General features: G+C 44.5%; 1 protein-coding gene across 1 annotated transcript; it reads right to left on the bottom strand.

Moving 5' to 3' along the window:
• Positions 1 to 53,262: 53,262 nt before the first annotated feature.
• Positions 53,263 to 54,721, bottom strand: LOC123103957 (uncharacterized). Its single transcript, XM_044525660.1, has one exon. It carries the CDS (start codon positions 54,603 to 54,605, stop codon positions 53,418 to 53,420), a length of 1,188 nt encoding a protein of 395 aa, XP_044381595.1. The 5' UTR covers positions 54,606 to 54,721; the 3' UTR covers positions 53,263 to 53,417.
• Positions 54,722 to 144,179: the final 89,458 nt, after the last annotated feature.

The following is a 144,179-nucleotide window of genomic DNA, read 5'->3' as shown; positions in this document are numbered from 1 at the left end:
GTGATCATGAGTTTTACAGCTAGATTCAAATACGATCATAAGCCGGACCAAAAAGGTTAAGCTAGATTCAGATATGATCAGCTCCTTAATAGTCATTTAAATAGTGAAAATAGTAAAGATATATGATCTTTGAAGAGGAAAAATACATAGGTCCTGCTTTATTACTTATCATAATATATACAACATCAAAGTATGTACATGACGAGAGCCGGTAGCTCAGGTGTAGTATGGCCGAAGCTGAGCAATGTTCCACGGCCGGCGGGTCTCCTCCTCCGACTTACGTGAATCTTTGTGCTCTCGAACGTCAATTAGGTAATATGACCCGTTGTTTAAATTCTTGCTGACCACAAAGGGTCCTTCCCAAGGCGGGGATAGTTTGTGTGCATTTGACAGATCTTGGATGAGCCGAGGCACCATGTCACCTTCTTGAAAGGTCCTGGACTTAACCCGGCGGCTGTGATAACGTCGCAGGTCTTGTTGATAAATTGCTGATCGAGCCGCCGCTAAGTCTCTCTCCTCATCTAACAAGTCAAGTGCATCCTGTCGGGCTTGTTCATTATTAGCTTTGTAAGCCGCCACACGAGGGGGGTCATGACGGATGTCACTAGGTAGCACCGCTTCCGCTCCATAAACCATGAAGAAAGGTGTATAACCTGTAGACCTGTTAGGAGTGGCGTTGATACTCCAGAGCACCGAGGGTAATTTCTCTACCAAACAACCCGGCGTCCGTTGAAAGGGAACCATAAGCCGGGGCTTGAGACCTTTTAAGATTTCCTGACTTGCTCTCTTAGTCTGACCATTAGATTGAGGGTGAGCTACGGAAGAAACAGCAAGCCGGATGTGCTCATGTTGACAAAACTCCTCCATAAAACCTTGCGACAAATTAGTGCCATTGTCAGTGATAATGTTGTGTGGAAAACCAAAGCGAAAAATCACCTTTTTCATGAACTGAACCGTTGTGGCTACATCACACTTACTCACTGGCTCTGCCTCAACCCATTTTGTGAATTTCTCAACTGCCACTAAAAGATGTGTCTTTTTATCCTTGGACCTTTTGAAAGGTCCAACCATGTCAAGCCCCCAAACTGCAAACGGCCAAGTGATTGGAATCATCTGCAACTCTTGAGCCGGCACATGCGCTCGTTGTGCAAATTTTTGACATCCATCACACCTACTGACCAGATCCTCTGCATCGGCGTGAGTCGTTAACCAGTAAAAACCATGACGAAAAGCTTTGGCCACAAGAGACTTTGACCCGGCGTGATGACCACAATCCCCTTCATGGATCTCACGAAGTATTTCTTGACCTTCCTTAGGAGAAACACAACGCTGAAACGCTCCAGTCACGCTGCGATGATACAACTCTCCGTTAGAAATCGCCATTGACTTGGACCACCGGGTTATCTGTTGGGCCAGGGTCTTGTCCTCTGGCAACTCGCCCCGGGTCATGTAAGCCAGGAACGGTACTGTCCAATCTGGAATAACATGAATAGCCGCCACTAACTATGCCTCCGGGTCAGGAATGGCCAAATCTTCCTCTGTATGCAACTTAAGAGACAGGTTATGTAAAACATCCAAAAAGGTGTTAGGTGGTACCGGCTTACACTGAGATCCCAACCGGCTTAAGGCATCGGCCGCTTCATTCTTTCTGTAGTCAATGTGTTCCCTTAAAATGCCCCGCAATAGCGTCGACCTCGCGGCAATAAGCCGCCATGAGAGGATCCTTGGAATCCCACTTGCCTGACACCCGTTGAGCCACCAAATCTGAATCGCCAAAGCACCGGACCCGGCTCAGACTCATCTCTTTAGCCATTCGAAGACCATGGAGCAAGGCTTCATATTCTGCTGCGTTGTTAGTACAAGGAAACATCAATCGCAACACATAACAAAACTTGTCCCCTCGAGGAGAAGTTAAACCAACTCCAGCCCCCGAGCCTTCCAACTGTCTGGACCCATCAAAATGAATCGTCCAATATGTGTTGTCTAGTTTCTCCTCTGGCATCTGCAACTCTGTCCAGTCGTTAATGAAGTCAACCAGCGCTTGAGATTTGATCGCAGTACATGGCATATACTTCAAACCATGAGACCCAAGTTCAATAGCCCACTTTGCGACTCGTCCTGTGGCTTCTCTATTTTGAATGATGTCTCCTAGAGGAGCAGAGCTAACCACAGTGATTGGGTGACCCTGAAAGTAATGTTTGAGCTTCCGGCTTGCCATGAACACCCTGTAAACGAGCATTTGCCAATGTGGATATTTTTGTTTAGATTCAATGAGCACCTCACTGACATAGTAAACCGGTCGTTGGACCGGATGTTCCTTGCCAGCCTCCTTGCGCTCCACAAGAATGGCCACACTGACAACACGTGAGTTAGCAGCTACATATAACAACAACGGCTCTGTCTCAACCGGAGCAGCAAGAACCAGCGGCTCAGCGAGCTGTTTCTTCAGATCCTCAAAAGTAGAGTTAGCAGCGTCACTCCACACAAAGTCATCCGCCTTTTTCATCATTTTATACAAAGGCTTTGTAACATCCCAAATTTTCAATTTGGAATGTTATACATTAGATCATCATTGCATATCATATTTTATTTTGCTTTTGGTTTGATCCTAGAAATTTCTACGCAACTCAAGGACCCACGGAGAGAGTTGGGGAATTCATTATTTTCATATTTGAGTTTTCTCAAATTTTGAGAATAGGATCATTTGATTTTAATTATTTTATCATCAATTATTTCTATTACAAAAATATGAGAGAGGGAATAAAATGACTTTCCCAAAATAAAGAAATATTGAGGATTTAATAATAAAATAAAATAAGATTTTATTTCGGAGTTTTTTGTTATTTTATTTGAATTTAGGAAAAATGTGCGTTTTTCAAAATTGCATTTAGGCCCAAATAAATGTTCACCTTGTGCGGCTTGATTTTAGAAGCCCGGGAAAATTTATTTCGGGATTTTTGGAGTCCGTTTAGTATTTCTTTTTATTTTTCTTCCGCGTGTAATTATTATTAAAAAAAGGCAACCGACCTAACCGGGCCGTGTCCGCCTGGGACTCTGGCCCGGCAAGCTTTATAAGCCGGGGCACCCGAGGCCGAAGCCAGCCCTGCCGCCGCCGCCCCAAACCCTAGCGCCCGCCGCCGTCGCCAGCGCCGCCGCCGCGCCGCCAGCGCCTGCCGCCTTGCCGACCCGCCGCCCGAGGTCGCCTCGAAAACCGTGCCGTCGTTTTTTTCGAAAAACCATTCGGTTTTCCATCGGTTTTTCGTCGGTTTTTTTCTTTTTAGTTTTGGTTTTTTTAAATAGATCAGTTTTCTGATTTATTTAATTAGCGAGCGTTCGTCCGTTCGTTCGTTCTAGCGAACGTTCGACGTTTTTCTTTTTCTCGGATTAAATCCGCGATTTTTCTGATCGCGATTTCTGATCCGATTTTCATTTTAGTATAACTTTTTGCTCGTTTATCGGAATCGGTCGATTCAAGCGCCTGGAGTTTCGTCTCGAAACCCTCTATCCGTTTAACCAACTTAAACAAGTTTTTGCTACTGTAAAATTTGACTTAGATCCAGATTAGTAGAACGAAGTTGTTTTCTTTCGCCGTTTGACTTTCGTTGCTTCGTTCGATTTGATTCTTTTTGCAAACCGGAGTTCTTAAGTTGAACTTTCTGGTTAGTTCTCTTATTTGACTTTTACCTGTGCATTAGATGAGTGCTTATTGTATGCTTGTTTGTTTGTCTGCGATAGAATACCCGGAGTGCGCCGCCTGTTACTTCGAATCTCTAGGTTTCGCAGATCATCAGCAAGGCAAGTAACACTTTGATCATACCTTTTCTACTACCCAGTTTTTATTGCATTAGATCAATCCTCAAACATTGCATGATTAGGATCTAATTAAATTGTGGGATGGGAAGTAGTTGAGGTAGTACCTATCACCTGTTATATTATCAAACCCTTGGGAGTTACTTCTACGTTTGCCTGTTATGCCATGCTATGCTAGTAGACGTGGATTGGGTGAGTGATATCCAGGATAGATGTGAGTTTGTTAATTAATGGTTTATCTAAGGTGGCAACTTAAACACACATCTGGGTGGATTGAGGTACCTGGATATTCCAGGATTGCCTGTTTTTCTTTATGGACCGCCACCCAGGCTCAAAGGGATCATGAGATTATTCATACTAGAAACTTCCGTGTGCAGCCACAAGCTATTATGGGCTCTAGCATAGTTGATTAAGTCGTGCGAACTCTTACAGGGTAGACTAGCAGATGTAGGGGAAAGTAGGTGTAACGGTCTATCCATCGTAAGGTACAAGCGCTTCTGAAAGACTATGTCTCGGTCATCCGTCTTCTCAAACACCATGTAGTGCGAGAAACCAAACGGAGGCGATCGAGTCTTGTGGGGAAAAATGCGTAAACTTCTGCAGAGTGTATTAAACTAATCATGGTTAGCCGTGTCCTCGGTTATGGACATCTTGAGTATCTAGTACTTGGATTATCATGTGAATCTCAACATGCTACTCTAAATTAATTTTGTTGGGTTTTGTTAATGATGATGTTTAATTGGGATTGAGGATGCTGTCAACCATTCTCAGTGTTTAACAACTACCCTGATAGTTAAATAAATTGTATTCCTTTGTAGTAGGGAAAAATTGGATTTACGCAAAACTGTAACCATAGAGCTTTCCACCAGCCAAATATGCATATAGTATAGCTGTTTCATTCCATTACTCTCTATGTGTTACCTTGCCAGCATATTCCATGTGCTGACCCATTTCGGGCTGCAACGTTCATGTTGTAGACTTTTCAGACGATGATTAAGGAGTTTTTAGGTCGTGGTTCTATACTCAGTGATGCCGTTGGAGTTGATGGACTCACTTATCTTCCAAGCCTTCCGCTGTTATCGTTAGTAGATGGCCTTAAGCCATATTTATTGTAATAAGTTCTCTATTGAGATACTCGATGTAATAAGTGTGTGATTGCTACTCTGTTATAAATCCTCCGAGTACTGTGTGGTGTCAGCATTACTGATCCATGGATGACACCGGAGCACAGAGATTGGACTGTTTGAGGTCTGGTCGCTACAGGCATCACCTTCTCCCCTAACCGTCTTATGAACCGGCTTAAGGCAGCGACGTGACCCGCCAAATGCTGAACGTCAATGATGCACACCGGTTTGGCCAGAGATGTAATTGCCTTAATTTTCTCCGGAATAGCCTCAATACCTCTGTTAGACACCAAAAAACCCAAAAGTTTGCCAGCTGGGACTCCAAAAATACATTTGGCCGGGTTAAGCATCATCTTGTAGACCTGGAGGTTATCAAAGGTCTCCTTCAGATCAGTTACCAAGGTTTCCTTCTCTTTGGATTTCACCACTATGTCATCCACATAAGCATGAACTGTACACCCAATCTGACTGTGAAGACAATTTTGTACACATTGCTGATAAGTCGCCTGGGCACTTTTCAGTCCAAAAGGCATAGACACATAGCAGAAGGCTCCAAACGGAGTGATGAAAGCCATCTTCTCCTGGTCCTTAACTGCCATCTTGATCTGATGATAACCCGAATATGCATCCAAAAAACTCAAACGCTCTCAACCCGTCGTAGCATCAATGATCTGATCAATACGAGGGAGAGCAAAAGGATCGGCCGGACAAGCCTTGTTCAAATTGGTGTAATCCACACACATGCGCCAGGTGCCATTCTTCTTGAGTACAAGCACCGGGTTAGTCAACCACTCTGGGTGAAAAACTTCAATAATGAACCCGGCCGCCAAGAGCCGGGCCACCTCTTCTCCAATGGCCTTGCGCCTTTCCTCGTTAAACCGTCGAAGAAACTGCTTGGCCAGCTTAAACTTCGGATCAATATTAAGAATGTTTTCAGCGAGTTCTCTCGGGACACCCGACATGTCAGAAGGTTTCCATGCAAAGATGTACTGGTTCTCACGGATGAACTCGATGAGCACGCTTTACAATTTTGGATCCAAGTTGGCACTGATGATGAACTGTTTGGATGAGTCGCCAGGCACAAAATCAACCATCTTGGTGTCATCCGCCGACTTGAATTTCAACACCGGTTCATGCTCCGTAGTTGGTTTCTTCAAATACGTCATGTCTGCCGGGTCAACATTATCTTTATAAAACTTTAACTCCTATGTCGCACAAACAGACTCAGCATAAGCGGCATCACCTTCTTCACATTCCAGGGCTATTTTCCGGCTTCCATGTACTGTGATGGTACCTTTATAACCCGACATCTTGAGCTGCAGATACACATAACACGGTCGAGCCATGAACTTGGCATAAGTTGGCCATCCAAACAGAGCATGATATGGGCTTTTGATCTTAACCACCTCAAAAGTTAACTTCCCAGGCCTAGAATCATATTCATCCCCAAAGGCTACTTCAAGTTCAGTCTTACCAACTGGTATGCCGACTTACCAGGCACAACACCGTGAAAAACAGTGTTGGATTGTTTAAGACTCTTATCAGTCAACCCCATCCGACGAAACGTCTCATAATAGAGGATGTTGATGCTACTGCCTCTGTCCATGAGCACCTTACTGAACTTATATCCACCAACCTGAGGTGCCACCACCAAGGCCAAGTGACCCGGATTATCAACCCGGGGAGGGTGATCTTCCCTACTCCACACAATAGGTTGTTCTGACCACCTCAAATAACATGGAATCGCCGGCTCAACAGCATTGACAACCCTCTTATGAAGCTTTTGGTCCCTCTTGCATAAACTAGTGGTAAATACGTGGTACTGCCCACTATTCAACTGTTTTGGGTTACTCTGATACCCGGACTGTTGCTGCTATTGCTGCTGATTACTTTGGCCGGGTTGCTGATTATAGCCACCCTGGATACCCGGATGGCCCTGACCGTGAAAACCGCCTCCGCCTGAAACGGCGCCCGGGTCATGAAAGCTGCCTCCGCCTGAACCGCCGCCAGGTCCGTGGCTACCATCAAACATGTTGGAATTTTTAAATGCCTTCATGATCGTACAGTCCTTCCACAGATGGGTAGCTGGCTTCTCCCGGGTGTCGTGTCTTGGACAAGGTTCATTCAGTAGTTGCTCGAGGGTGGGACCTGACCCGCCTGACCGAGGAGGTGCCCTACCCTTGCGCCGTTGGTTGTTTCCCTGTGCATTGGTGTTAGCCACAAACTCGTCAGCCTTACGTTTATTACCTCCTTGATTCGCCGGGTTATGCTGATGACCCTTGCCGTTGCCGTTCTTCTTTCGCTTCCCTGTCTTCTCTTCATCTGATGCAGGATCCTTGGTACTATCAGAATCAGCATATTTGACCAGGGCTGCCATCAACTGGCCCATGTCATTACAATCGCGCTTGAGCCGCCCCAGCTTCTGTTTCAGAGGTTCAAAACGGCAATTTTTCTCCAACATTAAGACCGCAGAGCCGGCATCCATCTTATCAGATGAATGTATTATCTCCTTGACTCGGCGCACCCAATGGGTCGTGGACTAACCTTCCTCTTTCTTATAGTTAGTCAGGTCCACGATTGACATAGGTTGTTTACATGTGTCCTTGAAGTTCTGAATGAACCAGGCTTTTAACTCCGCCCATCAGCCGATAGAAGTGGGGGGCAACCCTTTCAACCAAGTGCGAACTGTTCCATCCAACATCATAGTGAAATACTTAGCCATTGTCGCATTGCTGATCTCCAATAGCTCCATCGCCATCTCATAACTTTCAATCCATGCCCCAGGCTGCAAGTCGACCGTGTAATTAGGCACCTTACAAGGCCCTTTAAAGTCCTTTGGCAAGCGCTCATTACATAGAGCCGACACTAGGCAAGGGACACCTCCTGTTCTTATGGCCACTCCTGCCTCAACAGAGGTTGCCGGATAAACCGGAAAAGCCTGATGAGCCGCCTGCTCAGCTGCCAGTTAAACCGCCCGCTCAACCTCTTGACGGATTCTCTCCCGATCTGCCAAGTTAAGGGCAACACCCTGTGTCGGCACATGCCTACGCGGTTGGTTACGGCGTTGAGCATTGCTCGACGTAGCGGCTGAGTCCATATGCCTGCTATAGCTCGGGCTCCAACTTGGGTGAGGGGTTGAATGGATTCTGTCTCGACTGTAAGAGTACGCATCCTGCTGCACCAGAGCCGTCTGAAGAAGTCCTCTCACCCTCCATGTTTCAATTGCTGTCAGAGACTCGCCTTCCATCGGGAGAGCCGCCAAATGAGCCGACGAAGCGATGAGATTCTCCAAAGGGTTAGAAAAGTGACCTGGTGGTATTGGTGTGTAATGAGGCGGAGCGGTATTCATACGGGGTGGCTCCATGGCTCGCGGTTGAACCGGCGCCCCAGCCCCGGGTGTCGTGATCCGGTTTGTCTCTGGCGGGTTACTTGGACCAGCCCTAGGTGTTTGGAAGAGATTCCTAGGGTCGTAAGTTAGAGGCAAACATGACTGAGTTTTCTGGTGCCTTCTCCTCATGACCTCGTTTGACGCGTTCAGATCCACCGAGAGCCGGAAAGTCTCCGCTTGAAGCTATTGAGCATGGGCATCCAAAGCCGCTCGCTCCGCGACCATCCTGGCCTCTTTTGCTGCTAAATTTTCCTTGGCCTGTGCCATCTCTTTGCGTAGTCGTGCCACCTCCGTGTAATGCTGAGCCTTATCCGCCGGCTCCACTACAGCAGTCAACAGATCCGTCAACTTATCCATGAGGTCCATTAGCAGCTGAGCCGGGGGGCGTGCGGGGTCTCCTGACCCGGTTGTTGCCGACCCGGTGGTTATTCCGGCCGCAGCCATAGAGTTCTGCCCGGGTTGAGTGCCAGCCATGAAAACTCCGGCTCGATTCGGCGGCTCATAGAGGTCCGGAATACTGCTGCCATCGGAACGGCCCCCAAGCACGCCATCTTGTAGCTGACACAAAGAATCTGTCTCGCCTAAGGACGACTCACCGTCAGAACAGATGGCCGTCTCACCGCCATCCACTGATCCTTCAGAGAACACACCTCCATGGATGCAACCCACGAAGGCATGCCTTACGGCAGGTTGAGCCCGGGCGGATCTCGCGCGCTGAGCCGTCTCGATGAGGTTGGTGCAGACGTCCGGCTCAGGGTCCGACTCGCCGATCCGGCCGATGAAGACATGGGTTCCGCCAAAGGGGACCCGGTACCCGTACTCAATTGAGCCGGCCTCGGGGCCCCAGCCTTCGTCGTCGATGTAGAGCTTGCCGCGATGACTCTTGGTCATCCGGCCCACAGCGTATCCCTTGAGCCCTTTGAAGTTGCCCTTCAAGAACTCAAATCCACCGTGCACTGGCCCCATGGTGGGTGCCAACTATCATGGAATTGTCATGGCAGATGTCCTAGCGAAAGGACTTAGTCGTAGGGCCATCGCAACTAGGAAGCTTAAAGGAGTTAATGGGGACAAAGGCCCCTTACGGTGAAGGTAAGGCCTAGTCCAGTTGATGTTGTATTGCTAGGTTTCGATGACCAAGGAGCGAATCCGCTAGCTTGGCTATCGATCTCTTGTTTCTTCTCCTAAGTCGCCGTCGGGTCGTCCCCTTATATACATGGGTTGACGCCTGGCGGCATACAGAGTCCCCGCCGGCTCATAAAACGTGTCCGGCTCGGTGACTTATTTTATATGCCTTTCTTTACAAGTCTTTCTTTACATACGGCGGGTTACAATATTGGGCCTTAAGCCGCCTCTGGGCTTAGGCCTTCTACAAGTCTTAATAAACTATCACCTTGAATATTACTGGGCTTCTTTTGTAACCCGCCATTCGGGTTGACCCGGCCCCTCCTGGGCGGGTCATACCTGGTAGCTATATCCCCAACAGGCCCCGTCCTTGGAGGCATCTTCGCCTTGCGCCTCGCTGCACATTTTAACATACCTATTAGGCATTATGAAAAAGAAGAAAAATTGATGCCTCCTGTTTATTTAGATTATAAGAGTATGGTAGCACATGATTTTATTGTTAAGTATAGGGAAAAGGAGCTTAAGTACAAATTAATGCTTGGTAAAAATCATCCTGAGACTATTACCTTGCCTGCTCCTTCCTTGTTTGATTTATCTGCAGGCAAGTACCTTGTTCCGTTGGAGGCCATTCATGCCTACCGGAACCCTACATCAGCTACAGAGCCAGAGCCGGAACCACAATTTGATCCTCCACGATAGTCTGATTACTAGTGGGATCCAGAGGCGATTGCCAACCAGTGGCAATCTGAGGCTTCTTCACAGTACGACCCCAACTATTACTTTGGATATCCGCCAAGCCAGCCGTGGCCATAGACCAACTTAGGCCAAAGGCCTAAGCTTGGGGGAGTACGTATTTCTCACCGACATTACATTCATGTTCACACACTCATTGCTAGTTGTCGGTGCTCATACTTTTTCATTGTATCATCCATGCTAGTTTATTTTCCTTTTTTATGCTTTCTTCTTGTGTGTTTAATAAACCTTAAGAAAAACAAAAAAAATAGTTGTAGCTTTTAATTAGTTTACTTTCCATGCTTGTAGTAGTAATTAAAAAGAAAACCCAAAAATATTTCTCGTTGTTCTTTTGCTTGTTGGGAGCTTTCCCGGGTAAATAGTTTTATTTCTTTTCTTTCCTTTGGGGGTCGAGAGGAGAAGACCATAATTAAAATGTTAAAGTGGCTCTTATATCCATTATTGTTGATCTGACAAAAGAGGCCATATTACCTTGTCTTCTTTCTTGAATTGAATGCTTGCAGATTCCAGCTTAGTCCAATGCACGTGCACTATTATTATTATCCACACTATTCGGTCGTGCAAGTGAAGGCAATAATGATGATTATATGATGAACTTATTGAGATGAGAAAAGCTGGTATGAACTCGACCTCTCTTGTTTTTGTAAATATGATTAGTTCATCATTCCTGATTCAGCCTATTATGAATAAACATGTTTGCAATGACAATTAGAGATTATAGTTGCTTATGCCATGCTTAATTAGCTAGGAGCTTATAATGGTTTACCTTGCGTGCCAACATGCTATTAAAATGGTTTTGATGTGGTATGATAGGGTGGTATCCTATTTTGAATGATTCGAGTGGCTTGAGTTGGCACATGTTCACGCATGTAATTGAAACAAAATCAACATAGCCTCTACGATATTTATGTTCATGGTGCATTATATCCTACTCATGCTTGCATTTAGTGTTGATTAATTTTAATGCATGTTCATGACTGTTGTCGCTCTCTAGCTGGTCGCTTCCCAGTCTTTTGCTAGCCTTCACCTGTACTAAGCGGGAATACTGCTTGTGCATCCAATTACATAAAACCCAGAGTTATTCCATATGAGCCCACCATACCTACCTATATACGGTATCTACCTGCCGTTCCAAGTAAATTTGTATGTGCCAAACTCTAAACCTTTAAATAAACATTCTGTTTTGTATGCTCGAATAGCTCAGGTATCAACTAGGGCTGTCCATATCTTCCATGTTAGGCGGGTTATTCTCAAGAGGAGTGGACTCCGCTCCTCACTCACGAGAAAATGGCTGGTCACCGGGATGCCCAGTCCCATGCTTTATGCAAATCAAATCAAAATAACTGCAAATAGAACTCCCCCGGGACTCTTGTTAGTTGGAGGCCCTCGTTGTTTCGAGCAAGCCATGGATTGATGCTTGTTGGTGGAGGGGGGTATAAACTTTACCATTCTATTTGGGAACCGCCTATAATGTGTGTAGCATGGAAGATATCGCCATCTCTTGGTTGTTATGCTGACAATGAAAGTATACCGCTCAAAATATTATACACCTCTATTTCAAAACCGAGCTCTAGCACCTCTACAAATCCCTTCTTCCCTTTGCGAAGGGCCTATCTATTTACTTTTATGTTGAGTCATCATCCTCTTATTAAAAAGCACCAGTTGGAGAGCACCTCTGTCATTTGCATTCATTACTGTTAGTTTACATTGACTATAACTTGACTGGATCTCTTTCACCATGAATTACAATGTCTAGTCAGTCCTTGATCTTTAAAGGTGCTGTGCATTTATGTTTTGCGGTCTCAGAAAGGGCTAGCGAGATACCATCTTGTTATATCATATCATGATTGTTTTGAGAAAGTGTTGTCATCTGAGATTTATTATTATTGCTCGCTAGTTGATTATGCTATTGATATGAGTAAACAAGAGACCTAAGTGTTATTGTGAATGTGGTTAGTTCACAATCTTGCTGAAAACTTGAATGCTGGCTATACATATTTACAACAACAAGAGCAAACAGAGTTTGTAAAAGTTTTCTTTATCACTTTCAGTTTGTCAACTGAATTGCTTGAGGACAAGCAAAGGTTTAAGCTTGGGGGAGTTGATACGTCTCCGTTGTATCTACTTTTCCAAACACTTTTGCCCTTGTTTTGGACTCTAACTTGCATGATTTGAATGGAACTAACCCGGACTGACGCTGTTTTCAGCAGAATTGCAATGGTGTTATTTATGCGCAGAAACAAAAGTTCTTGGAATGACCTGAACCTCCGCAAAGATTATTTTTGGAAATAATAAAAAATACTGGCAAAGAATCAAGGCCAGGGGCCCACACCCTAGCCACAGGGGCCCCCTGGTGCTCCACCGACCTCAATTCCAACTCCATATATTCGTGTTCAGGGAGAAAAAAATCAGGGAGAAAGATTCATCGGTTTTACGATACGGAGCCGCCGCCAAGCCCTAAACTCTCTCAGGAGGGCTGATCTGGAGTCCGTTCTGGGCTCCGGAGAGGGGAATCCATCGTTGTCATCATCATCAACCATCCTCCATCACCAATTTCATGATCCTCACCGCCGTCGTGAGTAATTCCATCGTAGGCTTGCTCGACGGTGATGGGTTGGATGAGATTCATCATGTAATCGAGTTAGTTTTGTTAGGGTTTGATCCCTAGTATCCACTATGTTCTAAGATTGATGTTGCTATGACTTTGCTATGCTTAATGCTTGTCACTAGGGCCCGAGTGCCATGATTTCCGATCTAAACCTATTATGTTTTCATCAATATATGAGAGTTCTTGATCCTATCTTGCAAGTCTATAGTCACCTACTTTGTGTTATGATCCTGCAACCCCGAAGTGACAATAATCAGGACCACTCCCGGTGATGACCATAGTTTGAGGAGTTCATGTATTCATCGTGTGTTAATGCTTTGGTCCGGTACTCTATTAAAAGGAGGCCTTAATATCCCTTACTTTCCATTAGGACCCCGCTGCCACGGGAGGGTAAGACGAAAGATGTCATGCAAGTTCTTTTCCATAAGCACGTATGACTATATTCGGAATACATACCTACATTACATTGATGAACTGGAGCTAGTACTGTGTCACCCAATGTAATGACTGTTACATGATGAACCGCATCCGACATAATTCTCCATCACCGATCCATTGCCTACGAGCTTTCCATATATTGTTCTTCGCTTATTCACTTTTCTGTTGCTATTGTTATTGTCACTACAAAATACCAAAAATATTACTTTTGCTACCATTACCACTACTATCATATTACTTTGCTACTAAACACTTGCTGCAGATATTAAGTTTCCAGGTGTGATTGAATTGACAACTCAGCTGCTAATACTTGAGAATATTCTTTGGCTCCCCTTGTGTCGAATCAATAAATTTGGGTTGAATACTCTACCCTCGAAAACTGTCGCGATCCCCTATACTTGTGGGTTATCAGGGTTGTACCCAAGTACAGATCCACCCACATATCAAATTATCAAAGTAACGAAGGTGAATCATATGAGCGTGATGAAAACAAGCTTGACGATAATTCCCATGTGTCCTCGGGAGCGTTTTCCTTTATATAAGAGTTTGTCCAGGCTTGTCCTTTGCTACAAAAAGGAATGGGTCATCTTGCTGCACCTTATTTACTTTTATTACTTGTTACCCATTACAAATTATCTTATCACAAAACTATTTGTTACCGATAATTTCAGTGCTTGCAGAGAATACCTTACTGAAAACTGCATATCATTTCCTTCTACTCCTCGTTGGGTTCGACACTCTTACTTATCGAAGGGACTACGGTAGATCCCCTATACTTGTGGGTCATCACCGCCCCCACCCCTTGTCCAATTCGGATTGGCAAGGGGGGCGCGCGCCACCTCACTGGTCGGCCCTCTCTCCTCCACTAAGGCCCATGTGTGGCCCATTAACTTCCCCGCGGGGGTCCGGTAACCCCGGGTACTACGAAACTTATCTGATACTTCCCGAAACCAATCCGTGTTCGAATATAACCTTCCAATATATGAATCTTAAACTCTCGACAATTTTGAGACTCCTCGTCATGTCTGTGATCTCATCTGGGACTCCGAACAAACTTTGGTCATCAAATCACGTAAGTCAAAATACAAATCGTCATCGAACGTGAAGCATGCGGACCCTACGGGTTCGAGAACTATGTAGACATGACCGAGACACATCTCCGGTTAATAACCAATAGTGGAACCTAGATGCTCATATTGGATCCTACATATTCTACGAAGATCTTTTATCGGTCAAACCGCATAACAACATATGTTGTTCCCTTTGTCATCGGTATATTACTTGCCCGAGATTCGATCGTCGGTATCACCATACCTAGTTCAATCTCGTTACGGGCAAGTCTCTTTACTCATTCTGTAATGCATCATCCTGTGACTAACTCATTAGACACATTGTTTGCAAGGCTCATAGTGATGTGCATTACCGAGAGGGCCTAGAGATACCTCTCCGATACACGGAGTGACAAATCCTAATCTCGATCTATGCCAACTCAACAAACACCATCGGAGACACCTGCAGAGCATCTTTATAATCACCCAGTTACGTTGTGACGTTTGATACCACACAAGGTGTTCCTCCGGTATTCGGGAGTTGCATAATCTCATAGTCATCACATCATTATACTAAAACGATCATTATACTAAGCTAACGGATGGGTCTTGTCCATCACATCATTCTCTAATGATGTGATCACCAGCTACAGCTTCAGTGCCACCAGCTCCAGCACCTACCCCATCAGCTCCGTCTACTTCGACTGAAGCCTTCGTCCTTGGAGTTCTCCGGACACCACCACCTGAAGACCAAGCCTGAGAGACATTTTAGTGATATGCAGTTTCTATGAACTTTTTGGTAACTTGTTGCCAAAGGGGGAGAAAAATGTATAGATCATAGGCTTCGAGAGGGAGAGACAGAGTTTGCTTTTGTTCTCTCTTGTCTTCTTGGTTGAACTTTGTTTGTCTTTTGATTGCTTGAGATACTACGCTATTATCTGTAGACATTGATGATCATGTGGTTGATCATACGCTACACTTATGCTTGTTAGATGATATTATCTTACTTATCCTTATATGATCATTCACTTTGCTTGGTGATGAGTGCATGTATTTAATTCTTATCATTTTGAGCGCTCCACCAAGATGTATGTGACATGGAAGAGTAACCCATGATCCTAACTCATTGTGCATTTGCAGTCCAAAGCAAATCTTAAGATATGCACAAATTTAGGGGGAGCTCTTGCTTTTCACATATTTCTCAAAGCGACGATATCTTTCACTCTTATTATCATTTGTCGAAGCTTTGATCTATATGTTGTCATCAATTACCAAAAAGGGGGAGATTGAAAGTGCAACTATCCCCGGGTGGTTTTGGTAATTCCTAACAACATATAGCTCATTGAGCTAACATTATTCCAAGATTAATATTTTAAGAAAATCTCAATGAATGGCATGGCATGGATGAGGAAAGTGGATCCCTCAAAATTCTAAGGACAAAAGGTTTGGATCAAGCTTCAAGATCAAGACTCTATATTTTATATTTTAGTGATCCAAGATCACACTGAGTCTATAGGAAAAGCCAATACTATCAATGAGGGATGAGGTGTTGCTTAATGGCTTGCTTGCTCAAAGTGCTTAGTGATATGCTCCAAAAACCCTCAACTACCTTCCCACATCCACATATGACCTAAACCAAAAGTCAAACTCGGCCCCACCGATTCTTTCTATCCGGCGCCACCGAGTTTCAAATGTCATAGCCACTGCCACAAACCCTAGCAATTTGGTTTCACCGATAGGGATCTCGGTCTCACCGAGATGGGATTGTAATATCTCTGTTTCCCTTCGCAACGTTTCGGTCTTACCGGATGAGCGATCGGTCCCACCGAGATTGCAATGTAAACTCGCTGTTTCCCTTTCGTAACATTCCGGTCTCACCGAGATGAGAGAATCGGTCCCACCAAGTTTACCTGACCAACTCTCTGGTTAGCTTATTACCAAAATCGGTCCCACCGAGTTTGTGTAATCGGTCACACCGAGATTACGTTATGCCCTAACCCTAACCATATCGGTCCTACCGAGTTGCATCTCAGTCCCACCGAAAATCCTAACGGTCACTAGGTTTGCTGAATCGTTCCGGCCGAGTTTAACCATTCGGTCCCACCGAGTTTGGCAAATTGTGTGTAACAGTTAGATTCTGTGTGGAGGCTATATATACCCCTCCACCCACTCTTCATTTGTGGAGAGAGCCATCAGAACATACCTACACTTCCAATACACATTTTCTGAGAGAGAACCACCTACACTTGTGTTGAGGTCAAGATATTCCATTCCAACCATATGAATCTTGATCTGTAGCCTTCCCCAAGTTGCTTTCCACTCAAATCTTCTTTCCACCAAATCCAAATCCTGTGAGAGAGAGTTGATTGTTGGGGAGACTATCATTTGAAGCACAAGAGCAAGGAGTTCATCATGAACGCACCATTTGTTACTTCTTGGAGAGTGGTGTCTCCTAGATTGGCTAGGTGTCACTTGGGAGCCTCCGACAAGATTGTGGAGTTGAACCAAGGAGTTTGTAAGCGCAAGGAGATCGCCTACTTCGTGAAGATCTACCGCTAGTGAGGCAAGTCCTTCGTGGGCGACGGTCGTGATGGAATAGACAAGGTTGCTTCTTCATGGACCCTTCATGGGTGGAGCCCTCCTTGGACTCGCGCAACCGTTACCCTCCGTGGGTTGAAGTCTCCATCAACGTGGATGTACGATAGCACCACCTATCGGAACCATGACAAAAACATCTGTGTCTCCAATTGTGTTTGAATTCTTCAAACCCTTCCCTTTACATTCTTGCAAGTTGCATGCTTTACTTTCCGCTGCTCATATACTCTTTTGCATGCTTGCTTGAATTCTGTGGAGATTGCTTGACTTGTGCTAAGATAGCTAAAATCTGTCAAGAACTAAAATTGGGAAAAGGCTAGATTTTTATTTGGTCAAGTAGTCTAATCACCCCCCCCCCCTCTAGACATACTTTCGATCCTACAAGTGGTATCAGAGCTTTGGTCTCCATTTGCTTTGATTTCCATAGCTTTTAGTGGTCATAGCCTTGGTTTCACAACCTAGGAGAGTATGGCGTCTAGCGAGGGAAATTATCACCGTAGAGGTCCTTACTTTGATGGTACTAATTTTGCTAGTTGGAAGCATAAGATGAAAATGCATATTCTTCGACATAACCCCGCCGTTTGGGCTATTGTGTGTGTTGGCTTGCAAGCTGAATTCTTTGATGGGAGAGAACCGAATCGTGAAGCTACCGCGGATGAGTTGAAGATGCTATAATACAATGCTCAAGCTTGTGATATCCTCTTCAACGGATTGTGCCCCGAAGAATTTAACAAAATCAGCCGTCTTGAGAATGCAAAGGAAATTTGGGATACTTTGATTGACATGCATGAAGGTACCGACTCTGTCAAGGAATCCAAGTTGGATGTGCTTCAAAGTCAACTTGACCAGTTCAAAATGAAGGATGGTGAAGGTGTCGCTGAAATGTACTCTAGGCTTGCTCTTATCACAAATGAGATTGCCGGCTTAGGAGTGAAGAGATGACCGATAGATTCATCATCAAGAAGATCCTAAGAGCCTTGGATGAAAAATATGATACCGTGTGCACATTGATCCAAATGATGCCCAATTACAAAGATCTCAAGCCAACGGAAGTCATCGGAAGAATTGTTGCTCATGAGATGTCACTCAAGGATAAAGAGGAACTTCACAACAAATCAAGTGGTGCTTACAAAGCCTCATGTGAAGCCCCCACATCATCGAGTGAGAAACAAACCTTCAATGAAGAATTGAGCTTAATGGTGAAGAACTTCAACAAGTTCTATAAGAGTAGAAGCAAAGCGAGAAGCTCCAAGTCAAGGTCCTACAATGACAAAAGATCTTCTAGTCGAGAGCGAAACTGCTACAATTGTGGAAGGCCCGGACACTATTCCAATGAGTGTATGGCCCCCTACAAGAGAAGAGAAGATTCTCCCAAAAGAAGAAGTAGAAGAGAAGAATCACCATCTAGAGAAAGAAGGAGTAGAGATGATCGCTATGAACAAATACCCTCACGAAGAAGCAAGGATTCGGAAAGAAAGGACAAGTCATCAAGGAGCTACACAAAACGAAGACATCAAGCTCATGTTGGTGAATGGGTATCCGGCTCCGACTCCGACAACCACTCCGAGAGAAGCTATCACTCCGACTCCGAATATACTCAAGATGAAGGTGTTGCCGGTCTAGCACTTGTGATAACCAACTCCTACGACATATTTGATTCACCAAATGAAGGAGTTGGAACATGCTTCATGCCTAAAGGCCCAAAGGTATCACACCCCGAGTATGTTGATTTCAATAGTGATGAAGATGACTTGTTAGGTGATGATGATTTACTTGTTGACAACTCTAGTGATGAATACTATGATGGAACGTCAATTAATCATGCTAATCAAGAAAAAACAAATGACAATGATAAGGAGAAGATTGAGTCTCTAACTAAAGAACTAAACACTATTAAGTTAGCTCATGAAACTATCTTAGGAGATCATCGAGAACTTTTAAGGACTCATGAGAAACTATGCTTTGAAAATCTCAACCTTGAGCAAGAGCATGAGTTCTTAAAAGCAATCAATGATGATCTTCGCAAGAAAAGTTCTTCTTACATTGCCAAGCGTTTACTCTTATCCACTTACATGCCTCAAGTCAAGTCTAGTAACAAGAACAAGAAAGATTCTTCCTCTAGTAGTAACAATAATCATGCTAAATCCAATATTGTTGCTTCTAGTAGTTCTCTTGATTCCACTAATGATTCTCTTAGCCAAGTTACACTTGAGCAAGAAAATAGCTTATTGAAGGGAATTATAGAGAAAGGTGTTTACAAGAGCCTTGCCGGAAGTAAGCAATTCGAGGAAATTGTACGCAAGCAAGGAATGCACCGGAAGAATCAAGGTGTTGGTTTTGAATGAAAGTTCAATGCCAATGGAGTTGAGTGGGAAGAAGATAAATACCCAAAGTCTAAGTTTGTTCCTCAACAAGAGGAGTATGATCCTACTTCTCTCAAAGGGACACAAGCTCAAGATGATCTTCCACCACAAGACCACAAGCAAAAAGGCAAGGACAAGCTTCAAGAGGAAATTGATGCATTTGAAGAAGCTCCTAAGGCCTTGGTCAAGTGGGTTCCCAAGACTACTTCAAGTTCCACTTCATCAAGTACAACTACAACACCGAGGATTCCCATCAAGATGGTGTGGATCCCGAAGAAGAAGAACTAGAGAGTTCTTGAGGGTGACTCCGCTAACATACTTCACTCTTATCATCTTGGCAAGAACAAGTGCAATCAACTTCCACATCTTGCACTAGTTCAAGGAGTCACAAACCCTCTTGTTGGTAAGACAAGGGACAAGGTAACCTAAAAGCTTTCATAAGACATCATCTTGTGTGTGCATCACTCTATGTCTATGGATATCCTTGTTTGTTCCTTGTGGGACTAACCCGTGTAGGTAATGAAAGTGCAACTCACTCCAATGGATAGCTCCAAATGATCTACATCAACATTGAGCATCCACATCTTCAACATCTACATGAAGTCATCATCGACAAAACCCAAGGTTAGTCTTAGGGGGGATCTCATATCTAGGGGGAGCTTTACTCTAAGAATTGAGCTAAAGCAACTCTAATGGTGTGAACACAACAATGCTTTATGTAAAAGTCGTAACCCCACTTGTGCTTAAACGATGAGTATGACCTATGATCAAATGTTCTCATTTGACTCCTAAGTCAATATATTCATATATAGATGACCTAGTCATCGCAAATTGTTTGATAGATGCTAGAATTGGTTGTGCATGCTTTGTCACATATTTCAATTGCCATTTTATTGTGTGAGCATGTTGATTGCATATTTTACTCATTCGAGGACATCCACTTGTTGTTTTGATTGATTGGTTTTCTTTTGCCAAGTGGATGGACAAGAATGCCTAAGAACCCTCTCTAGATATCTATGCTTTTCTCGTCTCAAACTCTATTCATGCTACATCACAAAATTTGATCAAGTCAGATTCGAACCACTTTGTGTGAGGAGCACTCGGAGTCCCCGATTCATCATAGACTTAAACTTCCAAAACTTCTTTGTGCGTTTCGGTCTGACCAATTCATCCATTTTGGTCATACCGAGATCACTAAGTCGATCTAGGTTTTCAATCTCGGTGCAACCGATTTGAACTTTTCAGTCATACCGAGTTGATGTAACTGTCAACAGTTATGCATCTCGGTGCCACCGAGTTGTTCCACTCGGTCACACCGACAGGGTCGGGCTATATATACTCACGGGCAAAATTTTGGACATTTCTCCGAAACCCCTTCGCCCGCGCATAGCTCGCTCTGCCTCCTGGGTCTCCGGATCGTCTTCCTCGTCGCTAGTCACCTCCTGTCGCTGGTCTCCACCGCCGTCAACGGAATTCTTCCCCGCCGTTGCCGCTGTAGCGAGTTCATCGCCGAACTAGGGTATGGACTCGATCACAGTGCTATCCCCGTCCGATTCCTAGCACATTGTGTTCATTATGATTCTTACCACGATTGAAACGCTTCTATCCTGTCAAACCACTCCGTAGATTAGAGTTGAATCGAAAAATTAGGGTTAGGTTTCCGCCGAAACCATCTCGGACCCACCGGGTTGCAGAACTCGGTTCCACCGATTCGGCCAAGGCCATTGCACATGTGGTTCTCGTTCTGACCGAGAATTGCAAATCGGTGTGACCGAGTTCAGGACTTTGTGAAACCCTAGCAGTCTCGGTGCCACCGAACTGTGACTCAGTCTGACTGAGTTCACTAGTTTAGGTTCCAACAGCTGCTTCGGTATCACCGAGTTTGCAAATCGGTTGATCCAAAATGCTTTCTGTGGAAAACTAAAACTATGTTTTTGACTCATTCTTTTGCAAAAATCTCTGTATTTTGTGATGCTCATCCACTCTATCTCATCTACAATCTATTCACAGGGTCTGCAGTTAGTGTTTGCAACATGTCTGACCAGAGTGACAGCCAGAACAGGTCAGAGGAGCAGGTTCACCTGAGTGAGGGCACTAGTCCCTCTTGGAGTTCAGATGATGGTAGCGGGAGCACCCCAAGCAATTTGCCAAAGGCTGCCACTAGAGCAAGTAAGAAGAAAACTTCAGAGTCTGAGCATGAAGACTATGTGGCCACTGAGGATGAGGCCACATCAAAGAAGAAAGTGGTTAAGAAGGAGTACAGCTCAGCCGCAGTTAAGCCAGGGATGAAGATCAAAAGGCCAGCAGGAAGACAACCAATGTCTAAGGCCGGAGCATCCTCTCAAGCATCTTTGGAATCTCAACCCAAAGAGCCTGCTGCAGAAGGAAAGAAAAGGAAGGAAAGGGTTAAGAAGACCATGGCCAGAGTGATTGGAAAGGCCTCCATGATGGAAGAAGAAGAGGAAGAAGATGTTCCTGCACCAGCACCCAAGGCACGTAAGCTTATGGGTGATGCTACCAGGATAGGGGCTGCATCATCAAAGCCCAAAGAAGCACCCAAACCTGCCTCCAAGCCCAAGACTGCACCAAAGAGAAATACCAGAAACATACCAGCTGCTGAGAAGAATAAGGCCCCAGTGCCTAAAGTTGCTGCTGATGAAGATGATGAAGGACAAGTCCTGAGGAAGCTCAAACCCAAGATTCCAGACCATAATGATGCTCATCCTGTGGCTGAGAACATGAAGATCAGGAGAGACTCAGGACTGAGGAAATGGAGAGAGACAGACCCATATGCTACAAGAAGAAGAACTACTGTTGATTACAGGTTCCACACAAAGGAACAATAAGATTTCTATGAGACAGTGCTGCCGGACAAGAAACCTATAGTGTGTGAAATGAGGTGGGTCGACTGGAAGTATATCAAGGAAAATGAGGAACACTATCCTGGTGTGTTTGACAGCTTTAGTGCTTGTGGAGTTGCAGACTTTGTTGGGCAGAAGCTCACAAAGTGGAATGAGGAGCTCATAATGCAATTCTACTCCACAGCACACTTCTATCCAGATGGCAGAATAGTTTGGATGTCTGAAGGAATGAGATACCAATCAACTATTGAGGAATGGGCCAATATGATCAATGCCCCAAAGGAAAGTCAAGATGACTTGGATGTTTATGCTAAGAAAAAGATGGATCACAATTCTATGTCAAAGATGTACAAGGAGATTCCTGAAGATGCTCTTGAGACTTTCAAGTTTGGGTCAGTCCATTTTCTTCTGTCAGGACTGCCAACGATCAACTGGATCCTAAGGCACACTCTTTTGCCCAAGTCAGGTGACCACAACATGATCAGAGGGCATGCAATTAACTTGCTACATATATTTGATGTGCCACAGAAGTTCAAGGTCGTGAGCCTTATAGTTGAGACTATCAAGAGGACTGCAGCTGACCAGAAAAGAAGTTGTGGATATGCCCCACAGATCTAGGAGTTGATAAACTCAAAGATGGGCACAGGCACATACTTGTTGGATAAGGAACACTTGCCTATCTATCCTGACTTCGAGGACAACCAAGTTGTGATGAATGAAGATGAACCCTCCTCAGTGCAAGCACAAGCAAAGAAGGAGAAGTCAAAGAAAGAGAAGGCTGCTAAGATGCTAACTCAAGAGGAGGCATCTGAGTACTTTTTGAAAAGCAAGCAGGACCAGCTTGGTTACTTGATAGCATCAACTCTGAGGATTGAGAAGGGGTTGGCCACCCTGACTCAAAACCAGGAGAGCTTGGAAAGAATCGTGGAACAAAAATTCTATGATTTAGATGTCAAAGTAACTGAGATTCAGTCTGTTGTGGAGCAGCTACAGGATGACATGCAGGAGAGGAAGGGCAAGACAACCCCTGATGCATTTGCCAGAGTGCCTTGAGCTCAGAGATCTGCTGCAGTGCCTGTACCAGACACTAGAGCCACTTCATCTGCACCAGCTACAGCTTCAGTGCCACCAGCTCCAGCACCTACCCCATCAGCTCCGTCTACTTCGACTGAAGCCTTCATCCTTGGAGTTCTCCGGACACCACCACCTGAAGACCAAGCCTGAGAGACGTTTTAGTGCTATGCATTTTCTATGAACTTTTTGGTAACTTGTTGCCAAAGGGGGAGAAAAATTTATAGATCATAGGCTTCGAGAGAGAGAGTTTGCTTTTGTTCTCTCTTGTCTTCTTGGTTGAACTTTGTTTGTCTTTTGATTGCTTGAGATACTATGCTATTATCTGTGAGACATTGATGATCATGTGGTTGATCATACGCTACACTTATGCTTGTTAGATGATATTATCTTACTTATCCTTATATGATCATTCACTTTGCTTGGTGATGAGTGCATGTATTTAATTCTTATCATTTTGAGCACTCCACCAAGATGTATGTGACATGGAAGAGTAACCCATGATCCTAACTCATTGTGCATTTGCAGTCCAAAGCAAATCTTAAGATATGCACAAATTTAGGGGGAGCTCTTGCTTTTCACATATTTCTCAAAGCGACGATATCTTTCACTCTTATTATCATTTGTCGAAGCTTTGATCTATATGTTGTCATCAGTTACCAAAAAGGGGGAGATTGAAAGTGCAACTATCCCCGGGTGGTTTTGGTAATTCCTAACAACATATAGCTCATTGAGCTAACATTATTCCAAGATTAATATTTTAAGAAAAGCTCAATGAATGGCATGGCATGGATGATGAAAGTGGATCCCTCAAAAATCTAAGGACAAAAAGTTTGGCTCAAGCTTCAAGATCAAGACTCTACATTTTATATTTTAGTGATCCAAGATCACATTGAGTCTATAGGAAAATCCAATACTATCAAGGAGGGATGAGGTGTTGCTTAATGGCTTGCTTGCTCAAAGTGCTTAGTGATATGCTCCAAAAACCCTCAACTACCTTCCCACATCCACATATGACCTAAACCAAAAGTCAAACTTGGCCCCACCGATTATTTCTATCCGGCACCACCGAGTTTCAAATGTCATAGCCACTGCCACAAACCCTAGCAATTCGGTTTCACCGATAGGGATCTTGGTCTCACCGAGATGGGATTGTAATCTCTCTGTTTCCCTTCGTAATGTTTCGGTCTTACCGAGATGAGCGATCGGTCCCACCGAGATTGCAATGTAAACTCTCTGTTTCCCTTTTGTAACATTTTGGTCTCACTGAGATGAGCGAATCGGTCCCACCGAGTTTACCTGACCAACTCTCTGGTTAGCTTATTACCAAAATCGGTCCCACCGAGTTTGTGTAATCGGTCACACCGAGATTACGTTATGCCCTAACCCTAACCATATCGGTCCTACCGAGTTGCATCTCAGTCCCACCGAAAATCCTAACGGTCACTAGGTTTGCTGAATCGGTCCGACCGAGTTTAACCATTCGGTCCCACCGAGTTTGGTAAATTGTGTGTAACGGTTAGATTTTGTGTGGAGGCTATATATACCCCTCCACCCACTCTTCATTTATGGAGAGAGCCATCAGAGCATACCTACACTTCCAATACACATTTTCTGAGAGAGAACCACCTACACTTGTGTTGAGGTCAAGATATTCCATTCTAACCATATGAATCTTGATCTCTAGCCTTCCCCAAGTTGCTTTCCACTCAAATCTTCTTTCCACCAAATCCAAATCCTGTGAGAGAGAGTTGAGTGTTGGGGAGACTATCATTTGAAGCACAAGAGCAAGGAGTTCATCATCAACACACCATTTGTTACTTCTTGGAGAGTGGTGTCTCCTAGGTTGGCTAGGTGTCACTTGGGAGCCTCCGACAAGATTGTGGAGTTGAACCAAGGAGTTTGTAAGCGCAAGGAGATCGCCTACTTCGTGAAGATCTACCGCTAGTGAGGCAAGTCCTTCGTGGGCGACGGTCGTGATGGAATAGACAAGGTTGCTTCTTCATGGACCCTTCATGGGTGGAGCCCTCCTTGGACTCGCGCAACCGTTACCCTCCGTGGGTTGAAGTCTCCATCAACGTGGATGTACGATAGCACCACCTATCGGAACCATGACAAAAACATCTGTGTCTCCAATTGCGTTTGAATTCTCCAAACCCTTCCCTTTACATTCTTGCAAGTTGCATGCTTTACTTTTCACTGCTCATATACTCTTTTGCATGCTTGCTTGAATATTGTGGAGATTGCTTGACTTGTGCTAAGATAGCTAAAATCTGCCAAGAACTAAAATTGGGAAAAGGCTAGATTTTTATTTGGTCAAGTAGTCTAATCACTCCCCCTCTAGACATACTTTCGATCCTACAGTTCCCCAACAGTGGCATCCGAGCCCAGGTTTTATGCGTTGATGTAATATGCACGAGTAGAACACAAGTGAGTTGTGGGCGATATAAGTCATACTGCTTACCAGCATGTCACACTTTGGTTCAGCGGTATTGTTGGATGAAGCGGCCCGGACCGACATTATGCATACGCTTACGCGAGACTAGTTTTACCGCCGTGCTATGCACACAGGTGACTAGCGGGCGTCAGTTTCTCCAACTTTAGTTGAACCAAGTGTGGCTATGCCCGGTCCTTGCGAAGGTTAAAACAGCACCAACTTGACAAACTATCATTGTGGTTTTGATGCGTAGGTAAGAACGGTTCTTGCTCAGCCCATAGCAGCCACGTAAAACTTGCAACAACAAAGTAGAGGACGTCTAACTTGTTTTTGCAGGGCATGTTGTGATGTGATATGGTCAAGACATGATGAGATATAAGTTGTTGTATGAGATGATCATGTTTTGTTGAAGTTATCGGCAACCGGCAAAAGCCTTATGGTTATCTCTCTATTGCATAAGATGCAAGCGCCAAATAATTTCTTTACTTTATCGCTATGCGATAGCAATAGTTGCAAGAGCAATTGTTGGCGTGACAACCATGTTACAACACATTGATATAGATCAAGATGATGGAGATCATGGTGTCATGCCGGTGACGATGGAGATCATGACGATGCTTTGGAGATGGAGATCAAAGGCACAAGATGATGATGGCCATATCATGTCACATATTATGATTGCATGTGATGTTTATCTTTTATACATCTTGTGTTGCTTAGTTCGGCGGTAGCTTTATAAGATAATCTCTCACTAAATTATCAAGGTATAAGTGTTCTCCCTGAGTATGCACCATTGCGAAAGTTCTTCGTGCTGAGACACCACGTGATGATCGGGTGTGATAGGCTCCACGTTCAAATACAATGGGTGCAAAATAGTTGCACACGCGGAATACTCAGGTTAAACTTGACGAGCCTAGCATATAACAGATATGGCCTCGGAACACGGAGACCGAAAGGTCGAGCGTGAATCATATAGTAGATATGATCATCATAGTGATGTTCACCATTGAAACTACTCCATCTGACGTGATGATCGGACATGGTTTAGTTGATATGGATCACGTGATCACTTAGAAGATTAGAGGGATGTCTGTCTAAGTGGGAGTTCTTAAGTAATATGATTAATTGAACTTTAATTTATCATGAACTTAGTCCTGGTAGTATTAGCATATCTATGTTGTAGATCAATAGCTCGCGATATTGCTCCCCGTTTAATTTTTATATGTTCCTAGAGAAAACTAAGTTGAAAAATGTTAGTAGCAATGATGCGGATTGGATCCATGATCTGAGGATTATCCTCATTGCTGCACAGAAGAATTATGTCTTTGATGCACCGCTAGGTGATAGGCCTATTACAGGAGCAGATGCAGGCGTTCTGAACGTTTGGCTAGCTCAATATGATGACTACTTGATAGTTTAGTGCACCATGCTTAACGGCTTAGAATCGGGACTTCAAAGACGTTTTGAACGTCATGGAACATATGAGATGTTCCACGAGTTGAAGTTAATATTTCAAGCAAATACCCGAGTTGAGAGATATGAAGTCTCCAACAAGTTCTATAGCTAAAAGATGGAGGAGAATAGCTCAAGGAGTGAGCATGTGCTCAGATTGTTTGGGTAATACAATCGCTTGAATCAAGTGGGTGTTAATCTTCCAGATAAAATAGTGATTGACAGAATTCTCTAGTCACCATCACCAAGTTAGTAGAACTTCGTGATGAACTATAATATGCAAGGGATAACGGAAACGATTCCAAAGCTCTTCGTGATGCTGAAATCGACGAAGGTAGAAATCAAGAAAAGCATCAAGTGTTGATGGTAAACAAAACCACTAGTTTCAAGTAAAGGGGCAAAGGGAAGAAAGGGGAACTTCAAGAAGAACGGCAAGCAAGTTGCTGCTCAAGTGAAAAACCCAAGTCTGGACCTAAGCCTGAAACTGAGTGCTTCTACTGCAAAGGGACTGGTCACTGGAAGCGGAACTACCCCAAGTAATTGGCGAATAAGAAGGATGGCAAAGTGAACATAGGTATATTTGATATACATGTTATTGATGTGTACTTTACTAGTGTTTATAGCAACCCCTCAGTATTTGATACTAGTTCAGTTGCTAAGAATAGTAACTCGAAACGGGAGTTGCGGAATGAACAGAGACTAGTTAAGGGTGAAGTGACGATGTGTATTGGAAGTGGTTCCAAGATTGATATGATCATCATCGCACACTCCCTATACTTTCGGGATTAGTGTTGAACCTAAAATAAATGTTATTTAGTGTTTGCGTTGAGCATGAATACGATTGGATCATGTTTATTGCAATACGGTTATTCATGTAAACTAGAGAATAATTGTTGTTCTATTTACATGAATAAAACCTTCTATGGTCATACTCCCAATGAAAATGGTTTGTTGGATCTCGATCGTAGTGATACACATATTCATAATATTGAAGCCAAAAGATGCAAAGTTAATAATGATAGTGCAACTTATTTGTGGCAATGTCATTTAGGTCATATTGGTGTAAAGCGCATGAAGAAAATCCATGCTGATGGGCTTTTGGAATCACTTGATTATGAATTAGTTGATGCTTGCGAACCATGCCTCATGGGCAAGATGACTAAGACTCCGTTCTCCGGAACAATGGAGCGAGCAAAAGATTTATTGGAAATCATACATACTGATGTATGTGGTCCGATGAATATTGAGGCTCGCGGCATGTATCATTATTTTCTGATCTTCACAGATGATTTGAGCAGATATGAGTATATCTACTTGATGAAACACAAGTCTAAAACATTTGAAAAGTTCAAAGAATTTCAGAGTGAAGTGGAGAATCATCGTAACAAAAATAAAAGTTTCTACGATATGATCGCAGAAGTAAAATATTTGAGTTACGAGTTTGGCCTTCAGTTAAAACAATGTGAAATAGTTTCACTACTCACGCCACCTGGAACACTATAGTGTAATGGTGTGTTTGAACGTCATAACTGTACTTTATTAGATATAGTATGATCTATGATGTCTCTTACCGATCTACAACTATTGTTTTGGGGTTATGCATTAGAGACAGCTACATTCACGTTAAATAGGGCACCATCTAAATCCCTGGAGATGACACCATATGAACTGTGGTTTGGCGAGAAACCTAAGCTGTCGTTTCTTAAAGTTTGGGACTGCGATGCTTATGTGAAAAAGTTTCAACATGATAAGCTCGAACCCAAATCGGAGAAGTAAATCTTCATAGGATACCCCAAAAGAAACTGTTGGGTACACCTTCTATCACAGATCCGAAGGCAAGTTATTCGTTGCTGAGAATGGATCCTTTCTAGAGAAGGAGTTTCTCTCGAAAGAAGTGAGTGGGAGGAAAGTAGAACTTGATGAGGTAACTGTACCTGCTCCCTTATTGGAAAGTAGTTCATCACAGAAATCTGTTCCTGTGACTACTACACCAATTAGTGAGGAAGCTAATGATGATGATCATGTAACTTCAGATCAAGTTACTACCGAACCTCGTAGGTAAACCAGAGTGAGATCCGCACCAGAGTGGTACGGTAATCCTGTTCTGGAGGTCATGTTACTTGACCATGACGAGCCTACGAACTATGAGGAAGCGATGATGAGCCCAGATTCCGCGAAATGGCTTGAGGCCATGAAATCTGAGATGAGATCCATGTATGAGAACAAAGTATGGACTTTGATTGACTTGCCCAATGATCGGCGAGCCATTGAGATTAAATGGATCTTCAAGAGGAAGACGGACGCTGATAGTAGTGTTACTATCTACAAAGCTAGAATTGTCGCAAAAAGGTTTTCGACAAGTTCAAGGTGTTGACTACGATGAGAGTTTCTCACTCGTATCTATGCTTAAGTCTGTCCGAATCATGTTAGCAATTGCCGCATTTTATGAAATATGGCAAATGGATAAACAAAACTACATTCCTTAATGGATTTATTAATGAAGAGTTGTATATGATGCAACCAGAAGGTTTTGTCAATCCTAAAGGTAATAAAAAAATATGCAAGCTCCAGCGATCCATCTATGGACTGGTGCAAGCATCTCGGAGTTGGAATATACACTTTGATAAGTTGATCAAAGCATATAGTTTTATACAGACTTGCAGTGAAGCCTGTATTTACAAGAAAGTGAGTGGGAGCACTACAACATTTCTGATAAGTATATGTATGACATATTGTTGATCGGAGATGATGTAGAATTATTCTGCAAAGCATAAAGGAATGTTTGAAAGGAGTTTTTTCAAAGAAAGACCTCGGTGAAGCTGCTTACATATTGAGCATCAAGATCTATAGAGATAGATCAAGACGCTTGATAAGTTTTTCAACGAGTACATACCTTGACAAGATTTTGAAGTAGTTCAAAATGAAACAGTCAAAGAAGGAGTTCTTGCCTATGTTACAAGGTGTGAAGTTGAGTAAGAATTAAAAACCCGACCATGGCAGAAGATAGAGAGAGAATGAAAGTCATTCCCTATGCCTCAGCCATAGGTTCTATAAAGTATGCCATGCTGTGTACCAGACCTATTGTATACCCTGCCCTGAGTTTGGCAAAGGAGTACAATAGTGATCTAGGAGTAGATCACTGGACATTGGTCAAAATTATCCTTAGTGGAATAAGGATATGTTTCTCGATTATGGAAGTGACAAAAGGTTCGTCGTAAAGGGTTATGTCGATGCAAATTTTGACACTAATCCAGATGACCTTAAACTCAATCTGGATACATATTGAAAGTGGGAGCAATTAGCTAGAGTAGCTCTGTGCAGAGCATTGTTGACATAGAAATTTGCAAAATACTTATGGATCTGAATGTGGCAGACCCGTTGACTAAACTTCTCTCACAAGCAAAACATGATCACACCTCAGTACTCTTTGGGTGTTAATCACATAGCGATGTGAACTAGATTATTGACTCTAGTAAACCCTTTGGGTGTTGGTCACATGTCGATGTGAACTATGGGTGTTAATCACATGGTGATGTGAACTATTGGTATTAAACCACATGGCGATGTGAACTAGATTATTTACTCTAGTGCAAGTGGGAGACTGAAGGAAATATGCACTAGAGGCAATAATAAAGTTATTATTTATTTCCTTATATCATAATAAATGTTTATTATTCATGCTAGAATTGTATTAACCGGAAACATAATACATGTGTGAATACATAGACAAACAGAGTGTCACTAGTATGCCTCTACTTGACTAGCTCATTGATCAAAGATGGTTATGTATCCTAACCATAGACATGAGTTGTCATTTGATTAACGGGATCACATCATTAGGAGAATGATGTGATTGACTTGACCCATTCCGTTAGCATAGCACTTGATCGTTTAGTTTGTTGCTATTGCTTTCTTCATGACTTATACATGTTCCTATGACTATGAGATTATGCAACTCCCGTTTACCAGAGGAACACTTTGTGTGCTACCAAACATCACAACATAACTGGGTGATTATAAAGGTGCTCTACAAGTGTCTCCAAAGGTACTTGTTGGGTTGGCGTATTTCGAGATTAGGATTTGTCAGTCCGATTGTTGGAGAGGTATCTTTGGGCCCACTCAGTAATGCACATCACTATAAGCCTTGCAAGCATTGCAACTAATGAGTTAGTTGCGAGATGATGTATTGCGGAACGAGTAAAGAGACTTGCCGGTACCGAGATTGAACTAGGTATTGAGATACCGACGATCGAATCTCGGGCAAGTAACATACCGATGACAAAGGGAACAACGTATGTTGTTATGCGGTATGACCGATAAAGATCTTCATAGAATATGTAGGAGCCAATATGAGCATCCAGGTTCCGCTATTGGTTATTGACCAGAGACGTGTCTCGGTCATGTCTACATAGTTCTCGAACCCGTAGGGTCCGCACGCTTAAAGTTCGGTGACGATCGTAATTAGGGTTTTTGTATTTTGATGTACCGAAGGTTGTTTGGAGTCCGGGATGTGATCACGGACATGATGAGGAGTCTCGAAATGGTCGAGACATAAAGATTGATATATTGGAAGCCTATATTTGGATATCGGAAACGTTCCGGGTGAAATCGGGATTTTACGGGAGTACCGGGGGGTTACCGGAACCCCCCCGGGGGTTATTGGGCCTACATGGGCCATAAGGGAGAAGAGGAGGGCCGGCCAGGGCAGGCCGCACTCCCCCTCCCCCCTAGTCCGAATAGGACAAGGAAGGGGGGCGGCGCCCCCCTTTCATCTTTCTCCCTTCCTCCTTCCTTTTCCAACAAGCTAAGAGGGGGGAGTCCTACTCCCGGTTGGAGTAGGACTCCTCCAGGCGCACCCATAGGGCCGATTGCACCTCCCCTCTTCCTCCTTTATATACCGAGGCAAGGGGGCACCTCATGACACACAAGTTGATCCTCGTGATCGTTCCTTAGCCGTGTGCGGTGCCCCCTTCCACCATATTCCACCTTGGTCATATCGTAGCGGTGCTTAGGCAAAACCCTGCGTCGGTAGAACATCATCACCGTCATCACGCTGTCGTGCTGACGAAACTATCCCTCAATGTTTTGCTGGATCGGAGCTCGAGGGACGTCACCGAGTTGAACATATGCAGAACTCGGAGGTGCCGTACATTCGGTACTTGGATTGGTCGGATCGGGAAGACGTACGACTACTTCCTCTATGTTGTGTCAACGCTTCCGTTGCCGGTCTACGAGGGTACAACACTCTCCCCTCTCGTTACTATGCATCACCATGATCCTGCGTGTGCGTAGGAATTTTTTTGAAATTACTACGTTCCCCAACACGGGGACCGGTGGCTCTTGTAGTGATGGTGATTGCTCTATTCATTCTCTCGGCGATGTTGTTTTGATGGACTAGTGGGGCGAAGGTAGTTGTTAGTGATGATGCTCGAAAGATGTGGTCTGGATACTCAATCAAGTGGAAATGTATTTTGATGTCTCCATCTGAAGTTGGGTTAGTGTTGTGCTCTTCCCTTGATCATCTCGTTCCCGTATGACACCTCTCCCTCTCTTTGAGTGGTGTTGGGCGGCAACCAAACGACTAGTGCTAAAGGCGTCCGTCTTGCTTGGTTAGATGGCGATGGAGGTTGATAAACTCCGGTGTTTGGTTGAATATTCATGATCATTGGAGCTGAGTTGGTGCCGCTTTGCCTCTTGCGTTGTTGGGTTGTGTCGTATGTGGTGGTGTTCGTCTAGTGTGCTCCACTCGAGCTTAGGGTGCTAGTGTGTGTCATCATGTGTTTGTGTGCTCGGTCTGGACTTGTAACCTCTTCTTACTCAATGAAATGCAACACCATTTGTTTTGGTCAAAAAATAAGTTGCTAATATTAAACATGAGACCATTTGTTGGCCGTTGTTGGTGCAAAACATCTAAGATCAATCATGCCCCAAGAATAATTGTTTATGTGTCCCCTCCATGTCATCATGCATAATTTGTACTTTGTTTAACTAACTTTTTAATCGTGAGACGTATTTTTGTAATCGTATAAATAGTTTTCTCTATGAACTTGATCAAATTTATGAAGCTGGACTTTTCGGAAAAAAAATCATTAGACACTACATTAGGAAAAGGATGGATCAGAGTAGTTGATAGGTTGGCTCGACCAAACCATTTGTTCTCTAAGAACTTGACCTTTTGTCCATTGCCCAATGGCATTGATACCCAAATCGAGCAACCAGCTTATAACATGACAAACATGCAAATGTCGTGACAAAAAATGGTGTTGAGATTTACGGTGTTGTATTTAAAGTAAGGGGCATGCTATGCGTCGGCCTACCGATCTTTTGAAAAGATCGTCTAGATCGCAAGCTATCCGATCTATGATGCTCTCACCGTGTGATTGTACTCTGTGTTTCTATTCTCTGTTTCTCTCGTTGCAACAAGAGCCTTATTGCAATTGCAACATGACCCTTGTTGCAGAAGTATTTTCGGCTCATAGCTAATGTTGCCAATGCAACACAAGAGCCTTGTCACCATTGCAACATGACCCTTGTTGCAAAGGCATCTTAGGTCCGTGGCCGTGTCCGTCGCCATTGCAACATGACCTTTGCAAAAAGCATCTCCGCTCACCGATCTGAGACTAGGAGGTCATCGCCGTTGTTGCCGCTAACTGCAAGCCCACCTGGCCCGAGCTCCCGTCCCGAGAGCTCGCCCACCTTCGTTGCGTGCTGCGCCGGCCAGCGAGCTTGCCATAGTAGCACGCCTCGGCGCCCTTATCCTTCCTTCCCTCCTCCTCCTTCTCCCTCCTTTCTCACCTTCCTCTCTCCTCTGTAGATCTCCGAAACAGCCTAAGATCGGCTCGCCGCCGCACATCGCCATGGCAATGTCGTACGCCAGCAACTGCCCTACCTTTCCCTGACCGGTCTGCAATAGACCTTTGTTGCGCTTGAAGGGAATGCAACAAAGGTCGCATCAAAAGGCAGATCTTGTGGGTCTTCCGATGAAAGGCAGATCTACCGATCGCGGAGCCGACGAACAGCAAAAGTGTTTCTGTCGAAGTAAAGAGTAGTTTATATAGTTGATTACAGTTTTTGAGTCTTCTTGTTTTTAGCCCACTCCGTGGTGGCTAAATTTCGTGTTTTTGCCCTTCTCTGATATCTATTCGAGATCTGACCCTAGTCTGATAAAATTTCGAGATCAGACCCTTTTAATACCGCCAAGGTCCATGGCGATAGGGTCTAACAGCCTACCGCCAAGGTCCCTGGTGGTAGGGTTGCATGCCCTACCGCAAAATTCTACTAAGTGTTGAACACAGTGCGTGCTCGTGCCTACCACCAAGCACCTTGATGATAGGGTTGTACAGGCTACCGCTAGTATGTTTGGCGGTAGGGATGTTTTCTATCATCATGGACCCTGACGGTAGCAAAAGGGTCAGATCTTGAAAAAATTTCAAACTAGAATCAAATCTCGAATAGGTTTTAAAAAAAGGATCAAAACAAAAAAAATTGTGCTCTGTGATGGAGACAGAACCCCTAGAGACACCAACCTGCTCAAGAACGGTAGCTTGCTACTCTGATCAGTCTTTCACGACACAGAAGCTCTGCACGATCCGTGGCCGGTTGCTAGACGTACGCGCGCAGCGTGCGCCGAGCGGGGCCGGGGCGTACATACGAAACGCACGTGGAAACGCGTCGGTGCGCGCCGCAACGGTCGGCCGAGACCACGTGCCGTGCTGCGTTGCTGCACTGGTGCGGCCGTACGTGGACCGGTGCCCATGCCACCTCGTAACAGCGAGCGGAGGCGCAGCGCGGACGGCGACACGTCATGCGTGGTTCGGAGCGGCCGGCGGCGCAGTTCACCCCGTGGCTGTTCCTCGTACGGGCTCCGCGCGCGGTCCACGGATCGAACGTTCTCCGCCGTCTCGCCGACGAGGAATGATGAGACGAGGCTGCGACGAACCATTGGTGTCGGTCGATCCGCTCCCCACGGAAGACGTGCGCGCCATGTCGCGCGGCGGCCGCCGGCCGGTTCGTTACGTTAGTGCTGCTGCTGCTGCAGTGAAGACTCTGGAGATCTCGAGCATGTGGCTTCCCCAAGCAGCAAGATCCGGTGATAATTGGTCGGGTACTCGGGCGTTACTGGCAGAATTAACGAGCGGTCTAGAGTCCTGGAGGAGGACGAGAGACTCAGAGAGCACGTAGACTCGGCGTAAATTAATGTGAAAAATGCACAGTGTGCATAAGCTGATCGCTGTGGCACCAGGCCAAAAGACGTGCACAGCGACCATGCATGTACAAGCAACTCCACGACGGCGGCATGCGCAGATGCTCGACCGCCGGGACCGAGAAGATAACGCAGGTAAGAGACTATCCTCGCTCTCTCCGGTTTTCTTTCCTCACTTGGCACAGCATGGTGTCTGCTCCGTCAATGCGGTTAAATTTGGCATTTGTGCTTGCCAGTAGTAAGGCCAACTCCACCGCGCGACCCTATCTTGTCCGGCCACGTCCGTTTAGGGTAAAACGGACAAAAAAGGCGGCCCAGCGCGCGACGGCCCGGACCTATCCTGTTTGTTTTGTGTCCGGACCGACCCATTTCGAGCGCAAACTTGCGCCGGGTTTGGATCGCGGCGGACACCAAACGGACGCGCACTCGTCCGCGTCGGGGCCGCGTGGCAGGCGGCCACCTACCTCCCACCCGCCCACATCAATGCGCATGAGCGGGCGGCCCCATCTGTCATCCGCACGTCGAACGGTCGCCGTCCTTCTTTAAGTGGGAAGCGTGGACGGATCGTCGTCCACACTGCCCCACGCCACCCCGCGGCCTCCTCGAAACCCGACAGCGGCGACCACGTCCCAAACCCTAGCCAAGAACTCGCCGGCCGGCCGCCCGCAGCCATGGGGCTATGGAACTACGGCCGCAAAGGCAGGCACGACTGCGAGGCTGGCTCCTCGTCGGGACGCCGCCGCGCCTCGGTGAAGAAGAAGGAGACGATGTCGCCATCGCCACCACGTCGGGCCCCCGCGCCGCCCGCGTTCTCCATCGCGCCCACGTCCGTCGGCGCGCGCGACCGGCATTACGTCCGCGCGTCGGTGTGCCGCCGTTATTGGGAGACGAGGACGCCGCTCCCCTGGAGCGACGCCCATCTTCCCAATAATTGGCATCTGTCCGCCGACCGGGTCCCGATCCCGCCGGTCCCGATGAGCGGCCGTGCACGCGAAGAGGAGATCGAGCGTCGCCGACACCTCCTCCCCGACGACCTCTTCTACGACCCCAGGTACGCCCCCGACTCCGCGCTGTGGGACACCTGGTTTCGTGACGAGCACGACACCAGGCGCGCGTCCTTCTTTGCCGGCACCTCGACGGGGCCGCGGCGGCCACGACAGGGGCGTGCCCAGGAGCGCGGGCGTAGGCGGGTGCGCGGCGTCACGCCCACACCGTCGCCATCGCCGTCTCCGTCGCCCCCTCCACCTCCTCGCATGTCAGCGAAGGAGGAGGCCCGTCTCCTCAAGCGTGTCATGGACGACTCTATGTACACGCATAACGAGCGGCAGTGGGACGGCCTGGAGAAGGCCATGGCCCTCTCTGCCGCCGGGGACGTCGCCTTCCCGGAGCTCCAGATGGTGGCCGTGGAGGATGAGAGGAGGGAGGACCCGCCAGCCGCGTTCCAGCAGCTGCTGGGCCAGGGGTGGCGCTGGTCCTGCACTGCTCCGGAGATGTCCGCCGGCGTGGGCGTGAACTGGTGCCCCACTCCGCCGCGGTCATCGGAGCGGGAGGCCTCGCCACGGGAGGAGGTGGTGCAGGCAGCTCCGATCGTCCAGCCCGCCCCCGTCCACCACGCACCTCCGGCCCACCTGTGGACGCCGCCGGACTACGTCGAACTCGTCAGCGACGACGACGACACCGGCGGCCAGTGAAGACGGCGACGGCCACGGCACCGACGGGCGCGGCAGGAGCGCGCGGGAGGCGGAGGCATTTTTTTATTTTGTTTTATATGTTAATTATGAAAACTAGGCCTTTTAAGTGGCCGTGCAAACTGGGCCGTTTTGTGGCCGTCCCCTTTATATGTTTTATGTTTTTTTTAAATGCTTTTATTTAGTTTTTTAGTTATTTCATTCTAGTTTTTATATTTGTTTTATTCACGTCCACCTCGGACATGATTTGGGGTGCGGCCGCGCGGCGCGCATGCACGACCCATCTGACAAAGGCGGACACGGGCGAACTCATTGGCGTCCCAAAGGGACAAAATCCGGCCAATCTGGACATTCGTTTGGGGTCGTGCGGTGGAGTTGGACTAACGCACAGGTGCCGCGGTTGATGAAACAACAGTATCCACCTCGGATTCGACCATGAAAAGCTAGGGCAGACAGCTGGTGTCAACAAAAAGAAACAAGAGGTTTCTCCTAGAGATCACCGAAACGGGACCCATGCTCCTGGGGAACGGCGCAGCATACTGTACCGTACGAGGCGTTCTGAGTTGCTAACCGGGCGTAAAATGTTTCGGCCAATACCAACGCTCGCCGGCATTTCATCCGGTCGTATTCCTTTGGGTCCTCGCTGACAGAAAACATGGCCCAACGTGCTAACGCAAACTGACGAGCATCCGTTTTTCTGTCCGTCATGACCTATTTTTTGTTTAAATTTAAGCTGGTTAAGCATCGGCGCGGACAAGGAAAGTACGCGCGCGACGCCTACCCTTGCCCTCCTTCCTTCCCTCCTTCACCCCCACCCGCCAGTCGGTCGCATAGCCGTCTCATTTTTCCCTCTCTTCCCAAAACCCTTCCGCCACTTGCACACTCCCGCCTCTCGCGACATGGCCGACCCGCCAACCCACGCAGTTGCCTCCCTACCATCGGCCACGATCGACAGCGAGGTCACCCGCCCTGCACGTTCAAGGAAGAAGACGAAGAAGGAGCAGACACCGGAGGAGAGGGCCGCCAAATTGCTCAAAAAGGCTGGCCGGAGGAAGACGGCCGCAAAAAATAAAGCAATCACCGCTTGGATTGGCTCCTTCCAGTCGGCATAGCTTGTGGCGAGGGCCTACAAATTGAAGGCGAGCCTATATGGCAGTAGGGTGAAGACCAGCTTCCCCCCTCGGCAGAAGCGAGCTCCAAGATTTCGTCTCCATTGACCCCCGAGTGGTCTCCCGCCGCGAGCTGTGTGAGAATCGGGAGACCTTCGAGCTGATTGATACGTCTCCAACGTATCTACTTTTCCTAACGCTTTTTCTCTTGTTTTGGACTCTAATTTGCATGATTTGAGTGAAACTAACCCCGGACTGACGATGTTTTCAACAGAACTACCATGATGTTGTTTTGTGCAGAAATAAAAGTTCTCGGAATGAAACGAAACTTTGCGACGATTTTTTATACAATAAATTAAAATTTCTGGAGCCAAGATCCACCGGAGAGGGGCACCTAGGTGGGCACAACCCACCAGGGCACGCCCCCTGAGGGAGTCCTGGATTATGGGGTCCTCGGGTGTCCGGGCTATGTGACATGGGCCGGATTGATGGGCCGTGAAGATACAAGGTAGAAGGCCTTCCCCCGTGTCCGGATGGGACTCTTCTTTGCGTGGATGGCAAGATTGGCGTCCGGATGTGTACTTTTCTTTCTCTGTAAACCGACCATGTACAACCCTAGGCCCCTCCGGTGTCTATATAAATCGAAGGGTTTAGTCCGTAGAGGCTATTAGAATTTACATAGGCTAGACATCTAGGATTTAGCCATTATGATCTCGAGGTAGATCAACTCCTGTAACCCCTATACTCATCAAGGTCAATCAAGCAGGAAGTAGGGTATTACCTCCATTAAGAGGGGCCGAACCTGAGCAAACATCGTGTCCCCTTTATCTCCTGTTACCTTCGATCCTCAAGCGCACAGTTTGGGACGCCCTACCCGAGATCGGCCGGTTTTGACACCGACGTTGGTGCTTTCATTGAGAGTTCCACTGTGTCATCGGCAGAAGGTTCTATGGCTCGTTCGATCGTCAACACCGATGTTGTTTCCGAGGAAACTTTCCTCCCCGGTCTTCTTTTTGTGTTCGACGGCTTCGCTCTGCAAGCCAATTCAATTGGTCACCTCGAACAGATCGACAGCCACGTCCCTGGTCATCGGATCAGATTCGGAAACCTGAATTAGGTCGCCGACATCCCAGGAGACTTGATCTTCGAAGGGTTCACGACTTCGACCACCGAAGGAAGCCCGTCGGATCCGTCATCAGGCTCCGTTCAAGGACCAACTTCCACCTCCGCCCTGGCCTTAGATCCAGGGCAGGCTATGATGACCCACAAGTATAGGGGATCTATCGTACTCCTTTCGATAAGTAAGAGTGTCGAACCCAACAAGGAGCAGAAGGAAATGATAAGCGGTTTTCAGCAAGGTATTCTCTGCAAGCACTGAAATTATAGGCAATAGATAGTTTTGTGATAAGATAATTTATAACGAGCAACAAGTAACAAAAGTAAATAAGGTGCAGCAAGGTGGCCCAATCCTTTTTGTAGCAAAGGACAAGCCTGGACAAATTCTTATATAGAGAAAAGCGCTCCCAGGGACACATGGGGATTATCGTCAAGCTAGGTTTCATCATGATCATATGATTCGCGTTCGGTACTTTATAATCTGATATGTGGGTGGACCGGTGCTTGGGTGCTGTCCTTACTTGGACAAGCATCCCACTTATGATTAACCTCTATTGCAAGCATCCGCAACTACAACAAAAGTATTAAGGCAAACCTAATCATAGCATGAAACATGTGGATCCAAATCATCCCCTTACGAAGCAACACATAAACTAGGGTTTAAGCTTCTGTCACTCTAGCAACCCATCATCTACTCATTACTTCTCAATGCCTTCCTCTAGGCCCAAATAATGGTGAAGTGTCATGTAGTCGACGTTCACATAACACCAATAGAGGAGAGACAACATACATCTCATCAAAATATCAAATGAATACCAAATTCACATGACTACTAATAGCAAGACTTCTCCCATGTCCTCAGGAACAAATGTAACTACTCACAAAGCATATTCATGTTCATAATCAGAGGGGTATTAATATGCATATAGGATCTGAACATATCATCTTCCACCAAATAAACCAACTAGCATTAACTACAAGGAGTAATCAACACTACTAGCAACCCATAGGTACCAATCCCAGACTTAGAGACAAGAATTGGATACAAGAGATGAACTAGGGTTTGAAAGGAGATGGTGTTGGTGAAGATGTTGATGGAGATTGATCCCCTCCCGATGAGAGGATCGTTGGTGATGACGATGGCGATGGTTTCCCCCTCCCTGAGGGAAGTGTCCCCGGCAGAACAGCTCCGCCGGAGCCCTAGATTGGTTCCACCTCATGGTGGCGGAGTCTCGTCCTGAAAGCTTGCATATAATTTTTTTCTCATCAAAGGACTCCATATAGCAGAAGATGGGCATCGGAGGGCCACCAGGGGGCCCGCGAGGCAGGGGGCGTGCCCAGGGGGTAGGGCGCGCCCCCACCCTCATGGCAGGGTGTGGTCCCCCTCTAGAACTTCTTGCGCTCAGTATTTTTTATATATTCTGAAAATGACTTCCGTGAAGTTTCAGGACTTTTGGAGCTGTGCAGAATAGGTCTCTAATATTTGCTCCTTTTTCAGCCCAGAATCCCAGCTGCCGGCATTCTCCCTCTTTATGTAAACCTTGTAAAATAAGAGAGAATAGGTATAAGTATTGTGACATAATGTGTAATAACAGCCCATAATGCAATAATTATCAATATAAAAGCATGATGATAAATGGATGTATCAACTCCCCCAAGCTTAGACCTCACTTGTCCTCAAGCGAAAGCCGAAATCGAAAAATATGTCCACATATTTAGAGATAGAGGTGTCGATAAAAATAAAATACGAACATGAGGGCATCATGATCATTCTTAGAACAACAACTTATATAATTCTTGTCATATGATCTCTTATGCTAGAGTAACAATTCAATCACAATTTCAAGTATGAATCATAAACTTCATTGAAAACTAACAAATTGTAATCTCAGTCATTAGAGCAATTGGAATTTATCATAACATAGGAAAGAGTCAATATAAGAGCTTTCCAGCAAGTCTAGATACTCAACTATCATATAGTCTTTCACAATTGCTAACACTCACGCAATACTTATGGGTATGGAGTTTTAATCGGACACAGAGAAAGATAGGGGCTTATAGTTTTGCCTCCCAATGTTTTACCTCAAGGGTAATGTCAACAATAATAGTTCATGAAAACTCACATCCAATTAGCTATATATATCAGGATCTTTCCAACATACTGTGCTTGCCAAAGGATAAAATGTAAGAAGGAAAGGTGAAGATCACCATGACTCTTATGTAAGGTAGAAGATGAAAGTAAAATATAGGCCCTTCGCAGAGGGAAGACGAGATTGTCATGCGCTTTTATGGTTGGATGCACGAAATCTTAATGCAAAAGAATGTCACTTTATATTGCCACTTGTGATATGGACCTTTATTATGCAGTCCGTCGCTTTTATTTCTTCTATATCACAAGATCGTATAAAGCTTATTTTCTCCCACACTAATAAGTGATACATGTTTAGAGAGCAATTTTTATTGCTTGCACCGACGACAACTTACTTGAGGGATCTTACTCAATCCATAGGTAGGTATGGTGGACTCTCATGGCAAAACTGGTTTAAGAGTTTTTGGAAGCACAAGTAGTATCTCTACTTGGTGCAAAGAATTTGGCTAGCATGAGGGGGAAAGGCAAGCTCAATCATGTTGGATGGTCCACGACAATATAATTTATCTCAGATGTAAGAAAACATAACCCATTACGTTGTCTTCCTTGTCCAACATCAACTCTTTAGCATGTCATATTTTAATGAGTGCTCACAATCATAAAAGATGTCGAAGATAGTGTATTTATATGTGAAGACCTCTCTTTCTTTATTACTTCCTATTAATTGCAACGATAACCAAAACTATGTTTGTCAACTCTCAACAACTTTTATTCATCATACTCTTTCGATGTGAGCTCATTACTCTTCATAAGACCCATATGATCTCTTTTATTTTCTTTTTATTCTTTCTCTTTTCTTTTATTCACTCAAGATCATGGCAAAATAATCAAGTCCTTGACTCAACACTAATCTTTATTATATATAGCTCATGGACTCGATTACATAGAAGGATCATAAATCAAAACTCACAACTAGATCATACTAAAACTTTTATGCTACTAGATCTAGATATTACCAAAAGGATCGAACTAAGAAAAACGGTAAAGATAGAAGTGATGGTGATACGATACCGGGGCACCTCCCCCAAGCTTGGCAGTTGCCAAGGGGAGTGCCCATACCAGATACTCAATTCTTCTTTTTTGGTGGAGAGGGTGGAGTTGTTGATAATGTAGGCTTGTTGTCCCTCTTCCAAGGCATAGGCTCGCCATCAGAAGGATGACCGAGTCTCTTGAATCCTCAAATCTGCAGCCAAACTGATCCTCTTGAATCTATAATCATACTCACAGTTTTGATTTTGCATGTCATAAATCTGGGCTTGGAGGTGCTCGATTTTCTCGTGAAGCTTGAAGAAGGCCTCCCCAATGTCCTTGGCGTCCAGCTTGTGGTTATTGGTTAACTCCGTGATCATAATGTGATTGGAGTCAAGTCAACGCTCCACCATCTCCTGGCACCTGAAAACTTGTTGCTCCATTGCCTCGAGCCTTGTCTCCACGCTTCCGGTCCTCCTTGGTCCCTCAACATCACGGATGTGCAGCACCCCCTCATGCATCTCATTGGTTTGAGGGTGTTACAGCACTTCCGTGAGGTAGGGGTTGATGACCTTATCGAAGAACTTGTCCTTGGAGGCATTTGGAGACGTCATGATAATCTAGATCTGTCAGAGAAAACAACTAGAAACAAGAACACAGGATATTTGCGTGATACGGTGGTCAAAACCTTTGGGAGATTATATAATGAAATTTTACCGACCAAAATATGTAACGTGCAAGAAAACGGAGTCCGGAGAGCACACGAGGTGCCCACGAGGCAGGGGGCACGCCCAGGGGGTAGGGCGCGCCCTCCACCCTCGTGGAGCCCTCGTGACCTTCCCGGACTGCTTCTTATTTTCCTATTTTTCTAAATATTCCAAAATGGAGAAAATTGCCATTAGAACTGTTTTGGAGTCGGTTTACTTACCGTACCACATACCTATTCCTTTTTGGAGTCTGAAACGTTCCGGAAAGTGTCCCTTATGTATTCCTCCGGGGTTACGATTTCAATAATATTAGTTTCAACATTTATAGGATTACCTAAGATATAATGTTTGATTCTTTGACCGTTCACCACCTTCAGATTTGTGTCTTCGGAGTTGTTGATTTATGGCACCGGAATGATAGACCTCCTTGATAATGTAAGGACCTTCCCATTTCGAGAGAAGTTTTCCTGCAAAAAATGTTAAACGAGAGTTGTATAGCAATACATAATCACCTATATTAAACTCACGCTTTTGTATCTGACGGTGTCCTGGACTAGGGGGTACTCACCACGCCATCTCCTGGTCAATTAGATTGGGCCGAGGACCCCCATGACCGTATACTCATGGGCCAGTTCAGACAGCTGCCACATACAAGGAAGATTCCACAAGACTTGATGGTCAAGACAAGGACTCCTCCCCCACCGGCGTATTCGGCTAGGACTCTTATTCTACTAGGCCTCTGGTGCATTATATAAACCAGGGCCAGGCTAGTCGATAGATATACAAACAATCATACCATAGGCTAGCTTCTAGGGTTTAGCCTCTATGATCACGTGGTAAATCAACTCTTGTAATACTCATATCATCAAGATCAATCAAGCAGAAAGTAGGGTATTATCTCCATAGAGAGGGCCCGAACCTGGGTAAACACCGTGTCCCCTGTCTCCTGTTACCATCGGCCTTAGACGCACAGTTCGGGACCTCCTACCCGAGATCCGCCGGTTTTGACATCGACATTGGTGCTTTCATTGAGAGTTCCGCTGTGTGATCGGCAAAAGGATCGATGGCTCGTCTGCAGGTCAACTGTGATGCCGGCATCTTCGTCGCCGGCTCTACTGGTCACCTTGGCTCGACCGAGGACCGTGCTCCATCTCCGATCATCATGTTCGGACGAGGGCCTTCATCAACATCAACTCCGATTTCTATCAAGATCATGAAGGAATCATCCATGAAGCTCGGGGGCTCAACGTCAACATTGCCCTCGGGCGACCGTGCTGTTTTTCTGAACAGCGAATTTGTATCCACTACCACCACCTCTTAGAGCGTCGCTTTGACGATCCCTTTGGTGGAATTGTGCAGAATTGAGTCTACAACAACCATGTAAAAACATTTCGAGTTCCGATCGAGGAATCTCCGGCAATCTACGATATACCAGAGCCCTGTCGAATCTGAACAGGAATCTGGACGAGTTTAGGGCGTGGTCTCCAGCACCTAGCTCGGACGTCCTTTGGAAGATCCAACCGTTGATCGGCTGCGGAATTCCTATATCTAACACCCCTCAAAATTTCAGCTCGATCCGACCGTCCAAATTCCGGGAACCTTCCGATTAGTGCATCACTTTTCGGGTCTGTTTTCTGCGCGAATACGGATCCGACCCGAATTCATGTGTCTTTATGAACGTGATATGGGACAAACTTCTTAAAGGAATTTTCTCCTAGGGTATTGTGCGTTGTTTTTAAACATGTGCCCATAAAATTTTAAACCTCCTCTGAGGTAATCTTCACTATCATGCTGGTGTCAAACCAGTCCAGCAATACTGCTCCACGGCTACCGACCTGCACTAGACACGTCGTCGCCTTTTGAGCTGAGCTCAACTTCTTCGGATTATCATCTTGGCAAGCGAACAAGAGTTCGAAATCAACAAGGATAAATCATCACCAACATCGCCGCCCCACGAAATACACGAAGCGGGAACACAGGCATCGCCTCATGGTCACTTCATCAAACTGGCATTGATCGCGTCACAAGTTACGACCTGCGTCGGCATGGCCGCACTATTGCTTATTCAAGCCGATGCCCATCACGCCGAACTGCTTCAACACCTCGGCTGACACGGCATCTGCAATGTCTCTTTACCGACCTGCTCCGTCTCCTCGACAAGACCGAGGGCTTCACCATCTTTTTATCAACTTACTTCGGAGACTTCGGCGTCACTAGCCGACCAGCTTCATCACATTAGCTGGACCACGGGCTTTTCCTCGGCGAGCCAACCTTTGCTAGCATCGTGATGCCACCGCTTCATCATCCATTAGGCAATCGGTGTGTGGATCGAGCCCCAATTTTGGGAGTAGCCTTTCTCCAGATTGCTACAACAGAAAAAACCAGGTGCTATCAATCCTATTATTTTTTCTTGCTTGGATTTATTTTTCTCAAGGAATTATTACTCCGGTTTGTTTCATCATCTATACACAGGTCTATCAAATGGTGGCCGCATTAACAACGGCCGCATGGTAGTTCGGTCAGTTTTCGTATACAGTTCGGCGAGTGCCGCATCTGGAACTCAGACCGGCCTGCGAATTCGGGCTTGACCATGCCTTCACCGCGTCGCGCCGACGCCCTGCATCGACATGACTTCGGCGCCAGGCCACATCTCTTTCAATAAATTATTTTTGCGGAAAGCAATTATTCTTTTTGGACTGCACTATTTTATGTGTGTAGGTGATCGACTCCGACTGTGGCACATAGTCTCTTCGGCAAGCCGATGTCGTCGTCCCAATCAGCGTAAATCGGCTCGCGTGATCACCTTGTTGGTCGTGTTACCATACCGATGTGTTCGGTTGCCTCGGGGACTTCGGCATCGCCGAGAGAGCTCTACCTCATCGAGTGTCCGGCGCACATGCCATATTTCTTTTATTACTCACTTTGCATAAATTATTGATTATGCAACAATTTATTATTATTATTATTCTTATTATCTCCGGCTTGCACCATTTTCTGTGCACATGTAGATAATCCGGGCAGCGCTGTCACCGCGGCGTACCGACGTACCACGTCACCTCGGCTGACCGGGGGCTTCGTCATCACTTCATTAACACACGCTAGGCGCTTCGGCGTCACACTGCCGGCCTGCTCCGTCGCCGCGGTCGGACTGGGGTTTTCACCTCACCCATCGACTATGCTGCGTCACCACTTCATAGCCGATTTCTTTACTCGGACATCTCGGGACCGGCTTGGGGGCTGGGATCTCGTCCCGCCACAATCTCGGCTTACGTCATCAACATCGAGCACATTAACCAGCTAAGTCACTTTCATGTTAAAAAACTTTCAGTTTTAAATTTTGTTCGGTTCGACCAAGCATTATACTTTTCGGCACAAAGTTGTTTGTGACAAAGTTCCTTGTCAAAACTTTGTTTGTGACCCGCATATTCAAATACCCCGTTTATTTGGGGGCCCCCTTGATGGAGCTTTTCCTCTTGCATATGATTATACTTATACGGCTTCGTTCCTTGTTCGTGTATTACGCAACAATATGCACCATATTGACCTAAGCGATTTGCAAGCTGGGTTGCCTCGCTTCTGTGTTTACCCCTACGTTCCTGATTGTTCGGCTAGGGAGTAAAGGGAGCACCTCTGCGATTGTCACGACTGGGTCATCCGAGCTCTGACCTCAGACTGGGTGAAGCCGAAAGCTAGCGCTCTTATTGTTTTCAATCATGGTCGGCACACAACGGAACTCATGAGTACAAAAAATCTATTGCACAAGTCTCATAGTAATATGAGCACCGAAGAAAGGTATCGGTGGCCTGCCCTAGGGCCCTCTCCTCTCTCTCTCTCTCTCTCTCACAAGGCCCATGTTAGCCCATTAGTTCCCCCGGGGTTTCCGATAACCCCCCAGCACTCCGATATTTATCCGGTGACCCTAGAACTCATCCGGTGTCCGAATAACATCGTCCAATATATCAATCTTTATGTCTCGATCATTTCGAGACTCCTCGTCATGTCCGTGATCACATCCGGGACTCCGAACTACCTTCGGTTCATCAAAACACATAAACTCATAATACCGATCGTCATTGAACGTTAAGCATGCGGACCCTACGGGTTTGAGAACTATGTAGACATGACTGAGACTTATCTCCGGTCAATAACCAATAGCGGAACCTGGATGCTCATATTGGTTCCTACATATTCTACGAAGATCTTTATCGGTCAAACCGCATAACAACATACGTTGTTCCCTTTGTCATCGGTATGTTACTTGCCCGAGATTCGATCGTCGGTATCTCAATACCTAGTTCAATCTCGTTACCGACAAGTCTCTTTACTCGTTCCGTAATGCATCATCCCGCAACTAACTCATTAGTCACATTGCCTGCAAGGCTTATAGTGTGTGCATTACCGAGAGGGACCAGAGATACCTCTCCAATACACGGAGTGACAAATCCTAATCTTGATCTATGCCAACTCAACAAATACCATCGGAGACACCTGTAGAGCATCTTTATAGTCACTCAGTTACGTTGTGATGTTTGATAACACACTAAGTGTTCCTCTGGTATTCGGGAGTTGCGTAATCTCATAGTCATAGGAACATGTATAAGTTATGGAGAAAGCAATAGCAATAAACTAAACGATCATAGTGCTAAGCTAACGGATGGGTCAAGTCAATCACATCATTCTCTAATGATGTGATCCCGTTTATCAAATGATAACTCATGTCTATGGTTAGGAAACTTAACCATCTTTGATTAACGAGCTAGTCAAGTAGAGGCATACTAGTGACACCCTGTTTGTCTATGTATGCACACATGTACTAAGTTTCCGGTTAATGCAATTCTAGCATGAATAATAAACATTTATTATGATATAAGGAAATATAAATAACAAATTTATTATTTCCTCTGTGGCATATTTCCTTCAACTGCCGCCCTACTATGGCCGAAGCAAGCAGAGTTCAGTAGCCAAAAAACAAGCGGTAGTGCCCGCGGCACTGGACTGTGGAAGTACCTTGCAAGCGGTACTACCGCTACCCAGGGCGGTACTGCCACTAGTGTGCAACAAAATGGCCCAAGCAAAACAGATGGATGCAAGAAAACCAGAACTGCCATAACTTCTGCAAATGTGTTCCGAATACAACAAACTCAAGCTTGTTGGATAGATCACGACAAGTACTATCCAACGGCGGCGAGAGAAATTAAAAATAGCAAAGGAGAATAGATGCCAAATAGGATAAGGAAGAGGACCAGATGATATAGAGGCAGTAGAAAAATGTCAATGATATAGAGGTGTGAAACCTCCATCAGTGAAGAGCCGACACAAACTCCATCATGGAAAACATCATAGAAGATGTATATGAAATCCATTTTCGATGAACTCGAGCTTGTCATGAAGATGACCACAAGCTCAAAAACTCAAACGGCGAAAACCCAAACAAGAACCAAGAAAGATGATGCCAATGATGCACTGGTTTGAGCTCTCTATGAACGATATGATTAAGCTACTCACTTGAGAGCCCCCCTTGATAGTACGACTATCGATCTTATAACTCGGTCTCTCAACTAACATCATGAGACCGATAAAATAGAGAACCTATCAAGGCCAAATATTTGCCTTGCGCATAACCCACTTGAGCCCGATGATGACGATCTTGTACTCCTCAAGTTGGACCACCTTTCTTGATTGCGCCGGCTCGAAGAAGACTAGTAGATTGCTCCTCCATACTCCACTACGGGTGATTCACTCTTTGGCACATCTTCATAAGTCCATTGTCACCATAATGAACGACAATCTTTAAGCATGATCTCTTCGTGATGCTCCACTTGAACTCGCACACCGCAATCTTGATGATGATCACCACTTGATGTTGTCTTCCATGAGTTATATGATATCTTTTTTATGCACAACCGAGAACAACCAGCAAGGCATTCAAATTTTTATGAAGATGCTAGTTTGTTTGGCAATCTGGAACGAAAAAAATGCAAGAGTTTTTCGAAACAAGGCATCTTTACCGACCCGTGTGGTTTCGTCAATCAAGGATGGGGCGAAAATTTGGTCATTGTCGGGGCTAATAGTAGGAAAAATTAATTCCAAAAGAGTGATCCCTCTTTGTGGTCATAAAACACTAGAACCTTGTCATTCTTCTTCTTAATTAATGAGATGAGGCAAAAAATTTGCCTCTGTTTCAAAAAAAAATCATAACCAGACATCCGCCTTGGTAGACCATGAATTAGGAAGATGCATAGTTTATATAAATCTCAAACTTCCTTGATATGAGAAAAAATAACAAGGGTATGTTGTTAGTTATCTCGTTGCTGTTATTCACAAAAAAATATATTATCTTGTTCGTGTCATAGTGTCTACGACACTGATATGCGCCAGTACTTCATCAACGTTGGCTCGGTGTGTCGCCGTGTCCTATGATCTCCCAGGCTCACGACGGGACACGTGGCACGACAAGCACATTGCACCATCGTCACGCTGCAATGGTGTTCATTAAAAAAATGCAAAGTATGTTTCTTGTACTCCCTTCATCCCAAAGCTAGTATAAAGTTGAGTCACTTATTTTGGGAGTCTCAAAATAAGTGACTCAACTTCATCTTGGGACCGAGGGAATACATACTTACCTGGGAATACATACTTACCCGATTTCTTACATCGAATTTTGCAAAGAGAACGCAAAGTTAGCCCGGGCTTCATGGCAGTATGGCCAGGAGCCTCACTGAAAGGCTTACTGTATGTGTGGTCTCCGCCCCCGAAAGCTCGTACAAAGCCGAGCTGTGACCGAATCAAATCACGCCCGCTGCCGCTCCTCTGCTTCCCCCGGCGAGCGAGCCAGAGCCACCACCTGCAGCGCCACGAGCCCCCTCATTATTGGCCGCTGCGGCTGCCAGACGCCAGTACACGCCCGGTGCTCTGGTCCACCTCGCCTCCCCCACTGCACGTGCACTCACTCACTCACAAGCCATGCAGAGGCCCTCTTTCCTCCCTGGTGGTACGTGCGTGCCGCTGCCAACTTACAGGGACGGTAGCGGCAGCCGTGGGCTGGCCCGTATCGGCACCACGGCGCCGCGGCAAGATCGTGTCCCTCCCGCCCCGCGCCAACGCCGCTAAAACTAGTCCCCCCTTGCCGCCCGGTGTCTCCCCCGCGGCCGGAAGCGTCCATGGCAGCCTCGGCCGTGCGCGCGCTTTACAGCGGCACGGCGTCGCCATCTCAGGACCGATCGGATCGGGGGAGCTGGCTTCGCTGCTGGAGTGTGCGGAGGGCCAAGGATCCCAGCCCCGATCGCCCGGCCGGACGGAGCGCGCGCGCTTTACAGTACAGCCCCCGGAGCCGCACCTACGCGCCCGTGGCTCGACATTATACGATCCGCGCCATCGCACACGCATACTGTATCAGATATCACGGTCGTTCGTTGGGGGAATATCGGGCCGGCACGGTGACCTGGTTCTGTCTGTCCCGCCGACGAGGCTTCGCTTCGCGCCCGCACCCAGCATCAGATTGGCACTCTAGCAGCATTTACATTTGTTTAATCAGCTGCATCAATGGACGCCGATATGTACTTATATTTTACTCAGGGTCAGTAGTACGTACTACCTAGCCGCGTAAATTAGCGTGCATGGTGGTCCAGGTCCAGGAACATCGTCCGTTTCTGCAAGTTAGTAATTCCCTCGCTCGCGCCGAGTGGCCCCTGAGGATGGATCGGGGCGGAGTAGATAGTACTACAACTTGACAATGCGAGCCCGTGCACGAGCTCCACCGCCGTGGCCTGTACCTCGGATACTTTTAATGGGGGTACGAGGGCGGGCGAGCTGGTGCCGGCGTCGACGCACGCAGCAGCAGCTGGTGGCCGTGGTCCAGGGACGCAAAATATGAGCCCGTACGTACAACACGGCCTTTGGATATGGTTTCGGCCCACTTTCCAGTGGAACGAGACGGTGCTTTGTTGGGCGTGTGCTCCCCCGCCATGCAAAGCGCGCCACGCCGCACTGTACCCTTGCGGCGTTAAAAACTAGTTGACAACCCGTCTCCCCGTACGCGCCACGCCGCTTTGGAGCCAAATTAATCCGTGTTGAGCCCTCGGCGGCGTTAGAAAACCAGGTATGAACAGCCCCCGGCACGGCACGAACGACTCGCTACCAAGATGAGATTATAGTGGGCGAAGGACCACGGGGGAAAGAATGCGATTTCTGATGGACTTTGGGCTCGGGATAAGAAGGTGCCACGGGATTTGTCGGTTGCTGGGCCTGGAACTCGTAGCCCGTTTTGATTAATGCGACGGTCCGTGTTCGTCCGTTAACAAGCAGTGGTTGGAGCTAAGCTCGGTCGCTCGTAGGTACCACGTTCTTTTTCTTCGCGGCAACGCCAAGGGCTCACAGACAAGCCCGGTGTGCAGTGTCCAGTGCGACAGGGTAATAAGTCCAGATTTTGTCTGCTGAAAGGTAGGCGGGCTTTATTTAGTGTACTACTATACTAATACGTGCTACTCCTACTAATCCCATGGATGGGCGAGTTAAATATCGCGTCAAGTGGCAGGAAATTTCGCCGCAAGTGTTTTTAGAGGGGACGAGATCAGATCGGCTTCCCGACCGTCCATGCTAGCTCGGCATAATTACTGACGCCGGCTCGGGAGGTAAGGAGAGCCACCAGAGAGCCGATAAAGATGCGGACAGCTGATCTCCATCTTTTAAGGATGTTAACATCACACTATGGGGGGTCATTGCTGGAGCAGCACTAAAAAATAGCTACCGTCACGGACTAATCAGCCGCCGTGATAGGCCGTGCAACTGGAAATATTTGCACCCCCGCTAAAATCTCATCGAACTCCTTGGCAGCATGATGGCCAAGTCATGGTCGAGCTTCTGAGCTTGCTATGTCCGGTGTCCGTGCTCTGGAAAGGCGGCATTAAGTTTTCCTTGGACAGTAATAGGCGGCATTAAGTTTTCCTTGGACGGTAATAGGCGGCATTAAGTTAACCCCGTGCCTCGGCCGTGTGTGTTGTTACCTTGGGTAAAGGCTGGTCGCAAGAGTACAAAACCATTGCCATGGCGGCAGGGCATCGGCGTGACAGCGCCACGCTTCTCCAGAGCGCGGCGGCAGCGAGCGGCCGCGCGTACACACGCACAGGACCACGTACATCTGCCAGAGCGGCTTCGTGCGGTGCGCGCGCGCGCGCGCACGGGTATGCATGCGTGCGTGCACGGGGGGTGGGCGCCAACCGCGGAGCGGGCGGCTTTATTAACCTGCTCCGTGTCCGTCCGGCGGTGGTCACGCCGGCGCATTAAAAGAGGACGCGCGCGCGCACAGAACTCAAGTGACCGGCAACAAAGCTGTCCATCGCTCACAAGCAAAAGCGAGGCCGCCGATCGTGTCGTCGAGGGCGCCAGCCTTGTTCACGTAGCACGGCGGTACGACGCCTCAACGGCCCTCACGGGGTACGGCACGGTGCGGCCACGGCCAGCGGCGGGCGCGCCCACGGGCCGCCCGCGCGTGTGCAGCCATGCAAGTTGCCCGCCGGCCCGGCGATGACAACGGGACAAAGCCTTCCTTTTGGGGCGAGCACGAGCACGCCGTGGCGCGAGGCAAGGAAAGGGACGGGCGTGCCTCCCGATCCTCTCCCGATGTCCCTTTCCCCCTGCTTAAGAAAAGAAAAGAAAAGCAGGGCGATTGCTTGCTACTAATTAGTTACCGCCAGCCACTGAGCGCACGATGCATGTTGAGATGTTCTTGCTTGGTTTGCAGACATGCAATGCAACTTGGAGGAGGAGCATGCTGAGCACCCAAGGAAAGCATGCACGCACGCACGTACGTACCCTCTGTAAAGCGTAGCCCGAACTCTTGGCAGTTGGTCAACTGATGCTAATGCAAATGGGGTTAGCCGTTGTAAAGCGCGAGCGCGTGATCCTGTAAGTTCTCGCGTGATCCCTCACGGTTGGATCATTGGATGGATGGATGCATCGAAGTTTCGCAGGATCTGGTTAATCTCTTTGTGGATACTATATACCCATACCAGTGACTGCAAAGGCATCATGCAGCTGCACCACCCACCCATCGTGGTTGGTAAATGAATAAGATTCCACACAGCCAGGCCCTAACGGTATGGTATCCACCACATGCACACGGGAAAAAGATACCGTCCATCCGTGGAGGGGAACACAAGGGTTGGATGGATCCCTCGGAAGAACAGCGTTAATTTCTGGGGCGTTGTGTTCTCTGCAATTGACGGTACATCATGCACGTGGACACGGCTTAATTTACTTGCGTACGCGAACATGGCCTCGTTTACTTTTCTCACTTAGTAGTAGTGACATACAAGTGTTGTTGTTTAATCGAATCGATTTCCCCCTCCTTCGAGGGGAAAAGAAAGAAGAAAGATTAACCGCCGACGCCTCCGGCGAGATCAGCTGGTCACGACCGCGCCACCGTCCGCGCGAGGCGCTGGACCTTGGCGGCGATCTCTGGGGGCACTCGCACGGCCGACCGGTGCGGCTCCTTGCACCGCCGGAGGTCCAGCCCCAGCGCGTCCGACACGTCCTCGGAGCTCCACCCGGCCCGCCTGAGCGAGTCTGAGCACCGGTCCGTCTTCAGCAGGAGTGTGTCGAGCACGGCCTCCGCGTCGGCGGCTGGCGGAGCCTCCTCGCCGTCGAACATCCCCGACGCTGCCACCTCCACCATCTCGTCCACCTCCCTGTCCCTCCAGCCACCTTTCTTGAGCACCGATCCGAGCTTGTCCAGGTAGTTGTCGACCCAGCGCGGTGTCGACCTCCGAGGTGGCGAGCAGCAGCCTGACGACGATGTGGATGCGGTGGAGGCCTCAGAGGACGACGAGTCGCGGCGACGCCGGTCGGAGGCGGCGTCGCTCCAGAACTCGATCCAGCGTGGGGCCTGGCCGCCGCAGGCCGCGTCGAGGCTGCGCCGCGTGCACGGCGTGCTCGTGCCGGAAGAGGGCATCGCCGCGAACGGGGAGGAGATGTCCATGGGCTGGAAGGACGACTCCCGGGTGAAGAAGTGGACGACGTCGAGGCCGCAGCAGAGGACGCGGTCGTCGGTGACGAAGAACACGGGGTTCCCGGCGAGGGAGGGGCTGCAGGGCAGGTAGCAGCGGTCGAAGAGCGGCACCAGCAGCGGCGCGCGCCGTATGGCGGAGCGAGCGAGCCGCCTCGCGCGGTCGGAGTCGGCCGGCCTCTTCCCCCAGCACCGCGGCCACAGCGCGCCCCTCGCGATCTGGAGCGACGCGGCCGCGACGGGCAGGTCGAACGCGGCGCGGAGCCCCGCGCGGGAGCGCCAGTCCGGGAAGCCGGGGCCCGACGGCAGCCCGAGGGCCAGCACGGCGCGGAGGTCGGGCGGGAAGGTGAACCCCATCTCGGCCTCGGCGCGGGCGAGCTCCATCTCCGAAAGCCCCGGGAGGACGGCCACCCCGGAGGCCCGGAGGTGCGAGAGCACGGACGACGCCACGCCCTGGAAGGAGTAGAGCCCGTGGCGCGGGGACGCCGACGCCGAGGAAGGGCCGGCCGCGGCGCGCGTGGACAGGCGGCGCAGGCCGGCCGCGTGCGCCGCCGGGGCCATGCCCGCCATCCGGTGCTCCACATCCACCATCGCGACGGCCCGACTCGCCTCGGCGAGCGGCTGCTTTCCCCGGTGCGTCTTGGCTTTTGGATGCGGGGAGCGGGGAGTTCGTGCGCGAGAGGCAGAGAAAAACGGCAGAGAGCGAAGGAGACGGGCGGACACGGTGGTAACGGGGTACGCTATATAGCAGGAAGCAGCCGTGGCCGTGGCCGTGGGGGGTGGAGGACAAGTCTGGGCCCAGCGGCCATGGGCCGTGGCCCCACTTTGGAGATCTGAGGTCCTGCCGCTGGGTGTTGCGTGGGCCCAGCCACAGCGATGCCTCCAGCATAGAGGACGCTATAATCCAGACCAGAAAAAAAAAGTGGAAGAGGAGACGCTGATCGGTGTCAGCCTGTCAGCAGGCAAGCAGCCTACAGTGTGATCAACTGGTTTGTATTAGCATTTCTGTCTACTTTTTACCGCCGAATTTAATGGCTAACAAAACTGGACAGGTCATGAAACCAGATTCTCTGCTCTGTTTTCTTGCGAACAACAGGAGCTCAGATATTTTAGTATGGCACGTCAAATCGCGGGTAACCCAAACTATGGTAGAAGATCGTGAGGTCACGGCAATACAAACACAAATTGTTTGAGTCACAAGAGGGAAGCTTAACATGTGATTAACAAGAAAAAAAATTCACATTGGGTGGTGTGGGCGAGGCGCAAGGGTTGGATGTAGACCCGGTAGAGTGGGCAATGAGGCAGTAGTCCGTAGTAGAAGCTTGGGTGGTGTGGGATAAATTTCACATGGAAATAAACATTGTAAATGTGACCTCGGGGAGCTTCTTCCCCTTCCTTTTACAATGAATGATACATATACTCATGCGTATTTGAGAAAAAATAATCACATTCACGGTTGTATCCCACTGAACTACCACTTTCAAAACGTCAACAAAAGGCTACCACTTTAATCTAAATTTTGGCAAAAATATATATGATTTTGCTCACACACGAACACATCACCGTGTACCTCCAACACCGAGAGTGGTGCACCATAGCTCACGTTTAAGAAGCCTCGCCTGAAGCGTGATCCACAGGAAAACTTTTGAGGACCCGAAACCCCACACATTCAGCAAGGACCCCGTCAGGGAGTGCGGTGGCTATGAGCTGCCCTAGGTAATGTCACTTTTCATGTTAAGAGCAAGTACAATAGAGCTGAGTCAGCGGGCTATAAGGAATAAACCAATATATTTGTGCTTAGTTGGAGGAAAGAGAAGAGGAGAGAGAAGATAAGCGGGCTCTTGGTGAAGAGCCAGCTCTAGCACGTGCTCCTAGACACTTTGTGAGAATGAAAGGTGGGCCACATAATAAAAAAGTAGTACACTCTTTTGATCTACTATTGTACATGTTGACTATAAGATGGGCTGTAGATGACATGGCACTGGCTTATAGCCAGCAGCTGGCTATACTATTAACCATGCTCTAATGGTAATGATCATATGGTACACTTTTCGAGGAAACAATCTCAAGTCCACAATATCAATTCTATTGGAAAAATTTCAACGATTACTATTGAAGGTTTTGAATTCCCTCTTCCTACTCTCATGAAGAAATATGATATTCTTATTATTGGGGACATGCATATCCCCGTTGAGATAACCTAGTGTTATTCGAAAATTCTCTGGTTTCATGCGGTTCAGAAAGAGTTTGTTAACAAGACTTGATCAATCTTGTTAGTGAATTTCTTTTGATGAACACGAGATGGATGAAGTTAGAAAGCACAACTCTCTGTACCCTCCTTTTACTTTCTGTTATTTACATTAAATAAAGTAAAAATAGTATTTTCTCTCTATTTTCTGAATTATCCTTGCAATAAAAATACCCCGAAAATAAAAGTTCTCCAAACGTCCTGAAAATGAAATTTGATTTTTTGTAAAATATTTAAGAATTTATGGCACTGAGAACACACCAGGGGCCCCACCATTGGCCACGAGGGCACAGGGCGTGCCCACCCCCTAGGGCGCGCCCTCTGCCTCGTGGGCCCCACATGGACCGCATCCACTTATTCCAGCACCCGCTCACTTCGTCTTCCTCCAGAAAAATCCTCTCATAGCTCAAACCCGTGTTCTAGCTCATCTTGCTGCCATTTTCGATCTCTCTGCTCAAAGCTCCATTCACAAAACTATTTGGGGAGATTGTTCTTCGATATGTGACTCCTCCAATGGTCCAATTAGTTTTTGTTCTAGTGTTTTATTTATTGCAATTTTTTGCTGCTAAGGTGACCATGTTCTTGAGCTTGCATGTCAAATTTATATGGTCCAAAGTAGTTTTAATGCATGATATAGCCTCTAGACACTTGTGGGAGTAGTTGCTATCAATCTTGTTGAGTTTGGTTCACTTTTATTTTGAGTCACTAAAATTTCAAAAAAAATTCAGAGAAAAAAAATGCATAGGAAAATGTACCAAGGTGGTTCCTCAAGGAAGCAAGGACCAAGGCTCGCGATACGTGAGTCGGACGATGAACCACCGAGGGAAGCTCAAGTGCGGCCTTGTGAATGGCCGCCAGAGGAGTTTATGGTCTAGGCAGGCATCAAGGATGAATTTGACGCGTATGTGTGTAATGCTGATCTTGAGGACTTCGTGTCAGATAAGTGCCTAAAGTACCACTACCTAACTGATTCCTTTGTGAGGAGGTTTAAATTTACATCCTCGCGCAATTCTCACACTGTTTTATTTGATCTTTATGATAAATCATATACCATGGACCTAGAAGATTTTAATACTGCTTGTAAACTCCCGCAGTGGGGCAATGTTAGTGAACCTCGCAATTCTGAATATAAAGACTTTCTTGCTAGTATCACTTTGGGGGAATATAGGGAAATCACACAAGCTATCATAGGGAGCATTCATTTCCCTTTCATACATTATTTTGCTCTCTTTATAGGTAGATGCATTAACGGTAAAGATGAGGCTTGTCACATGTGCATTCTAGATCTTTGTGTCCTCAAGAGTACGGTATTAGGCGATAAACAATATAATTTGGGGGCCATTGTGGCACGAAGGTTGCATCTTAGCGGTATAAGTGGAGATTTGTTTGGTGGAATTTATGCAACTCGTGTAGCTAATTATCTTGGTGTACCCATACATGTAAATGATATGGAGTTACCTCCTGCTTATCTAGATTATAGTGCTATGGTTCGCCATCAGTTTCTTGAGAGGAATAAAAAGTTCCTCCAGTACCGACTAATATTTGACTGACAGTGCACTGTCCATGTTGCCCTCCCCGCTCCTACTTTGTTTAACTTTCAGGCAAAAAGGAGATATGTTATAACCAGGGGGTGGCGAACGAGTATGAGAGGTGGACGAAGGCAGCTCGCCTCCAAGCTGCAGCTCTTCAGGCAGTAGCTGCTGCATCTCAGTACAACCCCAGCTACGACTTTGGATATCCGCCAGGCCAGCAGTGGCCATAGACCAACTTAGGCCAGAAGCCTAAGCTTGGGGGAGAACGTATTTCTCACCGACATTACATTCATGTTCACACAATCATTCTAGTTGTCGGTGCTCATACTTTTTCATTGTACTATCCATGGTAGTTTATTTTCTTTTCTAAGCCTTATTCTTGTGTGTTTGAAAAACCTTAAGAAAAAACAAAAAAAATAAGTTATAGCTTTTAGCTAGTTTACTTTCCGTGCATGTAGTAGTAGTAATTAAAAGAAAACCCAAAAGGATTTCTTGTTCTTCTTTTGCTTGTTGGGAGCTTTCCCGTGTAAATAGTTTTATTTCTTTTCTTATTCTTTGGGGGTCGAGAGGAGAAGACCATGATGAAAATGTCGAGTGGCTCTCATATGCATTATTGTTGATTTAACCAAGAGCCCATATTACCTTGTCTTCTCCCTTGTATTAAATGCTTGCAGATTCCAACTTAGTCCAATGCACGTGCACATTATTATTATCCACGCCGTTCGGTCGTGCGAGTGAAAGGCAATAATGATGATATATGATGGACTGAGTGAGATGAGAGAAGCTGGTATGAACTCGACCTATCTTGTTTTTGTAAATATGATTAGTTCATTGTTCCTGATTCATCCTATTATGAATGAAACATGTTTGCAATGACAATTAGAGATTATAGTTGCTCATGCCATGCTTAATTAGCTAGGAGTTTATAATGGTTTACCTTGTGTGCCAACATGCTATTAAAATGGTTGTGATGTGGTATGATAGGGTGGTATCCTCCTTTGAACGATTCAAGTGGCTTGACTTGGCACACGTTCATGCATGTAGTTGAAACAAAATCAACATAGCCTCCACGATATTTATGTTCACGGTGATTTATATCCTACTCATGCTTGCACTCATTGTTGATTAATCTTAATGCATGTTCATGACTGTTGTCGCTCTCTAGTTGGTCGCTTCCGAGTCTCTTTCTAGCCTTCACTTGTACTAAGTAGGAATACTGCTTGTGCATCCGCTTCCATAAACCCCAAAGTTATTCCATATGAGTCCACCATACCTTCCTATATGCGATATTTACCTACCGTTCCATGTAAATTTGTATGTGCCAAACTCTAAACCTTCAAATGAAATTCTGTTTTGTATGCTCGAATAACTCATGTATCAACTAGGGTTTTCTATATCTTCCATGCTAGGTGGGTTATTCTCACAATGAGTGGACTCCGCTCATCATTCACGAGAAAATGGCCGGTAACCGGGATGCCCAGTCCCATGCTCAAATCAATTCAAAATAATTGCAAACAAAACTCCCCCAGGATTGTTGTTAGTTGGACAACGCCCGTTGTTTCGGACAAGCCATGGATTGATGTTTGTTGGTGGTGGGGGAGTATAAATTTTACCATTCTGTTTGGGAACCGCCTATAATGTGTGTAGCATGGAAGATATCAAGATCTCTTGGTTGTTATGTTGACAATGAAAGTATGCCACTCGAAATATTATTTATCTCTGTTTCAAAACTCGAGCTCTGGCACCTCTGCAAATCCCTGCTTCCCTCTGCAAAGGGCCTATCTATTTACTTTTATGTTGAGTCATCATCCTCTTATTAAAAAGCACCAGTTGGAGAGCACCGCTATCATTCGCATGCATTGCTATTAATTTACATTGAGTATGACTGTGACTGGATCTCTTTTACCATGAATTACAATGTCTAGTCAGTCCTTGATCTTCAGGGGTGCTCTGCATTTATGTTTTGCGGTCTCAGAAAGGGCTAGCGAGATACCATCTTGTTATACCATGTTATGATTGTTTTGGGAAAATGTTGTCATCCGCGATTTATTATTATTGCTCGCTAATTGATTATGCCATTGATATGAGTAAACATGAGACCTAAATGTTATTGTGAATATGGTTAGTTCATAATCTTTGCTGAAAACTTGAATGTTGGATTTACATATTTGCAACAACAAGATCAAGCAGAGTTTGTAAAAGTTTTTCTTTATCACTTTCAGTTTGTCAACTGAATTGCTTGAGGACAAGCAAAGGTTTAAGCTTGGAGGAGTTGATACGTCTCCAACGTATCTACTTTTACAAACACTTTTGCCCTTGTTTTGGACTCTAACTTGCATGATTTGAATGGAACTAACACGGACTGACGTTGTTTTTCAGCAGAACTGCCATGCTATTATTTTTGTGCAGAAATAAAAGTTGTCAGAATGACCTGAAAATCCACGGAGACACGTTTTGAAATTAATGAAAAATACTAGCAAAAGAATCAGCATGAGGGTCCCACACCCTATCCACGAGGGTGCAGGGCGCCCCCTGCCTCGTGGCCCCCCTGGGACTCCACCAACCTCAACCCCAACTCCATATATTCTCTTTCGGGGAGAAAAAAAATCAAAGAGAAGGATTCATCGCGTTTTACGATACGGAGCCGCCGCCAAGCCCTAATGTTCCTTGGGAGGGCTAATCTGGTGTCCGTTCGGGGCTCCGGAGAGGGGAATCCGTCGCCATTGTCATCATCAACCATCCGCCATCACCAATTTCATGATGCTCTCCACCGTGCGTGAGTAATCCCATCATAGGCTTGCTGGACGGTGATGGGTTGGATGAGATTTACCATGTAATTGAGTTAGTTTTGTTAGGGTTTGATCCCTAGTATCCATTATGTTCTAAGATTGATGTTGCTATGACTTTGCTATGCTTAATGCTTGTCACTAGGGCCCGAGTGCCATGATTTCAGATTTGAACCTATTATGTTTTCATGAATATATGTGGGTTCTTGATCCTATCTTGCAATTCAATAGTCACCTACTATGTGTTATGATCCGGCAACCCCGAAGTGACAATAATCGGGACCACTCCCGGTGATGACCGTAGTTTGAGGAGTTCATGTATTCACAAAGTGTTAAGTCTTTGGCTGGTACTCTATTAAAAGGAGGCCTTAATATCCCTTAGTTTCCAATAGGACCCCGCTACCACGGGAGGGTAGGACAAAATATGTCATGCAAGTTCTTTTCCATAAGCACGTATGACTATATTCGGAATACATGCCTACATTACATTGATGAACTGGAGCTAGTTCTGTGTCACCCTATGTTATAACTGTTGCATGAGGAATCGCATCTGACATAATTATCCATCATTGATCCATTGCCTACGAGCTTTTCACATATTTATCTTTGCTTAGTTACTTTTCCGTTGCAACTGTTACGATTGCTACAAAAACTACTATTGTTACTTTTGCCACCGTTACCGTTACTTCCATACTACTTTGCTACTAAATACTTTGCTGCAGATATTAAGTCTTTCAGGTGTGATTGAATTGACAACTCAACTGCTAATACTTTAGAATATTCTTTGGCTCCCCTTGTGTCGAATCAATAAATTTGGGTTGAATACTCTACCCTCGAAAACTGTTGCGATCCCCTATACTTGTGGGTTATCACCCTACCCCGCGTCGACCACATTGTAGACGCCATGGCAGGCCACGATGTGTTATGCTTCCTAGACGTCTATTCGGGCTACCATCAAAGAAAGATGCAGGAGGCCGACCAAGAAGCCACCGCCTTCATTACACCATACGGGCCATTCTACTTCAACATGATGCCCTTCGGACTAAAGAACCCTGGTGCCACCTACCAACACATGATTCAAACATGTCTGGAGAAACATATCAGAAAAACCGTCGAGGCCTATGTCGCGACGACGTGGTTGTCAAAACTAATCATGTCGGATAGTTGGTGGACAACCTCTGCGACACGTTTGCCAACTTACGAGAATATCAAATCAAACTTAATTCGAAGAAATGCATCTTCGGAGTCCCAGCTAGCAAACTCCTCGGTTTCATCGTGTCCAGCCGAGGAATAGAAGCCAACCCAGCCAAAATCCAAGCCTTGGACCATATGGAGTCCCAACTGAGCTCAAACATGTACAAAAATTAGCGGGCTGTGTGGCAGCCTTGAGTCGCTTCATATCATGACTCGGCGAGAAGGCTCTGCCCTTATACAAGCTATTAAAGCAAACCAAAACATTTAAATGGACTGAAGAGGTAGCAGCGGCCCTGGAAGACATTAAAGCCCTCCTCGCCACAAATCCAGTTCTGGTGGCACTAGGAATATGTGAGCCGATGATACTATACATCTCGGCCACAAATCAGTTTGTTTGTGCAATTCTCGTGGTGGAGCAAGACATGGAGGGCCACAAATTCCAGGTTCAGTGACTTGTCTACTATGTCTCCGAAGTCTTAATGTCGTGCAAATCTCGGTGTCCTCACTATCAAAAGATAGCCTATGTTGTTTTCATGGCATCACAGAAACTTCAGCACTACTTTCAGGAGTGTTCGGTAACCGTGGCATCCCACGTCCCGTTAAGTGACATAGTTAACAACAGGGATGCAACGGGGCGTATAGCCAAGTGGGCCATAGAGCTTCTACCTTTTGAAATAATTTATAACCACACCGGGCCATACTTTGGAACTCTAGCAGGCTGCAGTAAGTGCTCAACGCCCACACTGCCGGATAGGTATGAAGGATATCCAACATTGTCTCTTTGTCTGTCCTTGTGCAATGGAATTTTTGTTAGATCTTAGGTTAAAAGATGATATTTGTTGAGCTGTAGTGGAAGATCACTCAAGATCAGTAGCCATGGAGACTCTAAGTAGGATACAAAGGATAGCGGCCGAGCTTCCAAAGGTAGAACTGATCACATGGTGGCGTGGTACATTTGATGGCAACGGTGTCAATTCGTTAGGGGATTAACATACAAACACTAGATCATATTGCCATCTCAATCAAAGTTCTCTGCATTTCTACCTCTTGAGCACTGCGTTGGTTTTCCCTTGAAGAGGAAAGGGTGATGCAGTAAATCAGCGTAAGTATTTCCCTCAGTTTTTGAGAACCAAGGTATCAATCCAGTAGGAGAGCACGCGTGAGTAACCTCGTACCTACACACACAAATAAGAGCCTCGCAACCACCGCGATAAAGGGGCTGTCAATCCCTTTACGGCCACTTGCAAGAGTGAGATCTGATAGAGATGATAATAATAAGATAAATATTTTTGGTATTTTTATGATATAGATTGAAAGTAAAGATTGCAATATAAAGTAGATGGGAAACTTGTATGATGGAGAATAGACCCGGGGCCATAGGTTTCACTAGTGGCTTCTCTCAAGATAGCATAAGTATTACGGTGGGTGAACAAATTACTGTCGAGCAATTGATAGAAAAGCGAATAATTATGAGAATATCTAGGCATGATCATGTATATAGGCATCACGTCCGTGACAAGTAGACCGAAACGATTCTGCATCTACTACTATTACTCCACACATCGACCGCTATCCAGCATGCATCTAGAGTATTAAGTTCATAAGAACAAAGTAACGCCTTAAGCAAGATGACATGATGTAGAGGGATAAACTCATGCAATATGATGTAAACCCCATCTTTTTATCCTCGATAGCAACAATACAATACGTGTCGTTTCCCTTTCTGTCACTGGGATCGAGCACCGCAAGATTGAACCCAAAGATAAGCACTTCTCCCGTTGCAAGAAAGATCGATCTAGTAGGCCAAACCAAACTGATAATTCGAAGACACTTGCAAAGATAAACCAATCATACATAAAAGAATTCAGAGGAGATTCAAATATTGTTAATAGATAAACTTGATCATAAACCCACAATTCATCGGATCTCGACAAACACACCGTAAAAGAAGATTACATCGAATAGATCTCCAAGAGAATCAAGGAGAACTTTGTATTGAGATCCAAAGAGAGAGAAAAAGCCATCTAGCTACTAGCTATGGACCCGAAGGTCTGAAGTAAACTACTCACACATCATCGAAGGGGCCATGGAGTTGATGTAGAGGCCCTCCGTGATCAATGCCCCCTCCGGCGGAGCTCCGGAAAAGGCCCCAAGATGGGATCTCTTGGGTACAGAAGGTTGCGGCGGTGGAAATACGGTTTCATGGTGCTCCTGGATGTTTGCGGCGTACGTAGATATATATAGGAGGAAGAAGTAGGTCGGTGGAGCAACGAGGGGCCCACGAGGGTGGAGGGCGTGCCCAGGGGGTGGGCGCCCCCTGCCTCATGGCTGCCTCGTTGATTTCTTGACCTCCACTCCAAGTCCCCTGGATCACGTTTGTTCCAAAAATAACGCTCCCGAAGGTTTCATTCCATTTGATATTCCTTTTTGGCGAAACACTAAAATAGGCAAAAAATCAACAATTTGGGTTGGGCCTCCGGTTAATAGGTTAGTCCCAACAATAATATAAAAGTGTATAATAAAGCCCATAAACATCCAAAACAGATAATATAATAGCATGGAACAATAAAAAAGTATAGATACATTGGAGACGTATCAGCATCCCCAAGCTTAATTCCTGCTCGTCCTCGAGTAGGTAAATGATAAAAACATAATTTTTGATGTGGAATGCTTCCTAACATATTTCTCAATGTAATTTTTCTTTATTGTGGCATGAATGTTTAGATCCAAAAGATTCAAGATAAAAGTTTAATATTGACATAAAAAATTATAATACTTCAAGCATACTAACAAAGTAATCATGTCTTCTCAAAATAACATGGCCAAAGAAAGCTATCCCTACAAAATCATATAGTCTGGCTATGCTCTATCTTCATCACATAAAATATTTAAATCATGCACAACCCCGATGACAAGCCAAGCAATTGTTTCATACTTTTGATGTTCTCAAACTTTTTCAATCTTAACGCAATATATGAGCATGAGCCATGGATATAGCACTATGGTGGAATAGAATGGTGGTTGTGGAGAAGACAAAAAGGAGAAGATAGTCTCACATCAACTAGGCGTATCAACGGGCTATGGAGATGCCCATTAATAGATATCAATGTGAGTGAGTAGGATTGCCATGCAACGGATGCACTAGAGCCATAAGTGTATGAAAGCTCAACAAAAGAAACTAAGTGCGTTTGCATCCATCTTGCTTGCTCACAAAGACCTAGGGCAATTTGAGGAAGCCCATGATTGGAATATACAAGCCAAGTTCTATAATGTAAAATTCCCACTAGTTTATGAAAGTGACAACATAGGAAACTCTCTATCATGAAGATCATGGTGCTACTTTGAAGCACAAGTGTGGACAAAGGATAGTAACATTGTCCCTTCTCTCTTTTTCTCTCATTTTTTTATTTGGGCCTTCTTTCTTTTTTTTTGGACTCTTTTCTTTCTTTTTTTATTTTTTTATTTTTCGTTCGGAGTCCCATCCCGACTTGTGGGGGAATCATAGTCTCCATCATCCTTTCCTCACTGGGACAATGCTCTAATAATGATGATCATCACACTTCTTTGTACTTACAACTCAAGAATTACAACTCAATACTAAGAACAAAATATGACTCTATGTGAATGCCTCCGACGGTATACCGGGATATGCAATGAATCAAGAGTGACATGTATGAGAGAATTATGAATGGTGGCTTTGCCACAAATACGATGTCAACTACATGATCATGCAAAGCAATATGGCAATGATGGAGCGTGTCATAGTAAACGTAATGGTGGAAAGTTGCATGGCAATATATCTCGGAATGGCCATGGAAATACCATAATAGGTAGGTATGGTGGCTGTTTTGAGGAAGGTATATGGTGGGTTTATGGTACCGACGAAAGTTGCGCGGTACTAGAGAGGCTAGCAAATGTGGAAGGGTGAGGGTGCGTATAATCCATGGACTCAACATTAGTCATAAAGAACTCACATACTTATTGCAAAAATATATTAGTTATCGAAACAAAGTACTACGCGCATCCTACTAAGGGGATAGATTGGTAGGAAAAGACCATCTCTCGTCCCCGACCGCCACTCATAAGGAAGGCAATAAATAAATAAATCATGCTCCGACTTCACCACATAACGGTTCACCATACGTGCATGCTACGGGAATCACAAACTTCAACACAAGTATTTCTCAAATTCACAACTACTCAACTAGCATGACTCTAATATCACCATCTCCATATCTCAAAACAATCATCAAGTATCAAACTTCTCTTAGTATTCAATGCACTTATATGAAAGTTTTTATAATGCCTAAAAGCAAATTGCCATGTGATGACCCACAAGTATAGGGGATCTATCATAGTCCTTTCGATAAGTAAGAGTGTCGAACCCAACGAGGAGCATAAGGAAATGATAAGCGGTTTTCAGCAAGGTATTCTCTGCAAGCACTAAAATAATAGGTAACAGATAGTTTTGCGATAGGATAATTTGTAACGAGTAACAAGTAGCAAAAGTAAATAAAGTGCAGCAAGGTGGCCCAATCCTTTTTGTAGCAAAGGACAAGCCTGGACAAACTCTTATATAGAGAAAAGTACTCCCGAGGACACATGGGAATTATCGTCAAGCTAGTTTTCATCACGTTCATATGACTCACGTTCGGTGCTTTGATAATTTGGTATGTGGGTGGACCGGTGCTTGGGTACTGTCCTTACTTGGACAAGCATCCCACTTATGATTGACCTCTATTGCAAGCATCCGCAACTACAACAAAAGTACTAAGGTAAACCTAACCATAGCATGAAACATATGGATCCAAATCAGCCCCTTACGAAGCAACACATAAACTAGGGTTTAAGCTTCTGTCACTCTAGCAACCCATCATCTACTTATTACTTCCCAATGCCTTCCTCTAGGCCCAAATAATGGTGAAGTGTCATGTAGTCGACGTTCACATAACACCACTAGAGGAGAGACAACATACATCTCATCAAAATATCGAACGAATACCAAATTCACATGACTACTAATAGCAAGACTTCTCCCATGTCCTCAGGAACAAACGTAACTACTCACAAAGCATATTCATGTTCATAATCAGAGGGGTCTTAATATGCATATAGGATCTGAACATATGATCTTCCACCAAATAAACCAACTAGCATCAACTACAAGGAGTAATTAACACTACTAGCAACCCACAAGTACCAATCCCAGACTTGGAGACAAGAATTGGATACAAGAGATGAACTAGGGTTTGAGATGAGATGGTGCTAGCGAAGATGTTGATGGAGATTGACCCCCTCCCTATGAGAGGATCGTTGGCGATGAGTTCCCCCTCCCGAAGGGAAATTTCCCCGGCAGAACAGCTCCGCCAGAGCCCTAGATTGGTTCCGCCAAGGTTCCGCCTCGTGGCGGTGGAGTCTCATCTGGAAAGATGGCTTATGATTTTTTTCCTCATCGAAAGACTCCATATAGCAGAAGATGGGCATCGGAGGGCCACCAGGGGACCCACGAGGCAGGGGGCGCGCCCAGGGGGTTAGGGAGCGCCCCCACCCTCGTGGGCAGGGTGTGGCCCCCCTCTGGAACTTCTTGTGCTCATTATTTTTTATATATTCTGAAAATGACTTCCATGAAGTTTCAGGACTTTTGGAGCTGTGCAGAATAGGTCTCTAATATTTGCTCCTTTTCCAGCCCAGAATCCCAGCTGCCGGCATTCTCCCTCTTTATGTAAACCTTGTAAAATAAGAGAGAATATGCATAAGTATTGTGACATAATGTGTAATAACAACCCATAATGCAATAAATATTGATATAAAAGCATGATGCAAAATGGACGTATCAACTCCCCCAAGCTTAGACCTCTCTTGTCCTCAAGCGAAAGCTGAAATCAAAAAATATGTCCACATGTTTAGAGATAGAGGTGTCAATAAAAATAAAATACGGACACGAGGGCATCATGATCATTCTTAGAACAACACCTTATATAATTCTTGTCATATGATCTCTTATGCTAGAGTAACAATTCAATCACAATTTCAAGTATGAATCATAAACTTCATTGAAAACTAACAAACTATAATCTCAGTCATTGGAGCAATTGCAATTTATCATAACATAGGAAAGAGTCAATATATAAGAGCTTTTCAGCAAGTCCACATACTCAACTATCATATAGTCTTTCACAATTGCTAACACTCATGCAATACTTATGGGTATGGAGTTTTAATTGGACACAGATAAAGATAGGGGCGTATAGTTTTGCCTCCCAATGTTTTACCTCAAGGGTAATGTCAACAATAATAGTTCATGAAAACTCACATCCAGTTAGCCATATATACCAGGATCTTTCCAACATGTTGTGCTTGCCAAAAGATAAAATGTAAAAAAGGAAGGGTGAAGATCACCATGACTCTTATGTAAGGAAGGAGATAAAATTAAAAGATAGCCCTTCGCAGAGGGAAGTAGAGGTTGTCATGCGGTTTTATGGTTGGATGCACAAAATCTTAATGCGAAAGAACGTCACTTTATATTGCCACTTGTGATATGGACCTTTATTATGCTATTCGTCGCTTTTATTTCTTCCATATCACATGATCGTATAAAGCTTATTTTATCCCACACTAATAAGTCATACATATTTAGAGAGCAATTTTTATTGCTTGCACTGATGACAACTTACTTGGAGGATCTTACTCAATCCATAGGTAGGTATGGTGGACTCTCATGGCAAAACTGGGTTTAGGGATATTTGGAAGCACAAGTAGTATCTCTACTTGGTGCAAAGAATTGGCTAACATGAGAGGGAAAGGCAAGCTCAACCATGTTGGATGATCCATGACAATATAATTTATCTCAGATGTAAGAAAACATAACCCATTACGTTGTCTTCCTTGTCCAACGTCAACTCTTTAGCATGTCATATTTTAGTGAGTGCTCACAATCATAAAATATGTCCAAGATAGTATATTTATATGTGAAGACCTCTCTTTCTTTATTACTTCCTATTAATTGCAACGATGACCAAAACTATGTTTGTCAACTCTCAACAGCTTTTATTCATCATAGTTTTTCTATGTGAGCTCATTACTCTCCATAAGATCCATATGATCTCTTTTATTTTATTCACTCAATATCATGGCAAAATAATCAAGCCCTTGACTCAACACTAATCTTTATTATATATAGCTCACGGACTCGATTACATAGAAGGACCATAAAGAAAAACTCACAACTAAATCATACTAAGAACTTTTATTCTACTAGATCAAAATATTATCAAAAGGATCGAACTAAGAAAAACGATAAAAATAAAAGTGATGGTGATACGATACCGGGGCACTCCCCCAAGCTTGGCAGTTTCCAAGCGGAGTGCCCATAGCCATGTGATTATGTCTCCTTTGTTGGTGAAGAAGATGGTGGTGATGAAGGGTAGTCACACATCGAGCGTAGGAGGTCTTCCAACTTGCGGATAATGCCCTTGAGTGCGATGATATGCTCCTTCGACAAAATATTTTCACGTGTGAGATACTTGTTTTGTATACAAGATAGCTCAATCATCTTGAAAGCTTCGATCTCAGTTGGGGTAAGAAGATTGTGATCAAGTTGAAGGATGTCTTCTGTTGCCGGAACTTGGTCCTCCGTGGCCTTCTTGATCCCTTCATCCTTGTTGATCTCCATGGGTTCTTCTCTCTTCAGCTCTATATTCATTAGCCAAGCATCGTTTCCCTTATTGTTGGAGGAGGAGGGAGACGACATGATGCTTGGCTTTGACAACCCTGGCAGAAAACAGCTCGAAACAAGAACATGAGATTTTTGCATGATACGGTGGTCAAAACCTTCGGGAGGTTATATAATGAATTTTTACCGACCAAAATACGTGATGTGTAAGAAAACGGAGTCCGGGGAGCACATGAGGTGCCCACGAGGTAGGGGCCGCGCCCAGGGGGGTAGGGCGCGCCCTCCACCCTCGTGTCCTTCCCGGACTGCTTCTTATTTTTCTATTTTCTAAATATTCCAAAATGGAAGAAAATTGCCATTAGAACTGTTTTGGAGTCGGTTTACTTACCGTACCACATACCTATTCCTTTTCAGAGTCTAAAACGTTCCGGAAAGTGTCCCTTATGTATTCCTCCGGGGTTACGGTTTCAATAACATTGGTTTCAACATTTATAGGATTACCTGAGATATAATGTTTGATTCTTCGACCGTTCACCACCTTCGTATTTGTGCCTTCGAAGTTGTTGATTTTTATGGCACCAGAATGATAGACCTCCTCGATAACGTAAGGACCTTCCCATTTAGAGAGAAGTTTTCTTGCAAAACATCTTAAACGAGAGTTGTATAATAATACATAATCACCTACATTAAACTCACGCTTTTGTATTCTTTTGTCATGCCATCTTTTGACTTTTTCTTTAAACAACTTGGCATTTTCGTAGGCTTGGGTTCTCCATTCATCAAGTGAGCTAATGTCAAATAACCTCTTCTCACCAGCAAGTTTGAAATCATAGTTAAGCTCTTTAATAGCCCAATAAGCCTTATGTTCTAGTTCGAGAGGTAAGTGACATGCTTTTCCATAAACCATTTTATACGGAGACATACCCATAGGATTTTTATATGCAGTTCTATAGGCCCATAATGCATCATCAAGTTTCTTGGACCAATTTTTTCTAGATCTATTGACAGTCTTCTGCAAAATTAATTTGAGCTCTCTATTGCTCAATTCTACTTGACCACTAGACTGAGGGTGATAAGGAGATGCAATTCTATGATTAACATCATACTTAGCAAGCATTTTACGGAAAGCACCGTGAATAAAATGTGAACCACCATCAGTCATTAAATATCTAGGGACTCCAAACCTCGGAAAAATAACTTCTTTAAGCACTTAATAGAAGTGTTATGATCAGCACTACTAGTTGGAATAGCTTCTACCCACTTAGTAACGTAATCAGCAACGACCAAAATATGTGTGTAACCGTTAGAGGCAGGAAAAGGTCCCATATAATCGAAGCCCCAAACATCAAATGGTTCAATAACAAGTGAATAATTCATATGCATTTCTTGATGTCTACTAATATTACCAATTCTTTGACATTCATCACAAGATAAAACAAACTTACGAGCATCCTTGAAGAGAGTAGGCCAATAAAAACCGGATTGCAATACCTTATGTGCAGTTCTATCTCCAGCGTGGTGTCCTCCATAAGCCTCGGAATGACACTTGCGTAGGATCTGTTCCTGTTCATGCCCAGTTACACAACGTCTAATAACACCATCTACTCCTTCTTTATAAAGATGTGGGTCATCCCAAAAGTAATGCCTCAAATCATAGAAAAACTTTTTCTTTTGTTGGTATGTGAAACTAGGTGGTATAAATTTAGCAACAATATAATTAGCATAATCAGCATACCATGGAGTAGTACGAGAAGCATTTATGACATTTAATTCTTCATTGGAAAGCTATCATCAATAGGTAGTGGGTCATCAAGCACATTTTCTAACCTAGACAAGTTGTCTGAAACGGGGTTCTCAGCTCCCTTTCTATCAACAATATGCAAATCAAATTCTTGTAGCAGGAGAACCCATCTAATAAGTCTAGGTTTAGTATCTTTCTTTTCCATAAGGTATTTAATAGCAGCATGATCCGTGTGAATCGTTAATTTAGAATCGACAATATATGGTCTAAACTTATCACAAGCAAATACAACTGCTAGGAATTCCTTTTCAGTAGTAGCATAATTTCTCTGAGCATTGTCTAGAGTTTTACTAGCATATTGAATAACATTTAATTTCTTATCAACTCTTTGCCCTAGAACATCACCTACAGCATAATCACTAGCATCACACATAATTTCAAAGGGTAAATTCCAATTAGGTGGCTGAACATTCGGTGCAGAGATCAATGCTTTCTTAAGTATTTCAAATGCTTCTACACAATCATCATCAAAGACAAATGGTATATCTTTTTGTAATAAATTAGTCAGAGGCCGAGAAATTTTTGGGAAGTCCTTAATGAACCTCCTATAAAAACCGGCATGACCAAGGAAACTTCTTATACCTTTGATGTCCTTAGGACATGGCATCTTTTCAATAGCATCAAACTTGGCTTTATCAACTTCAATACCTCTTTCAGAAACTTTATGCCCCAAGACAATACCTTCATTAACCATAAAGTGGCACTTTTCCCAATTCAAGACAAGATTAGTTTCTTCACATCTCTGCAAAACTCGATCAAGGTTGCTCAAGCAATCATCAAAAGAGGATCCATAGACGGAGAAATCGTCCATGAAAACCTCACAAATCTTTTCACAAAAGTCAGAGAATATAGCCATCATGCATCTTTGGAAGGTAGCAGGTGCATTACATAAACCAAAAGGCATACGTCTATAAGGAAAAGTACCGAACGGGCAAGTAAAAGTGGTCTTAGATTGATCATCAGCTGACACAGGTATTTGAGAGAAACCAGAATAACCATCTAGAAAGCAAAAATGTGTATGTTTGGGATAATATTTCTAGCATTTGATCAATAAAAGGTAAGGGGTAATGATCTTTTTTAGTATCCTTATTTAATTTGCGGAAATCAATTACCATCCTATAACCTATAATAATTCTTTGCGGAATCAATTCATCTTTATCATTAGGAACAACAGTAATACCTCCCTTCTTAGGGACACAATGGACAGGACTTACCCACTGACTATCAGCAACAGGATAAATAATACCTGCCTCCAGAAGCTTTAGTATTTCCTTTCTTACCACTTCTTTCATCTTAGGATTCAGCCGTCCTTGGTGATCACAAACTGGTTTGGCATCTTTCTCCAAATTTATTTTATGTTGACATAGAGTGGGACTAATGCCCTTAAGATCATCAAGAGTATATCCAAATAGCAGCGCGGTGCTTCCTCAGAGTTTTCAATAATCTCTCTTCTTCATGCTCTGAAAGGTTAGCACTAATAATAACATGATATATCTTCTTTTCATCAAGATACACATATTTAAGAGTATCAGGTAACGGTTTAAGCTCAAACACGGGATCACCCTTGGGTGGAGGAGGATCCCCTAGGATTTCAACAGGCAAATTGTGTTTCAAGATGGGTTCCTATTTAAAGAATACTTCATCTATTTCCCTTCTTTCATTCATAAACATATCATTTTCATGGTCTAGCAAATATTGTTCTAAATGATCACTAGGAGGAACGACAATAGAAGCAAGACCAATAATTTCATCTTTACTAGGCAATTCCTCTTCACGGTGTTGTCTACGAAATTTAGAAAAGTTTAACTCATGAGACATATCACCCAAACCAATAGTAACAACATCCTTTTCGCAGTCTATCTTAGCATTAACAGTGTTCAAGAAGGGCCTACCGAAAATAATGGGACAAAAGCTATCTTGTGGGGAGCCAAGAACAAGAAAATCAGCAGGATATTTAGTTTTCCCACATAAGACTTCAACATCTCTAACAATTCCCATTGGTGAAATAGTATCTATATTGGCAAGTTTAATTGTGACATCAATATCTTCTAACTCAACGGGTGCAATGTCATGCATAATTTCTTTGTATAAGTCAAAAGGTATTGCACTAGCACTAGCACCCATATCACATAAGCCATGATTACAATGATCTCCTATTTTAACAGAAATAACAGACGTGCCTACCACAGGTCTATGTTTATCTTTAGCACAAGGTTTGGCAATTCTAGCGGTTTCATTACATAAATGAATAACATGCCTATCAATATTATCAGCCAAGAGATCTTTAACAATAGCAACATTAGGTTCAACTTTAATTTGATCAGGAGGTGTATAAGTTCTAATATTGCTTTTACGAACCACAGTTGAAGCTTTAGCATGATCCTTTATCCTAACAGGGAAAGGTGGTTTCTCAACATAAGAAGTAGGAACAATAGGATCATTATAAGTGATAGTCTTTTCTTCAACTTTAATAGGTGCAGCTACTTTTACTTCTATGGGAGGATGATATTTAAACCACTTCTCCTTAGGGAGATCGATATGAGCAGCAAAAGATTCACAGAAAGAGGCTACTATCTCAGAGTCAAGTCCATATTTAGTGCTAAATTTACGGAAAACATCGGTATCCATAAAAGATTTAACACAATCATACTTAGGTGTCATACCTGACTCCTTACCTTCGTCGAGGTCCCAATCTTCAGAGTTGCGTTTAATTCTTTCCAATAAATCCCATTTGAATTCAATAGTCTTCATCATAAAAGAGCCAGCACAAGAAGTATCGAGCATGGTGCGATTGTTATCAGAAAGCCGAGCATAAAAATTTTGAATAATCATTTCTCTTGAGAGCTCATGATTGGGGCATGAATATAACATTGATTTAAGCCTCCCCCAAGCTTGAGCGATGCTTTCTCCTTCGCGAGGCCAGAAATTATATATATAATTGCGATCACGATGAACAAGATGCATAGGATAAAACTTCTGATGAAATTCCAATTTCAATCGTTTGTAGTTCCATGACCCCGTATCATCACATAGCCTATACCATGTCAATGCATCTCCCTTCAAAGATAAAGGGAAGACCTTCTTCTTAATAACATCTCCGGCACACCTGCAAGCTTAAATAATCCACAAACTTCATCCACATATATTAGGTGCTCATCAGGATGCTTTGTTCCATCTCCTGCAAAAGGATTAGCTAGCAGTTTTTCTAACATACCCGAAGGAATTTCAAAGCAGACATTTTCATTTTCAGTAGGTTCAGTAGGTTGAGGAGCAACTCTTTGCTCTACTGGTCGGGGTGAAGATACCCCGAACAAGCCCCTCAGAGGATTACTTTCCATAGTAACAAGTGACAGTAAATTTCAGCACACTATATAAATTTTTCCTTACCAAATTCCACCTACCAAAGGCGCTTCACTCCCCGGCAACGGCGCCAGAAAAGAGTCTTGATGACCCACAAGTATAGGGGATCTATCGTAGTCCTTTCGATAAGTAAGAGTGTCGAACCCAACGAGGAGCAGAAGGAAATGATAAGCGGTTTTCAGCAAGGTATTCTCTGCAAGCACTGAAATAATAGGTAACAGATAGTTTTGTGATAGGATAATTTGTAACGAGTAACAAGTAACAAAAGTAAATAAAGTGCAGCAAGGTGGCCCAATCCTTTTTGTAGCAAAGGACAAGCCTGGACAAACTCTTATATAGAGAAAAGCGCTCCCGGGGACACATGGGAATTATCGTCAAGCTAGTTTTCATCACGTTCATATGATTCGCGTTCGGTACTTTGATAATTTGGTATGTGGGTGGACCGGTGCTTGGGTACTGTCCTTACTTGGACAAGCATCCCACTTATGATTAACCTCTATTGCAAGCATCCGCAACTACAACAAAAGTATTAAGGTAAACCTAACCATAGCATGAAACATATGGATCCAAATCAGCCCCTTACGAAGCAACGCATAAACTAGGGTTTAAGCTTCTGTCACTCTAGCAACCCATCATCTACTTATTACTTCCCAATGCCTTCCTCTAGGCCCAAATAATGGTGAAGTGTCATGTAGTCGACGTTCACATAACACCACTAGAGGAGAGACAACATACATCTCATCAAAATATCGAACGAATACCAAATTCACATGACTACTAATAGCAAGACTTCTCCCATGTCCTCAGGAACAAACGTAACTACTCACAAAGCATATTCATGTTCATAATCAGAGGGGTATTAATATGCATATAGGATCTGAACATATGATCTTCCACCAAATAAACCAACTAGCATCAACTACAAGGAGTAATTAACACTACTAGCAACCCACAGGTACCAATCCCAGACTTGGAGACAAGAATTGGATACAAGAGATGAACTAGGGTTTGAGATGAGATGGTGCTGGTGAAGATGTTGATGGAGATTGACCCTGTCCCGATGAGAGGATCGTTGGCGATGACAATGGCGATGATTTCCCCCTCCCGGAGGGAAGTTTCCCCGGCAGAATAGCTCCGCCAGAGCCCTAGATTGGTTCCGCCAAGGTTCCGCCTCGTGGCGGTGAAGTCTCATCCGGAAAGATGGCTTATGATTTTTTCCTCATCGAAGGACTCCATATAGCAGAAGATGGGCATCGGAGGGCCACCAGGGGACCCACGAGACAGGGGGGGCGCCCAGGGGGGGTAGGGCACGCCCCCACCCTCGTGGGCAGGGTGTGGGCCCCTCTGGAACTTCTTGCGCTCATTATTTTATATATATTCTGAAAATGACTTCCGTGAAGTTTCAGGACTTTTGGAGCTGTGCAGAATAGGTCTCTAATATTAGCTCCTTTTCTAGCCCAGAATCCCAGCTGCCGGCATTCTCCCTCTTTATGTAAACCTTGTAAAATAAGAGAGAATAGGCATAAGTATTGTGACATGATGTGTAATAACAGCCCATAATGCAATAAATATCGATATAAAAGCATGATGCAAAATGGACGTATCACCATGTTGTTCTAAAGGACTCTCAAAGTAATATAAGTGAAGCATGAGAGAGCAATTATTTCTATAAAATAAAACCACCATCATGCTCTAAAAGATATAAGTGAAGCACTAGAGCAAAAACTATATAGCTCAAAAGATATAAGTGAAGCACATAGAGTATTCTAATAAATTCCAATTCATGTGTGTCTCTCTGAAAAGGTGTGTACAGCAAGGATGATTGTGGTAGACTAAAAAGCAAAGACTCAAATCATACAAGACGCTCCAAGCAAAACACATATCATGTGGCGAATAAAAATATAGCTCCAAGTAAAGTTACCGATGAACGAAGACAAAAGAGGGGATGCCTTCCAGGGCATCCCCAAGCTTAGGCTCTTGGTTGTCCTTGGATTTACCTTGGGGTGCCTTGGCCATCCCCAAGCTTAGGCTCTTGCCACTCCTTGTTCCATAATCCATCGAATCTTTACCCAAAACTTGAAAACTTCACAACACAAAACTTAACAGAAAAATCTTGTGAGCTCCGTTAGCGAAAGAAAACAAAATACCACTTCAAGGTACTGTAATGAACTAATTATTTATTTATATTGGTGTTAAACCTACTGTATTCTAACTTCTCTATGGTTTATAAACTCTTTTACTAGCCATAGATTCATCAATATAAGCAAACAACACACAAAAAACAGAATCTGTCAAAAACAGAACAGTCTGTAGTAATCTGTAACTAACGCAAACTTCTGGAACCCCAAACATTCTAAAATAAATTTCTGGACGTGAGGAATTTATCTATTAATCATCTTCAAAAATAATTAACTAAATATCACTCTCCAATAAATAATTGCAGCAATTCTCGTGAGCGCTAAAGTTTCTGTTTTTACAGCAAGATTAAAAAGACTTTCCCCAAGTCTTCCCAACGGTTCTACTTGGCACAAACACTAATTAAACACAAAAAACACAACCAAAACAGAGGCTAAATAAATTATTTATTACTAAACAGGAGCAAAAAGCAAGGAATAAAAATAAAATTGGGTTGCCTCCCAACAAGCGCTATCGTTTAACGCCCCTAGCTAGGCATAAAAGCGAAGATAGATCTAGGTATTGCCATGATAATGATAAGGTAAATCGCGAAAACTCATCTCATACTCCCTACGTTCAGCAGCAAGTTTTCTTTGTGGCAAGCAAAAGTAATCAAAAGGGCTAAAGTTAATGGGATAAAAGTCCCCAAGATCAAGCTCGGGAGGTATTGGTTCCTCCTTTGGCCCCTCATATTGCACAATCAATTCATCATTTTAAGCATTCTTTTGGGAAAAAGTCATGAGCCTTTGTTCAAGGGAAAAACCTAGCCCATTGTTTTGGATGGCAAAATTATCATTAAGTTCAGAGATCCTATTAAGAAGAGCATCGGTAGGAACCTTTTTTTTGAGGTTTTCATTAAAAACAACATGATCTAAAGATCGTAAACGCATAATGTCCTCTTGATAAAAAAGGATCGCTTCTATGGGAGGACTGCCAGTATCCACCCTATAATGCACAAAAATTTCATTGGCTTCTTTTATTATAAATCTGAACTCATGAGCTAAAAAGATGGTTGCTGCTCGCTTAACAGAATAATGCTCAATATTAGAAAATTCTAGGAAAATCCTTTGTATGGAAGGATGCATATGTAAAAATTGTCTTTCGAGTTCAACTATGAGCAAAGATATAGCATCTGCGAGACTACTAGTTTTATGAAGGATAGATCCACTCATGGTGGGAAAAGCACCGGCACAAGTAAAGAAATCTTGAATAACTCCCTTCGCAATAATATTACAGAGGGAGTCCTGGACTAAGGGGTCCTCGGGCATCCGGCGTGTTATCCTTTGGGCCGGGCTGATGGGTTGTGAAGACATGAAGGCCGAAGACCGCACCGTGTCTAGATTGGACTCTACTTGGCATGGAAGGCAAGCTTGGCGACCGAAGATTCCTTCTTATGTAACCGACTCCATGTAAACCCTAGATCCCCTCGGTGTCTATATAAACCGAAGGGGATAGTCCGGAAAGGACACCACATATACTCATTACCATATTCATAGGCTAGACTTCTAGGGTTTAGCCATTACGATCTCGTGGTAGATCAACTCTTGTAATACTCATATTCATCAAGATCAATCAAGCAGGAAGTAGGGTGTTACCTCCATAGAGAGGGCCCGAACCTGGGTAAACATCGTGTCCCCCGTCTCCTGTTACCATCTGCCTTAGATGCACAGTTCGGGACCCCCTACCCGAGATCCGCCGGGAAAATAGGGACAGACCAGCTCGGGACCATACATACGATCTTCGGCAGGAATTGGACAATAGAGCAGGACACACCAGATCCATATACGAATCGCGAGGACGTTTCCATACTCGGGACGACAGCTACCTATTCAGACGTGACAAACTTAATCACACCCGGGCCGATAACCACAGACGAACATCATCGGAGATACGCCGTGACACGACCCGCTATAGAGGCGCCGAACACCCTCTCTGCTTCACAGACGAGGTGATGGATCATGAATTCCCCGAGGGGTTCAAGCCTGTCAATATTGAATCATATGACGGGACAACCGACCCCGCAGTGTGGATCGAAGATTTTATTCTTCACATACACATGGCTCGAAGGACCAGCTCGGCACTGGCTAAATAGTCTGCCTGAGAACTCCATCGGCAGCTGGGAGGACTTGGAAGAGGCCTTCCTCGACAATTTCCAGGGAACATATGTTCGGCCACCCGATACCGATGACTTAAGGCACATAGTTCAATGATGTCTACTACACAACCTTCTTCTTGTAGACGTTGTTGGGCCTCCAAGTGCAGAGGTTTGTAGGACAGTAGCAAATTTCCCTCAAGTGGATGACCTAAGGTTTATCAATCCGTAGGAGGCGTAGGATGAAGATGGTCTCTCTCAAGCAACCCTGCAACCAAATAACAAAGAGTCTCTTGTGTCCCCAACACACCCAATACAATGGTAAATTGTATAGGTGCACTAGTTGGGCGAAGAGATGGTGATACAAGTGGTATATGGATGGTAGATAATAGTTTTTCTAATCTGAAAATATAAAAACAGCAAGGTAACTATTGATAAAAGTGAGCGTAAATGGTATTGCAATGCGTTGAAACAAGGCCTAGGGTTCATACTTTCACTAGTGCAAATTCCCTCAACAATACTAACATAATTGGATCACATAACCATCCCTCAACATGCAACAAAGAGTCACTCCAAAGTCACCAATAGCGGAGAACGAATGAAGAGATTATGGTAGGGTACGAGACCACCTCAAAGTTATTCTTTCCAATCAATCCGTTGGGCTATTCCTATAAGTGTCATAAACAGCCCTAGAGTTCGTACTAGAATAACACATTAAGACACAAATCAACCAAAAACCTAATGTCACCTAGATACTTCAATGTCACCTCAAGTATCCGTGGGTAAGGTTATACGATATGCATCACACAATCTCAGATTCATCTATTCAACCAACACATAGGACCTCAAAGAGTGCCCCAAAGTTTCTACCGGAGAATCACGACGAAAACGTGTGCCAACCCCTATGCATAGGTTCATGGGCGGAACCCGCAAGTTGATCACCAAAACATACATCAAGTGAATCACGTGGTATCCCATTGTCACCATAGATACGCACGGCAAGACATACATCAAGTGTTCTGAAATATTTAAAGACTCAATCCGATAAGATTACTTCAAAGGGGAAACTCAATCCATTACAAGAGAGTAGAGGGGGAGGAGAAACATCATAGGATCCAAATATAATAGCAAACCTCGCGATACATCAAGATCGTATCACCTCAAGAACACGAGAGAGAGAGAGAGAGAGATCAAACACATAGATACTGGTACATACCCTCAGCCCCGAGGGAGAACTACTCCCTCCTCATCATGGAGAGCACCGGGATGATGAAGATGGCCACCGAAGAGGGATTGCCCCCTCCGGCAGGGTGCCAGAACGGGTCTAGATTGATTTTCGGTGGCTACAGAGGCTTTTGGCGGCGGAACTCCCGATCTATTGTGATGCCGGATGTTTTTAGGGTATATGGAGATATATAGATGGAAGAAGTACGTCAGGGGAGCCGCGAGGGGCGCACTGTTGGGGATCGTAGTAGAAATTTAAAATTTTCTACGCATCACCAAGATCAATCTATAGAGTAATCAAGCAACGAAGGGAAGGGGAGTGCATCTGCATACCCTTGTAGATCGCTAAGCGGAAGCATTGCAAGAACGCGGATGAGGTAGTCGTACTCGTGGCGGTTCAGATCGCGGTCGATTCTGATCTAAGCGCCGAACAACGGCGCCTCCGCGTTCAACACATGTGCAGCCCGGTGACGTCTCCCATGCCTTGATCCAGCAAGGAGAGAGGGAGAGGTTGAGGAAGACTCCGTCCAGTAGCAGCACGACAGCGTGGTGGTGGTGGAGGAGCGCGGTACTCCTGTAGGGCTTCGCCAAGCACTACGAGAGACGAGGAGGGAGAGAGGTAGGGCTGCGCCTTGGGAGAAAGAGACTCGTGTGTTGGGCAGTCCCAAAACCTCCACTATATATAGGGGGAGGGGAGGGTTTGCGCCCCCACCTAGGGTTCCCTCCCTAGGTTGGCGGCAGCCCCCAGATCCCATCTGGGTAGCGGCCAAGGGGGAGAGAGGGGGGGGCGCACCTAGGGTGGGCCTTAGGGCCCATCTGCCCCTAGGGTTTGCCCCCTCTCCTCTTGAGGGCGCCTTGGGCCTTGGTGGGAGGCGCCCCAGCCCACCTAGGGGATGGTCCCTTCCCACTCCTAGCCCACGAGAGCCTCCGGGGCTGGTGGCACCTCCCGGTGGACCCCCGGAGCCCTTCCGGTGGTCCCAGTACATTACCGGTGATCCCGGGAACACTTCTGGTGGCCAAATCCACACTTCCTATATATCAATCTTTACCTCCGGACCATTCCGAAACTCCTCATGATGTCCGGGATCTCATCCGGGACTCTGAACAACATTCAGTAACCGCATACATACTTTCCCTATAACCCTAGCATCATCGAACCTTAAGTGTGTAGACCCTATGGGTTCGGGAATCATGCAGACATGACCGAGACATCTCTCTGGTAAATAACCAACAGCGGGATCTGGATACCCATGTTGGCTCCCACATGTTCTACGATGATCTCATCGGATGAACCACGATGTCAAGGATTCAATCAATCCCGTATACAATTCCCTTTGTCTATTGGTATGATACTTGCCCGAGATTCGATTGCCGGTATCCCAATACCTTGGTCAATCTCGTTACCGGCAAGTCCCTTTACTCGTTCCGTAACACATCATCTTGCGATCAACCCCTTGGTCACATTGTGCACATTATGATGATGTCCTACCGAGCAGGCCCAGAGATACCTCTCCATTACACAGAGTGACAAATCCTAGTCTCGATTCGTGCCAACCCAACAGACACTTTCAGAGATACCTGTAGTGCACCTTTATAGCCACCCAGTTACGTTGTGACGTTTGGTACACCCAAAGCATTCCTACGGTATCTGGGAGTTGCACAATCTCATGGTCTAAGGAAATGATACTTGACATTAGAAAAGCTTTAGCATACGAACTACACGATCTTGTGCTAGGCTTAGGATTGGGTCTTGTCCATCACATCATTCTCCCAATGATGTGATCCCGTTATCAACGACATCCAATGTCCATGGTCAGAAAACCGTAACCATCTATTGATCAACGAGCTAGTCAACTAGAGGCTTACTAGGGACATGGCGTTGTCTATGTATCCACACATGTATCCGAGTTTCCTATCAATACAATTCTAGCATGGATAATAAACGATTATCATGAACAAGGAAATATAATAATAACTAATTTATTATTGCCTCTAGGGCATATTTCCAACAGTCTCCCACTTGCACTGGAGTCAATAATCTAGTTCACATCGCTATGTGATTAACACTCATAGGTCACATCGCCATGTGACTAACACCCAAGAGTTTACCAGAGTCAATAATCCAGTTCACATCATTATGTGATTAACACTCAATGAGTTCTGGGTTTGATCACGTTATGCTTGTCAGAGAGGTTATAGTCAACGGGTCTGCAACAATCAGATCTGCATGTACTTCGCAGAACTTTATGTCATATCATAGATGCTGCTACCACGTTCCACTTGGAGCTATTCCAAATGGTTGCTCCATTATACATATCTGGTTTTTCTACTCATAGTCATCCGGATAGGTGTTAAAGCTTGCATCGACGTAACTCTTAACGTCAAACTCCTTATCACCTCCATAACCGAGAAATATTTCCTTATTCCTCAAAGGATAATTTTGACCACTCTACAGTGATCCACTCCTGGATCACCTTTGTACCCTCTTGCCAGACATGTGGCAAGGCACAAATCAGGTGCGGTACTCAGCATGGCATACCGTATAGAGCCTATGACAAAAGCATAGGGGACGACCTTCGTCCTTCCTCTTTCTTCTGCCGTGGTCAAGCTTTGAGTCTTACTCAACTTCACACCTTACAACTCAGGTAAGAATCCCTTCTTTGACTGATCTATTTTGAACTCCTTCAAAATCATGTCAAGGTGTGCGTTCTTTGAAAGTATCATCAGGCGTTTTCCCTAGATCTATCTCTATAGATCTTGATGCCCAATATGTAAGCAGCTTTATCCAGGTCTTCCTTTGAAAATCACTCTTCAAACAACCGTTTATGCTTTCCAGAAATTCTACATTATTTCAAATCAACAATATGTCATCCACATATACTTATCAGAAATGTTGTAGTGCTCCCACTCACTTTCTTGTAAATACAAGTTTCTAGCAAACATTATACAAAACTAAAAGCTTTGATCACTCCATCAAAGCATATATTCCGACTCCGAGATGCTTGCTCTAGTCCATAGAAGGATCGCTGGAGCCAGTATACCTTTTAGCATCCTTAGGATCGACAAAACCTTTTATTGTATCACATACAACTTTTTCTTACGAAAACTGGTAAGAAAACTTGTTTTGACATCCATCTGTCAGATTTCATAATCGAAAATACAGCTAATGCTAACATGATTCCGACGGACTTAAACGTCGCTACGGGTGAGAAAATCTCATCGTAGTCAACTCCTTGAACTTGTGAAAAACTCTTTGCCACAAGTCGAGCTTCATAGACGGTAACATTACCGTCCCCGCCCGTCTTCTTCTTAGAGATCCATTTATCCCAATGGCTTGCCGATCAACGGGCAAGTCCACCAAAGTCCATGCTTTGTTCTGATACATGGATCCTATATCGGATTTCATGGCTTCTAACCATTTGTCAGAATATGGGCCCACCATCACTTCTCCATAGCTCGTAGGTTCATTGTTGTCCAACATGATATCTAAGACAAGATCACCGTACTACTCAGGAGTAGTACATATCCTTGTCGACCTAAGAGGTTCGATAGCAACTTGATCCGAAGCTTCATGATCACTATCATTAACTTCCCCTTCAACTGACGTAGGCGCCACAGAAACATCTTTCTGTGTTGCACCACTTTCCGGTTGAAGTAGAGGTTCAACAACCTCATCAAGTTCTATCTTCCTCCCACTCAATTCTTTCGAGAGAAACTCCTTCTCGAGAAAGGACCCGTTCTTAGCGACAAACACTTTGCCCTAGGATCTGAGATAGAAGGTATACCCAACTATTACCTTTGGGTATCCTATGAAGATGTATTTGTCCGCTTTGGGTTCGAGCTTTTTGGCTGAAGCCTTAAGCATCGCAGCACCAAATATTAAGAAACGACAACTTTGGTTTCTTGCCAAACCAATGTTCATACGACGTCGTCTCAACGGACTTAGATGGTGCCCTATCTAAAGTGAATGCAGCTGTCTATAACGCATAACCTCAAAATGATAGCGGTAGATCGGTAAGAGACATCATAGATCGCACCATATCTCATAAGGTTTGATTATGATGTCCGGACACGCCATTACGCTGTGGTGTTCCAGGTGGTGTCAACTGTGAAACAATTTCACAATGTGTTAAGTGATTGCCAAACTCATAACTCAGAAATTCTCCATCGATTAGATCGTAGGAATTTGATCTTCTTGTTATGATGGTTCTTAACTTCACTCTGAAATTGCTTGAACTTTTCAAACGTTTCAGACTTGTGCTTCATTAAGTAAATATACCCATATCTACTCAAATCGTCAGTGAAGATGAGAAAATAGCGATGTCCACCGCACGCCTCAATTCTTATTGGATCACACACATCAGCATGTACGATTTCCAATGAGTCACTTACCCGTTTCATTGTACCTAAAAACGGGGTCTTAGTCATCCCGCCCATGAGGCATGGCTCGCATGTGTCAAGCGATTCAAAATCAAGTGACTCCAAACATCCATTGACATGGAGTTTCTTCATGCATCATACGCCAATATGACCTAAGTGGCAGTGCCACAAGAAAGTGGTACTATCATTATTAACTCTACATCTTTTGGCGTGAACATGTGTATTACCACGACCGAGATTCAATGAACCATTCACATAGGGTGCATGACCATGAAAGGTATTATTCATGTAAACAGAATAACCATTATTCTCTAACTTAGATGAATAACCATATTGCAATGAACATGATCTAATCATATTCATGCTCAACGTAGACACCTGATAACATTTATCTAGGTTCAATACTAATCCCGAAGGCAGATGGAGCGTGCGATGGTGATCTCATCAACTTTGGAAACACTTCCAACACACATCGTCACCTCGCCCTTAGCCAGTCTTCGTTTAGTCCGTAGCTTTTGCTTCAAGTCACCAATAATAGCAACTGAACCGGTATCCAATACCCAGGTGCTACCAGGAGTACTAGTAAGGTACACATTAATAACACGTATATACTTTGTTGAAGTTGCCAGCCTTCTTATCTACCATACATTTGGGGTAGTTCCGCTACAAGTGACCGTTCCCCTTACAATAGAAGCACTTAGTCTCGGGTTTGGGTTCAACCTTGGGTTCCTTCACTGGAGTGGCAACTGGTTTGCCATTCATGAAGTTTCCCTTCTAGCCCTTGCCCTTCTTGAAACCAGTGGTCTTGTTAAACCATCAACACTTGATGCTCCTTCTTAATTTCTACCTTTTGCGGTCTTAAGCACCGCGAACAGCTCCGAGATCATCTCCATCCCTTGCATGTCATAGTTCATCACGAAGATCTAGTAGCTTAGTGATAGTGACTAGAGAACTCTATCAATCACTATCTTATCTGGAAGTTTAACTCCCACTTGATTTAAGTGATTGTAGCACCCAGACATTCTGATCACATGCTCACTAGTTGAGCTATTCTCCTCCATCTTGTAGGCAAAGAACTTGTCAGAGGTCTCATACCTCTCAACACGGGTATGAGCCTGAAATCCCAATTTCAGCTCTTGGAACATCTCATATGTTCTATGGCGTTCAAAACGTCATTGGAATCCCGATTCTAAGCCGTAAAGTATGGTGCACTTAACTATCAAGTAGTCATCAGGACGTATCTGTCAGATGTTCATAACATCCACAGACGACAATGGAGGGGTTGGCACACCGAGCGGTGCATCAAAGACATAAGCCTTCTGTGTAGCAGTGAGGACACTCCTCAGGCAACGGACCTAGTCCGCATCATTGCTTACAATATCTTTCAACATAATATTTCTCTAGGAACGTATTGAAACAGGGAGCTGCAATGCGAGCTATTGATCTACAACCCTTTTTGCAAAGACAACTTAGACTATTGTTCATGATAAATAAGTTCATCTAATCAAATTATATAATGAACTCCCACTCAGATAGACATCCCTCTAGTCATCTAAGTGATACATGATCCGAGTCAACTAGGCCGTGTCCGATCATCACGTGAGACGGACTAGTCATCATCGGTGAACATCCTCATGTTGATCGTATCTTCTATATGACTCATGTTCGACGTTTCGGTCTTCCGTGTTCCGAGGCCATGTCTGTACATTCTAGGCTCGTCAAGTCAACCTAAGTGTATTGCATGTGTAAATCTGGCTTACACCTGTTGTATTGGAACGTTAGAATCTATCACACCCGATCATCACGTGGTGCTTCGAAACAACGAACCTTCGCAACGGTGCACAGTTAGGGGGAACACTTTCTTGAAATTATTGCGAGGGATCATCTTATTTAAGCTACTGTCGTTCTAAGCAAATAAGATGTAAAACATGATAAACATCACATGCAATCAAATAGTGACATGATATGGCCAATATCATTTTTTGCTCCTTTTGATCTCCATCTTTGGGGCGCCATGATCATCATCGTCACCGGCATGACACCATGATCTCCATCATCGTGTCTTCGTGAAGTTGTCTCGCCAACTATTACTTCTACTACTGTGGATAACGGTTAGCAATAAAGTAAAGTAATTACATGATGTTTATGTTGACACGCAGGTCATAAATAAATTAAGACAACTCCTATGGCTCCTGCCGGTTGTCATACTCATCGACATGCAAGTCGTGATTCCTATTACAAGAACATGATCAATCTCATACATCACATATATCATTCATCACATCCTTTTGGCCATATCACATCACACGGAATGTGCTGCAAAAACAAGTTAGACGTCCTCTAATTGTTGTTGCAAATTTTACATGGTTGCTATAGGTTTCTTAGCAAGAACGTTTCTTACCTACGCCAAAACCACAACGTGATATGCCAATTTCTATTTACCCTTCGTAAGGACCCTTTTCATCGAATCCGATCCGACTAAAGTGGGAGAGACAGACACCCACTAGCCACCTTATGCAACTAGTGCATGTCAGTCGGTGGAACCTGTCTCACGTAAGAGTACGTGTAAGGTCGGTCCGGGCCGCTTCATCCGACGATGCCGCCGAATCAAGATAAGACTAGTAACGGCAAGTAAATTGACAAAATCGACGCCCACAACAACTTGTGTTCTACTCGTGCATAGAAACTACGCATAGACCTAGCTCATGATACCACTGTTGGGGATTGTAGCAGAAATTTAAAATTTTCAACGCATCACCAAGATCAATCTATGGAGTAATCTAGCAACGAGGGGAAGGGGAGTGCATCTACATACCCTTGTAGATCGCTAAGCAGAAGCATTGCAAGAACACGGATGAGGTAGTCGTACTCGTGGCGATTCAGATCGCGATCGATTCTGATCTAAGTGCCGAACAACGGCGCCTCCGCGTTCAACACACGTGTAGCCCGGTGACGTCTCCCATGCCTTGATCCAGCAAGGAGAGAGGGAGAGGTTGGGGAAGACTCCGTCCAGCAGCAGCACGACGGCGGGGTGGTGGTGGAGGAGTGCGGTACTCCTGCAGGGCTTCGCCAAGCACTATGAGAGACGAGGAGGGAGAGAGGTAGGGCTGCGCCTTGGGAGAAAGAGACTCGTGTGTTGGGCAGTCCCAAAACCTCCATTATATATAAGGGGAGGGGAGGGGCTGCGCCCCCACCTAGGGTTCCCTCCCTAGGGGTGGCGGCAGCCCCCAGATCCCATCTGGGTGGCGGCCAAGGGGGAGAGAGAGGGGGGCACACCTAGGGTGGGCCTTAGGGCCCATTTGCCCCTAGGGTTTGCCCCCTCTCCTCTTGAGGGCGCCTTAGGCCTTGGTGGGAGGCGCCCCAGCCCACCTAGGGGCTGGTCCCTTCCCACTCTTGGCCCACGAAAGCCTCCGGTGCTGGTGGCACCTCCCGGTGGACCCTCGAAACCCTTCCGGTGGTCCCGGTACATTACCGGTGATGCCCGGAACACTTCCGGTGGCCAAATCCACACTTCCAATATATGAATCTTTACCTCTGGACCATTCCGGAACTCCTCGTGACGTCCGGGATCTCATCCGGGACTCTGAACAACATTCAATAACCGCATACATACTTTCCCTATAACCCTAGCATCATCGAACCTTAAGTGTGTAGACCCTACGGGTTTGGGAATCATGCAGACATGACCGAGACATCTCTCTGGTCAATAACCAACAACGGGATCTGGATACCCATGTTGGCTCCCACATGTTCCACGATGATCTCATCAGATGAACCACGATGTCAAGGATTCAATCAATCCCGTATACAATTCCCTTTGTCTACTAGTATGATACTTGCCCGAGATTCGATCGTCGGTATCCCGATACCTTGTTCAATCTCGTTACCGGCAAGTCCCTTTACTCATTCCGTAACACATCATCCCATGATCAACTCCTTGGTCACATTGTGCACATTATGATGATGTCCTACCGAGTGGGCCCAGAGATACCTCTCCGTTACACGGAGTGACAAATCCCAGTCTCGATTCGTGCCAACCCAACAGACACTTTCGGAGATACCTATAGTGCACCTTTATAGCCACCCAGTTACGTTGTGACTTTTGGTACACCCAAAGCATTCCTACGGTATCCGAGAGTTGCACAATCTCATGGTCTAAGGAAATGATACTTGACATTAGAAAAGCTTTAGCATACGAACTACATGATCTTGTGCTAGGCTTAGGATTGGATCTTGTCCATCACATCATTCTCCCAATGATGTGATCCCGTTATCAACGACATCCAATGTCCATGGTCAGGAAACCGTAACCATCTATTGATCAACGAGCTAGTCAACTAGAGGCTTACTACGGACATGGTGTTGTCTATGTATCCACACATGTATCTGAGTTTCCTATCAATACATATCTAGCATGGATAATAAACAATTATCATGAACAAGGAAATATAACAATAACTAATTTATTATTGCCTCTAGGGCATATTTCCAACACCCACGAGGGTGGAGGGCACGCCTAGGGGGGGTCGGCGCGCCCCCTGCCTCGTGGCTTCCTTGTTGACCCCCTTACAAGCACTCCAAGTCTTCTGGGTTTCTTCTGGTCCAAAAATAAGTTCTGTGAGGTTTCAGGTCAATTGGACTCCGTTTGATTTTCCTTTTGTTCGAAACCCTAAAATAGGCAAAAAAAAACAAAAACTGGCACTGGGCGCTGGGTTAATGGGTTAGTCCCAAAAATCATATAAAATAGCATATAAATGCATATAAAACATCCAAGGTTGATAATATAATAGCATGGAACAATCAAAAATTATAGATACGTTGGAGACGTATCAGCATCCCCAAGCTTAATTCCTGCTCGTCCTCGAGTAGGTAAATGATAAAAACAGAATTTTTGATGTGGAATGCTACCTAACATATTTATCCATGTAGTTCTCTTTATTGTGGCAAGAATATTTAGATCCATAAGATTCAAGACAAAAGTTTAATATTGACATGAAAACAATAATAATTCAAGCATACTAACTAAGCAATCATGTCTTCTCAAAATAACATGGCCAAAGAAAGCTATCCCTACAAAATCATATTGTCTGGCTATGCTCCATCTTCACCACACAACGTATTTAAATCATGCACAACCCCGATGACAAGCCAAGCAATTGTTTCATACTTTTGATGCTCTCAAACTTTTTCAATCTTCACACAATACATGAGCGTGAGCCATGGACATAGCACTATAGGTGGAATAGAATGGTGGTTGTGGAGAAGACAAAAAGGGGGAAGATAGTCTCACATCAACTAGGCGTATCAACGGGCTATGGAGATGCCCATCAATAGATATCAATGTGAGTGAGTAGGGATTGCCATGCAACAGATGCACTAGAGCTATAAATATATGAAAGCTCAACAAAAGAAACTAGTGGGTGTGCATCCAAATCGCTTGCTCACGATGTCCTAGGGCATTTTGAGTAAGCCCATCATTGGAATATACAAGCCAAGTTCTATAATGAAAGATTCTCACTAGTATATGAAAGTGACAACATAGGAGACTCTCTATCATGAAGATCATGGTGCTACTTTGAAGCACAAGTGTGGTAAAAGGATAGTAGCATTGCCCCTTCTCTCTTTTTCTCTCATTTTTTTATTTTTTTATTTGGGCCTTCTCTTTTTTATGGCCTCTTTTTTTCTCTTTTTTATTTGGGCTTCTTTGGCCTCTTTTATTTATTTATTTTTGTCCGGAGTCTCATCCCGACTTATGGGGGAATCACAGTCTCCATCATCCTTTCCTCACTGGGACAATGCTCTAATAATGATGATCATCACACTTTTATTTACTTACAAATCAAGAATTACAACTCGATACTTAGAACAAGATATGACTCTATATGAATGCCTCCGGCGGTGTACCAGGATGTGCAACGACTCATGAGTGACATGTATGAAAGAATTATGAATGGTGGCTTTGCCACAAATACGATGTCAACTACATGATCATGCGAAGCAATATGACAATGATGAAGCTTGTCATAATAACGGAACGATGGAAAGTTGCATGGCAATATATCTCGGAATGGCTATGGAATTGCCATTATAGGTAGGTATGGTGGCTGTTTTTAGGAAGGTATATGGTGGATTTATGATACCGGCGAAAGGTGCGCGGTATTAGAGAGGCTAGCAATGGTGGAAGGGTAAGAGTGCGTATAATCCATGGACTCAACATTAGTCATAAAGAACTCATATACTTATTGCACAAATCTACAAGTTATCAAAGCAAAGTATTATGCGCATGCTCCTAGGGGGATAGATTGGTAGGAAAGGACCATCGCTCATCCCCGACCGCCACTCATAAGGAAGACAATCAATAAATAAATCATGCTCCGACTTCATCACATAACGGTTCACCATACGTGCATGCTACGGGAATCACAAACTTCAACACAAGTACTTCTCAAATTCACAACTACTCAACTAGCATGACTCTAATATCACCATCTCCATATCTCAAAACAATTATCAAGTATCAAACTTCTCTTAGTATTCAAAACACTCCTAGGATTTTTTTTACTAATCTTGAATACCTAGCATATTAGGATTATTTAAGCAAATTAACATGCTATTTAAGACTCTCAAAATAATCTAAGTGAAGCATGAGAGATCAATAGTTTCTATAAAACAAATCCACCACCGTGCTCTAAAAAGATATAAGTGAAGCACTAGAGCAAATGACAAACTACTCTGAAAGATATAAGTGAAGATCAATGAGTAGTCGAATAATTATGCAACTATGTGAATACTCTCTAACATTTAATAATTTCAGATCTTTATACTTTATTCAAACAGCAAGCAAAATTAAATAAAATAACATGATGCTCCAAGCAAAACACATATCATGTGGCGAATAAAAATATAGCTCCAAGTAAAGTTACCGATGAACGAAGACGAAAGAGGGGATGCCTTCCAGGGCATCCCCAAGCTTAGACTCTTGCCACTCCTTATTCCATAGTCCATCGAATCTTGACCCAAAACTTGAAAACTTCACAACACAAAACTTAACAGAAAACTCGTAAGCTCCGTTAGTATAAGAAAATAAATCACCACTTAGGTACTGTTTTTAACTCATTCTAAATTCATATTGGTGTAATATCTACTGTATTCCAACTTCTCTATGGTTTATAAACTCTTTTAATAGCCATAGATTCATCAAAATAAGCAAACAACACACGAAAAACAGAATCTATCAAAAACAGAATAGTCTGTAGTAATCTGGATCAAACGTATACTTCTGGAACTCATAAAATTGTCAAATAAATTGCTGGACATGAGGAATTTATATATTAATCACCTGCAAAAAGTATTAACTGAATAGCACTCTCCAAATAAAAATGGCAGCAATTCTCGTGAGCGCTAAAGTTTCTGTATTTTTATAGCAAGATCAACAAGACTTCCCCCAAGTTCCCCAAAGGTTCTACTTGGCACAAACACTAATTAAAAGCATAAAACCACATCTAAACAGAGGCTTGATGAGTTATTTATCAGGAACAAAAATAAAGTTGGGTTGCCTCCCAATAAGCGCTATCGTTTAACGCCCCTAGCTAGGCATGATGATTTCAACGATGCTCACATAAAAGATAAGAATTGTAACATAAAGAGAGCATCTTGAAGAATATGACTAGCACATTTAAGTCTAACATACTTTGTATGCATAAGGATTTTGTGAGCAAACAACTTGTGGGAACAAGAATCAACTTGCACAGGAAGGTAAAACAAGCATAACTTCAAAATTTTAAGCACATAGAGAGGAAACTTGATATTATTGCAATTCCTAAAAGCATATATTCCTCCCTCATAATAATTTTCAGTAGCATCATGAATGAATTCAACAATATAACCAGCACCTAAAGCATTCTTTTCATGATCTACAAGCATAGAAATTTTATTACTCTCCACATAAGCAAAATTCTTCTCATGAATAATAGTGGGAGCAAACTCAACAGGATAACTATCATGTGATTGAAAATTAAGATCAAGATGACAAGTTTCATGGTTATCATTATTCTTTAAAGCATATGTGTCATCACAATAATCATCATAGATAGGAGGCATGCTTTCATCATAATAAATTTGCTCATCAAAACTTGGGGAACAAAAAATGTCATCTTCATCAAACATAGCTTCCCCAAGCTTGTGGCTTCGCATATCATTAGCATCATGGATATTCAAGGAATTCATACTAACAACATTGCAATCATGCTCATCATTCAAATATTTAGTGCCAAATATTTTATAGATTTCTTCTTCTAGCACTTGAGCACAATTATCATTTCCATCATACTCACGAAAGATATTAAAAAGATGAAGCGTATGAGACAAACTCAATTCCATTTTTTTTGTAATTTTATAAACTAAACTAGTGATAAAACAAGAAACTAATAGACTCGATTGCAAGATCTAAAGATATACCTTCAAGCGCTAACCTCCCCGGCAACGGCGCCGGAAAAGAGCTTGATGTCTACTACACAACCTTCTTCTTGTAGACGTTGTTGGGCCTCCAAGTGTAGAGGTTTGTAGGACAGTAGCAAATTTCCCTCAAGTGGATGACCTAAGGTTTATCAATCCGTAGGAGGCGTAGGATGAAGATGGTCTCTCTCAAGCAACCCCGCAACCAAATAACAAAGAGTCTCTTGTGTCCCCAACACACCCAATACAATGGTAAATTGTATAGGTGCACTAGTTCGGCAAAGAGATGGTGATACAAGTGGTATATGGATGGTAGATAATAGTTTTTGTAATCTGAAAATATAAAAACAGCAAGGTAACTATTGATAAAAGTGAGCGTAAATGGTATTGCAATGTGTTGAAACAAGGCCTAGGGTTCATACTTTCACTAGTTCAAATTCCCTCAACAATACTAACATAATTGGATCACATAACTATCCCTCAACATGCAACAAAGAGTCACTCCAAAGTCACTAATAGCGGAGAACGAACGAAGAGATTATGGTAGGGTATGAAACCACCTCAAAGTTATTTTTTCCAATCAATCCGTTGGGCTATTCCTATAAGTGTCACAAACAGCCCTAGAGTTCGTACTAGAATAACACCCTAAGACACAAATCAACCAAAACCCTAATGTCACCTAGATACTCTAATGTCACCTCAAGTATCCGTGGGTATGATTATATGATATGCATCACACAATCTCAGGTTCATCTATTCAACAAACACATAGGACCTCAAAGAGTGCCCCAGACTTTCTACCGGAGAATCACGACGAAAACCTGTGCCAACCCCTATGCATAGGTTCATGGGCGGAACCCGCAAGTTGATCACCAAAACATACATCAACTAAATCACGTGGTATCCCATTGTCACCACAGATACACACGACAAGACATACATCAAGTGTTCTCAAATCTTTAAAGACACAATCTGATAAGATTACTTCAAAGGGGAAACTCAATCCGTTACAAGAGAGTAGAGGGGGAGGAGAAACATCATAGGATCCAAATATAATAGCAAAGCTCGCGATACATCAAGATCGTATCACCTCAAGAACACGAGAGAGAGAGAGAGAGATCAAACACATAGCTACTGGTACATACCCTCAGCCCCGAGGGAGAACTACTCCCTCCTCGTCACGGAGAGCACCGGGATGATGAAGATGGCCACCGGAGAGGGATTTCTCCCTCTAGCAGGGTGCCAGAACGGGTCTAGATTGGTTTTCGGTGGCTACGGAGGCTTCTGGCGGCGGAACTCCTGATCTATTGTGCCGCCGGATGTTTTTAGGGTATATGGAGATATATAGGTGGAAGAAGTACGTCAGGGGAGCCACGAGGAGCCCACGAAGGTGGAGGGCGCGCCCAGGGGGGGTGGGCGCCCCCTGCCTCGTGGCTTCCTCGTTGACCCCCTTACGTGCACTCCAAGTCTTCTGGGTGTCTTCTGGTCCAAAAATAAGTTCCGTGAAGTTTCAGGTCAATTGGACTCCATTTGATTTTCCTTTTCTTCGAAACCCTAAAATAGGCAAAAAAACAGAAACTCGCACTAGGCTCTAGGTTAATAGGTTAGTCCCAAAAGTCATATAAAATAGCATATAAATGCATATAAAACATCCAAGGTTGATAATATAATAGCATGGAACAATAAAAAATTATAGATATGTTGGAGACGTATCATTCAACAATCTGGAGAATCAGCTAGAAAATTCCGGACTAGGTTCCTAACCAAAAAGACCAGATCGTCTACTGTCCGGACGCTGAAGCCCTAGCGGCCTTTAAGCATAGCATCCGGGACGAATGGCTTGCCCGCCACCTCGGCCAGGAGAAGCCGAGATCCATGGCAGCCCTCACGGCAGTTATGACCGGCTTTTGCGCGGGAGAAGATAGTTGGCTGGCTCGCAGTACAAACACAGCCAATGAAACAGGCCCCTCTGAGGTGAAAAACAACACCGGCAAGCTCCGACGCAACAGACACAAACGCCGAAGCAATGGCGATAACGCCGATGACACTACAGTTCACGCGGATTCAGTGGCTCCAAGTCCGGCCAGCGAAAGAAGCCCTATAAAAGGAGCAGGGGAGGACCATCTAGCTTGGACTGCATACTCGATCATCCTTGACAGATACATGGAACCCCAGACAAACCGGCCAACCGTACTAACAGAGATTGCCGGGTATTTAAACAAGCCAGTAAGGTCAACAGCAGAAACAAGGAAGGAGAATCACTGAGCGAGGACGATGACGAGGAGCCCCGACAACCGAACACTAGGGAGCAAAAGAAATTTCCCCCTCAAGTCAAAATGGTGAACATAATATACGCTACACACATCCCCAAAAGGGAGCGCAAGCGCGCACTTAGGGACGTCTATGCATTAGAGCCAATTGCCTCGAAATTCAATTTGTGGTTGTCATTTCCGATCACCTTTGACCGTCGAGATCATCCAACTAGTATTCGCCATGGCGGTTCATCCGCACTAGTCCTCGACCCAATCATCGACGGATTTCACCTGACACGAGTCCTAATGGACGGTGGTAGCAGCCTCAACCTGCTCTATCATGATACAATACATAAAATGAGCGACGACCCTCACGGGTCAAGCCCACGAAGACTACCTTTAATGGAGTCATACCAGGCGTAGAGGCCCGTTGTACGGGCTCAATAACGCTGGAGGTAGTATTTGGTTCCCCAGATAACTTCCGAAGCGAAGAACTAATCTTCGATATCGTCCCATTTCGCAGCGGCTATCACGCCCTACTCGGACGAACCGCATTCGTTAGATTCAATGCGGTGCCACATTACGCTTATCTCAAGCTCAAGATGCCTGGCCCACGTGGCATCATTACAGTAAATGGAAACACGGAATGCTCCCTCCGTATAGAGGACCACACTGCTGCCCTAGCAGCAGAAGTACAGAGCGGCCTTCTCAAGCAGCATTATAATCCGGCTGCCGAGCCCCTGGACATCATCAAGAGGGTCCAGACCATAGTGCAGCAGGACAGCTCGGCTCGTCAAGAGCGGAATTAGCAATTTGACCTCCATCCCAGCCCCGATTAGGCAATGGCACTAATACCGCGCGTACACAAACCACACACTCAAAACCCCATGGAAATTGATGGAGGCATAACTCGTTTGCGATCCACTGTACGGCTCGACCAACCTTGGGATTCACATGCTTTTACTTTTTCTTTTTTATAGGTTTTTTTATCTTTTGGAGGCCTATGCGGACAACCCGCTTGCAGAACACACCAAGGAAGCAAGGAGCACTGGCTTACAAGGGAATCCCCAGGTGGTCTCTACTAGACGATTGCCATACTTGCTTTTCATACCCGCACGTTGCTCGCCCTTGGTTGTGGCATGTTAAATAGCCCTACTTGCTTATCGCATTACTTGTACAAAGTATGCCTTGACGTACTAGTTACATCACAATGGTGAATACACAGTTGAGGGAGTCCTGGATTAGGGGGTCTCCGGACAGCCGGACTATATCCTTTGGCAGGACTGTTGGACTATGAAGATACAAGTTTGAAGACTTCGTCCCGTGTCCGGATGGGACTCTACTTGGCGTGGAAGGCAAGCTAGGCAATACGGATATGTATATCTCCTCCTTTGTAACCGACCTTGTGTAACCCTAGCCCCCTCCGGTGTCTATATAAACTGGAGGGTTTTAGTCTGTAGGACAACATACAATCATACCATAGGCTAGCTTCTAGGGTTTAGCCTCTCTGATCTCGTGGTAGATCAACTCTTGTAATACTCATATCATCAAGAACAATCAAGCAGGACATAGGGTATTACCTCCATCAAGAGGGCCCGAACCTGGGTAAACATCGTGTCCCCTATCTCCTGTTACCATCCGCCTTAGACGCATAGTTTGGGACCCCCTACCCGAGATCCACCGGTTTTGAAACCGACATTGGTGCTTTCATTGAGAGTTCCACTGTGTCGTCACCATAAGGCTTGATGGCTCCTCCGATCATCGCTAGCGATGCAGTCTAGGGTGAGGCTTTCCTCCCCGGATATCTTCGTATTCGGTGGCTTCGCACTGCGGGCCAATTCGCTTTGCCATCTGGAGCAGATCGAATGCTACGCCCCTTGCCATCAGGTCAGATTTGGAAACTGAAACTACATGGCTGATATCTGCGAAGACTTGATCTTCGATGGATTCTAGCCCATGCTGGACGCGCCGCGCAGTCACGACGAGCATGCAAGACGTAACTCTTTCGTCGGACAGTGTTCGGGAGACCGCATCCACAGCTACTCCGTCCATCAATCCGGAGCAAGTCGCTCCATCCAAGAGCGGAGGGATGGACCCTGCCATGGAGACCGCACTCTCAGTGGCGATAGAGCCGGATACTGACTTCACCCCTTACGAGAGCCGTGTCACCGAACCACTGGATTCATCTCTGGTCACGGACTCCGAGCCGCTCATATCCGTGCCCGTCGAGTCCGACTGGGCGCCGATCATGGAGTTCACCTCCGCGGATATCTTTCAGCACTCACCTTTTGGAGATGTGCTAAATTCATTAAGGTCTCTCTCCCTGTCAGGAGAACCTTGGCCAAACTATGTCCGGCCAGAATGGGATACGGATAACGAAGAAATTTGCTGCCCACCCACCACCCACTTAGTAGCCACTGTCGATGACTTAACTGACATGCTGGACTTCGGCTCCGAAGACTTCGACGGTATGGACGACGAAGCCGGAGACGAATAGGATCCACCAACCTCGGCGCACTGGACCGCCACCTCATCATATGATATATACATGGTGGACACCCCCAAAGAAGCCAATGGCAACGAGACAGCGGAGGATGACCCCTCCAAGAAGCAACCCAAGCGCCGATGTCAGCAGCACCGCTCTAAGTCCCGCCACAGCAAGAGCAGTGATACCGGCACAGGAGATAATAACACTCCGGATAGCGCCGAAGACAACAACAATCCCCTCTAGTACGGTGTAGAGCTAGAGGACGAACAAGCTAGCCCTCCAGAGCAGGCAGCAGATGGAGAACCGAGGAGGACAATTACATGCCTCTCTCCGAAGACGAGGCGAGCCTCGACGACGACGAGTTTATCGTGCCTGAGGACCCCGTCGAGCAAGAGCGCTTCAAGCGCTGGCTTATGGCCACGACAAATAGCCTAAAGAAGAAACAACAACAGCTTCAAGCTGATCAAGACCTATTAGCAGACAGATGGACCAAAGTCCTTGCGGTCAAGGAGCATGAACTCGAGCACCCGTCCAAGAGTTACCCAAAATGCAGGTTGCTACCTCACCTCGAGGAGGAAGCATTGAAACCTCATTCACTAGTGTATGATGCGGCTGACCGGCCACTAGGCGGCCAAGCCAGAGAGGCGTTTTAGCCTAAAATTCAGACCGCACCCCATCGCCACTCAGTTAAAAATACTAAGGCCCAGGGCAACACAGAGGACCTGCGAGATATCTTGGACAGTAAGGCAAAAATTGCAAGGTCAATATCCGGGACACGGGCACATGCGCCCACATGGGACGATGATCGCCGTGTTGGATACACTAAGAGTAAATCCGGCCGGGCCGAATACAGCAGACAAGACTCATACGAACTACGTTGGGATATAGCCCGGCACAGAGGCGTCGCACACCCCCTATGCTTCACTGATGAAGTTATGAATCATGAATTCCCGGAGGGTTTCAAACCCGTAAATATCGAATCATACGATGGCACAACAGATCCCGCTGTATGGATTGATGATTTCCTCCTTCATATCCACATGGCTCGCGGTGACAATCTACATGCCATCATTACCTCCCACTAAAACTCAAAGGACCAGCTCGACATTGGCTGAATAGCTTGCTAGCAGATTCCATTGGCAGTTGGGAGGATTTGGAAGATGCATTTCTTGACAACTTCCAGGGCACTTATGTGCGGCCACCGGATGCTGTTGACTTGAGCCACATAACCCAGTAGCCAGGGGAATTGGCCAGACAATTCTAGACACGGTTCCTGACTAAGAAAAATCAAATTGTAGACTGTTCGGATGCAGAAGCCCTAGCGGCATTCAAGCATAACATCCGCGACGAGTGGCTCGCCCGCCAGCTCGGCCAGGAGAAGCCGAAATCTATGGCAGCCCTCACAACACTCATGACCCACTTTTGCGTGGGCGAGGACAGCTGGCTGGCTCGCAGCAACAACACATCAAGGAATCCGGATACCTCGGATACCAAAGATGTTAATGATAGGCAACGTCTTAATAGACCAAAGCGCCGCAATAACGGCGATAACACCGAAGATACGACAGTCAATGCCAGATTCAGAGGCTCTAGATCCGGTCAGCGGAAAAGGCCATTTAAAAGAAATACTCCGGCTCCGTCCAGTCTGGATCGCATACTGGATCGCTCGTGTCAAATCCACGGCACCCCTGACAAGCCAGCCAATCACACCAACATAGAATGCTGGGTGTTCAAGCAGGCCGGCAAGTTAAATGCCGAAAACAAGGACAAGGGGCTGCATAGCGATGACGAGGAGGAGCCCCGGCCACCGAACCCAGGAGGACAGAAGGGGTTTCCCCCACAAGTGAAGACGGTGAACATGATATACGCAACCCACATTCCCAAGAGGGAGCGGAAGCGTGCACTAAGGGACGTCTACGCGATGGAGCCCGTCGCCCCGAAGTTCAACCCATGGTCTGCTTGTCCGATCACCTTCGATCACAGGGACCACCCCACTAGCATCCGTCATGGCGGATCCGCCGCACTGGTCCTAGACCCCATCATTGACGGATTTCACCTCACTCGAGTCCTTATGGACGGCGGCAGCAGCCTGAACCTGCTTTATCAGGATATAGTGCAAAAAATGGGTATCGATCCCTCAAGGATCAAACCCAGCAAAACCACCTTTAAAGGCGTCATCCCAGGTGTAGAGGCCCATTGCACAGGTTCAATCACACTGGAAGTGGTCTTCAGATCATCGGATAACTTCCGAAGCGAAGAGTTAATCTTCGGCATCGTCCCGTTTTGCAGTGGCTATCATGCACTGCTCGGACGGATAGCATTTGCAAAATTCAATGCAGTGCCACATTATGCATACCTCAAGCTCAAGATGCCAGGACCCTGCGGGGTCAGGTCATAACAGTAAATGGAAACATAGAACGCTCGCTCCGTACGGAAGAGCACACTGCAGCCCTTGCAGCAGAGGCACAAAGCAGCCTGTTCAGGCAGACCACTCATTCGGCGTTACAGCCCCCGGACACCTTCAAGCGAGTCTGGAACAATCTACAACAGGATCGCCTGGCGCGATCAGCGCTTGCCTAGAAATATGGCCCCCGTCCCAGTCCCAGTGCAGCGACGAAATTTGTGCTGTGCGTACATAACTACGCATTGAAAATACCATGGACATAGGCGGGGGCACTATCAGGACACACCCCGCATTGTGGCTTAACCACACCAGTGGTTGTATACCTTTGACATTCCTTTTCTCTTTCAGGGCCTAACTCTTCGGAAGCCCTTTCCGACAGTCCGATTACCGGACACATTCCGGAAGCAACAACCAAGGCGGCAAGAAGCTAAGATGAACATGGGAACCGCCAGGTGGTCTCTAGTAATACTTGATATACCCGCTTTTCACTATTTATGCGTAGCTTGCCTTTGGGATAGGACATTTCGAATTGTCCTACTTTATGCTTATTGCATTACATGTACCAGTATGCTTCGGCGTATTATTCAAATAACAATGCATATTATTAATCTGTCATTGAGTTATTTAAGTTTTTCTCTTTCTCTTATATGTCCATTTACGACATTCCGCACCTGCACGCTCGGGTACGGTCAGTACGCCAGGGGCTCTCATTTACCCCGTAATACGGCGCAAGAATTCCGAACACTTTCGACAGTGCGGCACCCCGAACTTATAGCATTATATGCATCAGCTCCGAATCATGTCTTGGGTCAAATGTTGGGTTGCCTGACTCCCATGCTTTGGTACCTTATGTTCCGCTATATCGGCTAAGGTAGCGGTGGGAGAACTACTACGATTGTGTCCCGGTTCTTCCGGACGAGCACCTCAGTAGAGAAAGCCAAAAACTGACTGTCATGATAAGGTGAGAGATTGGTCGCTGTTCGAGAGGTCTCAAGTCCTTAAAGACTTTTTCCGCTTTGGGCGAGGAGTCGGTCTTGTCCGGCTTAGGCGTGTATAGCGCCCCAAATTCGGCCCTCTGAATACCAGGGGCTTCGCCAAAAAATTAAAATCATAGACTTCTATGGCTAAGTGAGAGTGATAAAGCATTATAGTCTGATTGCCTGGTTCGTTGCGCTGAGCACCTCCCTTGAAGGACCCAAAATTGGGGTAAAGAGTGTTCAGATTTACCCCGAACACCGCAGTACTAGTTACATGGGGGTAGAAGCCGACGACTGGCCAACTCTCAGATTTTATAAACGGCCGCACAGAAGGTAATATTTTAAATTAAGAAAGCGTCGCATGGCACAAAAGAACTCGTTTCATATTATAGGATCACATGGGCATGTTCAGTCAGAAATTACATCCTTGGCACACTCATCTGCCACTAAGCGGGAACCCTTCAGGATGCTCTCATAGTAATTCTCGGGGCAGCGATGCTCCTTGCCCTCTAGCGGCCCCTCCTTCACAAGCTTCACGGCGTCCAGCTTCGCCCAGTGCACCTTCGCCCTGGCAAAAGCCCTGCGTGCACCTTCGATGCAGAAGGACCGCTTGATGACTTCAAGCCGTGGGAGGCTTCCACCAGCTGCCTCACCAGACCGAAGTAGCCGCCGAATAGGGGCTCGCCAGGCCACATCCGGACTATAAGGCCCCTCATGGCCTGTTCGACCGCCTTGTGAAGTTCTACCAACTGCTTTAGCTGGTCGCTCAAGGACACGGGGTGTTCGGTCCCAGTATACTGAGACCAGAACAACTTCTCTGTTGAGCTCCCCACCTCAGCCCGGTAAAACTCCGCGGCATCCAGCACACTGCGGGGAAGATCTGCAAACGCTCCTGGAGAGCTCCGAACTCGGGTAAGAAAAAGGAAAGTATCCTTCACATGCTTGCTTTGCATATTGAATGCCTTAGCCGCTGCTATCTTCTTCACTTCATCAATCTCCTGGAGGGCCTTGTGGGCTTCGGCCTTGGTGCTCTGGACGCTTTCAAGCGCCTGCGCGAGCTCGGACCCTCGCGTCTTGGAGTCAAGCTCCAAGGACTCGTGCTTTTTGGCAAGAGCCTCGAGCTCTTGCTACACCTCGCCCACTCGGGCTTCTTGTTTCTCCCATTCAATGCGTTCTTTGGCCGCTTTGTCTTCGGCCTCGGACAACGCCTTCCTCAGGGTCTCCACCTAGGCCGTGGCCCCTGACAAATTCATGATGATCCTATTACTTTACACCGAACTTCTTTTTAACTATATAAACTGGGGTATATCTTACCTTTTCTCTCTACGAGCTGCCCCTTGGTAAGGCCGAGCTCGTCCTCGGACCACTTCAGGGCCTGCTTCAGCGCAGAGACCTCCGTAGTACGTGCGGCAGCGACCAGCAGGGAAGCCTGCACATACACATAGACATACTCTAATTAGACTCCTGAGTTATCATTTGATACTCTATTCGGCTTTTCTTCGCGAACGCCGAACAGAGCATCAGGGGCTACTATGTATGCGGTAATATTTTCTTATATTTTGAATGCTTACCTCAAAGTACGGAGGCTGGCACAAGCTCCGGTCAGTCCGTTTTTGGCGGACTGAACCTTCTTGACCACCAAACTCATGATAGCGCGGTGCTCTTCATCGATGGAAGCGTTGTGAAGCGCTTCCAGCAAGTTGTCCGGTGCCTCTGGTTGGACAGAGGACACTGGCACGGATGGTTGGTCCCCTTTAATGGGGGACTGCCTACCAGAGTCCGGAACCATCGAAGGATCCAGCGCAGTGTCCGGCTGGGGCCTGAACTCGAAGCCTGTAGGAGCCTTGCTCCCTTGGTACCCAGTGTCCGGGAGGTCGCCGTGAGGCGCCCCCAGGATCACCTCCCCTTGGCTCGGTGCCTTTTGAGACAACACCTCGGCATTGTCCGTAGGGTGAGGGGTGGAAGCCGTCGGAGGAGAATCGCTATTCATATCTAACGAGCCCAAAGAACCGCTCGACGAGGGTACGTCGAGATGAGCTCGGGCGGACTGCATAATCATGTTCAACATGAGCAAAGGCAGTACAATAAAACATACCATGAAGTACTATGGTGTCCGGACACTTACGACTTCGCCAGGGGCTTGTCCCTGGGTAGCCACTCGTCACCGCTGTCGGCGGCCATCATGGCACAGTCCGGAGGGAGGGTCTTTCCCTTCTTGGACCCTTCGGCCTCCCCGGATGGGTCGGCCTTCCTTTTCTTGTCTCCCCCGATTGGGGGGGAGAACTTTTCTCCTCCTCCTCGTTTCCGTGGGAGGACTGCGCGTCGGACTCATCGGACGATGAGTCCGATAGAACCTTGCGCCGGAGACCCTTTTGGGTCCCCATGGCCTTCTTCTTGGCCTTCTTTTCCGGCACCTCGTAAGGTGTCGGAGTCAGCATCTTCGTTAGAAGAGCGTCTGCAGGATCTTCGGATAGGGGGGCTGGGCAATCAAGCTGCTCTGCTGTCTTTATCCAGTCCTGTTAATGACATGAAAGCTAAGATCCAGCACATAACTAAACCAGGGCAAATAAATACCATGAGAGATATAAAAGCCTACCGGATGGGCGCGGCGCTTTGCGCTGAGTCCGTGGTCCTCGGTGAGGGAGGGAGGCATCTCGGCGCCCTTGAACAACACCCTCCAAACATCCTCATGCATCATGTTGTAGAGATCTCGCAGTGTCTGGTGCTGGGCCGAGTCGAACTCCCACAAAACAAATGCCCGTCGTTGGCACGGAAGGATTCGGCGGAAGAGCATAACCTGGACCACGTTGACGAGCTTGATTTTCTTGCTCGTCATGTTCTGGATGCAGGTCTGGAGTCTGGTTAGCTCTACCAAAGAACCCCAGGACATGCCCTTCTCTTTGCAGGAGGTGAGCCGCGTGGGGGTTCCGGATCGAAATTTGGGGGCCGCCACCCAGTTGGAGTCGCGCGGTTCGGTGATGTAGAACCACCCCGATTGCCACCCCTTTATGGTATCCACATAGGTACCCTCGAGCCAGGTGACATTAGGCATCTTGCCCACCATGGCACATCCGCACTCTGCTTGATGGCCACCCACCACCTTCGGTTTAACATTGAAGGTTTTCAGCCATAGGCCGAAGTGGGGCCTGATGCGGAGGAAGGCCTCGCACACGACGATAAACGCCGAGATGTTGAGGATGAAGTTGGGGGCCAGATCATGAAAATCCATCCCATAGTAGAACATGAGTCTGCGGATAAACATGTGGAGAGGAAATCCCAGTCCGCCTATGAAATGGGTAAGAAAAACCACCCTCTCATGGCATTCGGGCGTTGGGACGATCTGCCCCGCATTCGGCAGCCGGTGCGCGGTATTCACAGCTAGGTATCCGGCTTCCCATAACTTTTTGATGTTCTCCTCCATGACGAAGGAGACCATCCACTTGCCTCCTGCTCCGGACATGATTGGAGTGGTTCGAGAAGAAGAACGCGAGCTTGGGCGCTAGAGCTCGGGTGTGCGGGAATGGGTAAGCGACAAGGAAGAAGGCGTGGGTGAAAAAAGTAAATCTTTGTCCATTTATAAGGGCGGAGGAGGCGATGAGTCTCCCCACTTTCCTGGCAAAACCTCTTATTCCCCAGGCGCCGTAGTTGATGGCGCGGTTGGGTTACCCACGTCCGTATTGATGAGAATCCCGTGATAAAGGGAACGCGATCTCTGCTTTGACAACACGTGTCAAGAAAACTGCCTCGCGATATGTGTGGAGCTGGTTAAGAAAAGCGGTTCGAATAATAACCGGGCCATGAAGTGATGTCATACTGTCAAAGCGTGTCAGCAGATTAGATTTGTGGAAGTATTATTCTCTCTACGGTGGTATGTGGAACTTATTTTGCAGGGTCGGACACTATCCTTGCATTCAGACTCTTCCATGGTGTATTCGGAGGAGGAACCCGCCTTGCAATGCCGAAGACAACACTGCGCGCCGGACTCATCGTCATTGAAGCCTGGTTCAGGGGCTACTGAGGGAGTCCTAGATTAGGGGGTCTCCGGACAGCCAGACTATATCCTTTGGCCGGACTGTTGGACTATGAAGATACAAGATTGAAGACTTCGTCCCGTGTCCGGATGGGACTCTACTTGGTGTGGAAGGCAAGCTAGGCAATACAGATATGTATATCTCCTTCTTTGTAACCGACCTTGTGTAACCCTAGCCCCCTCCAGTGTCTATATAAACCGGAGGGTTTTAGTCCGTAGGACAACATACAATCATACCATAGGCTAGCTTCTAGGGTTTAGCCCCTCTGATCTCGTGGTAGATCAACTCTTGTAATACTCATATCATCAAGAACAATCAAGCAGGACGTAGGGTATTACCTCCATCAAGAGGGCCCGAACCTGGGTAAACATCGTGTCCCCTATCTCCTGTTACCATCCGCCTTAGACGCATAGTTTGGGACCCCTTACCCGAGATCCGCTGGTTTTGACACCGATAATGGCATCGTTAGCTTATTATTTCATTTTTCCGTTTACTCACCTCGGTATTAATTACTCACTGCACACTTACACCATGGTACGTATTACTATGCCAGGGGCTTCATTACACCCAACACTACGGCAATAAAAAGTCCGAACACTTTTATAGTATAGTTCGGCACCCCGAACTTATAGCATTATATGCATCGGCTCCGAATCATGTCTTTGGTCAATATTGCCAGTCTCCTGTGCTTGCTACCTTACGTTCCGCTATATCGGCTAGGGTAGTAAAGGGAGAACTACTATGATTGTGTCCCGGTTCTTCCGGACGAGCACCTCAGTAGAGAAAGCCGAAAACTGACTGTCATGATGCCGCGAGAGCCGGTCAGCTGTTCGAGAGGTCCCAAATCGTTAGAGATTCTTTTCCGCTTCTTGCGAAGAATCGGTTCCCTCGATTAGGCGTGCATAGCGCCCCCAGTTCGGTCTTCCGAATACCAGGGGCTTCGCCAACTTTCTTAATTGTCAAACTCCTATGGCTAAGTGAGGGCGGTAAAGGCCGCATAGTCTGATTGCCTTGTTCATCATGCTAAACACCTCCTTTAAGGACCAGAATGTGGAGTAAAGAGTGTTTAGATTTATCCCAAACACCCCCATACTATCTACGTAGGGGCAGAAGCCGACGACTGGTCAACCCTCAGAGTTAATAAACGGCCGCACATGAGGTAAATTTAAATCATAAGCATTATATTACATAAACACCATTGTTCCATATTACAAGGCAAGGTAATACACATGTTCTTATGGGAATATGATATCCTTCGAACATTGCTCCGCCACAAGGCGGGACCCCTCCAGGACACCTTCAAAATAATGCTCGGGTCGACGATGCTCCTTGCCCTTCGGCGGTCCCTCGGTCATCAGCTTCTTGGCATCCAGCTTTGCCCAATGCGTCTTGATGCGGGCAAAGGCCATACACGCACCTTCAATACAGACCAACCGCTTCACGGCTTCGAGCCACGGACAGGCACTCACAAGCCGCTGCATGATAACCCACAAGTATAGGGGATCGCAATAGTTTTCGAGGGTAGAGTATTCAACCCAAATTTATTGATTCGACACAAGTGGAGCCAAAGAATATTCTCAAGTATTAGCAACTGAGTTGTCAATTCAACCACACCTGGAAACTTAATATCTGTAGCAAAGTATTTAGTAGCAAAGTAATATGATAGTAGTGGTAACAGTAGCAAAAGTAATGTTTTTGGTATTTTGTAGTGATTGTAACAGTAGCAACGGAAAAGTAAATAAGCGAAGAACAATATATGGAAAGCTCGTAGGCAATGGATCGGTGATAGAGAATTATGCCGGATGTGGTTCATCATGTAACAGTCATAACCTAGGGTGACACAGAACTAGCTCCAATTCGTCAATGTAATGTAGGCATCTATTCCGAATAGAGTCATACATGCTTATGGAAAAGAACTTGCATGACATCTTTTGTCCTACCCTCCCGTGGCAGCGGGGTCCTAACGGAAACTAAGGGATATTAAGGCCTCCTTTTAATAGAGTACCGGAACAAAGCATTAACACATAGTGAATACATGAACTCCTCAAACTACGGTCATCACCGGTAAGTATCCCGATTATTGTCACTTCGGGGTTAACGGATCATAACACATAATAGGTGACTATAGACTTGCAAGATAGGATCAGAACTCTCATATATTGATGGAAACATAATAGGTTCAGATCTGAAATCATGGCACTCGGGCCCTAGTGACAAGCATTAAGCATAGCAAAGTCATAGCAACATCAATCTCAGAACATAGTGGATACTAGGGATCAAACCCTAACAAAACTAACTCGATTACATGATAAATCTCATCCAACCCATCACCGTCCAGCAAGCCTACGATGGAATTACTCATGCACAGCGGTGAGCATAATGAAATTGGTGATGGAGGATGGTTGATGATGACGACGGCGACGAATCCCCCTATCCGGAGCCCCGAACAGACTCTAGATCAGCCCTCCCGAGAGGTTTTAGGGCTTGGCGGCGGCTCCATATCGTAAAACGCAATGATTTCTTCTCTCCTATGTTTTTCTCTCCGAAAGCAGTTATATAGAGTTGGAGTTGGAGTCGGGGGGTCTCCAGGGGGCCCACGAGGTAGGGGGCGCGCCCGTGGGGGGGCGCCCCCCACCCTCGTGAGAAGGGTGTGGCCCCCCTGGTCTTCATCTTTGGCGAGGATTTTTATTATTTATTGTAAGGTATTCCGTGGAGTTTCGGGTCATTCCGAGAACTTTTGTTTTCTGCACATAAAACAACATCATGGCAATTCTGCTGAAAATAGCGTCAGTCCGGGTTAGTTCCATTCAAATCATACAAGTTAGAGTCCAAAATAAGGGCAAAAGTGTTTGGAAAAGTAGATACGTTGGAGACGTATCAACTCCCCCAAGCTTAAACCCTTACTTGTCCTCAAGCAATTCAGTTGACAAACTGAAAGAAATAAAGAAAAAAACTTTTACAAACTCTGTTTGCTCTTGTTGTTGTAAATATGTCAAGCTAGCATTCAAGTTTTTAGCAAAGATTATAACTAACCACATTTGCAATAATTCTCAGCATAATGAACTAGCAAGGCATAATAATAAATCTCGGATGACAACACTTTCTCAAAACAATCATAATATGATATAACAAGATGGTATCTCGCTAGCCCTTTCTGAGACCGCAAAACATAAATGCAGAGCACCTTTAAAGATCAAGGACTAACTAGACATTGTAATTCATGGTAAAGGAGATCCAATCATAGTCACACCCAATATAAATTAACAGTAATGAATGCAAATGACAGCTGCGCTCTCCAGCTAGTGCTTTTTAATAAGAGGGTGATGACTCAACATAAAAGTAAATAGATAGGCCCTTCGCAGAGGGAAGCAGGGATTTGTAGAGGTGCCAGAGCTCGGTTTTGAAATAGAGGTGAATAATATTTTGAGCGGTATACTTTCATTGTCAACATAACAACCAAGAGATGGCGATATCTTCCATGCTACACACATTATAGGCGGTTCCCAAACAGAATGGTAAATTTTATACTCCCCCTCCACCAACAAGCATCAATCCATGGCTTGCTCGAAACAACGACTGCCTCCAACTAACAAGAGTCCTAGGGGGAGTTTTGTTTGCAATTATTTTGATTTAGTTTGCATAAAGCATGGGACTGGGCATCCCGGTGACCAACCATTTTCTCGTGAGTGAGGAGCGGAGTCCACTCCTCTTGAGAATAACCCGCCTAACATGGAAGATACAGACAGCCCTAGTTGATACATGAGCTATTCGAGCATACAAAACATGATATTATTTGAAGGTTTAGAGTTTGGCACATACAAATTTACTTGGAACGGCAGGTAGATACCGCATATAGGAAGGTATAGTGGACTCATGTGGAATAACTTTGGGGTTTAAGGGATTGGATGCACAAGCAGTATTCCCGCTTAGTACAGGTGAAGGCTAGCAAAAGACTGGGAAGCGACCAACTAGAGAGTGACAATAGCCATGTACATGCATTAAAATTAATGAACATTGGATGCAAGCATGAGTAGGATATAATCCACCATGAACATAAATATCGTGAAGGCTATGTTGATTTGTTTCAACTACATGCATGAACATGTGCCAAGTCAAGTCACTTAAATCATTCAGAGGAGGATACCACCCTATCATACCACATCATAACCATTTTAATAGCATGTTGGCACACAAGGTAAATCATTATAACTCATAGCTAATCAAGCATGGCACAAGCAACTATGATCTCTAATTGTCATTGCAAACATGTTTATTCATAACAAGTTGAATCAAGAATGATGAACTCATCATATTTACAAAAACAAAAGAGGTCGAGTTCATACCAGCTTTTCTCATCTCAGTCAGTCCATCATATATCGTCATAATTGCCTTTCACTTGCACGACCGAACGATGTGAATAATAATAATAGTGCACGTGCATTGGACTAAGCTGGAATCTGCAAGCATTCAATAAACAGGAGAAGACAAGGCAATATGGGCTCTTTTGTCAGATCAACGATAATGCATATAAGAGCCACTTCAACAATTTAATTATGGTCTTCTCCTATGACCCCCAAAGAAAAGAAAAGAAATAAAACTATTTACACGGGAAAGCTCCCAACAAGCAAAAGAAGAACAGGAAATCTTTTTGGGTTTTCTTTTTAATTACTACTACAAGCATGGAAAGTAAACTAATTAAAAGCTACAACTATTTTTTTGGTTTTTCTTAAGGTTTATCAAACACACAAGAAGAAAGCATAAAAAGAAATAAACTAGCATGGATGATACAATGAAAAAGTATGAGCACCGACATCTAGCATGAGTGTGTGAATATAAATGTAATGTCGATGAGAAATACGTACTCCCCCAAGCTTAGGCTTTTGGCCTAAGTTGGTCTATGGCCACGGCTGGCCTGGCTGATATCCATAATAATAGTTGGGGTCGTACTGAGATGCAGCGGCTATCGCCTCCTAAGCTGCAGCGTGGCGATGAGCGGCCTCCGCTCTCCTCTCGTACTCATCTGCCTCCTCTCTGGTAATAGTATATCCTCCTTTTGCCTGACAATCAAAGAAAGCAGGAGCAGGGAGAGTAATATGGACAGCACGGCGTCTGTCAAAGATTAGTCGGTACTGGAGAGGTGATTCGTTCCTCTCGACAAAATGGTGGGAAACCATAGAATCAAAATCTAAATAAGCAAGAGGCAACTCCATGTCTCCTTCACGAACGTCTATCTCAAGAAATTTAGCTAAGCAGGTTGCATAAATTCCTCCAAAGAAATCTCCATTATGTCTATTATGATGCAACCTATGAGCTACAATAGCTCCCATATGATAAGATTGGTCTCCTGACACAGCACTCCTGAGAATGCTAAGGTCAAGGACACACATGTGACATGCTTCATCCTTAGCATTTATACACCTACCTATGAAGAGAGCAAAATAATGTATAGCAGGAAAGTGAACGCTCCCTATGGTAGCCTGCGTTATATCTCTAGATTCCCCTACAGTTATACTTGCAAGAAAGTTTCTAAATTCAGATTTAGGGGGATCCCTAACACTACCCCATTTTGGAAGTTTACAAGCAAGAGTGCCTCTAGGTCCATGGTATAAGATTTATCATAAAGATCAAACATGACTGAAGGAGAATTACGTGAAGATGAATACTCAAACCTCCTCACAAAAGAGCTTGTGAGCTCATGATACTGGGGGCATTTGTCTGCCTCAAAGTCCTCAAGATCGGCATTACGCAAATATGCATTAAATTCTTCTTTAATTCCCGCTTGATCCATAAAATTTTCAGAAGGCCACTCACAAGGACGCACTGGAGCGTCTCTTGGTGGCTCTTCGTCAACATCACGCATTGCAAGCCTGGGTCCTTGCTTCTTTGAAGAACCACCTTGGAACATTTTCCTAAGCATATTTCTTCCTCTGAAAAATTCTGAAATTTTTTAGTAACTTCAAAATAAATGTAAACCAAACTTAATAATATTGATAGCAACTACTCCTACAAGTGCCTAGGGCCTATATCATGCATGAGAACTACTTTTGACCATATAAATTTGAAATGCAAGCTCAAGAACAGGGTCACCTAAGCAACACAAATTTGCAATGAATAAAGCACTAGAACAAAAACTAATTGGACCAATGGAGGAGTCACATACCAAGGAACAATCTCCCCAAGCAGTTTTGTGAGAGGTGCTTTGAGCAAGGAGATCGAAAATGGCAGCAAAACGAGCTTGGGCTCGGGTTTGAGTCGGTTTTTCGTGTTTGGGGGAGGAAGATAAAGTGTGTGGCTGGAAGAATAAGTGGAGGAGGGCCACCATGGGCCCACGAGGTAGGGGGCGCGCCCTCCACCCTCGTGGCAAGGTGGTTGGCCCCCCTGGTGTGTTCTTTGTTCCATAAATCCTCAAATATTCTAGAAAAAATCATATTTAATTTTCAGGGCATTTGGAGAACTTTTATTTTCAAGGTATTTTTATATTGCACGGATAATCAGATAACAGACAAAAAATTATTTATTTTACTTTATTTAATATAAATAACAGAAAGTATAGAGAGGGTACAGAAGGTTGTGCTTCTAGTTTCATCCATCTCATGCTCGTCAAAAGGAATCCACTAACAAGGTTGATCAAGTCTTGTTAACAAACCCATTCCGATTAACATGAAACCGGAGAAATTTGAATAACACTAGGTTACCTCAATAGGGATATGCACATCCCCAATAATAAGTATATCATATTTCTTCTTGACAGTAGGAAGAGGAAATTCAAAACCTCCAAATATAATCGATGGAATTTTTTCGATAGAATTGATACTATGAACTTGAGGTTGTTTCCTCGGGAAGTGTACCGTATGCTCATTACCATTAACATGAAAAGTGACATTGCCTTTGTTGCAATCAATAATAGCCCCTGCAGTATTAAGAAAAGGTATTCCAAGAATAATAGACATACTATCGTCCTCGGGAATATCAAGAATAACAAAGTCCGTCAAAATAGTAACGTTTGCAACCACAACAGGCACATCCTCACAAATACCGACAGGTATAGCAGTTGATTTGTCAGCCATTTGCAAAGATATTTCAGTAGGTGTCAACTTATTCAAATCAAGTCTACGATATAAAGAGAGAGGCATAACACTAACACCAGCTCCAAGATCACATAAAGCAGTTTTAACATAGTTTCTTTTAATGGAGCATGGTATAGTTGGTACTCCTGGATCTCCTAGTTTCTTAGGTATTCCACCCTTAAAAGTATAATTAGCAAGCATGGTGGAAATTTCAGCTTCCGGTATCTTTCTTTTATTAGTGACAATTTCTTTCATGTACTTAGCATAAGGATTCATTTTAAGCATATCAGTTAATCGCATACGCAAAAAGATAGGTATAATCATTTCAACAAAGCGCTCAAAATCCTCATCATCCTTTTTCTTGGATGGTTTGGCAGGAAAAGGCATGGGTTTTTCAACCCATGGTTCTCTTTCTTTACCATGTTTCCTAACAACATAGTCTCTCTTATCATAACATTGATTCTTTGACTATGGGTTATCAAGATCAACAGCAGGTTCAATTTCTATATCATTATCATTGCTAGGTTGGGCATCAACATGAACATTATCATTAACATTATCACTAGTTTCAGGTTCATTAACAGATTGTGTTTCAGCATCAGAAATAGAAATATCATTTGGATTCTTAGGTGTTTTAGTAATAGGTTCACTAGAAGCATGCAAAGTCCTATCATTCTTCTTTTTCTTCCTTTTAGAAGGACTAGGTGCATCTATATTATTTCTCTGAGAATCTTGCTGTAACATCCCAAATTTTCAATTTGGAATGTTATACATAGATCATCCATGCATATCATATTTTATTGCATTTCGTTTTGTGATCCTCAAAATCCTAAGCAACTCAAGGACCCTCGGAGAGAGTTGGGGATTTTCCTGTTTTCATATTTGAGTTTTATCAAATATTGAAACGAGGATTTTTGATTTTTACTATTTTTCTGTCCGAAAATATTTCATATTAAGATATATGAGAGGAGATAATATGACTTCTCCAAAATAAATGAAATATTGGAGGGAAAATTTTAAAATCAAATATTTGTTTTTATTCGGAGTTTATTGCTATTTTATTTGAATTAGAAAACTTGCATGGTTTTCAAAGTTGCATTTTAGGGCCAAGAAAATGTTCATCTTGTTCTAAATATTTTATTTAGACGGTGAAATTTTGTTTTGGCATTTTTAGATTTTTATTTTATTTTCTAGGATTTTTTTGTTTCAGCAGAATTGTTTAAAAAAAAGTCGCGCAGTGGCCAACTGGGTTGAAGCCTAGCCGCCGGCCCGCTTCCCCCCCGCCGTCTCCTAGCGGGAGATCGCGCCGCGCCACCGCCGAACCAGAGTCCGGCCGGGACTACGTACCCCCCTCGCGCCTTGCCCCCTCCTCCAAGCCGCCGCCCCGCCCCTCCTTATAAGACGCCGCCCCGCCCCCTAGAGCCCCAAGCCGCCGCAGCTTGCCGCCGCAAGCCACCGCACCCCGCCGCATCGCTTGACGCGCCGCGCCGCCCCTCACCGGAGCCGCGCCACCGCCGTTTGCCCGCGTTGCCCCGCCGCTCGCTGAAGCCGCCCGCCGCGCCGGACTTCGCTGGAGGTAGAACCGTTCATTTTTTAGAAACCCTAGTTTTTTTATAGACCGGTTCACTGGTTTTTCGCGGTTCAGTAACTTTGAGGACACTCGTCCGTACGTTCGTTTTAACGAACGGAGTTCACTCGTTAGTAACAAACAACGAACGCTCGTTCGTTAGCCTGCTCGTCAGTTTTCTTTTTCTCGGATTTTCCGCGATTATTTTCAATCGCGATTTCTGATCCGATTTTCGTTTTAGTTTATCTTTTCGCTCGTTTGTTGGAATCAGGCGACTCAAGCGCCTAGATCTTCGTCTCGGAACCGTCTTTCCGTTTAACCAACTTGAACAAGCTTTTGCTACTGTGAAATTTGACCTTGGTCCATATTAGTAAACGGATCTTGTTTCTTTCGTAGTTTGAGTTTCGTTGCTCCGTTTGATTTGATTCTTTTTGCAAACCGGAGTTCTTAAGTTGAACTTTCTGGATAGATCTTCTTATTTGAGTTTACCTGTGTTTCTTTGCTTGATTGCTTATGTATGCTTTTGTTTGTTTGCGATAGAACACCTGGAGTGCGAAGCGTGCTACTACGAGTCCCTAGGTTTTGCGGATCATCAGCAAGGCAAGTAACACTTTGATCATACGCCTTTATCACCCAGTTTTTATGCATTAGTTCCAATCCTCAAACATTGCATGGTTAGGTTGTGATTTAACATGTGGTTTGGGAAGTAGTTGATGAGGTAGAACCTATTGCCCTGTTATTATCAAACCCTTGGGAGTTACTTCTACGAATTGCTTATATTGCTATGCTATGCTCGTAGACGTGGTTTGGGTGAGCGAAATCCATGACAGATGTGAGATTGTTAATTAATGGTTCAACTTTAGGTGGCAACTTGAATACACATCTGAGTGGATTGTTGGTTGGGTACTTGGGGAATCCAGTGTTGTCCTAGGATATCCCGGAGTACCCGTGTGATAATCCTATGGTCCGCCACCCAGGCTCAAAGGGAACTGAGATATTTTCATGCTAGAAACTTTCGTGTGCAACCACAAGCTATTATGGGCTCTAGCTTAGTTGAGTAAGTTGCGTGAAGCTCCCAGCAGGTAGAGGGATGTAGGTTTGGTATGGTCTGCCCGAAGTAAGGGGTTAATGCTTCTGAAAGACTGTGTCTCGGTCATCCGTTTCTCAAACACCATGTAGTGCGAGAAATCCAACGGAGGAGATCGACTCTTGTGGGGAAAAGTGCACAAACCTCTGCAGAGTGTATAAACTAATCATGGTTAGCCGTGTCCCCGGTTATGGGCATCTTGAGTATCTAGTACTTGGAGTATCATAAGTATCTCATCACTCTAAAATAATATTGTTGGGTTGTTAATTACTTTAATTGGGATTGAGTTGGAGGAACCTTCTCAATGATGTTTCAACTACCATGATAGTTAAATAAAATTTATTCCTTTGTTGTAGGAAAAATTGGCTTTTCGCAAAACTGTAACCATAGAGCTTTCCACAAGCCAAATATGCATGTAGTGATAGTATTATTTTGTTCTTGCTCTACTGTGTTACTTTGCCAGCATATTCCATGTGCTGACCCGTTTTCGGGCTGCAACGTATTATGTTGCAGACTTTTTAGACGAGGAGTAAGGTTCGTTAGGTCGTTGCCGTGCAGCTCAGCTATGCCGTTAGAGTTGATGGACTCACTTTATCTTCCAAGCCTTCCACTGTTATCGTATTAGATGGCCTTACGCCATATTTATTGTAATAAGTTCTCTTTTGAGACATTTGATGTAATAAGTGTGTGATTGCTACTCTGTTATAAATACTCGAGTACTGTGTGTGTCAGCATTACCGATCCAGGGATGACACTGACGCACAGAGACTTGACCGTTTGAGGTCGGGTCGCTACACTTGCTCAATTATCTTAGGGTGGCCTTCAGGATACAAAGGTTCCTGAGTCATTTTACCAGTTCTAGTAGCCACTCTAACAACAAAATCATTATTCTTACTATTCAATTCATTGAGCAAATCATTTTGAGCTTTAAGTACTTATTCTACTTGAGTGGTAACCATAGAAGCATGTTTACTAATAAGTTTAAGTTCACCTTTGACATTAGCCATATAATCACCCAAGTGTTCAAGCATATCAGCACTGCGTTTTAATTCTCTACCAAAATAAGCATTGAAGTCTTCTTGCTTAACCATAAATTTATCAAACTCATCTAAGCATGGGCTAGCAAACTTAGTAAATGGGATTTCAGCTTTATCATATCTATAGAGAGAATTTACCTTTACTACCTGTGTCGGGTTATCAAGACCATGTATTTCTTCAATAGGATATGGATTAAAATTATGCATTTCTTCGACAGGAGGTAAATTAAGACCATGTATTTCTTTAATAGGAGGTAAATTCTTAACATCTTCAGCTTTAATACCATTTTCTTTCATGGATTTCTTTGCCTCTTGCATATCTTCAGGACTGAGATATAGAACACCTCTTTTCTTCGGAGTTGGTTTAGGAATAGGCTCAGGAGTTGGCTCAGGAAGTGTCCAATTATTTTCATTAGTCAACATATTATTCAATAGAATTTCAACTTCATCCGGTGTTCTTTCCCTGAAAACAGAACCAACACAACTATCCAGGTAATCTCTGGAAGCATCGGTTAGTCCATTATAAAAGATATCAAGTATTTCATTTTTTTCTTAAGAGGATGATCAGGCAGAGCATTAAGTAATTGGAGAATCCTCTCCCAAGCTTGTGGGAAGACTCTCTTCTTCAATTTGCACAAATTATATATATCCCTTAAGGCAGCTTGTTTCTTATGAGCAGGGAAATATTTAGCAGAGAAATAATAAATCATATCCTGGGGACTACACACACAACCAGGATCAAGAGAAGTAAACCATATCTTAGCATCACCATTTAATGAGAACAGAAATATTTTAAGGATATAAAAGTAGTGAGTTCTCTCATCATTAGTGAACAGGGTGGTTATATCATTTAATTTAGTAAGATATGCCACAACAGTTTCAGATTCATAGCCATAAAAAGGATCAGATTCAACCAAAGTAATTATATCAGGATCAACAAAGAATTCATAATCCTTATCAGTAACACAGATAGGTGAAGTAGCAAAAGCAGGGTCAAGTTTCATTCTAGCATTAAGGGATTGCTACTTCCATTTAGCTAATAACCTCTTTAGATCATATCTATCATTACAAGCTAAAATAGCTCTAGCAGATTCTTCATCCAGAACATAAACCTCAGGAACAACAAAAAATTCATATTTATTATGGGGAGAGTCTTCATCATCACTTTCATCAATATTATCAGTTTCAATAATTTCATTCTCTCTAGCCGTAGCAAGTTGTTCATCAAGAAATTCACCAAGTGGCATAGTAGTATCGAGCATAGAAGTAGTTTCATCATAAGTATCATGCATAGCAGAAGTGGCATCATCAATAACACACGACATATCAGAATCAATAGCAGAACCAGGTTTCGGTGTCGCAAGCTTACTCAAAGCAGAAGGTGAATCAAGTGCAGAGCTAGATGGCAGTTCCTTACCCCCCTCGTAGTTGAGGGATAAATCTCGGTTTTTGGATCTCTCAAGTTCTTCATAATGATAAGCAAATATAAATCCCAAGTGACTCAAAGAATAGAGCTATGCTCCCCGGCAACGGCGCCAGAAAATAGTCTTGATAACCCACAAGTATAGGGGATCGCAACAGTTTTCGAGGGTAGAGTATTAAACCCAAATTTATTGATTCGACACAAGGGGAGCCAAAGAATATTCTCAAGTATTAGCAGCTGAGTTGTTAATTCAACCACACCTGGAAACTTAATATATGCACCAAAGTATTTAGTAGCAAAGTAATATGATAGTAGTGGTAACGGTAGCAAAAGGTAACGATAGCAAAAGTAATGTTTTTGGTATTTTGTAGTGATTGTAACAGTAGCAACGGAAGAGTAAATAAGCGAAGAACAATATATGGAAAGCTCATAGGCAATGGATCAATGATAGAGAATTATGCCGGATGTGGTTCATCATGTAACAGTCATAACCTAGGGTGACACAGAACTAGCTCCAATTCATCAATGTAATGTAGGCATGTATTTCAAATATAGTCATACGTGCTTATGGAAAAGAACTAGCATGACATCTTTTGTCCTACCCTCCCGTGGCAGCGGGGTCCTAGCGGAAACTAAGGGATATTAAGGCATCCTTTTAATAGAGTACCGGACCAAAGGATTAACACATAGTGAATACATGAACTCCTCAAACTACGGTCATCGTCGGGAGCGGTCTCGATTATTGTCACTTCGGGGTTGCCGGATCATAACACATAGTAGGTGACTATAGACTTGCAAGATAGGATCAAGAACTCACATATATTCATGAAAACATAATAGGTTCAGATCTGAAATCATGGCACTCGGGCCCTAGTGACAAGCATTAAGCATAGCAAAGTCATTGCAACATCAATCTCAGAACATAGTGGATACTAGGGATCAAACCCTAACAAAACTAACTCGATTACATGATAAATCTCATCCAACCCATCATCGTCCAGCAAGCCTACGATGGAATTACTCACGCACGGTGGTGAGCATCATGAAATTGGTGATGGAGGATGGTTGATGATGATTACGACGACGGATTCCCCTCTCCGGAGCCCCAAACGGACTCCAGATCAGCCCTCCTGAGAGGTTTTAGGGCTTGGCGGCGGCTCCGTATCGTAAAACGCGATGAATCCTTCTTATTTATTTTTCCTCCCCGAAAGTGAGTATATAGAGTTGGAGTTGACGTCGGAGGAGCTCCAGGGGGCCCACGAGGTTGGGGAGCGCGCCCCCACCCTCGTGGCTAGGGTGTGGCCCCCCTGGTCTTGATCTTTTGCCGGTATTATTTATTATTTCCAAAAAGACGCTCCGTAGAGTTTCAGGTCATTCCGAGAACTTTTGTTTCTGCACATAAATAACACCATTGCAATTCTGCTAAAAACAACGTCAGTCCGGGTTAGTTCCATTCAAATCATGCAAGTTAAAGTCCAAAACAAGGGCAAAAGTGTTTGGAAAAGTAGATACGACGGAGATGTATCACTGCACAAGCCCGAAGTAGCTGCTAGGTATAGGATCGGCATGCCACATCCGGACTATCAGGTCCTTCATGGCTAGCTCTGCCAACCTATGCAGCTCGACCAACTGCTTTAGCTGGTCGCTGAAGGGCACCGGATGTTCGGATCCCAGATAATGGGACTAGAACAACTTCTCCGTAGACATCCCTTCTTCGGCTCTATAATGCTCGACAACATTTGACACACTGTGCGGCAGATCTGTAAACGCCCCTGGAAATCCAAATTCAGGATAAGTACAAGGAACGTTTCTTCTACACACTTGCTATGCATGGTGAAAGATTTACCCGCCGTAATCTTCTTGGCCGCCTGAATTTCCTAGAGGGCGCTCTGGGCTTCGGCTCGTGCATCCTACGTGCTCTGGCGGGCCTTGGCCAATTCAGACTCTTGCACCTTACAATCGCGCTCCAAGGACTCAAACCTCTCTATCGCGCCCTGGAGCTGTTGTTGCGCCTCTCCAACCCGGGCATCGTGCTTCTCGCGCAAGGCGCGTTCCTTGGCCGCTTTGTCCTCGGCCTCGGCTAGCGCCTTCTTAAGGGCCACCACCTCGGTCGTGGCCCCTAATAAAGTTTATGACACTTTAGTCCAGTTGGACTACTCATGTTTTCAAAATGTACCCACAGGTTCCTGCATACCTTGGATATCCTCCAGCTGCTTGTTCACGAGGCCGAGCTCCTCCTCGGCCCGCTCCAGTTTCCGCTTCAGTCCGGAAACTTCCGCAGCATGAGCAGTGGCAGCCTGCAGCTATACCTGCTTATTCACATAGACAACTCATATTAGACTCCTGCGATATTTATTCTCGATCCTCTATTTGGCTTTTCCTCCCGAACACCAAACAGAGCATTAGGGGCTACTGTCTCTACAGTGATATTTTTCCTACAATCACATTACTTACCGCAAAGCCCGTTAGAAGGCTAGTGCAGGCTTTGGCCAGTCCGCTTTTGACAAACTGAACCTTCTCTATTATCGTGTCCATAAGGACACGATGCTCATCTACGATAGAGGTGCTTCGTAGCGCCTCCAGCAGATTATCCGGTGCCTCTGGTTGGATAGAGGTCACCGGTGGAACAGGCACATTCCCTCCTTGGGGGGAATGCCGTTTGCTGGACCCCGGAGCCATGTAGGTCTCCGGAATGGTATCCGGCTGAGGCCCGAAGGGAACTCGGGCCCCGTCACCAGTCCCCGTGGGGACTTTTTCCCCCGTATGTCTGGCGGCCGAGGAGTCTCCCCCCGGCCTGGGAAAGTCTTTTTGGACTCCACCTCGTCATCACCCTTGGGTGAGATGGAATGAGCAGGTGGCGGAGACATGCTAGCCATCTCCTTTGATTCCAGTGAATCCTCTGTCGAGGATCGCGGGGAGCCATCGCGTGCCAGACTGCAATGACAAGGTTTAAGATGTATCAATATTACAAACCGAGAAGGCCAGATGTTTTTGATTCTGGTACTCACGAGGCGGCCCGAGGCTTGGTCCGGCGAGGTTGCTCCGGACTGCTATCGACATCCACGCAGAGTTATCCGCGAGGGAGCCTCTCCCCCTCTTGGGCGCCTCCGCCTCCAAACTCATGGAGGCCTCCCTTTTCTCCCTTCCTCCCGCAGGAGGGGAGTCGCCTCCCTCCTCGTCGTCATCTTCGGTGGCTGAGGGGTCAGTCTCATCGTCAGACGAGATGACCACGGTGCTCCTTCGGCGAAGCCCACTCTTGGTCCCCTTGGCCGTGGTTTTGACCTTGTTCTCTGGCACGTCGTAAGACGCCAGAAATAGCATCTCCGTAAGGAGTGGGGTTTCTTCGTCTTCAGGCAGCGGAGCCGGACTATTAATCCGTCCCGCTAGGTCGACCCAGGCCTGAAAAAGAAATTGATAAGAAGGCTTAGTATCCTTCCTCGAGGTGTGTCCTTAAAGACTATACCTTGATGGCTTACTGAATTGGCCTGACGCTTAGAGTTGAGCCCGCGATCTTTGGTCAAGGGTGGCGGCATCTCGCTGCCCTTGAAGAGCACCTTCCAGATATCTTCGTGCGTCGTGCAGAAAAGCCTTAGCAGCATCTGGTGCTCGGCCAAATCGAACTCCCACAAATAACAGGCCCGACGCTGACATGGAAGGATCCAGCGTACAAGCATGACCTGGATCACATCAACAAGCTTGATCTTCCGGGTTATCATATTCTGGAGGCATGTTTGGAGCCCTGTGATCTCTTCCAAAGATCCCTAGGTCAGGCCCTTCTCTTGCTATGAGGTAAGTCACATTGGGACTTCGGATCAGAATTTGGGAGCCTCCACCTAGTTGGTGTCGCGCAGCTCAGTGATATAGAACCACCCCGATTGCCATGCCTTCACCATCTCTACGAAGGAGCCTTTGAGCCAGGTGGTATTGGGCATCTTGCCCACCATGGCTCCTCCGCACTCGGCCTGTCGGCCACGCACCACCTTTGGCTTTACATTAAAAGTCTTCAGCCATAGGACAAAGTGAGGTGGGATGCAGAGAAAGGATTCGCACACAACTATGAATGCGGAGATATTGAGGATAAAGTTGGGGGCCATATCATGGAAGTCCAACTCATAGTAAAACATCAATCCATGGACAAATGGACGAAGAGGGAATCCCAGCCCACGGATGAAGTGTGTGAGAAACACAACCCTCTCATGGGGCTCGGGGGTAGGGACGATTTGCCCTTTTTCCGGGAGTCGGTGAGCGATTTCCTTGGCTAAATAGCCGGCCTCCCGGAGCTCTATGATCTCCTTCTTCTCAATGGAGGAGGCCATCCACTTGCCTCCAGCTCCGGATCCGGACATGATTGGAGTTCCTTCTTGAAAGAAGAAAAGCTAAAGCTTGGACGCTAGAGCTCGAGGATGGAAGGGTGTGGGTAAAGGGAGAGTGTTCTTATCCCCTTATAAAGACCGCGAATATCAAGCGCCTCCCCACTCGTCCTAAAAACTCTCCTATTCCCAAGGGTTGTATAAATGGCACGATTGGGTTACACATGCCCGCATTGATGAGAATCCCGCGATAAGGGGACACGATCTCTGCTTTGACAAGACGTGCCAATGACAACCGCGTCTCAAAACATGGAGCGACAGATGAAAAGCGGTTCGAAATTATGACCGAACAAACGCAATGTCATGTCGTAAAAAGCTATCAGCGGATAGAACTCGTGTGAAAATATATATTCTCTCTACGGTTGTGTGTGGTATGTGACAAGTCCGGATACTATCATCGCATCTGAAGACTATCTTGGAGTTCGGAGAAAGGGGAACCTACCTTGCAATTCCGAAGACAATCTGCACGCCGGACTCCTCGTCATTGAAAGCCAGGTTCAGGGGCTACTGAGGGAGTTCTGGACTAAGGGGTCCTCGGGCGTCCGGCCTGTTATCCTTTGGGCCGGACTGATGGGCTGTGAAGACATGAAGGCCGGAGACTGCACCGTGTCCAGATTGGACTCTATTTGGCGTGGAAGGCAAGCTTGGCGACCGAAGATTCCTTCTTATGTAACCGACTCCATGTAAACCCTAGATCCCCTTGGTGTCTATATAAACCGAAGGGGATAGTCCGGAAAGGACACCACATATACTCATTACCACATTCATAGGCTAGACTTCTAGGGTTTAGCCATTACGATCTCGTGGTAGATCAACTCTTGTAATACTCATATTCATCAAGATCAATCAAGTAGGAAGTAGGGTATTACCTCCATAGAGAGGGTCCGAACCTGGGTAAACATCGTGTCCCCCGTCTCCTGTTACCATCGGTCCTAGATGCATAGTTCGGGACCCCCTACCCGAGATCCGTCAGTTTTGATACTGACAATTACCGCTACCAATACGAAACCTTTTAGTGTGCAAAATAATAGGATTTTCAAGAGGATCATCAATAGCATCAAAGTTTTCCATGTTATTATCCTTATCAATGATAACCTCCCCAGTTTCAGACATGACGGCAACAAATTGCAAAAAGAACGAGCACACATAAGGCAGGAAGGAAAAAGAGGCGAACGGAAAGAGAGGGCGAATAAAACGGCAAGGGTGAAGTGGGGGAGAGGAAAACGAGAGGCAAATGGCAAATAATGTAATGCAATGGATAAGAGTTGTGATGGGTACTTGGTATGTCTTGACTTGGCCTAGATCTCCCCGGCAACGGCGCCAGAAATCCTTCTTGCTACCTCTTGAGCACTGCGTTGGTTTTCCCTTGAAGAGGAAAGGGTGATGTAGTAAAGCAGCATAAGTATTTCCCTCAGTTTTTGAGAACCAAGGTATCAATCCAGTAGGAGACCACGCGCGAGTCACCTCGTACCTACACACACAAACAAGAACCTCGCAACCAACGCGATAAAGGGGTTGTCAATCCCTTCACGGCCACTTGCAAGAGTGAGATCTGATGGAGATGATAATAATAAGATAAATATATTTGGTATTTTTATGATATAGATTGAAAGTAAAGATTGCAAAATAAAGTAGATGGGAAACTTGTATGATGGAGAATAGACCCGGGGGCCATAGGTTTCACTAGTGGCTTCTCTTAAGATAGCATAAGTATTACGGTGGGTGAACAAATTATTGTCGAGCAATTGATAGAAAATTGAATAATTATGAGAATATCTAGGCATGATAATGTATATAGGCACCAGGTCCATGACAAGTAGACCGACTCCTGCCTGCATGCACTACTATTACTCCACACATCGACCGCTATCCAACATGCATCTAGAGTATTAAGTTCATAAGAACAGAGTAACGCCTTAAGCAAGATGACATGATGTAGAGGGATAAACTCATGCAATATGATGTAAACCCCATCTTTTTATCCTCGATGGCAACAATACAATACGTATCGTTTCCCTTTCTGTCACTAGGATCGAGCACCGCAAGATTGAACCCAAAGATAAGCACTTCTCCCATTGCAAGAAAGATCAATCTAGTAAGCCAAACCAAACTGATAATTTGAAGAGACTTGCAAAGATAAACCAATCATACATAAAAGAATTCAGAGGAGATTCAAATATTGTTCATAGATAAACTTGATCATAAACCCACAATTTATCGGATCTCGACAAACACACCACAAAATAAGATTACATCGAATAGATCTCCAAGAGAATCGAGGAGAACTTTGTATTGAGATCCGAAGAGAGAGAAGAAGCCATCTAGCTACTAGCTATGGACCCGACGGTCTGAAGTAAACTACTCACACATCATCGGAGGGGCCATGGAGTTAATGTAGAGGCCCTCCGTGATCAATGCCCCCTCCAGCGGAGCTCTGGAAAAGGCCCCAATATGGGATCTCTTGGGTACAGAAGGTTGCGGTGGTGGAAATAGGGTTTCGTGGTGCTCCTGGATGTTTGCGGCGTACATAGATATATATAGGAGGAAGAAGTAGGTCGGTGGAGCAATGAGGGGCCCATGAGGGTGGAGGGCGCGCCCCCTACCTCGTGGCCGCCTAGTTGATTGCTTGACGTCCACTCCAAGTCCCCTGGATCACGTTTGTTCCAAAAATAATGCTCCCGAAGGTTTCATTCCGTTTGGACTTCGTTTGATATTCCTTTTCGGCGAAACACTAAAATAGGAAAAAAAACAGCAATTTGGGTTGGGCCACCGGTTAATAGGTTAGTCCCAAAAATTATATAGAAGTGTAAACTAATGCCCATGAACATCCAAAATAGATAATATAATAGCATGGGGCAATCAAAAATTATAAATACGTTGGAGATGTATCATGCACTAATTTTTTTCGAGCCTCATCGTCCAAACATCTAGTTCGCAAGAGGGAGCATTTTTGGAAGAAACTGGCAAAGGGAGATGTTAAGATAAACGTGGATGTGTTTGAAGGAAATATGCCATAGAGGCAATAATAAATTTTATATTTTATATTTTCTTATTCAGGATAAAGTTTTATTATTCATGCTATAATTGTATTGATCAGAAACCTAAATACATGTGTGAATACAAAAACAAATACCGTGTCCCTAGTAAGCCTCTACTAGACTAGCTCATTGATCAAAGGTGGTTAAGGTTTCCTAACCAAAGACATGTGTTGTCATTTGATAACGGGATCACATCATTAGGAGAATGATGTGATGGACAAGACCGACCCGTTAGCTTAGCATATTGATCATTCATTTTTATTGCTATTGCTTTCTTCATGTCAAATACATATTCCTTCGACTATGAGATTATGCAACTCCCGGATACCGGAGGAATGCCTTGTGTGCTATCAAATGTCACAACGTAACTGGGTGATTATAAAGATACTCTACATGTATCTCCGAAGGTGTTTGTTGAGTTGGCATAAATCGAGATTAGGATTTGTCACTCTGAGTATCGGAGAAGTATCTCTGGGCCCTCTCGGTAATACACATCATAAGCTTGCAAGCAAACGACTAAGGAGTTAGTCACGAGGTGATGTATTACGGAACGAATAAAGAGACTTTCCAGTAACGAGATTGAACTAGGTATGAAGATACCGACGAATGAATCTCGGGCAAGTAACATACCGACAGACAAAGGAAATAATGTATGTTGTCATAACAGTTCGACCGATAAAGATCTTCATAGAATATGTAGGATCCAACATGGGCATCCAGGTTCCGCTATTGTTTATTTGAGAGGTATCTCGGTCATGTCTACATAGTTCTTGAACCCGTAGGGTCCGCACGCTTAACGTTCGATGACGATATTGTATTATATGAGTTATGTCATTTGGTGACCGAATGTTGTTCGGAGTCTCGGATGAGATCACAGACATGACAAGGAGTCTCGAAATGCTTGAGAGGTAAATATTGATATAGGACAATATTATTCAGACACCGGAAGTGTTCCGAAGGGTACCAGGTACATATAGGGTCACTGGAAGGGGTTCCGGGCACCCCCGGCAAAAGATATGGGCCTTATGGGCCAAGAGGGGAAACGCACCAGCCACCAGGGGCTGGTGCACCCCCCATATAGGCCAAACCAGAGGAGAAGGAAAGAGGGGAAGGGAGAAGGAAAGGGGGGATTTGGCCTCCCCCTTCCTTCCCTTCTCCCTCCTCTTTCCTTCCCTCTTCGGTAAATAAGGAAGGGGGCGGCCGGCCAAGGAGGAACCCAAGTAGGATTCGGTCCTACTTGGGGCGCCTCCTGGCCTCTCCAATCTCCCTCCCACCTATATATATGTGGGGGGCGCCCCCTAGCACACCCCAGACAATTTTTAGCCGTGTGCGGCACCCCCCTCCACCGTTTACTCCCACGGTCATAACTTCGTAGTGTTTAGGCGAAGCCCTGCGAGGATGACTTCACCATCACCGTCACCACGCCGTCGTGCTGACGGAACTCATCTACTACCTCGACATTTTGTTGGATCAAGAAGGCAAGGAACGTCACCGAGCTGAATGTGTGCAGAACGCGCAGGTGTCGTGCATTCGGTACTTGATCGGTTGAAGCGCGAAGAAGTTCGACTACATCAACCACGTTGAGAAACGCTTCCGCTTATGGTCTACGAGGGTACGTAGACACACTCCCCCCCTCATTGTTATGCATCTCCATGGATAGTTCACTATGTGTGCATAGAATTTTTTTGTTTTCCATGCAACGTTTCCCAATAGTGGCATCATGAGCCAGGTCTATGCATAGATGATATGCACAAGTAGAACACAAAGAGTTGTGGGCAGTGATAGTCATACAGCTTACCACCAACGTCTTATTTTGATTCGGCGATATTGTGGGTTGAAGTGGCCCAGACCAACCTTACATGTCCATGCACATGAGACCGGTTCCACCGACAGACATGCAACTAGTTTTGCATAAAGGTGGTCGATGAGTGTCTGTTTCTCCCATTTTAGTTTAATCGAATTTGACGGCGGCCGGTCCTTGAAGAAGGTTAAAACAACAAACTTGACGAAACACCGTTGTGGTTTTATGCATAGGTAAGAACGGTTCTTGCTAGAAGCCTGTAGCAGCCACGTAAAACTTGCAACAATAAAGTAGAGGACATCTAACTTGTTTTTGCAGGGCATGTTGTGATGTGATATGGTCAAGACATGATGTGATAAATGTTATTGTATGAGATGATCATGTATTGTAAGATATCTGACAACCGGTGGGAGCCTTATGGTTGTCTCTTTATTGTATGAAATGCATACGCCATGTAATTGCTTTACTTTATCACTATATGTTAACAGTAGTTGTAGAAGCAATAGTTGGCGAGACAACCACGACGCAACGGTGGAGATGAAAGTGTCAAGCCGGTGACGATGGAGATCATGATGATGCTTTGGAGATGGAGATCAAAAGCACAAGATGATAATGGCCATATCATGTCACATATTTTGATTGCATGAGATGTTTATCTTTTATGCATTTTATTTTTCTTAGTACGGCAGTAGCATTATAAGATGATCCCTTCACTAAATTTCAAGGTAAAATTGTTCTCCCTGAGTATGCACTGTTGCTACAATTCATCGTGTTGAGACACCACATGGTGATCGGGTGTGATAGACTCTACGTTCACATACAAGGGTGCAAGACAGTTTTGCACATGTGGAATACTTGGGTTAAATTTGACGAGCCTAGCATGTACAGACATGTCCTTGTAACACTGGAGACCAAAAGGTCGAACATGAGTCATATAGTAGATATGATCAACATAGAGATGTTCACCATTGATGACTACCCCATCTCACGTGATGTTCGAACATGGATTAGTTGATTTGGATCATGTATCACTTATATAAACTCGAGGGGTGTTTATTTAAGTGGTAGTTCATTAGAAATTTTATTAATTACACTTAATTTATCATGAACTTAGTCTTGATAGTTTTGCATATCTATGTTGTAGATCAATAGCTCGCGATATAGCTCCTATATATTTTTAATACGTTCCCAGAGAAAACTAAGTAGAAAGATGATAGTAGCAATGATGCGGACTGGGTCCATGATCTGAGGATTATCCTCGTTGCTGCATAGAATAATTATGTCAGTGATGTATCGCTAGGTGATAAACCTATTGCAGGAGCGGATGCAGACGTTGTGAACATTTTGCAAGCTCGATATGATGAGTACTTGATAGTTTAGTGCGCCATGCTTTATGGCTTAGAACCGGGACTTCGAAAACGTTTTGAACACCACAAAGCATATAAGATATTCCAAGAGCTGCCCGTGTCGAGAGGTATGAGACCTCTGACAAGTACTTTGCCTATACAAGATGGAGGAGAATAGCTCAGCCAGTGAGCATGTACTCAGAATGTCTAGGTACTACAGTCGCTTGAATCAAGTGGGAGTTAATCTTCCGGATAATATAGTGATTGACAGAGTTCTCTAGTCACTATCACCAAGCTACTAGAACTTCGTGATGAGCTATAATATGCAAGGGATGACAAAAACGATTCCCAAGCTCTTCGCGATGCTGAAATCGGTGAAGGTAGAAATCAAGAAGAGCATCAAGTGTTGATGGTTAAACAAGACCACTAGTTTCAAGAAAAGGGCAAGGGAAAGAAAGGGAACTTCAAGAAGAATGGTGCTACTTCTTGAGCTTGCCTTGGTTTTTCCCTTGAAGAGGAAATTGTGATGCAGAAAAGTAGAGATAAGTATTTCCCTCAGTTTGAGAACCAATGTATCAATCCAGTAGGAGACAACGCACAAGTCACCAAATACCTGCACAGACAAACAACAACTTGCACCCAATGCGATAAAGGGGTTGTCAATCCCTTCACGGTTACTTGCAAAAGTGAGATCTGATAGAGATAGATAAATAGTAAAGTAAATATTTTTGGTATTTTTGGTTTATAGATCAGAAGTAAAAGATTGCAAACTTATATAATGGAAAATAGAACTTATATGATGGAAAATAGACCCGGGGGCCATAGGTTTCACTAGAGGCATCTCTCAAGATAGCAAATAATATGGTGGGTGAACAAATTACTGCTGAGCAATTGATAGAAAAGCGCAAAGTTATGACGGTATCTAAGACAATGATCATGAATATAGGCATCATGTCCGTGTCAAGTAGACCGAAAAGATTATGCATCTACTACTATTGCTCCACACATCGACCGCTCTCCAGCATGCATCTAGAGTATTAAGTTCATAAAGAACGGAGTAAAACATTAAGCAAGATGACATGATGTAGAGGAATTAACTCAAGCAATATGATGAAAACCTCATCTTTTTATCCTCGATGGCAACAATACAATACGTGCCTTGCTGCCCCTACTTTCACTAGGAAATGACACCGCAAGATTGAACCCAAAGCTAGCACTTCTCTCATTGCAAGAAAAAACAATCTAGTTGGCCAAACCAAAGTGATAGTTCGGAGAGAATTACAAAGATATCAAATCATGCATATAAGAAATTAGGGGAGATTCAAATAATATTCATAGATAAGTTGATCATAAATCCACAATTCATCGGATCTCAGCAAACACACCGCAAATGAGTATTACATCGAATAGATCTCCAAAAACATCAAGGAGAACATGGTATTGAGAATCAAAGAGAGAGAACAGGCCATTTAGCTACTAGCTATGGACCCGTAGGTCTGTGGTAAACTACTCACGATTCATCGGAAGGGCAATAGAGTTTTTGTAGAAGCCCTCCGTGATTGAATCCCCCTCCGGCAGGACGCCGAAAAAGGTCCCTAGATGGGATCTCATGGGTACAGAAGGTTGCGGCGGTGGAAAAGTGTTTTCGTGGCTTGTTCGGGTCGTTTGGGGATATAAGAGTATATATAAGCAAAAGAATTAGGTCAGGAGGTGCACGAGGGGCCCACAAGGGTGTGGGCGCGCCCTCGCCCTGGGTGCACCCTCCGTCCTTGTGGCCGCCTCGTGGCTCCTCTGACTTCATCTCCAAGTCTCCTGGTTGTCTTCTGGTCCAAGAAAAATCATCGTGAAGGTTTTATTCCATTTGGTATTCCTTTTCTGCGAAACTCAAAAACAGGGAAAAAATAGGAACTCGCACTGGGTTGTAGGTTAATAGGTTAGTCCCAAAAATAATATAAAATAGCATATTAATGCATATGAAACATCCAAAATAGATAATATAATGGCATGGAACGATCAAAAATTAAATATACATTGGAGGCGTATCAAGCATCCCCAAGCTTAATTCCTGCTCGTCCTCGAGTAGGTAAATGATAAAAAATAGAATTTTTGATGTGGAATGCTACCTAACATATTTATCCATGTAATTTCTTTATTGTGGCATGAATGTTCAGATTCGTATAAGTCAAAACAAAAGTTTAATATTGACATGAAAACAATAATACTTCAAGCATACTAACAAGGCAATTATGTCTTCTCAAAATAACATGGCCAAAGAAAGCTTATCCCTACAAAATCATATAGTATGGCTATGCTCCATCTTCATCACACATAATATTTAAATCATGAACAACCCCGATGACAAGCCAAGCAATTGTTTCATACTTTTGATGTTCTCAAACTTTTTCAACTTTCACACAATACATGAGCGTGAGCCATGGACATAGCACTATAGGTGGAATAGAAGGTGCACTACAAAAAAATACACTTCCGTGATGATATGTGTTTGTCACAGTAGGTCACATTTTTTGCCATGCATGTACATCCATGACAATTTTATGATAGAATCAAGATAGTCATACCTGTGCTGTCGTAGAAGTGTTCCATTTCATTACCAAAATTATCATCATGGAAGTGTCCACTTCCATGACAATAAATCGAGCATCACAGAAGTGCTTTCGTCAAGGGTGACCGACACGTGGCATCCACCGTAACGGAACGCCGTTAAGCTATCAGGTCCAGTTTTGGATCCGATAACCCGCTAACAGCCCCGACCAGTGGGGATTTTCCACGTGTAAAATCATCATTGGCAGGAGGAAACACGTGTCAGCTCACCGTTGGGACAGATGCCATCCACTCATTGGACAGATGGCGCCTGTGATACGTCGACACGTGACACGTCCCAACAGAGGCCCATTCCTGTGAAAAAGGCCGACCTGTTTGACTTGGTCAAAAGGTGGCGGGCCGGCCCACGGAAAGCCTTTTAACGGCATGTTCGCATATAGCCCATTTATAGCCCGCTAACCCAGGGCCCGTTACGACCTATCCGAATTAGGCCCAGTAGCGTCATCTGGGCCGTCCAATATGATTCCAGCCCATTTTAAGTTTTGGCCCATGTATGGCCCATGACGTCTTTCGGCCCAGATGAGGCCCTTTGTAACTCTTGGCCCATTAACGCCCCGTGGTGAAACTGGCCTGTAATGAACAGTGTATCACTTTATACCCATTAATGGCTGATACGTCTCCAACATATCTATAATTTTTGATTGCTCCATGCTATATTATCTACTATTTTGGACTATATTGAGCTTTATTTTCGACTTTTATATTATTTTTGGGACTAACCTATTAACCGGAGGCTCAGCCCAGAATTGCTGTTTTTTTTTGCCTATTTCAGTGTTTCAAAGAAACGGCATATCAAATGGAGTCCAAACAGAATGAAACCTTCAGGAACGTGATTTTCTCACCGAACGTGATCCAGGAGACTTGGACCCTACGCCAAGGCTTAAGAGAGGCGGTCACGAGGGTGGGGGCGCCCCCCTAGGGCGCGCCCCCTGCCTCGTGGGCCCCTCGGAGCTCCACCGACGTACTCCTTCCTCCTATATATACCTACGTACCCCCAAACGATCAAAAGGGGAGCAAAAAACCTAATTCCACTGCCGCAACTTTCTGTATCCACGAGATCCCATCTTGGGTCCTGTTCCGAAGCTCCGCCGGAGAGGGCCGTCATCACGGAGGGCTTCTACATCACCATAGCCTCTCCAATGAAGTGTGAGTAGTTTACCTCAGACCTTCGGGTCCATAGTTATTAGCTAGATGGCTTCTTCTCTCTTTTTGGATCCCAATACAAAGTTCTCCCCCTCCCTCATGGAGATCTATTCGATGTAATCTTCTTATTTTTGCGGTGTGTTTGTTGAGACCGATGAATTGTGGGTTTATGATCAAGTCTATCTATGAATAATATTTGAATCTTCTCTGAATTCTTCTATGTATGATTGGTTATCTTTGCAAGTCTCTTCGAATTATCCGTTTGGTTTGGCCAACTAGATTGGTAGTTCTTGCCATGGGAGAAGTGCTTAGCTTTGGGATCGATCTTGCGGTGTCCTTTCCCAGTGACAGAAGGGGCAGCAAGGCACGTATTGCATCGTTGCCATCGAGGATAACAAGATGGGGTTTATTTCATATTGCATGAATTTATCTCTCTACATCATGTCATCTTGCTTAAAGCGTTACTCTATTTTTAACTTAATACTCTAGATGCATGCTGGATAGCGGTCGATGAGTGGAGTAATAGTAGTAGATGCAGAATCGTTTCGGTCTACTTGTCATGGACGTGATTCCTATATACATGATCATGCCTAGATATTCTCATAACTATGCTCAATTCTGTCAATTGCTCAAAAGTAATTTGTTCACCCACCATAGAATACTTATGCTCTTGAGAGAATCCACTAGTTAAACCTATGGCCCCCGGGTCTATTCTCATCATATCAATCTCCATCACGTTAATCTTGCTTTGCTTTTTTACTTTACCTTTTATTTTTCACTTTGCATCTCTATACCAAAAATACAAAAAATATTATATCTATCAGATCTCACTCTTGTAAGTGACCGTGAAGGGATTGACAACCCCTAATCGTGTTGGTTGTGAGTAGCTATCATTTTGTGCAGGTACGAGGGACTTGAACGTGGCATCCTACTGGTTGATACCTTGGTTCTCAAAAACTGAGGGAAATACTTACGCTACTCCGCTGCATCATCCTTTCCTCTTCGGAGGAATCCAACGCAAGCTCAAGGGGTAGCAAGAAGAATTTTTGGCGCCGTTGCCGGGGAGGTTTGCGCAAGTCAAGATTTGACTCCCGACAACGAGCCATTTCTGGCGCCGTTGCCGGGGAGTCTACGCAAAAAGTCAACATACCAAGTACCCATCACAATCCCTATCTCTCGCATTACATTAGTTGCCATTTGCCTCTCGTTTTCCTCTTCCCCACTTCACCCTTGCCGTTTTATTCGCCCTCTCTCTCTCTCTATCCTCCCTCTCTATTTTCCTCTTTTTGCCCGCTTGCTTTTTGTTTGCTCGTATGGTTGGAATAGTCGTTTATTTATTAATAGAACCTAAGATCTATGGATCCTCATCCACTTGCTAATCTTTTTAAGATATCCAGTTATGTTGAACCAATTTCTAGTGAGTTTTGTGCACTAGATTATCTTTATGAGGTTTTGCTTGAAATTCGTGAATCTGAAAAGTGTGATGAAGTACTTCATGAAGTGATTCATGATAGATCTTTGAATAAAAAGCATGATTGCAATGATGATAGTATAAATTCTATTAATATAGATTGTGCTAATGATATGCAAAACCCTAAGCTTGGGGATGCTAGTGTTGCTATGTCCTCTACTTGTCGCAATGATCATGATTGGGGTGATTCTTCTTATGATCTTGAAAATTTATTTAAGCCCCATGATGAATATGAGATTGATTATAATGTTTGCAATAATATTGAAAGTGGGTTTGGAAGAATGTCAACTTTAGATCCCACATATTTGGAGAATGTTCAATCTTATGAAGTTTTTTATAAAAGTGCGTTTGGAAAGGTCAGGACTTTAGTTAATGTTAATCCCACTATTTTGGAAGAGTGTCAACTTTACATGCATGTGGATCATGTTGAAAGTATTATATGTGATAGCTATTTTGTTGAATTTTCTTATGATCCTACATGTAATTATTACGAGAGAGGAAAATATGGTGGTAGAAATTTTCATGTTACTAAATTACCTCTCGTTATGTTGAGATTGCTATTGTTTCTTTCCGCTTCCTTGCATATGCTAGTTTTTGCTGGCCTTGATAATTTGTTTGCCTATAAGATGCCTATGCATAGGAAGATTGTTAGACTTAGATGTGTTTGTCACGTGTTTTATGATGCTCTCTTTGTGCTTCAATTCTTGTCTTGCATGTGAGCATCGTTGAAATATTATCCCTAGCTATAAGGTTTTAAAGAAAAGCGCTTGATGGGAGCCCTGTTCAAGAATTCATCTGATTAACCAGTTAACTTGCCGATTAATCCCTACTCATAGGGTCACCGAGTAGCCGATAAACTGATAAATCGTTCGATTAATTGATTAAATGGCCGATTAACTTGCCGATTAGCCTATTAATCCCCTAATCGCCAGCCAACCGAGCAGTTACCAGTTAACGATTTCCTCAACAGTGGTTGGGAGACGACCCAATGTTTATCCTTGCTGTTATTTAATAAATAATTTATTTAGCCTCTGTTTTGGTTGTGTTTTTTGTGTTTAATTAGTGTTTGTGCCAGGTAGAACCGTTGGGAAGACTTGGGGAAAGTCTTGTTGAACTTGCTGTAAAAAACAGAAACTTTAGCGCTGACGAGAACTTCTGTAATTTTTATTTGGAAAGTGCTATTTAGTTAATTCTTTTTGAAGATGATTAATAGATAAATTCCTCACGTCCAGAAGTTTATTTTAGAATTTTTGGGGTTCCAGATATTGCACTAGCTACAGATTACTACAGACTGTTCTGTTTTTGACAGATTCTGTTTTTCGTGTGTTGTTTGGTTATTTTGATGAATCTATGGTTAGTAAAATAGTTTATAATCCATATAGAAGTTGTAATAAAGTAGGTTTAACACCAATATAAATAAATAATGAGTTCATTACAGTACCTTCAAGTGGTCTTTTGTTTTCTTTCGCTAACGGAGCTCACGAGTTTTCTACTTTAAGTTTTGTGTTGTGAAGTTTTCAAATTTTGGGTGAATTCTTGTGATGGATTATGGAACAAGGAGTGGCAAGAGCCTAAGCTTGGGTATGCCCATGGCACCCCCAAGATAATACAAGGACACCAAAAAGTCAAAGCTTGGGGATGCCCCAGAAGGCATCCCCTCTTTCGTCCACTTCCATCGGTAATTTACTTGGAGCTATATTTTTATTCACCAACATGATATGTGTTTTGCTTGGAGCATCTTGTATTATTTGTGTCTTTGGTTGTTAGTGTGCCACAATCATCCTTGCTATACACACCTTTTGAGAGAGCCATAAATGAATTAGAATTTGATATAATACTCTATGTGTTTCACTTATATCTTCTTGAGCTAAGTAGTTTTGCTCTATGTGCTTCACTTATATCTTTTGAGCGTTATAATTTTTCTCTATGTGCTTCACTTAGATATTTTAGAGCACGGTGGTGGATTTGTTTTAAAGAAACTATTGATCTCTCATGCTTCACTTATATTATTTTGAGAGTCTTAATAGCATGGTAATTTGCTTAATAATAATATGCTTGGTATTTGTGAAACTTTGTTTTGAGTGCATTGAATACTAAGAAAAGATTGAAGCATGATAATTGTTTTGAGATATGGATGTGATAATATTAGAGTCATTCTAGTTCAGTAGTTGTGAATTTAAAGAATACTTGTGTTAAAGTTTATGATTCCCGTAGCATGCACGTATGGTGAACCGTTATGTGATGAAGTCGGAGCATGATTTATTTATTGATTGTCTTCCTTATGAGTGGCGGTCGGGGACGAGCGATGGTCTTTTCCTACCAATCTATCCCCCTAGGAGCATGCGCGTAATACTTTGCTTTGATAACTTCTAGATTTTTGCAATAAGTATATGAGTTCTTTATGACTAATTTTGAGTCCATGGATTATACGCACTCTCACCCTTCCACCTTTGCTAGCCTATCTAATACCGCGCACCTTTCACCGGTATCATACACCCACCATATACCTTCCTCAAAACAACCACCATACCTACCTATTATGTCATTTCCATAGCCATTCCGAGATATATTGCCATGCAACTTTCCACCGTTCTGTTTATTATGACACACTCCATCATTGTCATATTGCATATCCTGATACACCGCCAGAGGCATTCATATAGAGTCATATTTTGTTCTAAGTATCAAGTTGTAATTGTTGAGTTGCAAGAAAAATAAAAGTGTGATGATCATCATTTTTAGAGCATTGTCCCAAGTGAGGAAAGAATGATGGAGACTATGATTCCCCCACAAGTCAGGATGAGACTCCAGACGAAAAATAAATAAAAGAGGCCAAAGAAGCCCAAATAAAAAAAGAGAAAGAAAAGATGCCATAAAAAAGGAGAAAAGGCCCAAATAAAAAAATAATAAAAAATTGAGAGAAAAAGAGAGAAGGGACAATGTTACTATCCTTTTACCACACTTGTGCTTCAAAGTAGCACCATGGTCTTCATAGTAGAGAATCTCTCATGTTATCACTTTCATATACTAGTGGGAATCTTTCATTATAGAACTTGGCTTGTATATTCCAATGATGGGCTTCCTCAAATTGCCCTAGGTATTCATGAGCAAGCAAGTTGGATGCACACCCACTTAGTTTCTTTTTGAGCTTTCATATACTTATAGCTCTATTGCATCCGTTGCATGGCAATCCCTACTCACTCACATTGATATCTATTGATGGGCATCTCCATAGCCCGTTGATACGCCTAGTTGATGTGAGACTATCTTCCCCTCTTTTTTGTCTTCTCCACAACCACCATTCTATTCCACCTATAGTGCTATATCCATGGCTCACGCTCATGTATTGCGTGAAGATTGAAAAAGTTTTGAAAAAGTTAGAGTATGAAACAATTGCTTGGCTTGTCATCGGGGTTGTGCATGATTTAAATATTTTGTGTGGTGAAGATAGAGCATAGCCAGACTATATGATTTTGTAGGGATAACTTTCTTTGGCCATGTTATTTTGAGAAGACATAATTGCTTTGTTAGTATGCTTGAAGTATTATTATTTTTATGTCAATATAAACTTTTGTCTTGAATCTTTCGAATCTGAATATTCGTATCACAATTAAGAAGATTTGCATTGAAATTATGCCAAGTAGCACTCCGCATCAAAAATTCTCTTTTTATCATTTACCTTCTCGAGGACAAGCAGGAATTAAGCTTGGGGATGCCTGATACGTCTCCAACATATCTATAATTTTTTATTGCTCCATGCTATGTTATCTACTATTTTGGACTATATTGGGCTTTATTTTCCACTTTTATATTATTTTTGGGACTAACCTATTAACTGAAGGCCCAGCCCAGAATTGCTGTTTTTTTGCCTATTTTAGTGTTTCGAAGAAACAGAATATCAAACGGAGTCCAAACGGAATGAAACCTTCGGGAACGTGATTTTCTCACCGAACGTGATCCAGGAGACTTGGACCCTACACCAAGGCATCAGAGAGGCGGTCACGAGGGTGGGGGCGCCACCCCCTAGGGCGCGCCCCCTGCCTCGTGGGCCCCTCAGAGCTCCACCGACGTACTCCTTCCTCCTATATATACCTACGTACCCCCAAACTATCAAAAGGGGAGCAAAAAACCAAATTCCACCGCCGCAACTTTCTGTATCCACGAGATCCCATCTTGGGGCCTGTTCCGGAGCTCCGCCGGAGAGGGTCGTCATCATGGAGGGCTTCTACATCACCATAGCCTCTCCGATGAAGTGTGAGTAGTTTACCTCAGACCTTCGGGTCCATAGTTATTAGCTAGATGGCTTCTTCTCTCTTTTTGGATCTCAATACAAAGTTCTCCCCCTCTCTTGTGGAGATCTATTCGATGTAATCTTCTTCTTTTTACGGTGTGTTTGTTGAGACCGATGAATTGTGGGTTTATGATCAAGTCTATCTATGAATAATATTTGAATCTTCTCTGAATTCTTTTATGTATGATTGGTTATCTTTGCAAGTCTCTTCGAATTATCCGTTTGGTTTGGCCAACTAGATTGGTAGTTCTTGCCATGGGAAAAGTGCTTAGCTTTGGGTTCGATCTTGCGGTGTCCTTTCCCAGTGACAGAAGGGGCAGCAAGGCACGTATTGCATCGTTGCCATCGAGGATAAGAAGATGGGGTTTATTTCATATTACATGCATTTATCTCTCTACATCATGTCATCTTGCTTAAAGCGTTACTCTGTTTTTAACTTAATACTCTAGATGCATGCTGGATAGCGGCCGATGAGTGGAGTAATAGTAGTAGATGCAGAATCGTTTCGGTCTACTTGTCATGGACGTGATGCCTATATACATGATCATGCCTAGATATTCTCATAACTATGCTCAATTCTATCAATTGCTCAACAGTAATTTGTTCACCCACCATAGAATACTTATGCTCTTGAGAGAAGCCACTAGTGAAACCTATGGCCCCCGGGTCTATTCTCATCATATCAATGTCCATCACTTTAATCTTGCTTTGCTTTTTTACTTCACCTTTTATTTTTCACTTTGCATCCCTATACCTAAAATACCAAAAATATTATATCTATCAGATCTCACTCTCGTAAGTGATCGTGAAGGGATTGACAACCCCTAATCGCGTTGGTTGCGAGTAGCTATCGTTTTGTGCATGTACGAGGGACTTGAGCGTGGCCTCCTACTGGATTGATACCTTGGTTCTCAAAAACTGAGGGAAATACTTACGGTACTCTGCTGCATCGTCCTTTCCTCTTCGGGGAAATCCAACGCAAGCTCAAGAGGTAGCAACGGCCCATTAATCCATTGGGCCGTTTGTAGCCCATGTTATCTTTTGGCCTTCTCAAGGCCCATTTATTCTTGGGCTCATTTCCAGCATTCGGTTACTTACGGCCTGTTCCTGCCATTTTCTGCTTGTGGGCCAAATTCAGCCCATGGTTACAGTCGGCCCGTTTGTGGCCCGTTAATACGTTGGGCCGTTTTCATATCGTCATCAAATACGGCCTATTAACGACGGCCCGTTATGGTTGGCCCATGAATGGACGACTCCAACTCTAGCTCATTTACGGCCATAATGTGGTCTGTTTTTGGCCCATGTTTTGCCAATCGATCATACGGCCCGTCTAAGGCCCATTGATGATACGGCCCGTAGAAGGCCCATTGTTTGTATGGACCGTAGAAGGCCCATTGTTTCTACGGCCCGTAGGAAGCCCAGTGTCACTACAGTAAATATGTAGCCCATGGCCTGTTAAAGGCGGGAAACTACTATAGGTTTAGACCTGCTAATGGCCCAAGATGATTATAGGCCCACGTTTTGGCCCATTTGAGTAATGAGCCGGCCTAAAGACCGACAACACTGATATCCACTGAACCTTCTGGCCTAAATTACAGCATACCGACCAAAGAATAAACCTAGACTATACAACATAGAAATTACGACATATTAGGAATCAAAGTTCGCTACCCGGTGATAATAAAGCGCAACATGACCGTGGATTACATACACTGGGCATCAAAGGTCGCCACCAGTGCATATAAACGCGCCGACAAAAGAATATACAAAACTGAGATCACTTCAGAAGGCAATAGACCTGGCAAGCTCGGGCTCTGCAAGTAGTTGAACAAGCTGATGAGACCTCAGTTGTGTCAACGATAGATGCTTCATCCCTAGCTGTATGGCACCATAGTGCGCAAGGCAGTACTGTGACATCTTCATTACATCTTTGACTTCAAGTCGGAGCTGAGATGAAGCGAGCCTTTCCACTTTAAGTTGAGACTGAAGAAGTCAAACTAATTGAGGCAGCGACTGCACAGAGGTTGTCTCACACCTGCTGGTGAGTAGCTTCAACTCACTGTCTTCATCAAGACAGGACCTTGGGGTCATCTCGCTGTCATCAAGATGGTTTGGCTCACTATCTTTCCTAAAGTTCTACCTTGGATAAGAGATACGACTCTGAAAGAGAAACAAGGAGACACGTAACAGGTTTCACAATTATATAAGCAAATAAATTGATCTGTTCTGCATAAGGAACATGTTTTTACGACTACAATTTAAAACTGGTAGTTGTTGCAAACATCCAATCAGATGTAAACAATAGTGGAGGAAATGATGCCTATCCAAATCTATACTAGAACAAAGTTTGAAGGCTTGAGAAGGATGAAATTACATTACATGTTAACATAGGCTGGACAAAGCCCTTCTCCATGTTGATGGAAAGATAATTCAATAAATTTCGCAAAGAAAATTCTTTATAAGCGTTGCCATTATTCTACATTTTGCAAAGAGTAAATATAGATCAAATAATATTGGAAGAAATAGAGGATAACGAAGCTCAGGTGTGGACTGATGATACATAATCAAATAGCAATTAATTAAGTACAACGTTACAAGGAAAAAGGTACTGACAAGAGGAATGCAGACATCAACGTGTGCAGTGGCATTGGCTTTATTCAACATTTTGGTAAGAATGTAGATATGATAATTTGGAGAAAGTGGAGGGCAGGGTAGAAAAGATGCAGAGTAATGCTAGACAATCAACTATCTCGCGATGCATGTACAGTAATACCACCACTGTCCGTTATTAGTTGTCGCTCAAATGGATGTATCTAACACTATTAAGTTCTAAATACATCCAATTGATCAACAATTAATTCGATACAGAGGGAGTACATGACAACAGGTACTTACATGAGCAATCCAAAACTTCATAACCATTGTGTTAATTCTACATTTATCTAAGAGTAAATATAGATCTTATAATTTCAAGCAAAGGAAGGATAAAGAAGCGAACATTTACAGTGATGCTACATAATCAAACAGCAATGAGTGTAAGTATGCTGACAAAGGGCAAGAGATACTGATAAGACCAATGCAGAGCCCAGTATTGTCATGAGATCCTATGATCCTTTGAGCAAGGAGATTCATCTAAAATTAGTTTACATATAAGAGAGAAGGTAAGGCACATGCAGAAATTTAGGAGTTCCAATTTTGAATTGATATCATAGACAGTACCTGACGCTGGGCTGTCAGCAATTCTAATAGGGGTTTGGCCACTGGAGTAGGGGTAAAGTCTGTTACAGTTGGGCCTGTGTTTTCTGTGGCTGCTGATCTATCTGATTTAATAGGTATCACTACCTTTCCCAAATACCTAGTTTGTACTCCTTGAGGATCTGCAATCACCCTCTTCCTTTTGGACATCTATTATGAAAGAACAACATTTGACTGGAAAAACATAGTATGACGACACATGGTGTAACATCCCAAAGTTCTAAATTTTGGAATGTTAAATAGATAGTTTGGCTTGGTTGTATGATTACTTGAGTGAAATTGAGTGAAATTCAAAACTGTTTGAAAGTTGAATGAGATGGAATAAAAGGACTTTCCCAAACTTTCATTTTGCATTTTGATCTCCATGAATTCAAATTCTTTTCATCGCAAAACCCTGGAGAGAAGATGACATGACTTCTTCCATTTATTTAAATGAAAAGGGTTTTTGAAAACATTTGAATTTCATTTGAAAATATTTCAAATTCAGAACTTTAAGAAACTCAATGATTTTCATGAGAGAACATAAAATGACTTCTTCAAAACATATGAAATATGAGTTGGAAGTTTAAAAGTATCAAATTCAAAGTCCTTTTGAAATTATTTTTAATTTGGAGTTATTTGAGTTTTATTCAGATTATTTTTCTCCAAAATAAAAATATATGGAAAATAGGGTAACATGATTCCCTACATAAAAAAATTGGAGATAAATAAATTTGAATTCATTTTGGTATTTTTAAAATAACATTCCGCCGCCGCCTTGCCGCTCCGCCGTGTGCTGATCGCCGCCGCCCCGCGCCGCTAGCAGACGCCGCCTGCGCCGCAGGAGCCCGCCGCTGCCGCCTCGCCCCGACACTTGCGCCGGAGTTCGCCGCCGGTCGGATCCACTCCGCGCCCGTCAAAAACCGCCCGTCGTTTTTTTTGCTGAAAACCACCCGCACCAGTATAAACCACCGAAAAACCCTCCCCGGTTCTTTTCTAGTTCGATTTTCTGTTATAGATCAGTTTTATTTTATTTTTTTGTTTAAATAGCGAATGTTCTCTATATAGATAGTTTCAGCGAACGATTTTCGTTCATTAGCATTCTGTAACGAACGTTCGTTCTTTAGGTTTTCTTTTTTTTCTGTGTAGGGACCTATTTGTAGTATTTTCTTTTATAGTTTAGTCCCTCTATTTCAAACTGGCACAACTTTACATCGTTTCTCCAAATTCAACGAAACCAACACCCACTTCTTTGTTATGATCCCCTCTATGCAGTAATCCAACTCAAAAATGTTTTTTGAAAGTTTAAAATTTGAATTAGACCAGATTTGAATTCAGAATTCATTTAATCGTAACTTGAGTTTCGTAGCTCCGTTTGAGTTGATTCTTTTTGCTAATCGAGGCTCTTGACCTAATTTTTTTGATAAGGCCAAATACACATAATTTTAGTACTGTTAGAAATCATTTTATGTTGAAAAAGTTATTTGCTTGGTTTTGATGTTTTCCGAATTGTTCTTCGTTCTTTCCGACCTTTTGAGTGATTGCTTATGTGTGGTTACTATTGCTTGCCTACGATAGATAGGCCAGAGTGTGACGAGTAGAATTATCAAGAGTTTTTGTGCGAATCATCTTCATCAACAGTACAGGCAAGTAACACTTTGATCATACCTCTTTACTACCTAGTTTTATTGCATTAGATCAAACCTCAAACAATTGCATGGTTAGGATCTGAATAAATTGTGGGTTTGTGAAGTAGTTGATGAGGTAGGAACCTCTTACCCTGTTTTATTATCAAACCCTGGGAGTTACTTCTATGTTGCTTATATTGCTATGCTATGCTCGTAGACATGGTTTGGGTTTGAGTGTATTCATGACAGATGTGAGTTTTGTTAAGTAATGGTTAACTTAAGGTGGAAACTTTAATACACATCTGGGTGGATTGAGGCACCTGGGGAACCCAGTGTTGCCTGTATTTTTGGAAATCCCGGGGTACCGTGTGATTCTCCTACGGACTGCCACCCAGGCTCAAAGGGATCATAAGATTATTCATGCTAGAAACTTCCGTGTGTAGCCACATGCCATTATGGGCTCTGGCATAGTTGAGTAAGTTGTGGGAAACCTTTCCATGATGGGATAGAAGATATAGGGGATTGTAGGTGTACAGGCCTATCTATCGGTTAAGGGGGCCTCTTCGGAAAGACTGTGTCTCGGTCATCCGTTTCTCAAACATTATGTAGTGCGAGAAATCCAACGGATGATATCGAGTCTTGTGGGGAAAAGTGCGCAAACCTCTGGAGAGTGTACAAACTAATCATGATTAGTCGTGTCCCCGGTTATGGACATCTTGAGTATCTGGTTCTTGGATTATCATGTTGATCTCATCACTCTAAATTAATTTTGTTCGGTTATTAATTACCTTTTAATTGGGATTGAGATTGGGTTTACCATTCTCAATGTTTTCAACCAACTTTGTAGTTAAATAAAATATATTCCTTTGCAGTAGGGAAAAAATGGCTTTTCACAAAAACATTATAACCATAGAACTTTTCCACCAGCCAAATATGCATGTAGTGATAGCTATTATTTATCGTTATCCTATGGTGTGACTTTGCCAGTACATTCAATGTACTGACCCTTGTGGCTGCAACGTCTCATGTTGCAGGAAATCTTACGACGAGTAAGTGATACGTTAGGGTTATGATTTCTACACTCAACTTTGCCGTTGGTGTTGATGGGAATCCATAACCTTGTTGTTACTTCCGCTATTTGGATTGAGGTAATAATATTTTATGTTACTTTATACATGTGATTTACCTCTGTTATAAACCCTCGAGTACTGTGTGTCAGCATACCAATCCAGGGATGACACTTAAGCACAGAGACTTGACCGTCTGAGGTCGGGTCGCTACACATGGAATAGGTACAGAAAATTGATAGGTATGGCATATACTCATATATGATGCTTAAACTAAGTAGATGGTGTAACAAAGTAGAAGTAATGCAAGAGGTCACATGCAAAATATGTGCGACCAATACAACCTTGCCAAGTTAGAGCATGCACCTTGATGGGTGAATAAGATATGCCATCCTCCACCATGCCAAGTTTGTTAGCCAGTGGATCGTTCCGCAATATTCCTCTCGTGCGCCCATTCTCATATTCATTTTGATAATATTCAATACCTGACATGCATGAAAACATAAAAACAAGTGAGATTATCCTTGTAATGCAGAAGTGATTCTAATCCAATACTTCCTCCCTGTAAACCCCTTTGTGTTATCTCTGCAATTCTTCTAAGAGGTGTCATGCATGCTGTAATTTGGTATGTGCATTAATATAATGTGGCCTACTACTCAAAATATGAGAGCTCCAGAAGTGATGATACTTCGCAGATGACAGCTTCAACATATAGTAAAGAAGAACAAGTCGACCTTATCTGACAGATTCAAAATATACTAAGGGAGAATAACTCGACCTGACCAGTCGACCGCAAGAGAAGAGGATCATCTTAAAGAAGAGTAGAAGAGCAAGCAGATTGAAGATATTACAAGTCTTTCTATACAATGTCGGTTGGCCACCCATGGTGAACCAGAGCGCACA

This window comes from Triticum aestivum, chromosome 5A (genome assembly GCF_018294505.1).
Source record: "Triticum aestivum cultivar Chinese Spring chromosome 5A, IWGSC CS RefSeq v2.1, whole genome shotgun sequence".
Taxonomy (NCBI): domain Eukaryota; kingdom Viridiplantae; phylum Streptophyta; class Magnoliopsida; order Poales; family Poaceae; genus Triticum; species Triticum aestivum.
The sequence above is the reverse complement of the archived record's forward strand: the minus strand, read 5'-3'. Positions and strand labels throughout refer to the sequence as shown.

Coding starts and splice junctions, on each gene's coding strand:
- LOC123103957 (XM_044525660.1), bottom strand. CDS start 54,605: ATGGTGGATGTGGAGCACCGGATGGCGGGCATGGCCCCGGCGGCGCAC.